General features: G+C 41.4%; 2 protein-coding genes across 6 annotated transcripts; one reads left to right on the top strand and one right to left on the bottom strand.

Annotated features, from left to right (window-relative positions):
- Window positions 1-15,024: 15,024 nt before the first annotated feature.
- Window positions 15,025-44,851, bottom strand: LOC128695563 (arylsulfatase H). Of its 2 annotated transcripts, XM_070093182.1 has the most exons (12): window positions 44,697-44,851; window positions 33,094-33,298; window positions 31,607-31,710; window positions 30,940-31,068; window positions 28,784-28,947; window positions 26,328-26,498; window positions 25,102-25,334; window positions 18,513-18,688; window positions 18,236-18,420; window positions 17,479-17,593; window positions 16,897-17,092; window positions 15,025-15,718 (listed from the first exon to the last, which is right to left on the bottom strand). In XM_070093182.1, exons 2-12 carry the CDS (start codon window positions 33,264-33,266, stop codon window positions 15,583-15,585), a joined length of 1,782 nt encoding a protein of 593 aa, XP_069949283.1. In that variant the 5' UTR covers window positions 33,267-33,298; window positions 44,697-44,851; the 3' UTR covers window positions 15,025-15,582. The 2 variants fall into 2 exon arrangements, with proteins under 2 accessions (XP_069949283.1, XP_053642226.2); XM_053786251.2 differs by lacking the exon at window positions 33,094-33,298 and having other exon boundaries at window positions 44,697-44,830.
- A 4,817-nt stretch (window positions 44,852-49,668) lies between these two features.
- Window positions 49,669-123,678, top strand: Arl6IP1 (ADP-ribosylation factor-like 6 interacting protein 1). Of its 4 annotated transcripts, none has more exons than XR_011393061.1 (7): window positions 50,043-50,188; window positions 51,284-51,417; window positions 54,348-54,435; window positions 63,219-63,368; window positions 73,278-73,362; window positions 80,892-81,102; window positions 122,168-123,678. XR_011393061.1 is itself a non-coding variant. In XM_053786250.2 (6 exons), exons 1-6 carry the CDS (start codon window positions 49,930-49,932, stop codon window positions 81,050-81,052), a joined length of 639 nt encoding a protein of 212 aa, XP_053642225.2. In that variant the 5' UTR covers window positions 49,669-49,929; the 3' UTR covers window positions 81,053-83,263. The 4 variants fall into 4 exon arrangements, 2 of the variants coding, with proteins under 2 accessions (XP_053642225.2, XP_069949282.1); XR_011393062.1 differs by lacking the exon at window positions 122,168-123,678 and adding an exon at window positions 98,079-102,647; XM_053786250.2 differs by lacking the exons at window positions 50,043-50,188; window positions 122,168-123,678 and adding an exon at window positions 49,669-49,950 and having other exon boundaries at window positions 80,892-83,263.
- Window positions 123,679-130,597: the final 6,919 nt, after the last annotated feature.

Genomic DNA, 130,597 nt, shown 5'->3' with positions numbered 1-130,597 from the left:
TATATATTACATCTGCATTCTTTTTGTCTTCTAGTGCATTTAGGACCTTGTCGTAGTGATCCAATAGTTGAGACAGACAGGAGCGACCTGTTCTAAACCCATGTTGCCCTGGGTTGTGTAACTGATGGGTTTCTAGATGGGTGGTGATCTTGCTTCTTAGGACCCTTTCAAAGATTTTTATGATTTGGGATGTTAGTGCTATTGGTCTGTAGTTCTTTGCTGTTGCTTTACTGCCCCCTTTGTGGAGTGGGGCTATGTCTGCTGTTTTTAGTAACTGTGGGACGACCCCCGTGTCCATGCTCCCTCTCCATAGGATGGAAAAGGCTCGTGATAGGGGCTTCTTGCAGTTCTTGATGAACACAGAGTTCCATGAGTCTGGCCCTGGGGCAGAGTGCATGGGCATGTCATTTATCGCCTGTTCGAAGTCATTTGGCGTCAGGATAACATCGGATAGGCTTGCGTTAATCAAATTTTGTGGCTCTCTCATAAAAATTCATTTTGATCTTCGACTCTCAGTCTGGTTAGCGGCTTGCTAAAAACTGAGTCATATTGGGACTTGAGTAGCTCACTCATTTCCTTGCTGTCATCTGTGTAGGACCCATCTTGTTTAAGTAGGGGCCCAATACTGGACGTTGTTCTCGATTTTGATTTGGCATAGGAGAAGAAATACTTTGGGTTTCTTTCGATTTCATTTATGGCTTTTAGTTCTTCCCGCGATTCCTGACTCCTACAGGATTCTTTTAGCTTAAGTTCGATGCTTGCTATTTCTCTGACCAGTGTCTCTCTACGCATTTCAGATATATTGACCTCTTTTAGCCGCTCTGTTATTCTTTTCCGTCGCCTGTAAAGGGAGCGCCTGTCTCTTTCTATTTTACATCTACTCCTCCTTTTTCTTAGAGGAATAAGCCTTGTGCATACATCGAGTGCCACCGAGTTAATCTGTTCTAGACATAAGTTGGGGTCTGTGTTGCTTAGTATATCTTCCCAGCTTATATCGGTTAGGACTTGGTTTACTTGGTCCCACTTTATGTTTTTGTTATTGAAGTTGAATTTGGTGAATGCTCCCTCGTGACTAGTCTCATTATGTCGGTCTGGGGCTCCACGCATACATGTCTGAACCTCAATTATGTTGTGATCTGAGTATATTGTTTTTGATATGGTGACATTTCTTATCAGATCATCATTGTTAGTGAAGATGAGGTCTAGTGTATTCTCCAGTCTAGTAGGCTCTATTATTTGCTGGTTTAAATTGAATTTTGTGCAGAGATTTAAAAGCTCGTGTGTGTGTGAGTTTTCATCAGAGCTGCCTCCTGGTGTTATTACTGCAACAATATTATTTGATATATTCCTCCATTTTAGGTGCCTTAAGTTGAAATCCCCCAGGAGCAAGATGTTGGGTGCAGGAGCTGGAAGATTTTCCAGACTGGTCAGTTTTTAACAGCTGTTCCTGGAATTGCTGGGAAGTTGCATCCGGAGGCTTGTAGACTACCACAATGACTAGGTTTTGGTTCTCGACCTTTACTGCTAAAACTTCCACTACATCATTTGAGGCATTAAGCAGTTCTGTGCAAACAAGTGACTCGACCCCTGCAACCATAAACTGATGGTAGAAATAGGTAAGTACTCTGTCTATATATCTGTCTATTATAGCTCGGGCATCAAGTCACTTTTGATTTGGAATCTTCACATTCCTGTAATGGCTGAGTTTCTGTAAAAAGTTAGGACTTCACTTTGAGACTTGAGAAGCAAGCTGTTCCTCTCATCAGCGACCCTGTGTTTAAGCTCACCACAAAGTTGCACCTTTTCCCTTTTTTTCAGTAATTCTATTACTCCTGCTCCCAGCCTCTGTTTTTTTTGCTGAGTGAATCATCGTTTCCTCATTAATATTTATTTTTTTTCCAGCGGCTTTAGAAGATATTTTCACTGTTAATAGACCAAGAATTAAATAAACGACAATTACATACTATGATAAAAATATTGCAAACAGAAAGAGTGAAGAGAAAAAGAGAGAGCATGACAAAATACAGGAAGCCGAGTTAATGGGATAAGCTGGAAGCAGCGGCTAGGCTGTACATCACTCCCACACTGATGCATGTGTTCTAGGCTGTACATCACTCCCACACTGATGTCTGTGTGCTAGGCTGTACATCACTCCCACGCTGATGCATGTGTGCTAGGCTGTACATCACTCAGACACTGATGTCTGTGTACTAGGCTGTACATTACTCCCACACTGATGCATGTGTGCTAGGCTGTACATCACTCTGATACATGTGTACTAGGCTGTACATCACTCTAATGCATGTGTGCTAGGCTGTACATCACTCTAATGCATGTGTGCTAGGCTGTACATCACTCCCACACTGACGCCTGTGTCCTAGGATGTACATCACTCCCACACTGATGCCTGTGTGCTACACTGTACTTCACTCACACTGATGTGTGTGCTAGGGTGCACATCACCCCCACACTGACGCTTATGTGCTAGGCTGTACATCAATCACACTGATGCATGTGCTACGCTGTACATCACTCACACTGATGCATGTGTGCTAGGCTGTACATCACTCCCACACTGATGCATGTGTGCTAGGCTGTACATCACTCCCACACTGATGTCTGTGTGCTAGGCTGTACATTACTCCCACACCGATGCATGTGTGCTAGGCTGTACATCACTCTGATACATGTGTACTAGGCTGTACATCACTCTAATGCATGTGTGCTAGGCTGTACATCACTCTAATGCATGTGTGCTAGGCTGTACATCACTCCCACACTGACGCCTGTGTCCTAGGATGTACATCACTCCCACACTCATGCCTGTGTGCTACACTGTACTTCACTCACACTGATGTGTGTGCTAGGGTGCACATCACCCCCACACTGACGCTTATGTGCTAGGCTGTACATCAATCACACTGATGCATGTGTGCTAGGCTGTACATCACTCCCACACTGATGCATGTGTGCTAGGCTGTACATCACTCACACTGATGCATGTGTGCTAGGCTGTACATCACTCCCACACTGATGCATGTGTGCTAGGCTGTACATCACTCCCACACTGATGCATGTGTGCTAGGCTGTACATCACTCCCACACTGATGCATGTGTGCTAGGCTGTACATCACTCCCACGCTGATGCATGTGTGCTAGGCTGTACATCACTCCCACACTGATGCATGTGTGCTAGGCTGTACATCACTCCCACACTGATGCATGTGCTAGGCTGTACATCACTCCCACACTGATGCATGTGTGCTAGGCTGTACATCACTCCCACACTGATGCATGTGTGCTAGGCTGTACATCACTCCCACACTGATGCATGTGCTAGGCTGTACATCACTCCCACACTGATGCATGTGTGCTAGGCTGTACATCACTCCCACACTGATGCATGTGCTAGGCTGTACATCACTCCCACACTGATGCATGTGTGCTAGGCTGTACATCACTCCCACACTGATGCATGTGCTAGGCTGTACATCACTCCCACACTGATGCATGTGCTAGGCTGTACATCACTCCCACACTGATGCATGTGCTAGGCTGTACATCACTCCCACACTGATGCATGTGTGCTACGCTGTACATCACTCACACTGATGCATGTGTGCTAGGCTGTACATCACTCTCACGCTGATGCATGTGTGCTAGGCTGTACATCACTCCCACGCTGATGCATGTGTGCTAGGCTGTACATCACTCTCACGCTGATGCATGTGTGCTAGGCTGTACATCACTCTCACGCTGATGCATGTGTGCTAGGCTGTACATCACTCTCACGCTGATGCATGTGTGCTAGGCTGTACATCACTCCCACGCTGATGCATGTGTGCTAGGCTGTACATCACTCTCACGCTGATGCATGTGTGCTAGGCTGTACATCACTCTCACGCTGATGCATGTGTGCTAGGCTGTACATCACTCTCACGCTGATGCATGTGTGCTAGGCTGTACATCACTCCCACGCTGATGCATGTGTGCTAGGCTGTACATCACTCCCACACTGATGCATGTGCTAGGCTGTACATCACTCCCATACTGATGCATGTGCTAGGCTGTACATCACTCCCACACTGATGCATGTGCTAGGCTGTACATCACTCCCACACTGATGCATGTGTGCTAGGCTGTACATCACTCCCACACTGATGCATGTGTGCTAGGCTGTACATCACTCCCACGCTGATGCATGTGTGCTAGGCTGTACATCACTCCCACACTGATGCATGTGCTAGGCTGTACATCACTCCCACACTGATGCATGTGTGCTAGGCTGTACATCACTCCCACACTGATGCATGTGTGCTAGGCTGTACATCACTCCCACACTGATGCATGTGCTACGCTGTACATCACTCACACTGATGCATGTGTGCTAGGCTGTACATCACTCCCACACTGATGCATGTGCTAGGCTGTACATCACTCCCACACTGATGCATGTGTGCTAGGCTGTACATCACTCACACTGATGCATGTGTGCTAGGCTGTACATCACTCCCACACTGATGCATGTGCTAGGCTGTACATCACTCCCACACTGATGCATGTGTGCTAGGCTGTACATCACTCCCACACTGATGCATGTGCTAGGCTGTACATCACTCCCACACTGATGCATGTGTGCTAGGCTGTACATCACTCACACTGATGCATGTGTGCTAGGCTGTACATCACTCCCACACTGATGCATGTGTGCTAGGCTGTACATCACTCCCACACTGATGCATGTGCTAGGCTGTACATCACTCCCACACTGATGCATGTGTGCTAGGCTGTACATCACTCCCACACTGATGCATGTGCTAGGCTGTACATCACTCCCACACTGATGCATGTGTGCTAGGCTGTACATCACTCACACTGATGCATGTGCTAGGCTGTACATCACTCCCACACTGATGCATGTGTGCTAGGCTGTACATCACTCCCACACTGATGCATGTGCTAGGCTGTACATCACTCCCACACTGATGCATGTGTGCTAGGCTGTACATCACTCCCACACTGATGCATGTGTGCTAGGCTGTACATCACTCCCACACTGATGCATGTGCTACGCTGTACATCACTCCCACACTGATGCTTGTGTGCTAGGCTGTACATCACTCACACTGATGCATGTGTACTACGCTGTACATCACTCACACTGATGCTTGTGTGCTACGCTTTACATCACTATGTAGTGCAGGCTACCCCGTGGCAAAAGTTCTCGCTGCACACGGCGAGGGTCCCGGCGAAGGGGTGGAAACATTGGACCTGTTTCCTTACACCTGCTGACTATTTTCACCCATCAGTATAAAATGGGTAGCTGGGTGTTAGTCAACTGGCGCGGGTCGCATCCTGGGACAAAACTGACCTGATTTGCCCAAAATGCTCCGCATAACAAGCGGCTTTATAGTAGTATGTTGTTGATGTTAGCTATGGTCTGTATACCTTGTACATGTACTTGTAGAAAAAAATATTATTATTATTATTAATATTAGACTTAGTTACTGCTAGAGACTCAACTCACAATACCGTGGCTATAAACAATTCTGGACCACTGTCAAGTTTCCTCTCCTAAATGCATGTTATTTGTGAATTAGTTATTGCTTTACTAAATAATAAAGACATATTACATTTGTATATATACCAATGGCATCTGTATGGCATAAACAATTTGAAAGTTTTTGTTTCGTTGCTTTATCATCCTATGGCTATTGAAGGAAGTTTCAACTTAATATCTTTATTACACACCTCATACCCATCCTATAGGTGGTAATCAAAAGATTACAGAGGCACATATGGGTCCAGGCACTGGGCACCAAATTTTGATAGCTAAATGAGTTAGTGGTAATGAACTAGTTACATGTTTATATCTGGTTACAATCGTAATGATTATTTATGCAGACATGAATCAAGTCACAAACGTATTAATTGTAGCTTATATGTGGTTGTGAATTATTTGTATTCCATTATAGTTTAACAAGGTATGGTTTAATTTAAACAAGTTTAAATATTTATGAATTATTGACAACAGACAGATGGGGTATTTTTTCCAGAATGGTTTGTAAAATACAACTGTGACAGCCTGGTTGATCAGGCCCTGACCCACCGTGAGGCCTGGTCATGGATCGGGCCGCGAGGGCGCTGACTCTCGGAATGCCCTTTAGGTATACTCCAGGTGGGTAAAATACTTTGACATTTCTTAAATGTTCGTGAGTGAGTTTTCTGAATTCATTATTTTATCACATTCCAGCACATAATGACGCAAAGTGTGACAGTTGTCCATCTGGCAAGTTTACATTTAAATATGTCTACATCAGCTGGTCATGCTGCTGTAACCTCCCAGAGATAATTTAGCCAGAGCCGGGAGGTAGTGATATCCAGAGGTCTGCTTATTTTGTTGGATTTGCCAGTTCATTAGTTCTATTATTTATCTGAATATCAATGTCAGAATCCACAGGTGTACCCTGATTCTACTCTACAGTTGTATCATACAGTCCTGTCATACAAGGACCCCAATGGAAATAAGTCACTTTGTTTGACTTTTTTGGGTTATCCTAGGCAATCTACACATATTCTGTGTATGATAATTTATGTAACTGTATTTATGTGTACCTGTACCTGAATAAATTTAATCATGCCTATGTCTGGCTTCTGACATAAGCATGCCACAATTGATACTCAAGGAGTTAAGAGCATTTATGGATGATAGAGAATCAGTTACAATTAAGGTGTCAACCTTAGATACAGATGCGAATGCGATAGTTGTTGGCCCTATTACGAGAGACGGTTAAGCAACCGTTGGATTATCCCACCGACTCAGAGACGTGAGCGTTGCCTGGGAGTTGTGTATAATATTACATCTGACGACCCACGTCCCAGTCCCCATGGCGCCCCTGCCAACCCACCCCCACACTGCCTTCAATATAATCCTCATACCTGATGCATCAACCACACCCCATGAACCACAGCACCTGGTGCATGTTCATACAGCCCGTGTTTGTCATCGTGCATGACGAGAGGTTGGTTTCCGAGGTATTAGGCTACTGAGATGAATGGTGTGTGCTCACCCTGCCGCTCTTAACATGGGATAACATTCTGCACGTATATTTTTGCTTATTGACGGTGAAAGTAGTTAATTTAGCCTAGATTAACTATTTTTTTAGGCCTAGTGACTGATAATATGTAGCTACGTAAATCGCTCCGATACAGACTGTATTGTTATAGACTACATGAAATTCGTTATCATTATAATGGAAATAAGCGCCAAACCCACATTGGTCATACATAATAACATAAGAAAGAAAGAACATTGCAGCAGGCCCACTGGCCCATGAGAGGCAGGTCTAAGTCACCCACCGGCCATTGACCCAAGCTAGTCAGGTCCAGGTCACATCCACTTAAGGAAGAAGCACTCAGACTTATCTGCACAAGCTAGTCAGGTCCAACTCACACCCATCCATACCCACTCATGTATTATCTAACCCATTTTTAAAACTACAATGTTTTAGCTTCACTGACGGTACTCGTGAGTTTGTTCCACTCATCCACAACTCTATTACTAAACCAGTGCTTTTCTATAGGAAAGCAGTGGTTGAGATTCAGTGCTTTCCCCAATTTTCCTCAGTAACTTCTTATGTGGAACTCTTTCAAAAGACTTACTGAAGTCCATACACACAACAGCATATTCAGTACCATGATCTACCTCCTCAAATGCCGTAGTGAAAAAAGTTAGTAAATTTGTAAGGCAAGAATGCCCCTTTGTAAAACCATGCTGATCGTCATCAATCAGTTTATTCCTGTCAAGATGGCTACGAACTGCCTCGGCAATTATTGATTTAAAAAAATTTCCCAATATGGAGGTAATGCTTAGTGGTCTATAGTTCGAAGCTAATGACCTGTCTCCTGCTTTGTAGAAAAGTATCACATTTGCCATTTTCCACTTGTCTGGCACTATGCCAGTTTGTAGTGGTATGTTGAAAAGATTAGCCAGAGGTTTGTTAAGTTCCTCTTTACATTCCTTTAAAACCCTTGCAAACAGTTCATCAAGGCCTGGGAATTTGTTAGGTTTTAATTTCTCTATTTGTCTTTGGACCATGTCACTAGTTACCCTTAATCGTGGCTTAGTTTATTATCGTCCTGTTCTACATAATTTATTTCTGGGATTTCACTAGTATCTTCCTGTGTAAAAACTGAGAGGAGGTAAGTGTTAAAAATTTTACACATTTCCTTATCATTGTCGGTGATTTGACATAGTTACTTTTGAGTGGGCCTATCTTGTCCCTAATCTTACTTCTATATACCTGAAAGAATCTTTTGGGTTATCTTCAAATCCCTTGCAACTTTAGCGTCATAATCTTCTTTTCCTTTTCTCATAACATAAGAAAGAAGGAACACTGCAACAGGCCTACTGACCCATGCAGAGCAGGTCCATGTCTCCCCCCGGATTAGACCAATGACCCCCTCCCGGATTAGCCCAATGACCCACCCAGTCTGGTCATCTCCACTCAAGGATGGAGAACTGCACCAGATCCAGTAGCACAAAGGTAGTCAGGTCCAACTCACACCCACCCACACCCACGCATGCATTTATCTAACCTATTTTACACAACGTTTTAGCCTCAATAACTGTACTCGGGAGTTTGTTCCACTCATCCACAACTCTATTACCAAACCAGTGCTTTCCTATATCCTTCCTGAATCTGAATTTTTCCAACTTGAAACCATTGCTGCGAGTCCTGTCTTGGCTGGAAATTTTCAGCACGCTATTTATATCCTCTTTATTTATTCCTGTTTTCCATTAATACACCTCGATCATATCCCCCCTAATTCTACGCCTGCAACCTTATCATTCGCCGCTTGACCTGCGCAGAGTGCGGACGTGTGACTACTGCCCTCTGCTGGCCATTGGAGGAGACATATTTTCACAACATGGCGCAGTCTGTGAGAAGGCGTTTGCACACGGTGTGCATTGAATTATTGCGTGGTGCAATAACGCCTCAGTCTGCACAAGTGCTTTTACCGCAAATTATCCGTGACACCTATGGTGTTGCGGATCAAGAACTGTATGGTGTGGCACTAAATGGTGCCTATCGTATTTTCGTCAAGCTGAGTTCAGCTGGAGTGTATGAACGGCTGGTTGACAAGTACCAGGACAGGAGCGTGGATGTTAATTCAGCGATACGTGTTCGCCTAATCGACGTGTCTAAGCATTACACATGGGTGAAAATCCGAAATGTGCCATTTGAGGCGGACGAGAATGATCTGCGGTATGTATTTGAACAGTATGGACCTGTACACCTGGCTATGGCTGGTAAATGGACGGATGGGGCGTATGCCGGCTTGCCGGATGGTACGTTCACGATCAAGATGGAGTTGAGGCATGCCATCCCGTCTTACGTCATACTGGACGCATTTAGGACACAGGTAATGGTGTACTACGCTGGGCAGCAGAAGACGTGTAGGTTATGTGGTGCATATGACCATATGGCGGCCCAGTGTGGGAGATGGCAGCGGAGAAAGGACCTAGGTAGTGAGATGGTGAAAGAGCCAGAACCAGAGGTGGGTCATGCTGATGAGGCACCTGTACATAGAAGTGGCACTTCCTGGAGTGAGGAAGTGGAGCGTGAGCTGCCACTGGTGGGTACCAGCCCATCACTGTCACAGTTAGTGGGAAGTGAGGCATCTGCCTTGGAGAACGGGAAGACTGTGCAGATTGGTGACGTGCGGGTAGAGGGAGGCCTAATGGTGAACGTGCAGGAAAAATCCTTTGAGAAGCAGGTTTCTGAGGATCACTTGAGTATGGTGAGGAGTACTGTGCAGATTGAAGATGAGAAACTTGGACGATTGGCGAACATGGCAGATGACTCGCCAGGAGTGGTGGAAGTGATTGAGGTGACTGCTGAGATTCACAGGGAGGCATCCAGTGAGTTAGAAATGGATGCAGAGTGTGTCAACCGTAAGAGGGCGGCGACATATTCCGACTCGGATGATGTTTTAACCCCGGCACAGAGACCGGGGAAAAAGCCGTGGGTTGATGTGGTGCGTGGGAGTGCTAAAGGTACGCCTGGTAAGGTGTTGGATCAGGGGAAGCCACCAGTGGGCAGTGGAGAGAAAAGTGGACGAAGCAGACACACTGAAAGCGTGTCAGTGAAAGGTGAAAAGGGGCAGAGGGTGAAATCACATAAGTAGGTTTCCGGTGCATGACAGTGAATATTAATGGATTGTGTGCGAGTGAGAAGCGTCTGTGGGTAAAGGGATTTTTAAGACGTTATGCTATAGACATTGTTTTTGTGCAGGAACATAATTTCAAGCTGGGAAAGGAATTGGAGGTGGATGGGTACAGAGTGTTTGTGATGTATTCGGAGCGAATGAAGGGAGGGGTGGGAATCCTGATCCGAGAGACGAGCCCGTTTGTTGTTCTTAGGAGTGAAGGGGGAGGGGGTCGTGTGTTAAGAATAGATGGTTGGTGGAGAGGTGAGCGGATGACAGTCGTTTGTGTGTATGTGCCGGCTGAGAATGATGTAAGGGTAAAGAATGAATTTGTGAATAAAGTATTGGTATATTATTTGCGGTCATTACCGTCAGTGACAATAGTTGGTGGCGACTGGAACTGTGTGGTGCGCAGGAAGGATGTGGAACCGAGAGGGGCAGGGTGTTTTTTGGCAGGTTTAGGGGATCTATTGAGAGGTGTGGGATTGAGGGATATAGTTGATGGAGGGGATTGCGAGATAGAGCACACTTTTCATAGAAAGGGATATGCTGCACGATTAGATAGGTTGTATGTGACAAGGGGAGTGAGGGTGACGCGGGTGCAGACGGTGAATGTCGTTTATTCAGATCATAGGGCGGTTTATGCTGATTTAAATTGGGACGGTTTGCCTAAGAGATATTTGGGGTACTGGAAGCTGAATGTACGACTACTGGGTGAGGGGGTGGAGGGAGGGGATTTTGACAGTATGTGGGAGGACTTATGGGGTGGGGGTAAGAGTGCAAGCGATTTATTGGGGTGGTGGGATGGGGTTGCGAAGACGAGGATCAGGCAATATTATGTGCGAAGGGGAAAGAATGAGGCATGGATGACATATGGGCTTCAACAGTATTTAGAGGGGCGGTTGCAGGGTTGTTATCAGAGGGGTGCTGTGACAGGTGTGTATCCAATGGAGGAAATTGAAGCATTAAAGTGGCAGATAAGGGATATGCACAATGAGAGATTTGATGAGGCGAGGGTGCAAGGTGGGTTAGAGGAGGCGATTTGGGGTGACAGGCCGTCAGCCTGTGTGTTACGGGGACAGCGGAGACGCAGGTTGGCAATGGAAATTGATAAGCTGGTAGTACACGAGAACTTAGGTGGGTATACGAAGGGTCAGGAGTTGAGAACTACTGAGGGTATGAGTGGTTTTATGGATAGTTGGTTTGGAAAATATTTGCGGAGTGTAGGAGTGAACGGTGAGGATTTGGAGAGATTGGGAGAGAATGTATCTTGTGTGCTGAGTGGAAGTGATCGTATGGCATTGGGAGGGGATATTGAAGAGGGGGAGGTATGGAGAGCTTTGGAGAATATGGCGAGAGGTAAAGCGCCAGGTATAGATGGGTTACCTTGTGAATTCTATGTGAAGCATTGGAGTGTGTTGAAGGATTTTTTAGTGAACCTGATGAATGTGATGAAAAGTGAGGGGAGGATGGGTGAGTTGCAGCGTACCGCAGTAGTAGTTTTGATCCCAAAAGGGGAAGGCCCTACTACAGTGCAGAACTACAGGGCGTTGTCGTTGTTATGTGCTGATTATAAGATATTCGCAAAAATCTTGGGGAACAGGCTGAAGTGCGTGATAGATAGAGTTGTTGCGAGAGGTCAGTATGGGGTGCCGGGAAGGACGATGTATGAGGGACATGGAATAATAAAAGATTTTGTGGAAAGTATGGAGGGGGAGAATGAAAGGGGGGGAGGTGTCTTAGCATTGGATTGGCAGGCTGCGTATGATTGCGTAGAACGAAAGGCACTGTGGCATATCTTACGGAGGCAGGGTTTTGGGGAAGAGATGGTACGTTGGATTGAGACTTTGTATAATAGGGTAGGTGTACGTGTGCAGGTGAATGGGAAATTGGGTGAGTGGGTTTCAATGGGTAGAGGCATAAGGCAGGGTTGTCCTCTGTCTCAACTGTTGTTTGCTTGTATACAGGACCCTTTTTATAGGGCAGTGGGGCGATGTTTAGGGGTGGTACGTGGTGTGGAGAATGGTGGGATGGGAATAATAGGGTATGTGGATGATACAACAATTCTAATGAGCAGGGAGGAAAGTTTACATGAGGTGGAGGATGTAATTGGTGGTTTTGAAGGTGTTACAGGTTTAAAAGTGAATGTGGAGAAATCGAAATTGTTGGTCTTAGGGAATTGGGTAGGGAGGGCGCGATGGGAAACAGCTGTGCGTTGGTGTGTGGTGGATAGACTAAAGGTGTGTGGGATAATTTATATGGGCAACGCCGGGGAGGCACGGATGCTTAATTCTGGGAGGGCAGTGGATAGGTTGGTGGGTAGGTTAAATGTTTTGAGACCCTTGCATTTGACGATACATCAACGTGTAATAGTGGTGAATGTGATGTTATATAGTATGGTCTGGCATGTGGCAGCAGTATATCCGTTGGCAGGACCGGACATAACTAGAATGCTAAAAAAGGTTTTTCGATATATATGGGGTTCTGGGTGTGATTGGTTGGGTAGAAGTGTTGTTATGCTACCGGTCGACAAAGGTGGATTGGGTTTAATAGATATAAGATTAAGGGTTAAGTGTATATATTTGAAGAGGGGGTTTCTCCGAGTGGAAGGTCGTGTGGGGAAGGGTGTGCAAGCATTATATGAGGAGGCACGAAGGTGGTGGGTAGGATCAGAGATGAGAGAGTGTGAGGATGTGCTGCGAGCTTTATTGTATGTTAGAGATCCGTCTAGGATACGGGTAGGTGTTCTGGAGCGTGCTGTAGGGGTGAGGGTGATTGCAAATGTTGAGGGCATATACCCAATGTATGCATGGGGAGATATTTGGGTAAGGTTGCGGTTGGTGCGCATCAGACCAAGAGTGAGAGAGGTAATGTTTCGTTTCCTTCATGGAATATTGCCGTCTGGTGTGGTGCTTCGGGAGAGAGGGTTGATGGTGGAGGACGTATGTAGGGTGTGTGGGGATAGGGAGACAGCTTTTCATGTAGTATATTTTTGTAAAAATTTGGAGTGTATACGGGAGTGGATGGGTGGGATTTTGAGGAGGGTGGGTGGGGGAGGGATATCGGTATTAAGGGCATTGAGTTTAGATGTGGGAGGTGTGGAAGAGTCTGTGCAGCGTGCTTTGGTGTACATCATAACTGATTTTGTTTTCGTATCATGGGCCATGAGGGGTAATGGGGATTGGATGGTGCGAAAGAAGGTATTGGCTGCAACAATGTACAAAACACTTAGTCGTAATAGGGGGATATATGGAAGTAGATGGGAAAGGGTTTTTCCTGAAGGATATCGAAGTATGAATGTCAGAGGTTTGTTGGCGGAGTAAGGAAAGGAAAGAAAAAAAAAAAAAAAAAAAAAAAAAAAAAAAAAAAAAAAAAAAGGGGGGGGGGATGTGTTTGGATTTTCAGGGGTTGCATCGGGCTCGTCTCAGAATTTGGGAATGTATGAGGAGTTCCATGATATGGTGTAAAAAGGCAGCGTAGTTGTGGAGTGTGTTTTAAGTAAGTTTGTGGTGGTTTGTAAGGGAAAAGTTAAGATTTTTATGGATATGGAAATGAGCAATATTTTGTGTGCATGTGAAAAGTATACGGTCATACTCAGAATGGTATACTGATGTATGTTATGGATAAGTTAAATTTGAAATATGTTGTAATGTATTAACAGGATTGGTGGTTTTATTAAAGCAAAGGACATGAGGGCGTGATAAATATGTCTGTGTACCAAATGTACTGCTAATAATGAGATAATGTAATGTGTGTGATTTTTATCATACATCAAGTGTATATAGCAGTATGTAAGAGAGAATTTCATGTACTCAGTATGGGTTGTATATTGGTATTCGGTGAAGTTCAATGAATATTATTGACGAGTGATGGGTATATAAGGACGTGTTCATGTACAATGTGTTAAGTAGTGTTAGGATGGTGAGGCAAGAACTGCTGCGGTCTGTAGAATAAGAATATAGTCTAGTTTAAGTTAATGTTTAATAGTAATGACTATGTATATTTCATTATATAGTAGAAGAAGTTTGTTACTTAAAACTGGAAATTATATTTGAAAAATATTACTAAATATACGTGTTTGTGTAAGTTCGCTTGTGGTGATGAATGTAGTGTATGGAAGTGAGGTGGGATGAATGTAGTGTATGGAAGTGAGGTGGGACGAATCATTTGTTATATTATACTGTGTTTAGTTTTTCTGTGGTGAGGTGTGGAGATTGTTATTTTCTAACCTTTATTTGTTTCGTAATTATTGAGGTGTTACGTATTATGTATTTGATATGAAGTTTAATATACAACAATAATAAGTGTGTAAAGAATTTTTGGATAATTGAGAATGTCTTCGTACATACAGTTTTATGTAAAATGTCAATACCTGTGACATTCTTTGGGTTATATTGCATATTGTGTTTATGGTTGCAATTTTGGATGTAATAAACCCACCTGTATATGAAGCTGTGGGCTGTCTTTAGTTTAGTTCTTATGTATAAGTTTAGTGCTACGGTAGGGAATGTGGAGTTTTCTTTTGTTATATATAATGGATACGTTTCATTGCTTACATTGTCTACATGTATAACTATGTATTGCGTTTTTCAATAAAATATAAAAAAAATTCTACGCCTTTCGAGAGAGTGCAGATTCAGGGCCCTCAGTATATCCTCATAGGGAAGATTTCTGATACATGGGATCATCTTTGTCATCCTCCTCTGTACGTTTTCCAGAGCATTTATATCCATTCTGTAATACGGTGACCAGAACTGAGCAACATAGTCTAAATGAGGCCTAACCAAAGATATATAGAGTTGAAGAACAACCTGAGGACTTCTATTATTTATACTTTTAGATGTGAAGCCAAGAATTCTGTTAGCTTTATTGCAAACACTAATGCACTGTTGTCTTGGTTTTAAATTACTGCTAACCAGAACTCCTAAATCCTTTTCGCAATCAGTAGTATTAAGATCTACATTATTTAGTTTATATGTGGCATGGTTATTTACCTGTCCAACATTTAGAACTCTGCATTTGTCAATATTAAACTGCATCTGCCACTTCTCCGAACATTGCATCAGTTTATTCAAATCATCCTGGAGTGCTCTAGTGCCCTCATTAGAATGAATTGGACGGCCATCAGCAAATTTGCTTATGTCGCTATTTATTCCCTCATCTATGTCGTTTATGTAAATTGTGAACAACAACGGGCCCAACACTGACCCCTGAGGAACACCGCTTGTGACGTGCCCCCATTCTGAGTGTTTGTGAATGCATAATCCACGGTAGGACAGTGTTTTTGGATACATAATAGAGGATAGGAGAGTGTGTGGATACGGATACAGGGTAGGAGGTGTTGCTACAGGTGTCTTGGTCATGAAGAAGCTAGAAGGGGAACTGCGGCTGGAGCCAAGGACGCCACATGATCTCAGCGACATTGGCTAACTGGGAAGGTGCGTAGCGGACTCTGTGATGCCACTGCTTCAGGTAATTCTGCAGAGACCTCACCACTCTTATGTATCTGAAGCAAACGCATAAAGCAGATTTGATACAAGTATTATTACAGCACATGCAATAGATACAATAAATAAATACAATAAATAGATACAATAAATAAAATGAAAAATATACCACAAGTTCTTGACGAGGCTATTAGTACAAACTGTAAGACATGTGAAGGGAAGTTCTTTGATACGGATTATTCCTGAGGTGCTGTGTTGCCTCTATAATTTTAGAACCTTCCGTGAATATAAACAGTGCAAATTACAAATCTAATAAAAAAAAGTTTTAAGTGTATATATTTGTTACTCTGTATTACTATTTTGGTAATCTGTTGCATATATTTACCACTTGATTAAAAAACAAAAAAGTGTGGGATGCTGAAATAGTTGAAATCAAAGTTATAAGATAAAGAGGTACCCAGGAAGATGACTTGAAGGAAGCAATAACTGATCCACATTACTGAAACAACACCAACAACAACGTAATAACAATACTGATAATAATAATCTTTATTCCTATAAAATACATGATACAACTGATACAGACCTAGATGACATTATTATCATACTTTATATGATGGTGTTGAAGCAGGTGCAGGGAAGAAGTGTTTACAGTGAGGTACTATAAGAGACCCGGCCAGTGATCAACACCGTCAAGACAACACTTACTGTGTCAAGTTTTGTTTAGTTGTATCATACAATACAATTTTTATTTAGGAGGTACAAATAGTGTAGTTTACATGTAATAAAACACTGGTAGGCACAAAAGAACGTCACTAATATGCAATGTATTACAGGTCCTAATGTTTAACTGTTACTTGAGATTTAGATATAGACTATTAAGTAGGATTTCTTATGCAGTTTACAATCATATGTATAATAAGAAAGGCAGCTGATGAACAAATGGTACAATTTCAAAAGTATGACTTATCAAACTGATTCAATAATCTTCAATTTTGTGGAGTGGTTGAAGAGAGAAGCTGAAGACATGGAAGTTACTTAGTTACAACAGAAATACAATGAGACATATTTCATAATTTCTCGAGGTGTCTGAAGCAGAGGTGTAGGAACTAAAAGAGACAAGAGTAAATAATAAGAAAATAAAAACAAAAAAATAAAGATGAAAGGTAATGAAAGAAAGAAAAAGAAGGAAAGGAACAGGAAATAAAATAAAAGGAAAAAGAAAACAACGACTCACTCCTGTGTGCTGGGGTCAATAGGCTGACCCTCCTCGAATGGATCTTTGACGAGGTCATACAACTCCGGCTCGCTGGATATGTCTGTGACGAATTCTTCACCGAAACACAAGCAGGCAGTGTTATAGCCCCAGCCACACTGTGTACTGCCTGGAGACCACTTGTACTTCGCCACGTGCATCTTATACACATGCAGCTCTGTAACATTAAACACGTGTAATAAATAGTTTGAAAACCGACAAGCTGAAGACTGAGACACTTATGCAACATATGGGAATCTTTATATAGAATATAGAATATAAAGATTCCCATATGTTGCATAAGTGTCTCAGTCTTCAACATTAAACACCTATGATGACCTCATCTAAGCACTGACGATGTCAAACTTTAAAATTGTCCCTTGACTGGACTTTATATATATGCTTAAGTCAGTAACAATGATATTGGTTGTTTTCTATAGTTTTTACCTCATTTCTTGCTATTCTACTTGCTTCCCTGTTCTCTACCACTTTGATTAAACCAAGGCCGTTCTCACACGTATTTGAAATATTAGCTAATATATATTCTCTCTCTCTCTCTCTCACCTGTAACAAGTCTGATGGCATGTATATACTGGGCACAGTGGTGAAGGAAAACTCTGTGACCTTCCGGTTGCTTGCCATGGATCAGCAGCTCAGAGATATCCACACCATCCAGCTCCTGTAGACCACAAGCACTTCACACACTGCTTTATGCTACTGAGTCATGAATTATCTCCCTCTTCAAAAAATTAGAACTACACTCTCCTTCCTTGAGTCAAACCTTATTATCTCTTATCCCCCAAGTTTAGTATTCCCCCATGATTAATAATAATAATAATAATGAAAATTAATAATATATCCCAACATCCATTCACCTATCAGGCTGACAGATCACAGTCACCTGTGAGACTGACAGATCATACTCACCTGTCAAGCTGATAGATCAACTCACCTGTCAAGCTGACAGATCATACTCACCTGTCAAGCCGACAGATCAACTCACATGTCAAGCTGACATCATACTCAGCTGCCAAGCTGACAGACCCTACTCAGCTGTCAAGCTGACAGATCATACTCACCTGTCAAGCTGACAGATCAAACTCACCTGTCAGACTGACAGATCAAACTCACCTGTCAGAATGACAGATCCCACTCACCTGTCAGAATGACAGATCCCACTCACCTGTCAAACTGACAGATCATACCTGTCACTGACAGATCATACTCACCTGTCAGACTGACAGATCATACCTGTCAGACTGACAGCTCCCACTCAATCATATTTATGTAAATACATAAAGCAATAGAGGGTAGGAGTGACCTTGTCAGCAGCTGAGGGCACTAGCTGAGGTAATGAGGGAAGGTTAGCAAGGGAGAGCACGGTGGGTAGGAGGTCCATGAGGGAGGTGGGCGTGTCAATGGTCACACCGCTGGGCAGGTGACCTGGCCACCTGAAGATCCCCGGCACCCTGATGCCGCCTTCTGACCCGCCCTGGCCTTTACCGCCTGTAACACGAAGCAAAAATGAGAACAGAGGATAAATGCAGTAGGCCTACTGGCCAGGTCACGTTAAAAGAAGCGCTAGAATGCATACTGACCCTTGAAACGGCCATTGTGGCCCCCGATGCGCTGGCCATCATGGTCTATGGCCTCGAGATGGCCGCCCTGGTCGGAGGTGAAGTAAACAAGTGTGTTGTCCTCGAGACCATATTCTTTGAGAGCGTCTAGCACCACACCCAGACTCTCGTCCATCTCCTCCACGTTGTCTCCGTACCTGTGCAATACAATCACCGTACAGCTACGGTACAATCACTCAAGTTTCACATATAACCACTCTTAGGTTACATTTACATACATCACCTGCATTCCGCACTGATGTTACACAAATATCACCTGTATTCCGCACTTACCTGGAGTATACATGGAGAAAGTTCCGGGGGCCAACGCCCCCGCGGCCCGGTCTGTGTCCAGACCTCATGGTAGATCAGGGCCTGTCCAACCAGGCTGTTACTGTTGGCCGCATGTAATCCAACGTACGAACCACAACCCGGCTGGCTACACATCGCCAGTTTTTTTTTTTTTCTCAGAGAAAGAAGAAAACGTGGTGATCAAAGCCTTAATTTGCATTTCAATACGAAGAAAAAACCTTTGGGTAGCATCTGCTTACCTGTGCTGAAAAATCGCAATGTAACTATTAAATGAAATGTAACTATTAAATAAAATATGATTCGCTGCCTGGATGAGGTAGAGTGCGGACGTGCTTTGCACCCCTCTACTGTTTCCCAGACGAGCTAATCAGTCAACGACATGGCGCCAGGTGTGCGCAGGAGAGTGAATACTGTGGGCATTGAACTTATTAGTGGGGCTTTAACACCTACGTCAGTCGATGTGTTATTGCCCAAAATTATACGAGAGACATATGGCATCAGAGACGAGGATTTATATGGAGTGGCACTGAACGGTGTATATAGAATTTTCGTGAAAGTGCTAACTGCTCAAGTATACGAGGCTTTGGTTGATCGTTACCAAGATGTCAGCATTACTGTAACACCGGCAGTGAGGGTCAAGTTGATTGATGTATCACGACATTATTCGTGGGTTAAGCTCCGCAACGTGCCTTTTGAGGCTGATGAGGTAGATATTCGAAATGTTTTCGAACGTTATGGAACTGTACATCTGGCCCAACCTGGCAAATGGGTAAAAGGTGCTTACACAGGATTTCCTGAGGGTTCTTTTAATCTCAAGATGACGCTTAGGCATCCTATACCCTCGTATGTATATCTCGAAGAGTTTAGAACCCAGGTAATGGTAGCGTATGCGGGGCAGAGACGTACGTGCCGACTGTGTGGCGAATTTGACCATATGGCGGCAGACTGTGGCAAGCAGAGTATGGCTCCTGGGCCGGCAAGGGGCGGAGCACCTGCGCATGAGCACCCGATGCCTAAGGAAGAACGGGGGCAAGGAGGAGGGCGTGGTCGCATGTGGAGTGAAGAGGTAGTGGCTCCTCCAGTGGAATCGGAAGAAGTGGTGATCCATGAATCACCTGGCCCATCAACAGTGGCTCCTGGGCCGGCAAGGGGCGGAGCACCTGCGCATGAGCACCCGATGCCTAAAGAAGAACGGGTGCAAGGAGGAGGGCGTGGTCGCATGTGGAGTGAAGTGGTGGTGGCTCCTCCTGGGGAATCGGAAGAAGTGGTGATCCATGAATCACCTGGCCCATCAACAGTACAGTTGTCAAGTGAGGAGGTACAGGAGGGCGCAGCAGTGAAGGCTATTGAGGAGGAGTTGGAGACGGTGATACAGGCTATGTTACAGTCTACGGAGGTGGAGAGTTACAGCGAACAAGACCCTGGGATCAGGGCAGAAGGTGTGTGTGGGGAAGGGGAGGATCAGGTGGCACCTGTGGTGGACAGTGCGAGTGCCAGGGAGGGGCATGGAGGCGGATTAAGGGTGGTAGAGGTGGAAGTCCATTGTGCTGGCTCCCAGGACTCAGATATGGAAACTGAGGGAGCTACAAGGAAAAGGGCAGCAGCGTCAGATTCGGACGATGTTCTGACACCGGCGCAAAGGCCGGGGAAAAAGACATGGGGTTATGGTACCCAGAGTGACTCTGCGAGAGGGCCACAACAGAAGGGGGGGGGATGGTTGGGAAGGAGGGGGGAATCTGTGGCAAAGGCACAGTCCAGGGGAACAGTCTGAAAGGGAAGAATCTTGACATGAGGCGGGGAAGGAAACCTTAAACTGGCCTCAGGTGTGTAACAATAAATATTAATGGTCTGTGTGATGGTGTTAAACGGGAGTGCTTCAGGATGTTTTTGAATAGGTATAAGGTTGACGTAGCTTTTGTGCAGGAGCACAATTTTAAGCTTGGTCGTGAATTAGTGGTGCCTGGGTATCAGGCTTATGTGTTGCCGTCTGAGCGTTTAAAAGGAGGAGTGGGTGTGTTGATCAGGGAGGCGGGCCCGTTTGTATTGCATAGGAAAGAGGGGGGGGGAGAGTATTACGTGTGGAAGGATGGTGGATGGGAGAGAGAGTGGCGTTTGTGTGTGTGTATGCCCCAGCAGAAAGTGACGTGAAAGTGAAGATGGATTTTGTGCGGGAGGAGCTCGTGTATTACCTACGCACGTTACCGTCTGTCGCGATTGTGGGGGGGGATTGGAATTGTGTAATTAAGAAGACAGACGTGGAACCCAGAGGAGCGGGATATTTTTCCTCAGTCTTGGGGGGCCTGCTTAGAGATCTTCAGTTACGTGATGCTTTCGGGGGAGGTCTGTGGGAGGTGGAACATACGTTTATAAGAAGGGGATATGCGGCTCGTTTGGACAGGTTATATTTATCTCAGAGGGTTTTGGTAGAGTCTTTTAAAACTATAGAGATGGTGTCTTCCGATCATAGGGCGGTATTAGTGGAGGTGGGATGGGATGCTTTGGCTCGTAGGCAGGGAAGTTATTGGAAACTGAACACGATGGTTTTGGGGGATAGGGAGGGAGTGGAAGCGTTTGCAATATTTTGGGAACAGCTCTGTGCCGACAGAAGAACTGAGGAAGACGTGGTAGGATGGTGGGATAGTGTGGCTAAGTTACGAATACGTCATTTTTATGTGAGGGAGGGCAAACGCATTAATCAATTGCGGTATGGTTTGTCAAATTACTTAGAATCTAGATTACGGAATTGTTACGAGGGGGGGGCGGTGGCCGGGGTGTACCCGGTGGAGGATATACACATGTTGAAGGACAGAATACGGGATTTGCAAGAAGAACGTTTTGCAGCTGTACGGGTACAGGCGGGGTTAGACGAAGTACTCTGGGGCGACAAGCCATCAGCTTGTGTGCTGCGAGGACAGAAGGTACGACAGCGAACGACTACAATACCGGGTTTGCAAGTCATATCTTCTGTGGGGGGTTTTAGAGAGGGTCAGGTATTAAGGGACACCAAGGGGATGAGTGCATATGCAGATAGATGGTTTGAGGAATACGGGAAAAGTAGTGGGGTGGATGGTGAGGTTCTTGGGAAGGTATGTGAGTATGTGCCGTGCAAACTGGGGAGGAGTGATCGGGAGGCACTGGGTGGGGTCATTGAGGAGGGGGAAATATGGAGAGCCCTTATGGACATGAGGAAGGGTAAGGCACCCGGGATCGATGGTTTACCTAGCGAATTTTATGTACAGCACTGGGGTCTGCTTAGGGGTTTCCTAGTAAGGTTAATGAATGCCATGAAAGACGGAGGTAAGATGGGAGAATCTCAGGCAACGGCGGTGGTGGTGTTGGTCCCAAAGGGTAAACAGCAGAGTACCCTTCGGGATTATCGAGCCATTTCATTGCTTTGTGCTGATTATAAATTATTTGCGAAAATTCTTGGGAATCGGCTTAAATGTGTTGTGGGGAGGGTCGTGTTTGAGTCTCAGTTTGGTTTACCTGGTAGGTCAATGAGCGTGGGCCACGGGATTATCAAGGGGTTCCTGGAGGACATGGAAAGGGAAAGAGGAGCGTTGGTGGCGTTGGATTGGCAAGGGGCTTATGATAGGGTGGAAAGAAAGGCTTTGAGGGATATTCTCCTACGACAGGGGTTTGGCGAAGAAATAGTGGGGTGGGTGGATACGTTGTACTCAAACGCGAAGGTAAGGGTGCAAATCAATGGGTGTGTGGGGGGGGGAGTCAACATGGAGCGGGGTCTTCGGCAGGGATGTCCTTTATCACAAATATTGTTTGCATGTGTTCAGGATCCCTTTTATAGGATGGTGGAGGATCGTCTAAGGACGGGGGGGAGGGATGGTGAGCTGAAGCCGTGGCCTGGTTTGGTGGGCTATGTTGATGATACCACTATTTTGGCAAGTGAGGAGACACGGTTAGGACTTTTGGGGGAAGTTGTACACACTTTTGGGAGAGCTACTGGGATGAAGGTAAATCTGGAAAAGTCAATGATCATGGGGCTGGGAGAGTGGACAGAGAGATTAGAGTGGGGATGTGATGTTGTGCAGCGGAGGACCGGGAGTCTGAAAATCTGCGGTGTCATGTATGAGGCTGACCTGAGTGCTGCAAGGGTTAGCAATTCGAATAGGATGGTGGAACAGGTGCAGCGACGGTTGGGAATGCTGCGACCTCACCATTTAACCCTTAGGCAACGTGTAATTGTCATCAATGTATTACTATATAGTAAAGTCTGGTTTGTTTCGGCTGTGATGCCGTTAACAGGAACGGCGATCACGAGTATTCTTAGAATGGTGTTCAAATTTTTGTGGGGTTCAGGGTGCAACTGGTTGCGAAGGGAGGTAGTGACATTGCCGGTATGTAGGGGAGGGTTGGGTTTGTTGGACTTGAGAAAGCGCGTGAAATGTGTGTTTATTAAGAGGGAAGTGATGAGTGCAGGTGGATGGAGGGAGGGTCAGCTAGATAAGGTACATGCTCACCTGAGGAAATGGTATGGAGGGGCGGAAATGAAGGAATGCGAGACAGTGTTACGCGCCTTAATGTTAGCCAGGGAACCAGGAAAAGTAAAGGTGGGAACTTTGTGTAAATTGTTAGAGAGACATGTAGTGGCGCCGGTTGAAGGGATCTACCCCATGTATGCATGGGATGTAATATGGCGAAGATTTAGTAAATTAAGGATACGACCTAGGGCGCGTGAGGTTATGTACCGTTTCCTGCATGGGATTTTGCCAACGGGAGCGATGCTCCGAGATAGGAGGGTTATTGAGGGTGGGGGGTGTGGCAGATGCAGTGGGGAAGAGACTGCGTATCATGTCGTCTATTTTTGTGAAGGTTTGGAGTGCATCAGGGTATGGATGCGTAAGGTAGTGGTGAGGGTGGGGGGTCAAGGTGTGGCGGTATTGCGAGCGTTGAGTCTTGATATGAGTGGTGTGGAGGAGAGTGTGGTAAGAGGTTTAGCATATGTCATCGTGGACTACATATATGTTTTATGGGGTATGAGGGGGAAGGTGGGTGGGGATGTGCTGAGAAGGACTTTGGCGGCGACGTTTTATCGAACTTTGTGTCGCAACAGAGACATTTTTGGGAAAAGGTGGGAAGAGTATTTTTCTGAGGGTTATAGAGGACTAACAATAGGGAATTTATTGGCGTTATAAGGGGCTTTAACTGCCGGGGTGAGTGGGTTGGTAAAAGGGGGGGGGGGGGTTCAGGGGATTTCAACGGGCTCACCTCCTTGGGAATGCAGTGATGTGGTTGGGTGTGATTGGAGGTACTAGTGTGTGACCAGATGAGAGGTTGTGCAAGATAAGTTTTGCTTAGTTCCCTTGATGGGGAAGGTGTAAGGAGCAGATTAAATATATAACATGTATTAATGTATAACCTATAAATTATATAACATGTATATTTCTTTGGTAGCGTATTATGTTCCACTTGCACTGGTATTGCAATTGAATTTGAATTTTCTTGAGAGGGTTTTCCTTTCACTATTTCCTTGAAGCACTGAGTTATTTTTGTTTTTTTTTTGTAACGTGGTCCAGCATCAGTTTTGGTAGTAATTACCTATTATTATTGTTCTTATTTAAGGTATTGTAATTTTGGTAGTCCTGTACCATTCATGGTTGTAAATAATGTTTCCTCAAGTGACATGTGTCATAATAATCCTAAATTGAGGATAATTAATGTCATGATTATTCAGGTTGGTGATGGGGTTAGTTTTCAATGTGTGTGTGTGAGTGGGGGGGGGGGAGGGATGATGGGTCACCTGTGTTGCAGCACAGGTTTCTTAATAAGGCATATTGTAGGTCTGGTGTATTTGTTGCGAGTGGTATTATGGGTGATTGTCATTAAGCTTGGAGCATTATTGTGTTGAGGTTGTAATTTTAGGAGTTTTATTAATAGCCATTTTGTGGCCTTTGTTATTATAACTTTATTCCTTCTTAAATTGTGATATGTTATAAAAACTTGTATATAGTAGACTGTCAGATGTTGCCTGGATTGTTTTGTGTTTATATATTGTTTTACTGATGTTGTCCTTGATCATTTTTTTTATATATGTACCTATTAATATTCTGTACATGAAGTTTTTAAATAAAATAGGCTAAAAAAAAAAAACATGATACAGAGAAGTACAAAATAATACAGTTAAATGCAGCATGTCAAAGCCACTTGAATGCATAGCATTACGGGCAGGCTTAAAATTAACTTAAGATTAACTAAGCAAGATGTTCATTAGTAACTGTTCACTATGAGAGGAGGTGCTCACCTTCCGTGTTTGCTGACCCCAGCTCTGTAAGGCGCCGAGAACATGGGCGTGTGCACGTGGGGGAAGGAGTGGAAGAGGAAGAAGGGGCGGTCATCGTTGGCGTGGGCTGCCAGGAACTCTCGTGACTCTTGAGCGAGGCGCTGCGACAAGCCATCTAGCTGTATAGGCTTCTCCACCACCACGTCGTCTCTCAGTAACATAGAGTTAAGGAAGCGGTGCATCCAGGGAGACATCTGTAAAACACCGAAGATCGCGGTGGGGATGTTTTGTTCGTCAATATAATACAAATGCCTCCTGATACGGGACATTGTCAGATTATCACCCTCAGTCCAAACACATAAAAACTTCTTGATTACAAATATATTAATCCCTCTTCCAATTTCATTGCTTTAGCCAGTAATAAAAACTAGAGCATTCATATACCCGTGTCCAAGCTTGAACCTAGGCACATCTTAACTCGGTATAATCCTAAGCGAGTAAAAATTTGTACATGTTCTGAAGTAATGTAAACTAGTACTGGCGATTGACAAGAACATTATGAATTATAACAATAAAACAGGTAATGACAAAATATAAACTAATTAACTTGTCAGTCATGGGTAAGGAAAATGTATATCTTGCTAGTTCTACTTACACTTAGGTCACAGTACAATCATATATACACACATCCATCTGGGTTTTCTTCTATTTTCTTAATATAGTTATTGTTCTTTATTTCCACTTGTCTCCATGGGGAAGTGGAAAAGAATTCTTCCTCTGCAAGGCATGCATGTCGTAAGAGGTGACTAATATGCCGGGAGCATTTTAGTCACCTGTATATATTAATTTAAAAAGAAAAACTTTTGTTTTCCTTTTCAGGTCACCCTGCCACGGTAGGAGACGGCCGGTGTGTTAAAAAAAAAAATAAGAGAGATGTTACCATATAATACTACTCTCATAAAATTCGTTCACTAAATAATATTAATGACAACTAACATCTTATATCACCATATGAATTAACTTCATTAGTACCAAGGGGTGCTGATGTCTCCTACACAATATTAAGGGCACAACTTATTCAGTCTTTTCCCTAGTTCGTAAGTGGAAGAAAAGTTCTAATGATTCTAAGATATGTAGATTTTTGAAGGAATACATTTTTGATAACTTGTGCAGATGAAACCTAAGATGACCCAATGTCAGTGTGAGTTATTTCCATATTTTCATACAGTACAAGGGTAAAGACTTACGTGCCAGACACAGTCGTCGTTTTCTGAGATGTGAGCGAAAACGAACCACACGAGGAAGAGGAGAAAGTTGGTAATGACAGCAAAACTGAAGAGTACTGAGAAGCGCACAGTGCGCTTCTTCCAGGCCACCAGCAACGTCAGTACCGTCACCAGCCATGTCACCGCCAGTCCCTTAACAACACACACACTTCATGTTATTTACATTAATAGGAGGGCTCATACGACATAAGTCACTGTAACCCTTAAAAGCAACAACAAAATCTACAGCGCTCGGTCATCGAATATTGGAAAGGTGTGTATGTACTTCTATACGTTATACACTGGCCCACTTTAAGGCCTGTGACTTTTGCCGTATCTTTTATAGTTTTTCACGATTTTTTTAAAATGAATCTAAACAGTCATTATTCCTGCTTACGAGGGATTACAAATGATTGAGAAACACTCAAGTCAAGAACTACACTGCTTAACATTTCAACTTTTCTGATTCCTCTTGGGAAAGTTAGGGCTATCTGATTGGTTACTTGAGGATGACGAAGACCTTATTGGCTCAAAGCACTGTTAGCAATTTCTAGGGCCCTAACTGGACTTTGGAAAGAATAAAATCAGGCCTAAAAAGCTATCCCATGCGGGTTAAATATATTCATTTATAGTCCTTTTAGAGTATACATACTTCGTAACTACCAAACAGTATTTCATTCTTACCACCTTAGTTACACAGCATCATTCATTCATATTACTCAACCTTTAACATCTTCACTACACTGCATCATACGTAAGCTGAACAGGATCTCAATTGAAGATTGAGACACTTATGCAGCATATGGGAATCTTTATTCAGGAAACGTTTCGCCACACAGTGGCTTCATCAGTCCAATACAAAGAGGAAGGCGTAAGGAGAGGAGGAGTATGAGGTAATCAGTCCCTCAGCCTGGAGTCGATGTGTTCAGTCCATCAATCTTGTAGAATGTACAGCATAGGGCCGTAGACGTGGCTTGTATACTGTAGTGAGGTCACTTGAAGCAGACGGAGGCGGGATCATAGTGGTACCATCCACTAGTCGAAGTAGGTCTTTGTCTCAAGGTTGAACAAGCGTTGAAGAATTCTTTGTAAGAAGATCCCATGATGCTGCAGTGTCTGACAGTTGTGATGAATGGTTTGAAAAACCGACGAGTTGAAGATTGAGACACTTATGCAGCATATGGGAATCTTTATTCAGGAAACGTTTCGCCACACAGTGGCTTCATCAGTCCAATACAAAGAGGAAGGCGTAAGGAGAGGAGGAGTATGAGGTAATCAGTCCCTCAGCCTGGAGTCGATGTGTTCAGTCCATCAATCTTGTAGAATGTACAGCATAGGGCCGTAGACGTGGCTTGTATACTGTAGTGAGGTCACTTGAAGCAGACGGAGGCGGGATCATAGTGGTACCATCCACTAGTCGAAGTAGGTCTTTGTCTCAAGGTTGAACAAGCGTTGAAGAATTCTTTGTAAGAAGATCCCATGATGCTGCAGTGTCTGACAGTTGTGATGAATGGTTTGAAAAACCGACGAGTTGAAGATTGAGACACTTATGCAGCATATGGGAATCTTTATTCAGGAAACGTTTCGCCACACAGTGGCTTCATCAGTCCAATACAAAGAGGAAGGCGTAAGGAGAGGAGGACAAAGACCTACTTCGACTAGTGGATGGTACCACTATGATCCCGCCTCCGTCTGCTTCAAGTCACCTCACTACAGTATACAAGCCACGTCTACGGCCCTATGCTGTACATTCTACAAGATTGATGGACTGAACACATCGACTCCAGGCTGAGGGACTGATTACCTCATACTCCTCCTCTCCTTACGCCTTCCTCTTTGTATTGGACTGATGAAGCCACTGTGTGGCGAAACGTTTCCTGAATAAAGATTCCCATATGCTGCATAAGTGTCTCAATCTTCAACTCGTCGGTTTTTCAAACCATTCATCACAACTGTCAGACACTGCAGCATCATGGGATCTTCTTACAAAGAATTCTTCAACGCTTGTTCAACCTTGAGACAAAGACCTACTTCGACTAGTGGATGGTACCACTATGATCCCGCCTCCGTCTGCTTCAAGTGACCTCACTACAGTATACAAGCCACGTCTACGGCCCTATGCTGTACATTCTACAAGATTGATGGACTGAACACATCGACTCCAGGCTGAGGGACTGATTACCTCATACTCCTCCTCTCCTTACGCCTTCCTCTTTGTATTGGACTGATGAAGCCACTGTGTGGCGAAACGTTTCCTGAATAAAGATTCCCATATGCTGCATAAGTGTCTCAATCTTCAACTCGTCGGTTTTTCAAACCATTCATCACAGGATCTCAATTATATGTGGAAATATACAGGCCTATCCTCATCTCTGTTTTCTTTGTATTAACAAGTGTTTATTATATTCTGATTTTCCTACACAAATACACACAGTCACCTGGAATCTGGGTTCGTCCAGCTTGAATATCCAGAAGGGGTGTGGTCCTCGAAACTCCTGGAAGAGTGTGACCGGGATGCCGAAGAAGGACTGGAAGCCGTGTTTCAGAGGCCCAGGACACGAGCGTCCCATCCAGTCACAGTACATACCCAGGTGCCACTTACCTGGGGTGTGTGGAGGAGGATGTGTTAGTGATCAGGTGTACTCACCTAATTGTGGTTGCAGGGGTCGATTCATAGCTCCTGGCCCCGCCTCTTCATTGGTCACTACTATGTCTACTCTGCTCTATGAGCTTTATGGATCCTGCCTCCACTACATCACTCTCCAGACTGTTCCACTTCCTGACAACTCTATGACTGAAGAAATACTTCCTAACATTCCTGTGACTCATCTGAGCCTTCAACTTCAAACTGTGACCCACTGTCTGGAAAATCTCCCAACTCCTGCCCCAAACATCTTACTACTAGGAGATTTCAACCTGAGACACCTAAAATGAGGAGTATAGCAAACAATGCTTTAACAGAGATCACCCTGGGAGGCAGCTCAGATGAAAATTCACACAACACGAACTATTAAATCTCTGCAATAAATTCACCTTAAACCAGAAAATAGTAGAGCCTACAAGACTAGAAAATACACTGGACCTCATCTTCACTAACAATGACGATCTGATACATAATAAAACTGTATCAAAGACAATTCACTCAGATCACAACATAATAGAGGTACAGACATGTATGCACAGGGCTCCGGACCAGCAAAATGTGAGCAGTCATGAAGGTCTCTTCACGAAATTCAATTTCAATAACAAAAACATACAATGGGATCAAGTAAACCATGTTCTAAATGAAACAGGCTGGGAAGATATCCTAAACAACACGGATCCGAACATTTGCCTTGAAAAAATAAATTATGTGGTTCTTGAGCTCTGCTCAAGACACATTCCATTAATAAAAAGAAAAAAAAAGATGTAAACTAGAAAGAGAGAGACGTTACAGAGCTGCTGAGTGGGGTCAATATATCTGAAACACGAAGGGAGGCACTAGTCAATGAAATTGCAAATATCGAACTTATGCTGAAGGAATCTTATAGGAGACAAGAATCACAGGAAGAACTAAAAGCCATAAAGGAAATTGAAAAAAAGAATACTTCTTCTCTTATGCCAAATCTAAGGGAAAAACAACATCCAGTATTGGGCCCCTGCTTAGGCGAGATGGGACATACACAGATGATAGCCAAGAAATGAGTGAGATACTAAAGTCCCAATATGACTCAGTGTTCAGCGAGCCACTGCCCACTCTAAGGGTCGACAATCCAAATGAATTCTTTATGAACGAAATCCAAAATTTGGTCATCCCAAAAATCTCGGATATTATTCTAACTCCACAATACTTTGAAGAGGCAATTAATGACATGCCCATGCACTCTAGCCCAGGCTCAGACTCGTGGAACTCCGTGTTCATCAAGAATTGCAAGAAGCCCCTATCGCGTGCCTTCAGCATTTTATGGAGAGGGAGCATGGACACAGGGGTCATCCTACACACACTAAAAACAACAGACATAGCCCCATTCCACAAAGGTGGCAGTAAAGCAACTGCAAAGAACTACAGACAGATAGCACTAACATCCCATATCATAAAAATCTTTGAGAGGGTTCAAAGAAGCAAGATAGCCAACCACCTAGATACCCATCAGTTACACAACCCAGGGCAACACGGGTTTAGAGCAGGTCGCTACTGCCTGTCCCAGCTACTGGACCACTGTGAAAAGGTCCTGAATGCTGTAGAGGATAAACAAAATACAGATGTAGTATACACAGACTTTGCAAAAGCTTTCGACAAGTGTGACCATGATGTGGCCCGTGGCCACAGCAGTTCTCAGGTATTGAGCTCACCTATTATGCTTACCTGCGTATATGTGTGTACATGTATGCCTGCATATCTTTGTGCATGTATCCATGTGCTTGTGTATACATATATTCCTATGTACATGTGCGTTCAAGCACGTACACGTGTGTATCAGTGTCAGTGGCTAAAAGATGAACAGAGGTGAGAAATCTTTTTCCCTTCACCATTTATCTTAATTGCGTTATCATCCACAAGGTAACACAAAAAAGACAAGATAACTGCTTTAAGAGTTTAAGGATCAGAACTGACCTATTAGAGCGGTGGTGTAGTTGGCAGCAGCTAGGGCAGATCCCAGGGTCACTTCGTCAAGGGGTAAAGCTGCCCGGCTGGCTGCGTGTACAATCACTGGCGCCAGCACCGGCGCTTTGTATACCAGACCTATGCAAGCAAACACGCACCAAGGTTAAACATTTTTTAGGCATTATGACTGTAGCTACGGGTATTGCATATAATGTTAACTATTTGAAGCAAAGTATATTTTCATTATGTGATATACTTACACATGGTACATACACCTACAACATGTAATTTACACTTAAAATATGAGATGGAAATTGAACCTAGTCTAGAACCGCTTATCACGTATAGGCTTCATGCAGACACATTGCAATTATACTTCCATTCCTCAGGTAATTAATTAATTTTACGCATTTAGCGCTTTCTAAGAATTTATTAATAATAGTAAAAGTTTCTGAGTCTAGTTAGGTCATTTTAATTTCAATAGTGTAATTGTAAAATGTCTGCCGGACGTTTGTGTGATGGGCAGTTCGATGCCTCAATAATTCTTCCTTCAAATTCTCAAATACAAGACAGTGTGAAATTTCAGTTTGTTAAATGCCTACGAAATGTAACATACACTCACTACTTATATCTGGCATTTTTTGGTATACGAGAGAACCTAAGGATGAGAGCTTACCATAGCGTGCAGGGTACCGGCCAGTGAGCATAGCAGCACGACTCGGGGTGCAGAAAGGTGCTGCTGCCAGGTGGTGAGTCAGTTTGACACCTTCAGTGGCGAGTCTGCAAGATTACCCATGTTGAACCAGCTGCCCTAAATGATGAACCAAATGCCCATGTCTGTTGAACCAGCAGCCCTACATTTTGAACCACTCTCTTCTCCCGACCTGTCTTCTGGTCTCTGGGCTTGACCATGGTCCAGCATGGAACCTAACGTCATGAATCCGACTCATGATAAGCTTCCTCTCCTAAGGGCAGGTTATTTGTTAAACCAGCTGGCGTCTGTCACTAACACTGGTATCTGTCACTGGAGCTACCCTTCGTCTTCTATGGATCAAACCTGATTATATCCCACTATCCTAGGTCCTCTATGATTCCTACGTCTTTAGCACTACGTATAAATAAAAGTATAATTCTACTACTACTACCAACGATGATAATAATTAATAATAATACATCAGTCATATTATTTTTAAAGCCATTCCTAAACACATGGCTGCCCAAGATGATCATAATGTTTAAGTATGGCGGATCTACTATGACACTAGTGAAGCTTCAGGTCCCTTAATCCCAGAGGGGCCCCAGAACCGACTTTACCTGGAGAGAGTTCCGGGGATCAACGCCCCCGCGGTCCGGTCTGTGACCAGGCCTCCTGGTGGATCAGAGCCTGATCAACCAGGCTGTTACTGCTGGCTGCACGCAATCCAACGTACGAGCCACAGCCCGGCTGGTCAGGTACCGACTTTAGGTGCTTGTCCAGTGCCAGCTTGAAGACTGCCAGGGGTCTATTGGTAATCCCCCTTATGTATGCTGGGAGGCAGTTGAACAGTCTCGGGCCCCTGACACTTATTGTATTGTCTCTTAACGTGCTAGTGACACCCCTGCTTTTTATTGGGGGGATGTTGCATCGTCTGCCAAGTCTTTTGCTTTCGTTGTGAGTGATTTTCGTGTGCAAGTTCGGTACTAGTCCCTCTAGGGCTAGTCCACATTGCTTAAAAATTTTGGGTCTACTGTATGAGAAGTTTTTTTTAATAATGATACAATATGGTGTAATTTAATACAAAATAACAGTTAAAAATAAAAATTAAAAGGTAATTAAAGAATGATGTAGGGAAGCCGTTGCTGGTTGCCAAGGTGACACCATAACAGTTCAAGCTTCAGGGACCGAAAACTGTAGGTCCGCCACTGACTGCAAAGTATGTCTTACTAACTACTAAATTACTCGATAATGAATATACAGAAATACTACCAAGAGTATCACTCCACACCTCTAATGAGAAGTGCTACCACGCACGTTGCTGCGCACCTCTGCTACCAAGCATGTGGCTACACACCTCTCATTATTGCTTTACTGACGAAAAACGTTAAACCCATAAGGGTGAATTATTATTATTATAATAAAAAAGAAGCGCTAAGCCACAAGGGCTATACAGCGCTTGTGCACACCTGTCGATGTTGGGAGTGTTGATGGTGGAGTTGCCATAGCATCCCAGGTCACCGATGCCCAGGTCGTCTGCCAGAAACACAAGAACATTGGGAGGACGTGGGTAGCTGTCAGCCACCCCACACGTCCACACCACCCACGCTGCCCCATACAACATTGTCAGCTTGCTCTTCATATTTATGACTCTCCTCTCCTAGTGTATCTCATCTGCAGAGATGATACAACACAAATATCCTGTAGAATAAGTCACAACATGACTAGAACAATTGACGGCTAATATGTAGTTTAGAAGACCCACGGGTAGGCCCCTAGCCTCTTATTTTCCCCCTATTTACTCAACACCTACTCTTCAATATAATACAGCACAATGCAATACAGTTCTGTATTTCAGAATCACTGTACACACTACATACAATAATCTTAAGGGCCATAGGATGCATACTATTTCCCAACTCCTCCATGGTCGACAGTCTTTTAGTCTTGCACTTGTACCAAACTGCGATACTCACTGGAGTTCCTAAACTAAATATTTACCTAATATACAACATACTCAACTCACATACTGAGGGGTCAGGAAGAGGTCTGGACCTAACAACGCAGTCTTGCAAAGAACTAGGCCTCAAGATCTCCGCTGAGAAATCTCTTGCAATGATGTTCAAGGGATCAGATCCTGCGAACAGATTACGTATTCAGGATATAGAATTTGAGTGGGCAGGCTCCTACCTATACTTAGGAATCTATAGTGATAAAAAACTGATCTTTCAGAACAGGCCGAGTATGCGGATCCCGAGCTCTACTCAGACTCAAAGCCATGAGAGCCATGACGAGGCACCCTGAAGGGGCGAGCAAAGTACCTCGCTTGTACTATATACAAGCTGTGCGCTCGCTTGTTGACTACGATGCACCGGCGTTGGCTCATCTCTTTCTGCAGAACAGCCAAAGGATGGAGGTCGTACTAAACCAGGCGATAAGAACTATGCTCGGGGCCTCCATCTGGCTGACAGAGTCAGATACAATATTTCCATCCTTACCCATCCTTCTTCCTTCCCCATCTTACCAAAGCTCTGGTCATTAGAACTAAAAAAGTCAGATACATAAAATCTGCAAGTTGCCAAGAGTCTCCACCGGTAGCAAGGTACCCCACTTAGAAAACGGTTCTGACAGCCATGACACAAGACTCAACTTTCTTCACTGACTACTTCTGGATTCATTCGTTTTCTACTGCTGGGAGGAAGCTGCTGCCTATACAACTACTCCCTGAGAAGAGTTGTGATCTTCCTGTTGCTCGGTCAAATTTCCTAAATTTGCTTGTAACAGATAAGTGAACTATAGATATGTAGATATAAATCCATATGTATTCCTGTTAACCTTTTGGGGCCTAGTTCCTAGGCCTTTTGTGTATCCATATGCTCTTGCGCTACCGTCCACAGGATGGATATGGGGTGCACAATAAACTAGCCACTTCGGTTTTACCTGGAGTTTGTTGGTAATCCCCCTTATGTATGCTGGGAGGCAGTTGAACAGTCTCGGGCCCCTGACACTTATTGTATGGTCTCTTAACGTGCTAGTGACACCCCTGCTTTTCATTGTTTACCTGGAGTTTACCTGGAGAGAGTTTCGGGGGTCAACGCCCCCGCGGCCCGGTCTGTGACCAGGCCTCCTGGTGGATCAGCGCCTGATCAACCAGGCTGTTGCTGCTGGCTGCACGCAAACCAACGTACGAGCCACAGCCCGGCTGATCAGGAACTGACTTTAGTTGCTTGTCCAGTGCCAGCTTGAAGACTGCCAGGGGTCTGTTGGTAATCCCCCTTATGTGTGCTGGGAGGCAGTTGAACAGTCTCGGGCCCCTGACACTTATTGTATGGTCTCTTAACGTGCTAGTGACACCCCTGCTTTTCATTGGGGGGATGGTGCATCGTCTGCCAAGTCTTTTGCTTTCGTAGTGAGTGATTTTCGTGTGCAAGTTCGGTACTAGTCCCTGTAGGATTTTCCACGTGTATATAATCATGTATCTCTCCCGCCTGCATTCCAGGGAATACAGGTTTAGGAACCTCAAGCGCTCCCAGTAATTGAGGCGTTTTATCTCCGTTATGCGCGCCGTGAAGGTTCTCTGTACATTTTCTAGGTCAGCAATTTCACCTGCCTTGAAAGGTGCTGTTAGTGTGCAGCAATATTCCAGCCTAGATAGAACAAGTGACCTGAAGAGTGTCATCATGGGCTTGGCCTCCCTAGTTTTGAAGGTTCTCATTATCCATCCTGTCATTTTTCTAGCAGATGCGATTGATACAATGTTATGGTCCTTGAAGGTGAGATCCTCCGACATGATCACTCCCAGGTCTTTGACGTTGGTGTTTCGCTCTATTTTGTGGCCAGAATTTGTTTTGTACTCTGATGAAGATTTAATTTCCTCGTGTTTACCATATCTGAGTAATTGAAATTTCTCATCGTTGAACTTCATATTGTTTTCTGCAGCCCACTGAAAGATTTGGTTGATGTCTGCCTGGAGCCTTGCAGTGTCTGCAATGGAGGACACTGTCATGCAGATTCGGGTGTCATCTGCAAAGGAAGACACGGTGCTGTGGCTGACATCCTTGTCTATGTCGGATATGAGGATGAGGAACAAGATGGGAGCGAGTACTGTGCCTTGTGGAACAGAGCTTTTCACCGTAGCTACCTCGGACTTTACTCTGTTGACGACTACTCTCTGTGTTCTGTTAGTGAGGAAATTATAGATCCATCGACCGACTTTTTCTGTTATTCCTTTAGCACGCATTTTGTGCGCTATTACGCCATGGTCACACTTGTCGAAGGCTTTTGCAAAGTCTGTATATATTACATCTGCATTCTTTTTGTCTTCTAGTGCATCTAGGACCTTGTCGTAGTGATCCAATAGTCGAGACAGACAGGAGCGACCTGTTCTAAACCCATGTTGCCCTGGGTTGTGTAACTGATGGGTTTCTAGATGGGTGGTGATCTTGCTTCTTAGGACCCTTTCAAAGATTTTTATGATATGGGATGTTAGTGCTATCGGTCTGTAGTTCTTTGCTGTTGCTTTACTGCCCCCTTTGTGGAGTGTTGCTATGTCTGTTGTTTTTAGTAACTGTGGGACGACCCCCGTGTCCATGCTCCCTCTCCATGGGATGGAAAAGGCTCGTGATAGGGGCTTCTTGCAGTTCTTGATGAACACGGAGTTCCATGAGTCTGGCCCTGGGGCAGAGTGCATGGGCATGTCATTTATCGCCTGTTCGAAGTCATTTGGCGTCAGGATAACATCGGATAGGCTTGTGTTAACCAAATTCTGTGGCTCTCTCTGTGGCAAAATCTAAAAAAAATCGGTATTATCCACCACCTCCCTGGCGCCCAGATCCGGCCGATGTTTGCTTCATGCGACTACCTACCTCTAAGCGTCTCTGCAGTCAAGACACCCTGAGCTATCATGGTGAGACAAGCATGACACTGGCAGAGGAACGCACATATGCTGAATATTTCACAGATGGTTCTGTCGACCCTGACAAGAGAGCAGCAGCTGGCATGTACCACAATGGTCACACGCAAGGCTGACGACTCCCTGACCACTGCACGGTCCTTCAAGCTGAGCTGGTGGTGATTCAGCAGGCATTGACACATGCCCTGTGACATCGGCTTCGACCTGTCATACATGTTGACTCCACCTCTGCAATCAATGCTCTCTCCCATCCCCATAATTATTATTTTTTATAATTATAATCATGGGGAGCGCTAAACCCGTAGGATTATACAGCGCATGTGGGGGGATGGAAGGTATTCAGGTTCAATTCAGGATCAAGAGTCCCTCACCAACGTCAAGGAACCTCCCTTGAGGGGCTCCCATCCCCAACCACAGGACAATGTTCACCTTGTCACATCGATTCTGAGCATAATTACACCCTTAGAGGCTCAGGGTAACAGAGCCACACTGTACTGGATCCCCAGCCATGCTGGCATCCGGGGAAGTGAGGCGGCAGATGATGCGGCCAAGGCAGCCATAGATTATCCATATGTTGGGATTACCGTCCCCATCAGCCTACGCCAGACCAAACTGGTGGCCGCCAAAACAATGAAACTTATGAGGGAGGTCCTAGGTGGTACCCCATGTCAGCAGTGGTACTGAGCAGCGACTCAGGGAGAACCCCCCATATGATAGAAGCTGGTCCTGAGCGCAGTGTACCGCCATCCATCGGCGTCGTTTGAGCTTTCCCACAGTCAAGATGATGGTAGACAAGGAAGAGGAGATGCGCCAGCACGTTGTCCAGCGCCCCCTAACACTATCTCTTGGAGTGCCAGGTTACTGAGACACTCCGTAGTTAACTAGCATTGACGTCCCCTCCTAAACAATGCTAAAAGTCTATCAGTACTTAACTACAACATCAGGTCCTTAAGCAAACACTATGATGACCTCCTGGCACTCCTTGAATCACTAAAGACACCCTTCTCCTGCATTATTCTTACTGAGACCTGGCTTAAGCAGGACACAATAGATATCTACCCTCTACCAGGATACACAGCAATTCACAACTGCAGACCAAACCAAGTTGGGGGTGGTATTGCAATCTATTACTTTAACCAATTATCTTGTATTAGCACCACTTGCTTTAGTGATGAATATGGGGAATACATTTTTGCTAATTTTACTGTAAAAAACCTTAAGACACCTATAACAATCGGTGCCATTTACCGGATACCTCACACAAACATCCCAAATTTCAGTGAGAAATTAAAGTCACTAATAACAAACAGACAACTGAATAAGCACCACCTTCTCTTAGCTGGAGACTTCAACATCAACCTTGGCTTACTAGATGATCAGCCTGTAACTGATTTCATCAACAATATGAACAACACACTTCTCATACCAACAATAACTAAACCAATCAGGCTCACTGAGACAAGTGCAACCATAATAGACCACATATGGACCAATATACTAGCCCCCCTTAAATCAGGGATAATCACAGATAGCACTACAGACCACTACCCTACCTTCCTCCTGACAAACATTAGTAAACCACCACTTGAATACAACAAAGTCTCATTTAGACTCCATGACGAGGCCTCAATAAGCAAGTTCACAGCTGACCTAGAGATTGTTGACTGGCCTACAGAATTCTCCAAGGCCAATGGTATTGATGACTGGACAGACATTTTTCTTAACAAATTACTTAGACTATACAACAAACATTGTCCTATAAAAACGAAACAGATCACAAACAAACGGCTTGGTTGCCCATGGCTAACCAGCACTATTCTGAAATCCATTGACAAGAAACACCAATATGAAAAGCAATATAGACAGGGCTTAATACACAAAGATATTCTTAAACACTATTCATCAGGTCTCACCAAAGTAATAAAGAAAGCCAAATAACTATACTACTCCAGTAGATTCACAGACACTAGAGGAGATATAAAAAAGACCTGGAAAACACTCTCTCAGATTCTAGGGACCCACAAACTGAAAAAAAACAAGAATATTGTCCTAACTAAACCTAATGAAACACCACTACATCCCACTGACACAGCTAACAAGATAAACGACTTCTTCTCAACCATAGGATCTAATCTCGCCAATAAAATCCCACATACCAATGCCCATGCCGGGGACTACCTAGATGGGAATTTCCCAAATTCCTTCTATCTTGCACCAACTGAGCCCTCGGAAGTCACCGAGATTATAAAGTCACTTAAAAACAACTCAGGGAATCTGTCTAATGTCCCACCATTACTGTACAAGCGAGTGGCCCATATCCTTTCGCATGCTATTTCATTACTTTTTAACAAGTCACTAGAAACTAGCACCTTCCCGAAACTACTCAAGATGGCAAGGGTTACACCAATACATAAAGGTGGTGACCCTACAGACTTAAACAACTATAGGCCAATATCAAACTTACCATTGCTATCCAAAATCTTTGAGAAACTCGTGCACAGGAGACTATATTCATTTATAACAGCACAAAACATACTCAACCCCTGCCAATTTGGATTCAGGAAAAATAAAAGCACTAATGATGCAATCATAAAAATGCTAGATCTGCTTTACACAGCATTGGAAAATAAGGAATATCCACTAGGAATTTTTATTGACCTAAGAAAAGCTTTTGACACAGTAGACCACGACATCCTACTCCACAAACTTGACCATTACGGTATAAGAGGCCATGCGCTTGCTTATTTCCAATCTTACCTTACTAATAGGTATCAGTATGTCACCATTAAAGACACAGCATCAACAACACGGCCACTTGATACTGGAGTTCCGCAGGGAAGTGTCCTTGGTCCCCTGCTCTTCCTCATATACATCAATGATCTTCCAAACGTATCCCAACACCTGAAACCCATTCTCTTTGCTGACGACACGACTTATGTCATCTCTCACCCTAATCTTGCCACCCTCAACACCATTGTTAACGAGGAGCTGATCAAAATATCGACTTGGATGACAGCCAATAAACTTACGCTTAACACTGACAAAACCTACTATATTATGTTTGGTAGTAGAGCAGGAGATGCACAAATTAACATTAAGATCGACAACACTCTAATTACCAGACATAATGAGGGCAAATTCCTAGGCCTATACCTTGACAACAACCTGAATTTCAGCATCCATATCCTGGAGTTTACCTGGAGAGAGTTTCGGGGGTCAACGCCCCCGCGGCCCGGTCTGTGACCAGGCCTCCTGGTGGATCAGCGCCTGATCAACCAGGCTGTTGCTGCTGGCTGCACGCAAACCAACGTACGAGCCACAGCCCGGCTGATCAGGAACTGACTTTAGGTGCTTGTCCAGTGCCAGCTTGAAGACTGCCAGGGGTCTGTTGGTAATCCCCCTTATGTGTGCTGGGAGGCAGTTGAACAGTCTCGGGCCCCTGACACTTATTGTATGGTCTCTTAACGTGCTAGTGACACCCCTGCTTTTCATTGGGGGGATGGTGCATCGTCTGCCAAGTCTTTTGCTTTCGTAGTGAGTGATTTTCGTGTGCAAGTTCGGTACTAGTCCCTCTAGGATTTTCCAGGTGTATATAATCATGTATCTCTCCCTCCTGCGTTCCAGGGAATACAGGTTTAGAAACCTCAAGCGCTCCCAGTAATTGAGGTGTTTTATCTCCGTTATGCGCGCCGTGAAAGTTCTCTGTACATTTTCTAGGTCGGCAATTTCACCTGCCTTGAAAGGTGCTGTTAGAGTGCAGCAATATTCCAGCCTAGATAGAACAAGTGACCTGAAGAGTGTCATCATGGGCTTGGCCTCCCTAGTTTTGAAGGTTCTCATTATCCATCCTGTCATTTTTCTAGCAGATGCGATTGATGCAATGTTATGGTCCTTGAAGGTGAGATCCTCCGACATAATCACTCCCAGGTCTTTGACGTTGGTGTTTCGCTCTATTTCGTGGCCAGAATTTGTTTTGTACTCTGATGAAGATTTAATTTCCTCATGTTTACCATATCTGAGTAATTGAAATTTCTCATCGTTGAACTTCATATTGTTTTCTGCAGCCCACTGAAAGATTTGGTTGATGTCCGCCTGGAGCCTTGCAGTGTCTGCAATGGAAGACACTGTCATGCAGATTCGGGTGTCATCTGCAAAGGAAGACACGGTGCTGTGGCTGACATCCTTGTCTATGTCGGATATGAGGATGAGGAACAAGATGGGAGCTAGTACTGTGCCTTGTGGAACAGAGCTTTTCACCGTAGCTGCCTCGGACTTTACTCTGTTGACGACTACTCTCTGTGTTCTGTTAGTGAGGAAATTTTAGATCCATCGACCGACTTTTCCTGTTATTCCTTTAGCGCGCATTTTGTGCGCTATTACGCCATGGTCACACTTGTCGAAGGCTTTTGCAAAGTCTGTATATATTACATCTGCATTCTTTTTGTCTTCTAGTGCATTTAGGACCTTGTCGTAGTGATCCAGTAGCTGAGACAGACAGGAGCGACCTGTTCTAAACCCATGTTGCCCTGGGTTGTGTAACTGATGGGTTTCTAGATGGGTGGTGATCTTGCTTCTTAGGACCCTTTCAAAGATTTTTATGATATGGGATGTTAGTGCTATTGGTCTGTAGTTCTTTGCTGTTGCTTTACTGCCCCCTTTGTGGAGTGGGGCTATGTCTGTTGTTTTTAGTAACTGAGGGACGACCCCCGTGTCCATGCTCCCTCTCCATAGGATGGAAAAGGCTCGTGATAGGGGCTTCTTGCAGTTCTTGATGAACACAGAGTTCCATGAGTCTGGCCCTGGGGCAGAGTGCATGGGCATGTCATTTATCGCCTGTTCGAAGTCATTTGGCGTCAGGATAACATCGGATAGGCTTGTGTTAATCAAATTTTGTGGCTCTCTCATAAAAAATTCATTTTGATCTTCGACTCTCAGTCTGGTTAGCGGCTTGCTAAAAACTGAGTCATACTGGGACTTGAGTAGCTCACTCATTTCCTTGCTGTCATCTGTGTAGGACCCATCCAACACATAACCAAAAAAGTATCCAAAACGGTTGGGATCCTCTCCGAGATACGATACTAAGTGCCGCAAAATGCCCTTCTCACACTATACCACTCACTTATTTATCCATACCTCACCTATGCTATTTGTGCTTGGGGATCTACTGCAGCAACACACCTAAAGCCAATAATAACCCAACAAAAAGCTGCAGTAAGAATAATCACTAAATCCCATCCCTGGCAACACCCCCCCCCCCACTCTTCATAGATCTAAACTTACTCCCTGTTCAGTACATCCACACTTACTACTGTGCAATCTACATCTACAGGACCTTAAACTCCAATATCAACCTTGACCTAAAACGCTTTCTTGATAGTTGTGACAGAACCCACAGGCATAACACCAGACACAAACATCTCTACGACATTCCCCGTGTCCGACTAAACCTTTACAAAAATTCAATGTATGTCAAAGGCCCTAAAATCTGGAACACCCACCTGAGAACTCTAGAACTGCAGACACATTCATCACCTTCAAAACTACCATTAGAAAACATCTTATCTCCCTGATAAACCCCATCAACTAACTACACGAATACCACCTGGTGGTTCACACACTCACTCACCCATTTGACCATAAACAGAAATATTAATCTCAATCTTAAAATAATGAATCCTATGATACTCGAATACTGAAACTATGTACTGTGCCAAAACAAAAGCATTCACATTGCTAAACTCACAAACTAGTATTTAGTCACTTAGCCATAATACCAACTTACCTCATAATTTGTAATATTTTAAAATAAAGAATTAAACTAAGTCTGGCCGACATGCCTAGCCATGCTAGGCGTTCTAGTGGTACACTCTGTAATCATTATTTAACTACATGTAAACCACACAACAACCAAATTCTGTAAATTCAACATTGTAATCTTTATAGAGAATAAACTTTGAATTTGAATTTGAAAAAGACCCAGAGAGAACTGCGGCTACCCTAGTGTACCATGGAGTGAACGCCCCAGACACGCTGTTACTCGTGATAACAACATATCCTCCTCCTCGTTAGTGTCCACGATTAGGAGTGGATTTGTGTGCATATTCATAAGTATACCTCTGAATGTACATATGTGTATAGTGCGTCCAGCATGCACATGTAAATCACCTAAAACCCCTAATAACCCAGGAAAAGGCAGCAGTAAGAATGATAACAAATTCCCACTCCCGCTAGCATACTCCACCAATTTTCAGAAGTCTGAATCTGCTCATCATTAAGAACATCCATACTTATTCATGTGCCTACTATATACACAGAACAATACACGCAAATATAAACCCTCCACTCAAACTTCTCACCAACCTAAACAGGACACATGACCACAACACAAGGCACAGATCTCTTTTTGATATACCTCGTGCCCATATCACACTGTGTAAAAACTCTATGCACATAAAGGGCCCCAAAATATGGAATTCATTACCAGAAGATATTAAAGTAACCCGGTCTGAAAATCGATTTCAGACTTTTCTCAAAAGCCACTTAATCACCCTAGACTAAATGCTAAATTCTCAGTACACACATACTTACCTATGTACTCCCACATCATAACTTCAACAATCACTTTGAACCTTTTATCCATTGTTGACAGGAATATAACTGAATCATTGTTTTCACAAAAAGCATTTTTGAATATATGTATATATCTTTTGTCTTATACAAATTTTGATTCACTTATAATTAATAATCTACTGTACAACTATGAAATAATTACTATCCTACTGTACAACTAGGATATAATCCTTAGTGTTAAGTAGCCTGTAAGTCAATAATGTTAAGTTGGCCCATTACAAAAATTCAATGTATTTCAAAGGACCTAAAGTCTGGAACACCCTACCTGAAAATTCTAGAACTGCAGACGTATTCATCACTTTCAAAACTACAGTTAGAAAACATCTTATCTCCCTGATCCACCCCGACAACTAACTACATGATAACCACCTGGTGGTTCACAGTTACACTCACTCACCCACTGACTATAACCCCAGAAATGCTAATCTTAAAATAATAAATCCTAACTAGTCATAAGTTTGCCTATGATACTCCAATATAGACACCTTGTATTGTGCCAAAACAAAAGCATTCACATTGCTAAACTCACAAATTATGATGTAGTCACTTAGCCTTAATACTATAATCTGTAAGGATTTAATGTTAAGAATTAATCTAAGCCTGCTCGAAATGCCTAGCCATGCTAGGTGTCCGAGTGGCCCCCTCTGTAATTAGTATTTTATAACATGTAAACCACACAATACCCAAAACCTGTAAACCCCACATTGTAACCATTATAGAGAATAAACTTGAATTAAATTGAATTGAATGCCTAGGCATAATGGAGGCTCTCCTTGCATTGCAACCCACTATTGTAAATACAAAATCTCAATGTACTGTTTGCAAAGACATAAAATAAATAAAATAAATAAAATAAAATAAAATGAAATAAATTCAATGTTCATGTTACAGACGGCGTTGTCGCTTATGAGACGCGCCAGATGAAATGTCCAGAACAGTGCTTGAGCAGCCAATGCTGCAACATTGCAAAGCCCTTTCTCCTTCGGGAGCCAGGGACGAGTCTTCGCAAGATTAAGACCCGTCAGCATGACTCACGAAATCGTAATGGCACGATTGCAAGCAAACCCCATCCGTGGTATGGTTTATTAAGACCCGTGCCAGGACCCCGGCCTTGGCGAACGTTATACGTACATACTTACATACATGCCTGTGCTCCAGAATCTTTACGACTACGGTGCTCTTCACATCAACTCCAAGCCTGATGGACTGATTATCTCATCTTTTGTATATAGTTCTACTGTCTTCCATTCATCTCCTTGAATTTGTATTGATAAAGCCACTGGATGGCGAAACGTCTACAATAAAGATACAAATGTTCATATCCAAGTGTTACAAATGTGTCTCATTTATCAAGGCTTCAGAATCACTGATTCCCGGAACCATCAACAGGTAGTGTTATTGTTAATTAATAGACAGTATTGCCTGCTGTTAATTAACAGACAGTATTACCTGCTGTTAATTAATAGACAGTATTATCTGCTGTTAATTAATAGACAGTATTACCTGCTGTTAATTAATAAACAGTATTACCTGCTGTGATATCTGACGCTGAACCACGAAGCAATGTCCGCTTCTGGAAGTGCACAGGATGCACCTTCCTCCACCAAGATACAAAACACTTAGGGACTGAGTACACACATCAATGCCTGTCATTGGTTGGATGCTGGTGGAATAGTACCCGTGACTATCTTATCTTGAATTCTTTGTGATAAGGGCATCGCATTCATGAAGATACCCTAGTTGCTACTCATGGCACATATCTAAATGACAGGAGTCTAAAGCGACTTTGTTCTGTGACCTTCAATTATCTCTGTACATCCACAGTAACAGCTGACTAATTTTAACTACAGGCTTTTCAGAAAGTGACGCACTCCTGAACAGTATATTACATAACAAATGCCAAGGCATGATAGTAGCTCTCTTTGCACTACACATCAATGTAAACCCTTCACTGTAAGCTACCTATGTAAATATATTTCTTAAAATATGTCAGCCACATTGTAAACTTGCAAGGGAATGAGGAATTTGAATATGCTGGTCATCGTGATGTTGAAACGTGTACTTGACGAATAGTTTTGTTCTCATAATTTGCTCTCATTGAATGCTATCTACTGCATGACCAATGTTGACAGATCAATGCATTGGTTTCTGTAATATGTGAGCCAGACCTAAACTTATGTACCTCCCCTGAAAAATCATTATTGGCTGTTTATCTCTCAAATATAGTGCAAAACTCTATGGGTCTCACCAATCTAGTTTCATCTGGTTGGCCTTATATATGAAGAACGTTGAGTATTTACAACTGTGTCTCCTCCACACTGTCTCCTCCACAGTGTCCACACTGTCTCCTCCACACTGTGTCCACACTGTCTCCTCCACACTGTGTCCACACTGTCTCCACAGTCTCTTGACGAAATGACTTTTCCATAGGGGTTCTTGAGATGTGATGATGACTAAGTATAAGATTAGATTTGAAAAGAAATAAGGAACTTGCAATTATAACTTGGAAGTAGGATATTATTATACACTGAGATAGGATTAAGTGTATAGATAGCTGAGATAGGATTAAGTGTATAGATAGCTGAGATAGGATTAAGTTGAAGATTGAGACACTAATGCAATATATGGGAATCTTTATTAAGGAAACGTTTCACCACACAGTGGCTTCATCAGTCTCATACAAAGCAGAGAGGGGTAAGGAGAGGAGGAGTTTGAGGTAATCAGTCTCTCGGCCTGGAATCGATGTGTTCAGTCCATCACTCTTGTGGTTTTCAAAACCATTTATTACATCTGTCAGACACTGCAACATCATGGGAACTTGATACAAGGAATTCTTCAATACTTGTCCAACCTTTCGACGAAGATCTACTTACACTAGTGGATGATTCCACTGTGATCCCGTCTCCTCCTGCTTCCACCCACCTGACTACAGTATATAAGCCACTTCTTCTGCCATATGCTGTACTTTCTACAAGAGTGATGAACTGAACACATCGATTCCAGGCTGAGGGACTGATTACGTCAAAGTCCTTCTCTCCTTACCCCTCTCTGCGTTGTAATGGACTGATGAAGCCACTATGCGGAGAAATGTTTCATTCATAAAGATTCCCACATGTTGCATAAGTGTCTCAGTCTTCAACTTGTCGGTTTTCAAAACCGTTTATCACATAGGATTAATCACCCACAACTAAATAAATACTGAATAATTGTATCACATAAATGTTTAACCTGTGACCCTATCAAACTTTGTTTTTTTTAATTACATTACCTAACAGAATACTCCATTCTGACAGGGTCAACAGGAAAGGTGGTGGAGTAGCGATGTATGTCAGAGACAATTTAAATTGTTGTGTTAGACAAGATATTAAATTAGAAGCGTCAGCCACTGAATCTGTTTGGTTACAGCTTCTCGAGGGCCGAGAAAAACTAATTTTGGGTGTGATTTACAGGGCCCCAAATCTTGATAGGGAGTGCAGTAAACTTCTATGGGACGAAATTCGTAAGGCATCTACATACGAAAATGTTGTGCTAATGGGAGATTTCAACTATAGACAGATTGACTGGAGCAATTTGACAGGAAATTTAGAGTCGGGTGACTTTCTTGATACGATCCAGGATTGTTTTTTAAAACAGTTTGTGACAGAGCCAACTAGGGGAAATAACCTCCTTGACTTGGTTCTTGCCAGTAGGGAAACACTAATTAATAATCTTGAGGTTAATGATGAGCTTGGGGAGAGTGATCACAAATCACTCAGTTTTAACATATCATGGAATTCCCCTAATAATGGCAATCAAGTCTCCGTCCCTGACTTTCGCTTGGCTGATTTCATAGGACTGAAAAATTACTTAGGTGGGCTGAACTGGAATGACCTGACTAGGGGTCAGGTAGGTGGTGATGGTTGCCGATATGATGCTTTCCAGGGCATAGTTCTAGCTGCTCAGTCAAATTATGTTCCAAATAGGGAAATCAGATCAAACAAAAATGATCCTAAATGGATGAACAATAGATTAAAATATCTGATTGGTCAAAAGAGAGGCATATATAGGCAAATCAAAAGAGGAGAGGGGCAATTAAGAAATCGATATATTCAGTTAAAGAGAGAAATAAAAAAGGGAATTAGAAAAGCAAATAGAGATTATGAGGTTAAAGTTGCAAGAGAATCGAAGACTAACCCAAAAGGATTCTTTCAGGTATACAGAAGTAAGATCAGGGACAAGATAGGCCCACTCAAAAGTTCCTCGGGTCAGCTCACTGACAGTGATAAGGAAATGTGTAGAATTTTTAACACATACTTCCTCTCAGTTTTTACACAGGAGGATACCAGCGATATTCCAGTAATGATAAATTATGTAGAACAGGACGATAATAAACTGTGCACTATTAGGGTCACAAGTGACATGGTCCTTAGGCAAATAGATAAATTAAAACCTAACAAATCCCCAGGCCCTGATGAACTGTATGCAAGGGTTCTAAAGGAATGTAAAGAGGAGCTTAGCACACCTTTGGCTAATCTTTTCAACATATCACTACAAACTGGCATGGTGCCAGATAAGTGGAAAATGGCAAATGTGATACCTATTTTCAAAACAGGTGACAGGTCCTTAGCTTCGAACTATAGACCAATAAGCCGAACCTCCATAGTGGGAAAATTTATGGAATCAATAATTGCCGAGGCAGTTCGTAGCCACCTTGAAAAGCATAAATTAATCAACGAATCTCAGCATGGTTTTACAAAGGGGCGTTCCTGCCTTACGAATTTATTAACTTTTTTCACTAAGGTATTTGAGGAGGTAGATCATGGTAATGAATATGATATTGTGTATATGGACTTCAGTAAGGCTTTTGACAGGGTCCCACATCAGAGACTATTGAGGAAAATTAAAGCACATGGAATAGGAGGAGAAATTTTTTCCTGGATAGAGGCATGGTTGACAAATAGGCAGCAGAGAGTTTGCATAAATGGGGAGAAATCAGAGTGGGGAAGCGTCACGAGCGGTGTTCCACAGGGGTCAGTGTTGGGCCCCCTGCTGTTCACAATCTACATAAACGACATAGATGAGGGCATAAAGAGCGACATCGGCAAGTTTGCCGATGACACCAAAATAGGCCGTCGAATTCATTCTGACGAGGACATTCGAGCACTCCAGGAAGATTTGAATAGACTGATGCAGTGGTCGGAGAAGTGGCAGATGCAGTTTAATATAGACAAATGCAAAGTTCTAAATGTTGGACAGGACAATAACCATGCCACATATAAACTAAATAATGTAGATCTTAATATTACGGATTGCGAAAAAGATTTAGGAGTTCTGGTTAGCAGTAATCTGAAACCAAGACAACAGTGCATAAGTGTTCGCAATAAAGCTAATAGAATCCTTGGCTTCATATCAAGAAGCATAAATAATAGGAGTCCTCAGGTTGTTCTTCAACTCTATACATCCTTGGTTAGGCCTCATTTAGATTATGCTGCACAGTTTTGGTCACCGTATTACAGAATGGATATAAATTCTCTGGAAAATGTACAAAGGAGGATGACAAAGATGATCCCATGTATCAGAAACCTTCCCTATGAGGATAGACTAAGGGCCCTGAAACTGCACTCTCTAGAAAGACGTAGAATTAGGGGGGATATGATTGAGGTTTATAAGTGGAAGACAGGAATAAATAAAGGGGATGTAAATAGTGTGCTGAAAATATCTAGCCTAGACAGGACTCGCAGCAATGGTTTTAAGTTGGAAAAATTCAGATTCAGGAGGGATATAGGAAAGTACTGGTTTGGTAATAGAGTTGTGGATGAGTGGAACAAACTCCCAAGTACCGTTATAGAGGCCAGAACGTTGTGTAGCTTTAAAAATAGGTTGGATAAATACATGAGTAGATGTGGGTGGGTGTGAGTTGGACCTGATAGCTTGTGCTAACAGGTCGGTTGCCGTGTTCCTCCCTTAAGTCAATGTGACCTGACCTGACTAGGTTGGGTGCATTGGCTTAAGCCGGTAGGGACTTGGACCTGCCTCGCATGGGCCAGTAGGCCTTCTGCAGTGTTCCTTCGTTCTTCTTCTTATGAATGCACAGCAACTCAGTAACTGACCATATGACCTGTCTTTGAAATACTCATTTGTGCTTAATTGTCATCTGTTTACAATAATGTTTTACCACTGAATATATCATTGCTTAGTTAATCTTAAGTTAATTTTAAGCCTGCCCATAATGCTCTGCATACAAGGGGCTTTTGGCATTTTACACTTAACCACTGTATTTCTTTGCATCTATGTATCATGTCCAAATTAATAGTAAATAAATAAATAAATAAATAAAAGTGTATAGACAGAGGGTGTTTGCAATTTGTGATGACTGTGATGTCTGACTTTTGGGGGTTACCCTAGGTAATTTATACTTAGTATGATAATTATACTTATGTGTACCTGTGCCTACATAAACTTTACTTAGTGTGGATATGAAATGCGTCTCAATATTTGAAAATAATGAGAAACAGTAATGGTGCGCAAGCGCAGGCGGGTGTGACAGCGCCACACTGGTACTAAAGGGGCTTTTCCACGCACATCTACACCCGCTTCTCTCTTCTCTCACAAATTACAATATACAGAACACTGTCATCATACCAGATGGAAGCAGCTGGGTGCCCCGAGTGTTCATAACTATCGTACCAGTAGTCGCTGGATGCTGAAACAAATATAAGTGAGAAAATAGAGATTGTGGAGTTGGTACAAAAGTCTCTCAGGAAACTCTTGTAAACAAACTACAATGGATGTGATGCAAGATCAAGTGAGTACAACTGTTGCAGCCTTTGTTGCTCCACCACCTCACACTACCTTACCTACCTACACTTATTAATAGAAAAAGAAAGCACATGCTAACGGTTGTACTCCTGAGTCACACACAGTTTAATACCTGTATTATGCACCCCATACCCATCCTGTGGGCAGTAGTCAAAGAATTATAGAGGTACATAATGGGTCCAGGAACTAGACCCCAAAGTTTTGGTAGCAGAACAAGTTACAAGGTAATGAACTCCAAGTAGATCTGGTCACAATCAGTATGATTCAAGTGTGACCTATGACTGCTGGGTATCAGCAGAGCTGAACTGCCAATGTATCAGTAATGTAGTAGTGGTGTAGTATGGGCACCCCTTGTGTTGGGTTGCCATTGATGCAAAGAGTTGTGATGCCCTGAGTATTTTGCTTTTCTGATCCCACTTTTTGTTACATAGTTTTTTTTTTTAGTTAAAATTAATGCCAATATAATTTTCTTACATAATTTTGTTTATTTCATTGAGCACAGCCACACTTCTCACCCTCCCTTTCCCCCATACACCCTAATTTTCTACGTAAAATTACTTTTTCTTTAAATTGCTCACAATTTTCTTAATGCCAATACTTTTTCTTTTTTTATATATATTGCTTTCTTTTTATTTCTGGCTCTTCTAGTGCCATATTGCTTCACCCCAGAAGCTGACTTTGGCTTGGGAGGAGGAATAGAGGATCCGTAAAGAAATAATCTACGCTGCTTGACTTTCTTGGGTTATGTGTTAGTATTCTGAAGAACATCTTAACGATATGACTCAACGTATATGAGGAACTAAGAATAATTTAATAAAACATAATTTTTAATGGTTTCATCAGCAGTTGCTTCTTATTAGACAGCCTCACCTCCTCTCTTATTGTGAATTTGATTATAGTTAACTACATAAGAAATCATACTTAATAGTCTATGTCTAACTCTTAATAGTATTTATGCACTAAGATTAGTTTACCTGAAATGCATTGCATACTGGTGGCTTTCTTTTGTGCCTACCAATGTTTTATTACATATAAACTACATTATTTTGTACTGAATAAAAGAAAGAAAATTGTATTTGTGTAAAAGTTTCTTTTTGATTTTAGGGCTCAGACTGCCCAGTCCAGTTAATGTTGCTGTAGGCTTGAGAATTGATTTTCTTGCACTGTTAATTGAACGAGTACTGCTGATGCCACTCTTGTACTGTTCCAGTATAATAATGAAACAGATGCATATTTAGATTCATAAAACAGCAGCATATAGGGCTTTTGTAGTATTTACGGTAATTACAAATGGTTTTATAATTTTCTCTTGCTTTCAGGACCGCCGTGTTAAAACACTGCGGCGTGAGCTGGAAGGCTGGCGCGAGGTGCTGTGTTTCATGCACTCGCTACTCATATGGGAAAAACACTATTATCCATTTATATCTATATCAGCAGTCACAACACTGTTTCTGTAAGACAATACTGATGATCTTGATGATTTTCTGTACGTTTCTAAACCTTAAATATTATTATATAACATTTAGTTGTGTGAGGAGGATCTGAAAACTCATATGATATACAGTATTGCAAGCAGAATAAAAGCTTTTATACCATCAGTGGGGCAATTGAGACCAAAAATATTAAAAGTTATTCACGTGTTAACATAGGCATTGGACATGTCCTGTCTAAGGGCAATGTGTGGTGTAAATATTATGCAGAGAATTTGGAGTGTGGAAATTAGGTGTGGAGTTACTAAAAGTATTAGAGGGCTGAAGAGGGGTTGTTGAGGTGGTTTGGTCATTTAGAGAGAATGGATCAAAGTAGAATGACTTGGAGAGCATAGAAATCTGTAGGGGAAGGAAGGCGGGGTAGGGGTCGTCCTCGAAAAGGGAGGGAGGGGGTAAAGGAGGTTTCATGGGCAAGGGGTTTGGACTCCCAGCAATCACATGTGAGCATGTTAGACAGGAGTGAATGGAAATGAATGGTTTTTGGGACCTGACGAGCTGTTCGATTGTGAGCAGGGTAATATTTTGTGAAGGGATTCAGGGAAACCAGTGAGCCGGAGTTGAGTCCTGGAAATGGGAAGTACATTACATGACATTACACATCCCTGTCTAAGACCTACTTTTACCAGGAAGTAATCTCCCTCTCTCCTACACGCCCTAAATGCAGATGTATTCAAAATAAATTAATGTATTGTAAAAACTAATAAAGTTTTGAAATGTACATACACGAGAAAATGCAACCTAATTCCCTTATACTTATTTTATTATCACACTGGCCGATTCCCACCAAGGCAGGGTGGCCCAAAAAAGAAAAACTTCCACCATCATTCACTCCATCACTGTCTTGCCAGAAGGGTGCTTTACACTACAGTTTTTAAACTGCAACATTAACACCCCTCCTTCAGAGTGCAGGCACTGTACTTCCCATCTCCAGGACTCAAGTCCGGCCTGCCGGTTTCCCTGAACCCCTTCATAAATGTTACTGTGCTCACACTCCAACAGCACGTCAAGTATTAAAAACCATTTGTCTCCATTCACTCCTATCAAACACGCTCACGCATGCCTGCTGGAAGTCCAAGCCCCTCGCACACAAAACCTCCTTTACCCCCTCCCTCCAACCTTTCCTAGGCCGACCCCTACCCGCCTTCCTTCCACTACAGACTGATACACTCTTGAAGTCACTCTGTTTCGCTCCATTCTCTCTACACATGTCTGAACCACCTCAACAACCCTTCCTCAGCCCTCTGGACAACAGTTTTGGTAATCCCGCACCTCCTCCTAACTTCCAAACTACGAATTTTCTGCATTATATTCACACCACACATTGCCCTCAGACATGACATCTCCACTGCCTCCAGCTTTCTCCTCGCTGCAACATTCATCACCCATGCTTCACACCCATATAAGTGCGTTGGTAAAACTATACTCTCATACATTCCCCTCTTTGCCTCCAAGGACATAGTTCTTTGTCTCCACAGACTTCTAAGTGCACCACTTACCCTTTTCCCCTCATCAATTCTGTGATTCACCTCATCTTTCATAGACCCATCCGCTGACACGTCCACTCCCAAATATCTGAATACATTCACCTCCTCCATGCTCTCTCCCTCCAATCTGATATCCAATCTTTCATCACCTAATCTTTTTGTTATCCTCATTACCTTACTCTTTCCTGTATTCACTTTTAATTTTCTTCTTTTGCACACCCTACCAAATTCATCCACCAATCTCTGCAACTTCTCTTCAGAATCTCCCAAGAGCACAGTGTCATCAGCAAAGAGCAACTGTGACAACTCCCACTTTATGTGTGATTCTTTATCTTTTAACTCCACGCCTCTTGCCAAGACCCTCACATTTACTTCTCTTACAACCCCATCTATAAATATATTAAACAACCACGATGACATCACACATCCTTGTCTAAGGCCTACTTTTACTGGGAAATAATTTCCCTCTTTCCTACATACTCTAACTTGAGCCTCACTATCCTCGTAAAAACTCTTCACTGCTTTCAGTAACCTACCTCCTACACCATACACCTGCAACATGTGCCACATTGCCCCCCTATCCATCCTGTCATACGCCTTTTCCAAATCCATAAATGCCACAAAGACCTCTTTAGCCTTATCTAAATACTGTTCACTTTTATGTTTCACTGTAAACACCTGGTCCACACATCCCCTACCTTTCCTAAAGCCTCCTTGTTCATCTGCTATCCTATTCTCCGTCTTACTCTTAATTCTTTCAATAATAACTCTACCATACACTTTACTAGGTATACTCAACAGACTTAGCCCCCTATAATTTTTGCACTCTCTTTTGTCCCCTTTGCGTTTATACAAAGGAACTATGCATGCTCTCTGCCAATCCCTAGGTACCTTACCCTCTTCCATACATTTATTAAATAATTGCACCAACCACTCCAAAACTATATCCCCACCTGCTTTTAACATTTCTATCTTTATCCCATCAATCCCGGCTGCCTTACCCCCTTTCATTTTACCTACTGCCTCACGAACTTCCCCCACACTCACAACTGGCTCTTCCTCACTCCTACAAGATGTTATTCCTCCTTGCCCTATACACGAAATCACAGCTTCCCTATCTTCATCAACATTTAGCAATTCCTCAAAATATTCCCTCCATCTTCCCAATACCTCTAACTCTCCATTTAATAACTCTCCTCTCCTATTTTTAACTGACAAATTCATTTGATCTCTAGGCTTCCTTAACTTGTCAATCTCACTCCAAAACTTTTTCTTATTTACATGTACATATAAATAAAGCATGGAAATTAATAATTTTTTAGTCCGATGTTTTGGTCTGGATATAAACTGTTTACGTTAGATAAAACATAATGTAAATACCATTTGTAATATATACGTATTTTTTACAGTTCAATATGGTATATAGAGCCTTCAATGCTGACCTTATTCTCAGTGATGGGCATCACAGTAACCCTCTGTGATTATTTGGTACCACAGGTTAGTTTAGGAAGAATATGTCTGGCATTGTATGTTCGTGAGTACATGAATGGGACAACACCTGTGCTTTCACATTTTTATATATTTTTTATATAGTTTTCAGTAGTTGTTGCATGTAAAATCTTATCTTGAAGTCTAGTTCACTTGAAACTATAATTAAAATATGCTTTTGGAAAAAGTACATCTTGCTACCATTTTTACACGGCTTATGCAGTTTAGTTGTTTGTGTCTTCCCTGTTGTTGGTTTGTGCCCTGTTGCTGGTGAAAGGCTCTTAATCCGAATCATCCTCAGATCAAACCTGATTGCCTCCCATTCCCCAGGCTTTGATCCCAACTGGTTTAGTTCTTTCTCTTCAATGTAATAATAATAATAATAATAATAATAATAATAATAATATATAAAACTGGGATACTTGAATGTGCATGGATGACAAGAAACAGATGATTGCTGATGTTATGAATGAAAAGAAGTTGGATGTCCTGGCCCTAAGCGAAACAAAGCTGAAGGGGGTAGGGGAGTTTCGGTGGGGGGAAATAAATGGGATTAAATCTGGAGTATCTGAGAGAGTTAGAGCAAAGGAAGGGGTAGCAGTAATGTTGAAGGATGAGTTATGGAAGGAGAAAAGAGAATATGAATGTGTAAATTTAAGAATTATGTGGATTAAAGTGAAGGTTGGATGCGAAAAGTGGGTCATAATAAGCGTGTATGCACCTGGAGAAGAGAGGAATGTAGAGGAGAGAGAGAGATTTTGGGAGATGTTAAGTGAATATATAGGAGCCTTTGAACCAAGTGAGAGAGTAATTGTGGTAGGGGATCTGAATGCTAAAGTAGGAGAAACTTTTAGAGAGGGTGTGGTAGGTAAGTTTGGGGTGCCAGGTGTAAATGATAATGGGAGCCCTTTGATTGAAATTTGTATAGAAAGGGGTTTAGTTATAGGTAATACATATTTTAAAAAAAAGAGGATAAATAAGTATACAAGATATGATGTAGGGCGAAATGACAGTAGTTTGTTGGATTATGTATTGGTAGATAAAAGACTATTGAGTAGACTTCAGGATGTACATGTTTATAGAGGGGCCACAGGTATGTCAGATCACTTTCTAGTTGTAGCTACACTGAGAGTAAAACGTAGATGGGATACAAGGAGAATAGAAGCATCAGGGAAGAGACAGGTGAAGGTTTATAAACTAAAAGAGGAGGTAGTTAGGGTAAGATATAAACAGCTATTGGAGGATAGATGGGCTAATGAGAGCATAGGCAATGGGGTCGAAGAGGTATGGGGTAGGTTTAAAAATGTAGTGTTAGAGTGTTCAGCAGAAGTTTGTGGTTACAGGAAAGTGGGTGCGGGAGGGAAGAGGAGCGATTAGTGGAATGATGATGTAAAGAGAGTAGTAAGGGAGAAAAAGTTAGCATAAGAGAAGTTTTTACAAAGTAGAAGTGATGCAAGGAGGAAAGAGTATAGGGAGAAAAAGAGAGAGGTTAAGAGAGTGGTGAAGCAATGTAAAAAGAGCAAATGAGAGAGTGGGTGAGATGTTATCAACAAATTTTGTTGAAAATAAGAAAAAGTTTTGGAGTGAGATTAACAAGTTAAGGAAGCCTAGAGAACAAATGGATTTGTCAGTTAAAAATAGGAGAGGAGAGTTATTAAATGGAGAGTTAGAGGTATTGGGAAGATGGAGGGAATATTTTGAGGAATTGTTAAATGTTGATGAAGATAGGTAAGCTGTGATCTCGTGTATAGGGCAAGGAGGAATAACATCTTGTAGGAGTGAGGAAGAGCCAGTTGTGAGTGTGAGGGAAGTTCGTGAGGCAGTAGGTAAAATGAAAGGGGGTAAGGCAGCCGGGATTGATGGGATAAAGATAGAAATGTTAAAAGCAGGTGAGGATATAGTTTTGGAGTGGTTGGTGCAATTATTTAATAAATGCATGGAAGAGGGTAAGGTACCTAGGGATTGGCAGAGAGCATGCATAGTTCCTTTGTATAAAGGCAAAGGGGACAAAAGAGAGTGCAAAAATTATAGGGGGATAAGTCTGTTGAATTAAGAGTAAGATGGAGAATAGGATAGCAGATGAACAAGGAGGCTTTAGGAAAGGTAGGGGGTGTGTGGACCAGGTGTTTACAGTGAAACATATAAGTGAACAGTATTTAGATAAGGCTAAAGAGGTCTTTGTGGCATTTATGGATTTGGAAAAGGCGTATGACAGGGTGGATAGGGAGGCAATGTGGCAGATGTTGCAGGTGTATGGTGTAGGAGGTAGGTTATTGAAAGCAGTGAAGAGTTTTTACGAGGATAGTGAGGCTCAAGTTAGAGTATGTAGGAAAGAGGGAAATTATTTCCCAGTAAAAGTAGGCCTTAGACAAGGATGTGTGATGTCACCGTGGTTGTTTAATATATTTATAGATGGGGTTGTAAGAGAAGTAAATGCGAGGGTCTTGGCAAGAGGCGTGGAGTTAAAAGATAAAGAATCAAACATAAAGTGGGAGTTGCCACAGTTGCTCTTTGCTGATGACACTGTGCTCTTGGGAGATTCTGAAGAGAAGTTGGAGAGATTGGTGGATGAATTTGGTAGGGTGTGCAAAAGAAGAAAATTACAAGTGAATACAGGAAAGAGTAAGGTTATGAGGATAACAAAAAGATTAGGTGATGAAAGATTGGATATTAGATTGGAGGGAGAGAGTATGGAGGAGGTGAATGTATTCAGATATTTGGGAGTTGACGTGTCAGCGGATGGGTCTATGAAAGATGAGGTGAATCATAGAATTGATGAGGGGAAAAGGGTGAGTGGTGCACTTAGGAGTCTGTGGAGACAAAGAACTTTGTCCTTGGAGGCAAAGAGGGGAATGTATGAGAGTATAGTTTTACCAACGCTCTTATATGGGTGTGAAGCATGGGTGATGAATGTTGCAGCGAGGAGAAGGCTGGAGGCAGTGGAGATGTCATGTCTGAGGGCAATGTGTGGTGTGAATATAATGCAGAGAATTCGTAGTTTGGAAGTTAGGAGGAGGTGCGGGATTACCAAAACTGTTGTCCAGAGGGCTGAGGAAGGGTTGTTGAGGTGGTTCGGACATGTAGAGAGAATGGAACGAAACAGAATGACTTCAAGAGTGTATCAGTCTGTAGTGGAAGGAAGGCGGGGTAGGGGTCGGCCTAGGAAAGGTTGGTGGGAGGGGGTAAAGGAGGTTTTGTGTGCGAGGGGCTTGGACTTCCAGCAGGCATGAGTGAGCGTGTTTGACAGGAGTGAATGGAGACAAATGCTTTTTAATACTTGACGTGCTGTTGGAGTGTTAGCAAAGTAACATTTATGAAGGGGTTCAGGGAAACCGGCAGGCCGGACTTGAGTCCTGGAGATGGGAAGTACAGTGCCTGCACTCTGAAGGAGGGGTGTTAATGTTGCAGTTTAAAAACTGTAGTGTAAAGCACCCTTCTGGCAAGACAGTGATGGAGTGAATGATGGTGAAAGTTTTTCTTTTTCGGGCCACCCTGCCTTTGTGGGAATCGGCCAGTGTGATAATAATAATAATAATAATAATAATTAATAATAATAATAATAATAATATCTATCATTATCATCATACAGCCTCTCCTCACTAAACGATGGAGTTCCGTTCCTAAGACCACGTCAGTAAACGAATTTGTCGCTAAGTGAGGAGCATAGTGTAATGGGAGTTTGTTTGTGTCAACCATCTTTGATATTGTTTTAATGTCACTTTTGTACCATTTATAACATTTTTGGTATACATACTTTTAAATGTTTATACACAGTAGTGTACTGTATATTGTAATAAACAGAATAGAGGAAATCAGCTCTAATACACATTATTTAGGTATGCATACTGGTCAGAGAGCCCATCGTAAGTCTGAATCATTGGTAACAAGTACATTGCAAAGTGAGGAAAAGCTGTAATAATAATAACAGCAATAACACTGATTCCCAAAGATTTTTCTTTCTAATAGCCTTTAGTAAGCTTCAGTTTGGTTATATCCTCTTTATCTTTCTATGAAATCAGATTTAAGGTTTCCAGTCTTCATACAGCTCTTTACCTAATTCTAGATCCATTTTGTTGCATGAATGGACTAATTTTATGTTTATATGTCATATCTGTGCACCTCTGGCAAGACAGTGATAACCTGGAGTTTACCTGGAGAGAGTTTCGGGGGTCAACGCCCCCGCGGCTCGGTCTGTGACCAGGCCTCCTTAGGTCAGTGTCCCAGGATGCAACCCACACCAGTCGACTAACACCCAGGTACCCATTTTACTGATGGGGAACATGGACAACAGGTGGAAAGAAACACGTCCAATGTTTCTACTCTGGCTGGGAATCGAACCCAGGCCCTCACCGTGTGAAGCGAGAGCGTTAACCACCAGGCCACCAGAGTGAGTGATGGTGAATATTTCTTTTTTGGGTCACTCTGCCTCAGTGGAAGATGGCCAGCATGTTAAAAAAAAAAAAGTTTTTAAACTTAAGTACCACATAAGAGACATGCTTTCTACTTTAGCTATAATATATTTGCTTATAATTTAATCTGCGGGGATTCAGGAAAGCCAGTTAGCTGAACTTGAGTCCTGGAGGTGGGAAGTACTGTGCCTGCACTCTGAAGGTGTGGGGGATATTTGCAGCTTTGAACTGTAGTATTGGTGCCCCTCTGGAAGACAGTGATGGAGTGAGTGATGGTGAAAGTATTTCTCCTTTTTTTTGGATCACCCTTCCTCGGTCGGAGATGGCTGGTTTGTTGAAAATAAAATCATTACTGATTTCTTTGCATGTACTTAACCCTTTGAGGGTCGACAGGCCCTCTCCGAAACTCGTTCTCAGGGTCGGCCAAATTTAAAAAAAAAAAAATTATTTTCTCTTATGAAAAGATAGAGAATCTTTTCCCGATCATAAAGACACCAAAAGTTTGAAATTTGATAGAAAACTTACGGAATTATGCTCTTGCAAAGTTAGCGGTCTCGGCGATGTTTACGCATCGGCGATTTTGCCCACTTTAAGCCCCATTTTCGGCCGATTTCACTGTACTAGTCGACAAAAAACATGAATATTTCGCTAGAACTCCATTTTTTCTATCGAATGGGTGCAAGAAACCACCCATTTATGAAATTCAACTATCCAGTACAGTGGTCAGAATTTAACAATTTTGCCAATTTCACACAAATTTCAAAAGATGCCAATTTCCGAATAGGGTCCAGAATAAACAAGAAAGACATTCCTGGCACTAAAATGACATTTCCTCTAGTCATTAGTCACGTCTCAAGGCCCCTCTTATATTCTTTTGCTTTTCACTTTGAATTTTTATTCTCAAAAAATATAAGATTTACTGTTATGCAGACTACTGCATTAGTGTAAAAAATGGTATAAATATTATTGGTGCACTTGTGAAAGAATATTAGACTCACCAGTTGACGTGTATTGCACGCTTGGCACGATTTGTTTACTTTTGAAGTTTGGTAAAAATCGAACATTTCTGCTACTTTGAGCTCAATTTCAAGGCACCTTTCATTGTAAAACCAGTCAAAATCATCTCAATTTCTGTAATATGTCTTCCATTCTATAAAATGAGATCAAGAAAACTAGAATACAACAATAAATACCATACGAAAATACACTGCAAAGTCGCTGATTTATTCCAAAAAAATGGTCAAAGTTTTTTTTTTCTCATTATGCACTGTGTGCTGCAGGATTTTTTTTAGACTGTGCACACTGACCACATAGACCCATTCTTTCATATGAAGGCCTACCAGCTTTCTCCCACTAGATTTGAGGCCACTAGAATTTATGCGTACTAGTACGTCAAAAACCCCTACGCGTAAGACGTACTAGTACGACCAAAACCCTCAAAGGGTTAAGGCTATCTTAAAGTTATGTAATATTGCACGTGGCTAAATAATTTTCTGGTGATAATTTTAAGTTATTTTGTTAAGATCATTTTCTAAGAGGGCTTAATTATTATTATTACATGATTTATCATTTTCAGTAGGCCTGTATGCACCTTTCACTTAATTTTTGGGGCAGTAGGAGAGGTGGTAAAACAATATTTCTCTGAGATATTGTATTCAGTGCTGGTTGGCAAGACCCCACTGGTGAGCCAGTGTAATTTTATAGCTTAAATAGGAGTAATTCCTGCAAAATGCTCTCCATTTTCTTATCTCCATCACATATGCTTTTATATTAAAAGTCATTGCGTATCCATTTTTTACAGCATTTGCTCAGTTTGTCTGAGTCTTGCAAGTTTTGAAACAGTTTTATATGTTTTTATATTTTTTCTGACATTGATATAAATTATAAGCATTATAGAAGTACTTTGTGGTACTCCACTGGTGGCATTGCCCAGTGACATTTTCCATCACTTTTCTTATTTTACTTTAATACAGAAAAGTTTTTCAGCCACTTTTTTTAAATTATAATTTTTCCTTTTTAAATGTAAAATTTAATAAGATATGACACAGGCAAGGTATAATCTATTAAGTTTAGGTAGGGGATGTGTGGGGTAGGGTAGGTAAGGGATGTGTAGACCAGGTGTTTACCTTGAACCATAGTGAGCAATATTTAGGTAAAGGTAGGGAAGTTTTCATTGCATTTATGGATTTAGAAAAGGCAATGATAAGGTGGATGTGAGAACAGTGTGGCATATGTTGCAAGTGTATGGAATAAGTATTAGGTTAATAAATGCTGTAAACAAGTTTTTATGAGGATAGGCCCTCCTTAGGGTGTGTAGGAGGGAGGAAGATTACTTTCCAGTAAAAGTAGGCTTTACACAGGGACATGTAATGTCACCATGGTTGTTTAACATATTTATTGATGGGGTTGTCAAAAAAGTAAATTCTAGGGTGTTGAGGAAAGGGGTAGGATTAAATTATGGGGAATCAAATGCAAAATGGGAGTTTATAGAGTTACTTTTTGCTGCTGGTACTATGCTTTTGGGAGATTCTAGAGAGAAGTTGCAAAGGTTAATGGACGAGTTTGGGAGGGTGTGTAAAGGAAGAAAGTTGAAGGTGAACATAGATAAGAGTAAGGTGATGAGGGTATCAAATGAGTTAGGTAAAGAAAAATTGGGTATCACGTTGGAGGGAGGAAGTATGGAAGAAGTGAATGTGTTCAGATATTTGTGAGGGTATTTTGCACTGCCTGCCCAGTCTTTTACTTTCGTAGGGAGTGATTTCTGTGTGCAGATTCAGGAACATTCCTTCTAGGATTTTCCAAGTGTAGATTATGATATATCTCACCTGTGTTTCAGCTAGTACAAGTCAAGTGCTTCCAAGTGTTTCCAGTAGCTGAGGTGTTTGATGAAACTTATATGTGCAGTAAAAGTTCTCTGTACACTCTCTAGATTGGCAATTTCACCTGCAGTATTCCAACCTAGAGTCAACGAGTGATTTGGAAAGGGTCATCATTGGCTTGGCATCCCTTGTTTTGAATGTTCTCAATATCCATCCTATCATTTTTTTGCAGTTGTGATTGTGGCACTGTTGTGATCCTCGAAAGTGAGATCCTCAAACATTACCACTCCCAGGTCCCTCACATTATTTTTCCGCTCTATTGTATGATCAGAGTTTATAGTATACTCAGTTGTAATTATTATCTCCTCCAGTTTTCCATAACGTAGTACTAGTTGGAATTTGTCTTCATTGAACATCACATTGTTTTCCGTTGCCCATTGGAAACGTGGTTTATATCTTCTTGGAGGCAAACTGTGTCCTCTATAGACGACAGTCTCGTGCAGATCCTAGTATTGTCTGCTAAGGATGACACTGTGCTGTGGATTACATCTCTGTCTATGTCTGATATGAGGATGAGGAACAGGATGGGGGCACGTACTGTGCCTTGTGGAACAGTGCTTTACACTATGGCAGCTTCTGATTTAACTCTGTTTACCACTACTCTCTGTATTTGATTTGTTAGAAAGTTGAAGAGTCATCTCCCCACTTTGCCAGTTATTCCTTTGGCACATATTTTGTGCACTATTACGCCATGATCACATTTGTCAAAGGCTTTTGCAAAGTCTGTGTATATTACATATGCGTTCTGTTTTTCTTCTAGTGCATCCAAGACCATATCATAGTGATCCAGTAGTTGCAAGAGGCAGAAGCAACCTGCTCTGGACCTATGCTGCCCTGGATTGTGCAGATTTTGGGAATCCAGGTGGTTTGCAGTCGCACTTCTTAGCACTCTTAAGATTTTTGTGATGTAGGATGTTTGAGCTATTGGTCTATAGTTCTTAGCTAATGCTCTGCTGTCACCTTTATAGAGTGGGACTATATCTGTCGTTTTTATTGACTGTAGAATTTCACCCATGTCTAAGCTCCTTCTCCATAGTATACTTAGGGCATGCAAAAGGGGTTTCTTGCAGTTCTTAATGAACACAGAGTTCCATGAGTCTGGGCCTGGGGCTGAGTGCATGGGCATGTTGTCAATGGCTTTCTCATTGTCTATCAGAGTTAGGGTAATGTTGGAAATCTGGCATACATTGATGAAGTTTTGAGGCTCATTCATGAAAAAATCATTTGGATTGTCGATCTTTAGACTGATTAATGACTCGCTAAATAGAATCATATTAGGATTTTAGTATCTCTCTCATTTCTTGGTTGTCATTTTGTGTAAGTCCCATCTGTTTGAGCAAGGGCCCGATACTAGATGTGGTATGTGCCTTGTTTTAACCACTCTTTAATTCTTCTTTAATACTCTGTTACAGTTGTTGGAAACCATTATTTAATTTAAAAAATATATACAAGTAGAGGTATTACATTTTATTTAAAAAATTTTATTGTTTTTCATGTATGACAGATTGTGCCATGGATAGTGGGAGCACATTTTTGGACAGGGGCCCATGAACGCCGCTATGAGCAAATCATCACCTCCATAGCCTCTCTTTGTGGCTTGGCTTCTTACATCTCCAATACTCTTACAACGATGAAGGAATCAAAACCCAGGACAGTAAGTAAATTATCATTTTTGGATTATGCATGAATTGGTTTTATATATTGTCTTAAATTTTTTTTTATCTGCAATTTATGCATAATTACAGTAAATGCCCACTTAACTAGAAATTCCTTACCTTGATTAATTGTCTAGAAATTTGAATTTTCATTCTAAATATGTACAGGGGACCTTCTGATATCGGCCATTCCAGATATTGGCCAAATTGGATTTCGGTCGCTTTTTTGGCTGAAATTCTATCCTGGATTTCGGTTGGCAACTCGAAAATCAGCCGTATTGGATGCGTCCGCCCGCTCGCTGTGTGCTTGAATCAGTCTGGCTGTCGCTCACGGTGAGTGAGCAAGACTCCGTGCATTCATCCAAACATTTCATTATAATCCATTGTTTTTTGTGGTTGTTTATTAAGTGCAACTGTGAAAACAGGAAATAAGCCACCATGGACCCAAAGAAAGCTCCTAGTGCCAGCCCTTTGGTAAAGAAAGTGAGAAACATGATAGAATTCAAGAAAGAAATTGTAGAAAAGTACAAGAGTGGTGTATGTGTCCTGGACACTAGACACTGGACACTGAAAAAGTACAGGAAGACATAAACAGGGTTTTCCAGTGGGCAGTGGAAAACAACATGACGTTCAGTGATAAGTTCCAGCTGCTTAGGTATGGAAAGAATGAAGAACTCAAAAGGAGCACTATATACAAAACTCAAGAGGGTCACCAAATAGAATGTAAGGAACACGTAAAAGACCTAGGAATAATTATGTCAGCGGACCTTTCTTTTAAATACCATAACAAGACAAAGATCACGACAGCCAGGAAGATGACTGGGTGGGTATTGAGAACTTTCAAAACAATGGAAACAATGCCAATGGTGACACTCTTCAAATAGCTAGTGCTCCCTCATTTAGAATATTGCTCAGTGATGATGGCCCCGTTCAGGGCAGGAGAAATATCCGAGCTGGAACAAATACAGAGATTGTTTACGGCTCACATTGAACCAGTAAAGCACCTAAACTACTGGGAACGCCTGTAAGTCTTGAACATGTACTCATTGGAGCGGAGGAGAGAGAGGTACATGATAATATATACCTAGAAGGTACTCGAGGGCTTGGTCCCAAATCTTCACACTATGAGAGATATGGGAGGAAGTGTAAAATAAACCCAGTGAGGAGCAGGGGTGCGATGGCGACAATAAGGGAACACTGTATCAACATCTTACCAGAAGATATCAGAAACACTGCTGGAACAAGTGTTGAAGCCTTCAAGAGGAAACTAGACAAGTATCTTCACCAGGAGAAAAAATTCCCCCCCCTTCCCAGTACCAACAATACCACCAGTCAGATGACATTCTTCTTTGCAAATATACAGGGTCTAAAGCCAGCAATAAACAACAAAATACCTTTCATCCGTGGACTACTTGCAGAGGCAAAGGCAATGTTCGCGGCTTTCACTGAGACCCACATAAAGGATCACTTGGACAACGAAATATGGATCCCAGGTTACAACCTATACAGATGTGACAGAGTGAACAGGCAAAAGGGGGGGGGGTTGGCCTGTAAGTTGCAGAGTCACTTGTTTGCACAGAACTGCTAAATGCCTCAAATGATGTAGTGGAAGTTTTAGCAGTAAAGGTCGAGAACCAAAACCTAGTCATTGTGGTAGTCTACAAGCCTCCGGATGCAACATCCCAGCAATTCCAGGAACAGCTGTTAAAAATTGACCACTGTCTGGAAAATCTTCCAGCTCCTGCACCCAACATCTTGCTCCTGGGGGATTTCAACGTAAGGCACCTGAAATGGAGGAATATAGCAAATAATATTGTTGCAGTAATAACACCAGGAGGCAGCTCTGATGAAAACTCACACTCACACGAGCTTTTAAATCTCTGCACAAAATTCAATTTAAACCAGCAAATAATAGAGCCTACTAGACTGGAGAATACACTAGACCTCATCTTCACTAACAATGATGATCTGATAAGAAATGTCACCATATCAAAAACAATATACTCAGATCACAACATAATTGAGGTTCAGACATGTATGCGCGGAGCCCCAGACCGACATAATGAGATTAGTCATGAGGGAGCATTCACCAAATTCAACTTCAGTAACAAAAACATAAAGTGGGACCAAGTAAACCAAGTCCTAACCGATATAAGCTGGGAAGATATACTAAGCAACACAGACCCCAACGTATGCCTAGAACAGATTAACTTGGTGGCACTCGATGTATGCACAAGGCTTATTCCTCTAAGAAAAAGGAGGAGTAGATGTAAAATGGAAAGAGACAGGCGCTCCCTTTACAGGCGACGGAAAAGAATAACAGAGCAGCTAAAAGAGGTCAATATATCTGAAATGCGTAGGGAGACACTGGTCAGAGAAATAGCAAGCATCGAACTCAAGCTAAAGGAATCTTATAAGAGTCAGGAATCACGGGAAGAACTAAAAGCCATAAATGAAATCGAAAGAAACCCAAAGTATTTCTTCTATGCCAAATCAAAGTCGAGAACAACGTCCAGTATTGGGCCCCAACTTAAACAAGATGGGTCCTACACAGATGACAGCAAGGAAATGAGTGAGCTACTCAAGTCTCAATATGACTCGGTTTTTAGCAAGCCGCTAACCAGACTGAGTCGAAGATCAAAATGAATTTTTTATGAGAGAGCCACAAAATTTGGTTAACACAAGCCTATCCGATGTTATCCTGACGCCAAATGACTTTGAACAGGCAATAAATGACATGCCCATGCACTCTGCCCCAGGGCCAGACTCATGGAACTCCGTGTTCATCAAGAACTGCAAGAAGCCCCTATCACGAGCCTTTTCCATCCTATGGAGAGGGAGCATGGACACGGGGGTTGTCCCACAGTTACTAAAAACAACAGACATAGCCCCACTCCACAAAGGGGGCAGTAAAGCAACAGCAAAGAACTACAGACCGATAGCACTAACATCCCATATCATAAAAATCTTTGAAAGGGTCCTAAGAAGCAAGATCACCGCTCATCTAGAAACCCATCAGTTACACAACCCAGGGCAACATGGGTTTAGAACAGGTCGCTCCTGTCTGTCTCAACTATTGGATCACTACGACAAAGGCCTAAATGCACTAGAAGATAAAAAGAATGCAGATGTAATATATACAGACTTTGCAAAAGCCTTCGACAAGTGTGACCATGGCGTAATAGCGCACAAAATGCGTGCTAAAGGAATAACAGGAAAAGTCGGTCAATGGATCTACAATTTCCTCACTAACAGAACACAGAGAATAGTCGTCAACAGAGTAAAGTCCGAGGCAGCTACGGTGAAAAGCTCTGTTCCACAAGGCACAGTACTCGCTCCCATCTTGTTCCTCATCCTCATATCCGACATAGACAAGGATGTCAGCCACAGCACCGTGTCTTCCTTTGCAGATGACACCCGTATATGCATGACAGTGTCTTCCATTGCAGACACTGCAAGGCTGCAGGCGGACATCAACCGAATCTTTCAGTGGGCTGCTGAAAACAATATGAAGTTCAACGATGAGAAATTTCAATTACTCAGATATGGTAAACACGAGGAAATTAAATCTTCATCAGAGTACAAAACAAATTCTGGCCACAAAATAGAGCGAAACACCAACGTCAAAGACCTGGGAGTGATCATGTCGGAGGATCTCACCTTCAAGGACCATAACATTGTATCAATCGCATCTGCTAGAAAAATGACAGGATGGATAATGAGAACCTTCAAAACTAGGGAGGCCAAGCCCATGATGACACTCTTCAGGTCACTTGTTCTACCTAGGCTGGAATATTGCTGCACACTAACAGCACCTTTCAAGGCAGGTGAAATTTCTGACCTAGAAAATGTACAGAGAACCTTCACGGCGCGCATAACGGAGATAAAACACCTCAATTACTGGGAGCGCTTGAGGTTCCTGAACCTGTATTCCCTGGAACGCAGGCGGGAGAGATACATGATTATATACACCTGGAAAATCCTAGAGGGACTAGTACCGAACTTGCACACGAAAATCACTCACTACGAAAGCAAAAGACTTGGCAGACGATGCAACATCCCCCCAATGAAGAGCATGGGTGTCACTAGCACGTTAAGAGACCATACAATAAGTGTCAGGGGCCCGAGACTGTTCAACTGCCTCCCAGCATACATAAGGGGGATTACCAACAGACCCCTGGCAGTCTTCAAGCTGGCACTGGACAAGCACCTAAAGTCGGTTCCTGACCAGCCGGGCTGTGGCTCGTACGTTGGTTTGCGTGCAGCCAGCAGCAACAACCTGGTTGATCAGGCTCTGATCCACCAGGAGGCCTGGTCACAGACCGGGCCGCGGGGGCGTTGACCCCCGGAACTCTCTCCAGGTCAACTCCAGGTGCCAGATCAACCAGTCTGTGATGGCTATGTGGGGCAGCGGGCCTCCAGCAGCAACAGCCTGGTTGACCAGGCGAGCACGAGATGAGCCTGGTCCATGGCCAGGCTCAGAGTAGATATACTCTCGAAATTCTTCAAAGGTATATCAAAGGTATATGGAGCTTGCCAGGATGTGTGGCAAATCCAAATCAACAATCACTTCCATCCTGGCAAAGAAATTGGAAAATCAAGGAAGCTAATGTTGCAAAAGGGGTAAATATGCTAACGAAACAAAGATCACCAATAATCGAAGATGTGGAGAAGTTATTGTTGGTGTGGATCAACGATAAACAATTAGCAAGAGATAGTGTTGTTGAATCAATCATTTGTGAAAAGGCAAGGCAGTTACATGCGGATTTCGTGAATAAAATGCCTGGTATGAGTGCTGCTGTTAGTGAATTTAAGGCTAGCAAAGGCTGGTTTGAGAGATTTAAGAAGTGTAGTGGCATACACAGTGTTGTAAGGTATGGTGAGGCTACAAGTTCAGACAAATGTGTGGATGAAGAATTTGTGTATGAATTTAAGGAGTACATAGGGGCTGAAGGATTCCTTTCCCAGCAAGTGTTCAGTTGTGATGAAACAGGCCTCTTTTGGAAGAAAATCCCAAGGAGGACCTACATCACACAGGAGGAGAAGGCACTGCCAGGACACAAGCCTATGAAGGATAGGCTTACTCTTTTGTTCTGTGGCAATGCTAGTGGGGATTTCAAAGTGAAGCTTTTACTGGTGTATCACTCTGAAAATCCCAGAGTCTTCAAGAAAAACAATGTCGTCAAGAGTAAATTGAGTGTGTTGTGCAAAGTTAATAATAAGGCTTGGGTCACAAGGCAAATTTTCATTAACTGGGTCCATGAAATGTTTGGCCTGAGTGTGAAAAAATACCTTCAGGAAAATAAATTGCCACTCAAGTGCCTTCTGGTGCTGGACAATGCTCCTGCTCATCCTCCAAACTTGGTAGACCAATTGTCTGTGGAGTTAAGTTTTATAACAGTGAAGTTCTTGCCTCCTAATACCACTCCTCTCATCTAGCCCATGGACCAGCAGGTCATTTCTAACTTCAAAAAACTCTTACACGAAAGCAATGTTTCAGAGGTGCTTTGAAGTGACCTCGGACACTGACTTGACCCTAAGAGAGTTCTGGAGGAATCACTTCAATATCTTCCTTTGCATAAGCCTTATTGGTAAGGCTTGGCAGGGAGTGACTTCCAGGACTTTGAACACTGCTTGGAGAAAATTGTGGCCTGAATGTGTCCTCGACAAGGATTTTGAAGGGTTTGAGGCTGACTCTGACAACCCTATGACTGTTGTGGAATCTATTGTGTCTTTGGGGAAATCCATGGGGTTGGATGTGAGTGGCCAGGATATGGAAGAGTTGGTGGAGGACCACAAGGAAGAGCTGACCACTGAAGAACTGCAAGACCTTCAACTGCAACAGCAACAGATCGCAGCTGAGGAAATTGCTTCAGAGGAGGAGGAGGAAGAGAGAGGGGAGAATGTGCCTTCTTCAGTGATTAAGGACATGTGTGCAAAGTGGAGTGAGTTGCAAAGTTTTGTGGAGAAATATCACCCTGACCAAACTCAAATAAGCCATATCTGCAACATGTTCAATGACAAAACCTTGTCCAACTTCAGGCAAATCTTAAGAGACTCCAGAAACAGACCTCTCTGGACAGTTTTTTTGTGTGACAGGGGTTTACCTGGAGTTACCTGGAGAGGGTTTCGGGGGTCAACGCCCCTGCGTCCCGGTCTGAGACCAGGCCTCATGGTGGATCAGTCTGATTAACGAGGCTGTTACTGCTGGCTACACGCAAGCTGACGTACGAACCACAGCCCGGTTGGTCAGGTACTGACTTTAGGTGGCTGTCTAGTGCCTTCTTGAAGACAGCTAGGGGTCTATTGGTAATCCCCCTTATGTATGCTGGGAGGCAATTGAGCAGTCTTAGGCCCCGGACACTCATTGTGTTGTCTCTCAGTGTACTCGTGGTGCCCCTGCTTTTTATCGGGGGAATGTTGCATCTCCTGCTGAGTCTTTTGCTTTCATATGGAGTGATTTCATGTGCAGGTTTGGTATAAATTCCTCCAGGACCTTCCAAGTGTATATTATCATGTATCTCTCTCGCCTGCTGCGTTCGAGGGAATACAGATCAAGGACCTTCAACCGTTCCCAGTAGTTTAGGTGCCTTATCACACGTGTGCTGTGAAAGGTCTTTGTACACTCTCCATGTCTGCAATGTCTCAGCCTTGAAGGAGGCCATTAGTGTACAGCAGTATTCCAGCCTAGAGAGCACAAGCGATTTGAAGAGAATCATCATGGGCTTGGTGTCCCTAGTTTTGAAGGTTCTTATTATCCATCTTATCATTTTCCTAGCAGATGAGGTAGATATATTGTTGTGGTCTTTGAAGGTGAGATCCTCTGACATTATCACTCCCAGGTCCTTCACATTACTTTTCCGCTCTATTATATGGTTAGAGTTTGTGGTATACCCTTACACATTTTTAATTTATTCATGTTTTCCATATCTGAGTAGTTGAAATTTCTCCTTGTTGAACTTCATATTGTTTTAAGCGGCTCATTCGAAGATTTGGTTGATGTCCGCAGTGACTCAAGCTGGTATTAGTGTCAGTAAAAGACAAAGAAGGGACGTAACCCCAGTGAGAGCTTTGATACCTGAAGTCTTTATGGAGGGGGATTTCCCTTCCAGACAATGAACTCTCCTCCCTCTCCCCTCCTTGCCTTCTTCCATATGCCAACAATAGTCTTCAATAAAGTATGTAATGTTCATTTATTATTAAAATTAGTGCTTTATATTTCTTTCTCCTTGTTTTGTGTATGTAAAACTATAGTTAATCTTTAAAAAATGTATTTTTTGTTAATATTTTTCAGTGTCTGGAATGGATTACTTGTATTTACGTTAATTCTTACGGGAAATATTATTTTGGTTTTTGGCTTTTTTTGATTTACGCCGACCTTCTGAAACGGATTATGGCCGATAACTGAGGGTCCACTGTTTGTATTGAATTAAATTTGAGCTCTTTTGTGCAACAAGTTATTTGTGAGTTTTTTTTTAACTCACCTTTCATGCAAAACAGATACACAGCCACAAAACAAAGCTTCATAAATTTCATTAAATCTAACTCCTCTTGAATATTTTCTGTTGTTCTTAATGCTGGTGAGGGACTTTGGTCCAAGAAATCGGACTTGTCTTTTGCTTCCTTGGATCTAATCTGATGCCCTCCCCCATTCCCCATGTGTTGTATGTCCCCTTTAGGTTAAGCATTTTCTTCTAAATATTTGATATGTGCATCTGCCAGCATGGCATTACCTTCTGCATGGATTACATGCTACATAAATAGCATCTGTTTTTTTTAATGTCCTTTAATTTTGCATTTACTCAAATTACAGGTGTTACAATAGCTAAAATGTTTGTTGTTTTTGGAATTTTAAATATCCAGATAATTGGTGAGCATACAGAGTAGTATATGGCTTTGGTCTCTTGCCTTCCTCATATAAGGTACTGTTCTGTATTTTAAGAAAAGATCTTGTACCAGAGAATGTCCTTCAGAATTGTTTGAGAAGCATTTATGAGTATTGTTTTGAGAAAATAGGGTCATGAAATTATTTTTAAGGGCACAAAGAAGTGTCATATGCATAATGTCACCCTAATGTGACCAGATAAGCTAATAATGAATTTGACACTAAGTTTAGTGAATTGGTTGGAACATATATTTTCTGAGGGTAATATGAATGGTTCTAGACATGTTATGCAAGGCTTCTTATTATTTACAGCAATTATTGGAAATCCTGGAACTAGACAGGTTGTGTCAAGTTAAAGCTTCAAGCTTGAACTTGACACAACAAGCAACCAAGAGTGATGGACTATTCAACCTGGTCATTAACCAGAAACCAGGTGTCATCAAGGCCATCAGAATGGTAACTGTACAGTGTCTGGTGTACTTGTTTGGGCAGCCATCTGTGGAGGAAATGCTGTACTATTTCCATGATAGTATTTAGTGGAGAGACTGGCAAGCTCTAGGTGTATGAGCTGATTAATTAAGAGAGTCAGTTGAGTATACACACAAAATCCTCTACATACTCGCCTTTCCTTCAGAGTGCAGGTGCTGTACTTCCCAATTCCATGACTGAAATCCAGGTAACTGATTTCCCTGAAACCCTTCATAAATGCTACCTTGCTCACACTCCAACAGCAGGTTAAGCCCTTAAAACCACTTGTCTTCACTCAACCCTGCTGTGAATGCTCAAGCCTCTACCACTTAAAACCTCTTTCACCCCCTTCCTTCACTCTTTCCTGGTACGACTCCTACCCTTCCTTCACTCCACCCAAGATTTATGTTAGAATAAAAGACTCATGTTTTTTTGTATTTTTTTTAACAGGTGGCCATTTCCCATCGAGGCAGGGTGACCCAAAAATAAAGAAAAACCCAAGAAGAAAGAAAAAACTTTCATCATCATTTAACATTTTCACCATCACTCACACATAATCACTGTCTTTGCAGAGGCACTCAGACATGAGTCATCTCTTTCTTATCATTTGCACTACAACCACGAGAAAAACAATGTATTTGTTTAATGACGTTAATCATAGAATTGATGAAGGAGAAAAGGTGAGTGGTGAGTTGAGGTATATGTGGAGACAAAAAACATCTATGGAGGCAAAGAAGGGAATGTATGAAAGTATAGTAGTACCAACACTCTTATATGGGTGTTAAGCTTGGGTTGTGAATGCAGCAGCGAGGAGGCGGTTGGAGGCAGTGGAGATGTCCTGTCTAAGGGCAATGTGTGGTGTAAATATTATGTAGAAAATTCGGAGTGTGGAAATTAGGAGAAGGTGTGGAGTTAATAAAAGTATTAGTCAGAGGGCTGAAGAGGGGTTGTTCAGGTGGTTTGGTCATTAGAGAGAATGGATCAAAGTAGAATAACATGGAGAGCATTTAAATCTGTAGGAGAAGGAAGGCGGGGTAGGGGCCATCCTCAAAAAGGTTGGAAGGAAGGGGTAAGGGAGGTTTTGTGGGCGAGGGGCTTGGACTTCCAGCAGGCATGCTTGAGCGTGTTCGATAGGAGTGAATAGAGATGAATGGTATTTGGGACCTGATGATCTGTTGGAGTGTGAGCAGGGTAATATTTAGTGAAGGGATTCAGGGAAACCGGTTATTTTTATATGGCCGGACTTGAGTCCTTGAAATGGGAAGTACAATGCCTGCACTCTAAAGGAGAGGTTCGGGATATTAGCAGTTTGGAGGGATATGTTGTGTATCTTTTTACGTATATGCTTCTAAACTGTTGTGTTCTGAGCACCTCTGCAAAAACAGTGATTATGTGTGAGTGAGGTGAAAGTGTTGAATGATGATGAAAGTATTTTCTTTTTGGGGATTTTCTTTCTTTTTGGGTCACTCTGCCTCAGTGGGAGACGGCCGACTTGTTAAAAAAAAATAAATAAATATAAAATTACAAATATTTTAATAAAGTATTTTTCTTCCAGTATTTTGTGATGGTAACAGGCAGTTTGCTTCTGTGTGCATGGGTTGGAAACACAATCAACAACTTGCTTCTTACATACCTTATTGGTGAGTATTGCTGGCATTGTTTATTGAGCCGTTAATTTTATAATTTATTAGAAATACAAAATTACTTTTGTTCTGAATTGGGCTTAACCCTTTGACTGTTTTGGTCGTATATGTACGTCTTACGAGCCAGTGTTTCGGACATATTAATACGCATAAATTCTAGCGGCTTCAAATCAGGCAAGAGAAAGCTGGTAGGCCCACATGTGTGAGAATGGGTCTGTGTGGTCAGTGTGCACCACATAAAAAAAATCCTGCAGCATGCAGTGCATAATGAGAAAAAAAAACTGACCATTTTTTTTGGACTAAAACACTGACTTTGAGGTATATTTTCGTATAGTATTTATTGTTGTATTCTCGTTTTCGTGGTCTCGCGTTATAAAATGGAAAACATATTACAGAAATAGAGATGATTTTGATTGGTTTCACGATGAAAACGACCTTGAAATTGAGCTCAAAGTAGCGGAAATGTTCGATTTTTACCGATGTTCAGGAGTTAGCAAATCACACCACACGTCCAATACATGTCAACTGGGGAGTCTAATATTCTTTCACTAGTGCACTGATATTATTTATACCATTTTTACAATAATGCAGTAGTCTGCATAACACTAAATTTTGTATTTTTTGTATGAATAAAAAATCAAAATAGAAAGCAATAGTAATGTAAGGGGGGCCTAGAGACGTGTCTAATGAACAGAGGATATGTTATTTTAGTGCCAAGAATGTCTACATTGTTTGTTCTGGACCCTATTTTGAAATTGGCATCTTTTTTAATTTGCGTGAAATTGGCCAAATTGCCAATTTCTGACACTTTATTGGGTAGTTCAAATCGGTAAATGGGCGATTTCCTGTATTCAACTGATAGAAAAAATGGAGTTCTAAAGACATAGCTATGAGTTTGGTCAACTGGAACAACGGAATTGGCCAACAGCAGGGCTCAAAGTTGGCGAAATTGCCGATGCATATATGTCACTGAGACTAACTTCGCAGGAGCGTAATTCCGTGAGTTTTTGACCAAATTTCGTACTTTTGGTGTCATTACCATCGGGAAAAGATTCTCTTATCATTTCACAAGAAATTTTTTTTTTTTTTTTCCAAAAATTTTGCGACATGGAATGACAGTTTCAGAAAGGGGCTTGCGACAGTCAAAGGGTTAAAGCAAATTTCCTTTAACCCTTTAACTGTCATGACCCCTAAATTAAGTGCTGACAGTATTTTGATTTATAAAAATAATAATAGTAATATATACTGATATGGTAGAGTATTTTTCTGAAGCCAGTGATACCAAAAAAATGTAAAATTTGACAGAAAACTCGAGGAATTATATGAATTTTGCTTTTTGGGTGCATTTTGCACATTTGTAATTTTCTGGTGTACAGTGGTACCTTGACTTACAAGTTTAATTCATTCCATGACCAAGCTCGTAACTCAATTTGCTTGTCTATCAAATAAATTTTCATCATTGAAAGCAATTGAAATACCATTAATCCGTTCCAGCCCCCCAAAAGTCACCCAATTTTTCTTTGTTACAGGTTTTTAAATAAGAGAAATTTATTTATAAATAAGAAATGATTTTTGCCTTTCTTGCCAGGCCCCAGCAATGTTTTAGAAGTGCTGGAGTATATATGAAACTCCTTGAAGCATGGTGTAAGATGAATGTCACTCCACTGCTGACAGTGGAGTGACATTTGATGACCATGCACTGCCTTGGCTTTATTTTTCACTACTACACACAAACATGTCTGTCTATCTGTTTTTCTCTCTATCTGTTTCTAACTATTTGTCTGTCTCTGTCTAGCTCTATGTTTATCTCTCTCTGCTTATCTGCCTTTCTGTCTGCCTGTGTTTCTGTCTTCCTGTGTCTCTATTTGTCTGTCTCAGAGAGCTGCTCATGACTCGACAGGTATTACACATGATGCACAGTCGTCATGTCTGATTCCTGAACAAGTGAAAATGTTTATTACTTGCCAGTCATGCTTATTATGCCATATATATACAAGCATAGTATAGCACTTTGTCTGGTTATTTTAGGTTGTCCTAGGTAATTTGCACTATGTATAATTTTATTTATGTGTACCTGTGAGATACAGAGATAGACAGAGATAGATATAGACAGACAGAAGGAAATAGAGACAGCCAAAGCAAATCAGCCAGCTAGCCAGCTGGCTAGCCGGCCAACCAGCCAACCTACCGAGCACATCTTACACATGTTCCAGAATTGTTTCTCTTTACTTAGGCATATGTTATAGAACATTCTGGCAGGATGACATTACCAGTGGTATCAAAATTGAAAGGATGTTACACATTGGTTATTATCGAGGTTTTTGTTATTTCCTTGGTATCTCCTGCGAGTGGCGGCGTATCTGAAGCTCGCTCATAACTTGGATTTTGGCTTGCAACTCAAAGCAAAAAAATCTACTGAGCAACGGCTCATAACTCGGAAAATTCGTAAGTTGGGGCACTCGTAAGTCAAGGTACCACTGTATTTTAGGCTGACTCCATTCTTCAAATTGAGCTAATTTTTAAACATTTTGCTAGTATGCCTTTGGTTCTTTCAAATAAGCACTATCAGGACTACTCTTTAACCCTTTGACTGTTTCAGGCCCCTCTCTGAAACTGTCATTCTATGTCGCCAAATATTCGAAAAAAAAAAAAATTATTTTTTCTTATGAAAATGTTAGGAATATTTTTGTGAGTGTTTTAAGCCTAATAAAAAATTTTTGCCATCAGTACTTACCGAGATATAGAGCCGCAAAGTTTGCAGAAAGTGACGTGCGTACGGCAACAGTGGCGACTGCCGCCCACCCGGTATTCTTTTATTTCCTCTAATTCAAAGGTTTCTTGCATTTTTCAATATTTTTCTGTTCCAGGTAACTTATGTGGCCTGTGAGACCAAAGTAAGGTGCATTCTTCAAATATACACTCATTGTTTACAACACAATAACAGAACAAACTTTATCACTATTAGTTTGTGTATACACTTTGTTTACACAAACAAACAATACAAAACAATGTTTATTACTATTGTTCCATAATATATATACATATGTACAGTCACTAAACACGTTCCTAGAACTGCTGCAGCTTGTGGAACTCTTTGAAACATGGGTATATGCAGAGGGGCACTTCACACTCCTCACACATAAAACGAGTGTCTTTGCGTGTTTGTGGGCGTTTTGTGGTATGCATACATACATAACACCTCTTCTGAGCATTTTTCTTGGCAGTAGTAGGAGGCAGTTGTATGGGGTAGTGATCACCAGGCCTGAAACGAGATGACGTGTGTGGGCGCTGGTCTATTGCAGGAGTTGCTCCTTGGTACTTTGCAATTATTTGTCTGATTACTGACAGGCAAAATTCACCATATTTTGGTGTTTTGTTGGTCTTCAACTTGTATATGTTATAAGCATTTAGCATAGAGATATCAACAAGATGGAAAAAGAGTTTTATATACCACTTATAACTCTTGCGTACACAGTCTGCAAACCCAATCTGCATGTCACATTTGTCCACTAAGTGCATATTGAGGTTGTAGTCCATGACAGCTGCAGGCTTTAGAATGGGTTCATTGGTCTCTCTGTTGTCCCTGCCACTGGGTACCATTTCGTTTCTGTGAACTGATGTCAACAATGTGACATCACGTTTGTCATGCCACCGAAATGCCATGATGTCATTGGCAGCAAAGGCTTGCACCTCACCTCTGCGAGTGCCAGCGTCGAACCTTGGAATATGTTTCCGATTACGATGCACTGTGCCACACACGTCTGTCAAGTACGCTCGCAAGAAATCACTGAGTAAGGGGCTTGTGTACCAGTTATCAGTAAATAACATATGCCCCTTACCAAGATATGGTTCCATCATTGTTCGAACCATATCACCAGAGATACCCAATAACTTCATGGTATCTCTCAAAGTATTACTGCTAGTGTACACAATGATATCCAAAACTAGACCACTTCTGCAATCACACAGTACAAATAGCTTTATACCAAAGCATTTCCTCTTGCTTGGTATATATTGCTTGAATGAGAGTCTTCCTTTGAATAAAATCAAGGACTCATCAATAACAAGCTTCCTGAAGGGATAAAAATACATGCAGCACTTTTGTTTCAGGTACATAACACATTTCTGATCTTATATAACCTGTCGCTTCTGTCAGGCCTGGTTTTGTCTGAAAAGTGTAACATACGTAACAGTATCAGGAAACGATTGACACCTATAATGTCACTAAAACCTGGAGTTGAAATCAGGCGTTCTGTTGCCCAGTATGTGGTGACAGTGTGCTTATACACATGTGGCATAAGCATTATTGTGACAAAAAACAGGTACATCTCTGCCACAGTTGTCTCCTTCCACTTGTGTAGCCGTGATTTTGGTGAGAGAATTGTATTTGCCATGGTGTAATCACAGTATGTATTTGTTTCCCTGACAATGATGTCCATCAGGGGTTCATCGAAGAATAACTCAAAGCAGTCCAGTTCACTGGCATTGTTCCCAAGTGGACAAGATGGCTTTATTCCACTTTGTGTTTCATCAAAGTCATGGGGACTGGGAACAAACTCGTCACCGTCCTGCCAATCCCAGATGCGGTCTGCTGGTGGGGTCTGGATATTGCACCGTGGTTGTGGTTGTGCAGGTTGTGGTTGTGCAGGTTGTGGTTGTGCAGGTTGTGGTGGTGCAGGTTGTGGTGGTGCAGGTTGTGGTGGTGCAGGTTGTGGGAGTGTGGGGTAGGGTGAGGCTGGTTGTTGTGCAGAGTCAGCAGCGTGGGTAGTAGCGTGGCCCGCTGATGGTGCCACATGGGCCGTGCCACCCTCACTATCACCACCACTGCCTGCTCCATCACTCAAATCATTCATACCCATCATTACAATATCGTCATCTTCACTATCAGGTCGTGGTGTAGGGCCACGGGATGTGCTCCCAGAGTTTCTCCTTCCCCTTGGAACATCATATGAAACACTACCAGACCGCATGCTACGTCGTACATACTGCCACTTCACTGGGGAATATTCACTCTCACTGTCACTAGAACTGCTTTCAGTGACCTTGAAATCACTATCACTATCACTGCTAACATCTGGGTGTTGTACACGACCAAATACTTTCCTCTTTCGTCCTGGTACAGGCGAACGTGAACAAGCCGGCCCAGCACCAGAGGTGGAAGGTTGTGGGTCATCTGGGTTTTCATCACTAATTACGTTATCCTGGGCACTTTTTCCGGTAACACTCACTTCAAAACCCTGGAATTCACTGTCACTGACATTTTCATCGCTGTTAGAGCTATCACTTGGGAACAAACGACCTCCAATCCGCCGAGGAGTGAGGAACTTCTTACCGAGAGGCATGGTGAAAATGGACTAACAACATGGCGTTCCCACAATGCACCGCTGGGTCCCAGACTTTTTTCACAGGGTGCACACTGACCACTGAGACCCATTCTCTCTCATGTAGGCCTACTAGACCTTTCCCGCTTGATTTGAAGCCGCTAGAATTTGTGCGTATAAATACGTCAGAAACATTGGCTCGTAAGACGTATTTATACGTCGGAAACAGTCAAAGGGTTAACCCTTTGACTGTCACAACCCCAAATTCTGAGGTGTCTCCTGGTGTTGAAAAATTTTTGAAAAAAAAAAAAAAAAAAAAATTCTTATGAAATGATAGAGAATCTTTTCCTTACGGAATTACGCTCTCATGAAGTTAGTGACCTTGGCGATATTTACGAATTGGCGATTTTGCCCACTTTGAGCCCTATTTTCGGCTAATTCCATTGTTCCAGTTGACCAAACTCACAGCTATTTCTTTAGAACTCCATTTGTTCTATCGATTGAGTACAAGAAACTGCCCATTTACCGATTTCAACTACCCAATAACGTGGTCAGAAATTTGCAATTTGGCCAATTTCATGCAAATTAAAAAATATGACAATTTCAAAACAAGGTTCAGAATGAACAATGCAGACATTCCTGGCTCTAAAATAACATTTTCTTTGTTCATCAGTCATGTCTCCAGGCCCCTCTGATATTACTCTTGCTTTCTATTTTGAATTTTTATTCAAACAAAAAACAGAAAATTTACTGTTATGCAGACTACTGCAATATTGTAATAATTGTATAAATAATGTCAGCCCATTCATGACTGCATATTAGAATGGCTAGTTGGACATTTATTGGACAATGACATCATTTGTTTACTTTTGAACATTGGCAAAAATCAAACATTTCCCCTACTTTGAGTTCCATTTCAAGGTTCTTTTCATAGTTAAACCAATCAAAATCGCCTCTATTTCTATAATACGTTTTCCATTCTATCAAATGAGACCAAGAAAACGAGAATACAACCATAAATACTATACACCACAAAGTCGGCGTTTTAATCCAAAAACATGGTCGGAGTTTTTTTTTTTTCTCATTATGCACTGTGTGCTGCAGGATTTTTTTTTATATGGTGCACACTGACCACACAGACCCATTCTTTCACATGCGGGTCTACCAGCTTTCTCCTGCTTGATTTGAAGCCACTAGAATTTTTGAGTATATATACGTCAAACACGGTGGCTCGTAAGACGTATACGTATATATGACTGAAACAGTCAAAGGGTTAAAGAGCCGGAATTGGCCAATTTTGCACCAGTTCAACAAATTTCAGTTTAAAAATAGAGCCCAAAATAAACACTGTAGGCATTCTTGCTGCTAATACATCCTCTACTTTCCCAGGTTCATTAATCATGTCCTTAGGCCTCCCCTGAGGTACACTTGCCCTCATTAAGATGGGAAATTTGCAAGGTTCTAAGACTTGTGAAGATAACAATAATGAATTTAGTTGGAGCTCACATCAATAATTGTGCATCACCCAAAGACCTCATAGGTATTGTACTAGTCATGTCCATTATCATCTGCCCTACCCAAGGGATGTTGAATGTGTTTATGATCAACTGAAATGCTCAGATGGTTTCCTGTGCCACAATATTGTGTAATGCCTTTAGATAACTGACAGAAATGAATGCAAATTGCTGTATAACTTGTTTTTCCTCTTATGTTTTGTAAGAAAGCATTCTAGTTTCTCATTCCTGTGCACTGAACATTTGTTGTACTGTATATAAGCACCCTGTAACTTATGATAAATAAGCTGAAGAACTTAGCACTGTGCATACCTCAATCATCTACATCACCATGAGAAATTTCAAGTTTCTCTAATAAAACATTTTGTGTAGGTTTTGATTCTGCACATCTCTCTGGTTTTCAGTTTATCCTAAACATGCACTTCCCATGTCTGAAGCAGCTTTCATTTACATGTTCCCAAGGAATTTTCTTACAAGTCTGTATGCTCCTCTGGATTTAGCACTTAGTTTTGATTGTAACAATAATTTTCTTAGTAGTATCAGGAAAAAATGACCCTGAAAAATGCTGAAACCTTAAGTTCTGCAGTGTAATGACAAATACAATTTGCAATGAAATTAAAAATAAAAAAGCATTCTATGTTTATTTATATAATTTGTTCATATGAACTCTTCCTTTTTTTTTGTATTGCAGTGTTGGTAATTGTCTTGCTCCCAGGCCTGAAGCACCATGAAATCATACAAAAATATTTGTCAACAGCTCTGAAGACATTTGCTAATTTGATGAAGAGCTCAGTTTCAGCTGTACAAGGAAGTGGTTCTGTCACAGAAGATGCTTCTAAGAAGAGGGAATGAGGGTTATAATGATAAGTTGGCATTGGCACACCACTGAATTGTGTTCTGAGGTATACATACAGAAATAAGAATTTTTTTTATTTTGTTTAGGTAGTGGATGTTTATTAGTTTGAAATTAATGTACAGTAAAAGATAACTATATAAAGTAATCTTTAAACAGTTGATGGTTCACAGGTAAGCAGTTATGATTCAGTGAGGATATCATCTTTTGCCATGATATTTGCATGTCATAAATATATGTAAAATGACAGACACTAGATGCTAAGATGGAGCATCTCTTTGTATACATTATTTTTATTATTTTATAACAAATTTTTATTTGCTGGTCAAATTATTTACTTTCAAAATGCCAAATCTGTGTATAATTGTGTAGTAGTACATACTTTATACATATTAAATAGTGCACTGGTATTGTACTTTCAACAATGAAGACTCCATATTGGATTTATTACAGATTAAAACATCTCTAAGAATTCAAATTGCATATTATGTTTGCATTCAGAACATTTTTGGAAAATAATTATTTTGAAAAGTTTTGAGATAGTTTTTGTTTGTATATTTAACTGACATCAGCTGTATGCTGATGTCAGTATAAGCTGTATGTTTTGTAATGCTGGTTACAACCCTGAATTAAATGATTACGGGTATCTCATTACGATGACTTGGAAACTACATTACCAAAATGCCCTTGTTCGTTGATGGCCATGTCTGCTTAGGAGAATGAGTTGAGAGTAGTTTACTGGTATTTAACTTGTGAACAGAAATCAAGGTGTTGTTTCCCATTTAACAATAGAACTATTACATCTTTCAGCTGTATTTTTGATAGTGTTGCAATAAATTTGGATTTTACCAAATAAATATACATTATATTTCATTTTCAGTATAATGTTGCTGTATTTTAAATTTGTTGCCAAATAACTTTGATGCCTCTCCTGGGTACAGTAGTATTATTTTAGGTCACCTGTGAGACATTTTACTTTTATGATCAAGTTCCTATTCCATAATTTTGTCTACACTTTTTGATAATTTTTTATTAGATTGCTTTAATGCTTTAGGTAACACTACTTTTTATGTCTAAGTTTTATATAGCACGTTATCTTAGTTACTTCAAATTTGTGTTAGTGAAAATTATTTCTTTAATGTCTGGTATATTACAATTACTCGCACTGAAACTTGTATACGTCATAATGTCCTCAGAGCTCTCCACAGTAAAGCCAACCTCCTTAACTGGGAAATTAATTTCACTAGGAGTACATAAAGGGAGACTGAACAAACTTGAGGAACATAAGAGTGTACAAACATGTTTGAGGTTGCTAACCATTTTTATTTTGGTCTTCATTAGATAATGTGCAGCATTCCATTACAAGATAGCTAGAATAGTCTAAAAGAGCTGTCAAATAACATTTCACTAGTCAACATTTTTTACATATTGACATTTCTTAACTTTGTTTATCAAAGAGCTATGTTGTCTTTTGGCATGTATATCAGCCTTGGAAAACAGAAAATTTATTGCTGAATATAGACAAACGGTCAGTCCCTCAGTCTAGAAAAATAAATCTGAGGTGGTCAGTTTCTCAGTCTGGAGAGAATTTTCTTTATTAGAGATCTTGTTTATGGATCAGTGCTTTTAGTTTTATGGAATTTAGAGAGGCTGTGAAGAGCTAACAGGTAACATTGTCTGGATTATGTATTATGTACGTAGTTATGTTTATAAGAGCTTTTATGACATAAATATAATATGCAGTCACAATTTATACTTGTAGCTTTACTCTTTGAGCTACATTTATTGTCCACTGTTATTTTTCGGTACATTAATTTCTTCCTTGGCAGGTCTCTGTAACACCTGTCCATTATAAATCCTCTTTGAAATTTCAATTACTGCTCACAATTTTTGCTGCAGTTTTAAAGCAGCATTCACCAAATATCTGGTCATCAGTCATAGGATGAACTTTCAGTCAAAAAGGATAAATTTGCACCTGGACCAATTAATCAGTAGAGATGGCTCTTGTGGAAAATCTTAGAAAATAATCATGACTGAAGGGTACCAGCAATTTAAATGCTTTTAGAGCTGTAATACTGTACTGTAATGTGATTGGCATGAATATTATTGGTTTAACTTGCCTTAGTTATGGCATGCATGCCAATAATTTGCATGAGTGATACAAAACACAAATACAAAATATATTTCCATTGTTGTAATGAAGTGTTTTTCCTCTTCAAGGGGGGCTCCTTGGTGTGGTGAAGAGGCGCTTGGTCTGAGGAATTAGACCTGTCGGTCTCCTTCCTCAGACCGAACCTAATTACCCCCCAATCCCCCCTTCCCTCTCCCATCCTCCCCTTTTTCCTTTCCTCCTCCTCCTTCCCACCCCTCCCTTTTGCCCTTCCTTTTTGGTCTTTGGGATTTTTTCCCACAGGCACGCTAGTTCCTAGGTAGGGGAAAGGGTACTGGGGTCCATCCCATTCCATTGAGGTTCTTGGCGGTGGCGTAGTTTGCCGTGGAATCTGGATTGCCTGGGGATGTCCCGATCCCTCTCCGGTATCCTGGAGGGTGGCTTTGGGTGTCTTTCGGGCGACGGGTGTATCTCTGGAAGCCACCTTTCGGATTCCGGGGGTGGCCGAGGTAGCTCGGCAGATGTGAGGTTGCTATACCCGGATTGCTGGTTTACTGGCATGATGGGTAGGGTATGGCATGGGTTCCATGCTGCATCTGTGCTACTTGTGGTGCTGAGGTCCTCTTGGGCACGGATGGAGATTTCTGGCCCTTTCATTCCTCCTAGGAACTATCCCTCCCTGGTCCCCCCTTTTTTTATTCTTTTTTTATTTTTATTTTCTTCTTTCTTTTTTTTTTCTTAAAAACAACCATGAACCAGAATTACACACTGCTGTTATCTATCCTATCTCAGGCTATAATTTATTGTATTCTTCAGATCCTTTTCCTGATGGAACCTTTAATGAAAGTGCCCTTCTTCTACGTACTGATATTCCGTACCATCAGCTATTTGTTTGTACTTCGCTGCATTACACAGCAGCCCGTATCCACTTGCATAGGTGGTATACACTCTGTTCTTTGTATCTCTCTCCTTCTCGGGCATTATCTATCCCAGATACTGCCTTTCTTGTTTCATCATTACCGCCACCACTTCTGTTACTTGGCGATTTTATTTTTTTTATTATTTATTATCACACTGGCCGATTCCCACCAAGGCAGGGTGGCCCGAAAAAGAAAAACTTTCACCATCATTCACTCCATCACTGTCTTGCCAGAAGGGTGCTTTACACTACAGTTTTTAAACTGCAACATTGACACCCCTCCTTCAGAGTGCAGGCACTGTACTTCCCATCTCCAGGACTCAAGTCCGGCCTGCCGGTTTCCCTGAATCCCTTCATAAATGTTACTTTGCTCACACTCCAACAGCACGTCAAGTATTAAAAACCATTTGTCTCCATTCACTCCTATCAAACACGCTCACGCATGCCTGCTGGAGGTCCAAGCCCCTCGCACACAAAACCTCCTTTACCCCCTCCCTCCAACCCTTCCTAGGCCGACCCCTACCCCGCCTTCCTTCCACTACAGACTGATACACTCTTGAAGTCATTCTGTTTCGCTCCATTCTCTCTACATGTCCGAACCACCTCAACAACCCTTCCTCAGCCCTCTGGACAACAGTTTTGGTAATCCCGCACCTCCTCCTAACTTCCAAACTACGAATTCTCTGCATTATATTCACACCACACATTGCCCTCAGACATGACATCTCCACTGCCTCCAGCCTTCTCCTCGCTGCAACATTCATCACCCACGCTTCACACCCATATAAGAGCGTTGGTAAAACTATACTCTCATACATTCCCCTCTTTGCCTCCAAGGACAAAGTTCTTTGTCTCCACAGACTCCTAAGTGCACCACTCACTCTTTTTCCCTCATCAATTCTATGATTCACCTCATCTTTCATAGACCCATCCGCTGACACGTCCACTCCCAAATATCTGAATACGTTCACCTCCTCCATACTCTCTCCCTCCAATCTGATATTCAATCTTTCATCACCTAATCTTTTTGTTATCCTCATAACCTTACTCTTTCCTGTATTCACCTTTAATTTTCTTCTTTTGCACACCCTACCAAATTCATCCACCAATCTCTGCAACTTCTCTTCAGAATCTCCCAAGAGCACAGTGTCATCAGCAAAGAGCAGCTGTGACAACTCCCACTTTGTGTGTGATTCTTTATCTTTTAACTCCACGCCTCTTGCCAAGACCCTCGCATTTACTTCTCTTACAACCCCATCTATAAATATATTAAACAACCACGGTGACATCACACATCCTTGTCTAAGGCCTACTTTTACTGGGAAAAAATTTCCCTCTTTCCTACATACTCTAACTTGAGCCTCACTATCCTCGTAAAAACTCTTCACTGCTTTCAGTAACCTACCTCCTACACCATACACTTGCAACATCTGCCACATTGCCCCCCTATCCACCCTGTCATACGCCTTTTCCAAATCCATAAATGCCACAAAGACCTCTTTAATGCCCATCATTTCCTCTGGGGGGGTCTCACTGTGATTCCTGTGGCATTCAGTTAGAGGCTTTTCTTGCTACCCACCCTCTCCATGTTTTAAATACAGGTACTCGCACCCATTTTGATCCTAGGACTCATACTCTCTCTTGCATCGATCTCTCAGTCTGCTCTTCCTCCTCCGCATTAGACTTCACCTGGTCTGTTCTCCCGGATTTACATAACAGCGATCATTTCCCAATCATTCTTACTTCCCCTTCATATTCACCACCTCTTAACCCACGCTGGCAATTTGATCAGGCAAATTGGAAACTTTACTCACAACTAACTGTTTTTAGTGAGGTTCCTTCTTCGTCCTCCATTGATGAGCTTTTACACCTCTTCTCGTCCTCCCTTTTAACCGCAGCTTCTCATTCTATACCCCAAACTTCGGGCAGGCATTCTCAGAAATGCGTGCCTTGGTGATCTCCTGCTTGTGTTCGTGCAGTACGTTTGAAACGCGCTGCGTGGGACAGGTACCGGTACAATAGAACCACGGAGAGACTTCTTGATTTTAAGCAGAAGCGTGCGATCGCTCGCCGTGTCATCCGTGACGCTAAATGCACTTGCTGGCGAGATTGTCTCCACCATCACTTCTGCTTCCTCTATGAGTGCAGTCTGGAAAAAAGTACGAAAACTGAGTGGTAAATATTCTCCTGACCCGGCTCCTGTTCTGCGAGTTGCTGGTGTTGATATAGCAAACCCACTAGATGTTGCCAATGAAATTGGCAATCATCTGGTCTGTATTTCTCAGGGGCTCCATCTATGCCCCTCGTTTCTTTCCTCAAAGTCTGCCAGAGAGTTAGCACCCTTGGACTTTTCTTCTCTCAGAGAAGAACAGTATAATGTGCCTTTTACACTTCAGGAACTGGAGGCAACACTCTCAGCTTGCCAATCATCGGCAGCTGGGCCCGACGACATTCATATTCGTATGCTACAACATTTACATCAGTCAGCCCTTGCAGTCCTATTATGCCTTTCCAATCTTATTTGGTCACAGGGAGTTCTTCCACAGCTGCGGAAATCTGCCATTGTTCTCCCTTTCCGCAAACCGAGTACTACGGGACATGAAGCCTCCCACTATCATCCCATTTCTCTTACCAGTGCAGTTTGCAAAGTGATGGAACGCCTGGTAAATAGACGTTTAGTGTGGTATTTAGAGACACACAACAGTCTCTCCACTCGTCAATATGGCTTTCGTAAGGGCCATTCTACCTTAGACCCCTTACTATGCTTGGATACGTATGTTCGTAATGCCTTTGTGAATAACCACTCAGTTATTGCCATAATTTTTGACCTTGAGAAGGCATATGACACAACTTGGAGGTATAATATTTTGGCCCAAGCCCACTCCTTAGGCCTTCGAGGCAATCTACCATCCTTCCTTAAGAACTTTTTAACTGACAGACATTTCCGTGTTTGGATTAATAATGTGCTCTCCCCGGACTTTGTCCAAGCTGAAGGTGTCCCCCAGGGATGTGTTCTGAGCACAACACTTTTTCTCCTTGCTATAAATGATTTGGCCTCTAGTCTTCCATCCAATATTTGGTCATCACTCTATGTTGATGACTTTGCTATTGCACGTGCAGGCGCTGACTGTCACCTCATTACAGTTTCTCTCCAACATGTGGTCGACCGTGTTTCCACTTTGGCCACCACGCATGGGTTTAAATTTTCGAGTACCAAAACTCACCAAATTACTTTCACTAGACGCTCTGTCATCTCCGATCATCCTTTGTACCTCTATGGCTCCTGTATCCCTGAACGTGATAGTCAGGTTTCTAGGCCTCCTCTTTGACCGTAGGTTATCCTGGAAACTTCGCATTACCTCTCTGAAGGCAACTTGTCACAGCCGGCTGAACCTTCTTAAAACCCTTGCTCATCTTTCATGGGGAGCTGATCATCGAACTCTCCTTCGCCTACATTCCGCCCTCATTTTATTGAAACTTGATTATGGTGACCAGATCTATTCAGCGGCCTCTCCTGCTACTCTCTCTAGCCTTAACCCCATTCATCACCAATGATTACGTTTATGCCTTGGTGCGTTTCGCTCTTCCCCTGTTGAGAGCCTCTATGCAGAAGCGAATGTTCCATCCTTATCCGATCGCCGTGATGCCCATTGCCTTCGCTACTATGTACGCTCTCATGATCTCCGCAATCCTTCCATTTATAGAATGGTCACCGATATTAGTAGACATTCTTTATTTGTTCGCCGCCCGTTTGCTCCGTCCCTTCTCCCTTCGCCTACATTTGCTCTTGTCTTCTCTTCAATTACCACCTCTCTATGTTCATGTAGCATCTCACTTTTCCCTACCCCCCTGGGAAGTTCCAACTGTTCGAGTCTGTTCTTTCTCACTCCCTTGCTCGAAAGCCCAACTGTCTATGGTAGCTTCCTGCTCTTTTTCTTGACCACTTCCACTCTCATTCTATTGCCATTGCAGTGTACACAGATGGCTCTAAGTCTTCTGATGGCGTAGGATTCACAGCAGTGTTTCCGGACAGCGTCGTACGAGGGCATTTACTATCTTCGGCTAGTATCTTTACTGCTGAATTGTATGCCATTCTTGCAGCACTTATCCGTATTGCATCTATGCCTGTGTCATCATTTGTGGTTGTCTCAGACTCCCTTAGTGCTTTACAGGCTATACAGAAATTTAATACACCTCACCCCTTAGTCCTCCGTATCCAACTTTGGCTACGCCGCATCTCTTCCAAGCATAAAGATATTGTTTTTTGTTGGATCCCTGGTCATGTTGACGTACAGGGCAATGAACAGGCAGACACTGCTGCGCGGTCAGCAGTACATGACCTACCAGTTTCACATAGAGGTGTTCCATTTACGGACTATTTTGCTGCAATAGCTACCCACCTTCACACCCGTTGGCAACAACGTTGGTCTACTATGCTTGGTAACAAACTTCAGTCTATTAAACTGAGTATAGATTACTGGCCATCTTCTTGTCACCAGCGTCGAGGTTGGGAGACTACTCTCTCCCATCTTCGCATTGGCCATACTCGTCTTACTCATGGTTATCTCGTGGAGAGGCGCCCTGCTCCTCTCTGTGAGAATTGTCAGGTTCCATTATCGGTTAGCCACATTCTATTAAACTGCCCGCTTTATCAACGAGCACGCAGAATATACCTCCGTCGTCGTCTTCGCTCCGCTGCTCTCTCTTTACCTTCCCTTCTTGCTGATGGACCCACCTTTCATCCAGACTCTCTCATTGACTTTTTGACAACAACTGACTTACTTCACAAACTCTGATGATACCTTCAGCCCTTTCTACCTCAATCTCTTGCTGCCCTCTACTCCCGCACTATCCCCTGTCCCGCTATTTTCTGTAACCTACTGATCATCCCTCCCCCCTTTTACCGCCCAATACCCTCGCTTCCTTCCCTACCCTGCAGTGCTGTATAGCCCTTGTGGCTTAGTGCTTCTTTTTGATTATAATAATAATAATAATGAAGTGTTTTTGAATATTTAAATTAAAATGAAAGCTATGTCAAAATTTAAAATATAAACTATTTCCACTTTTTAAACATTTTGCCAGTACAGAGCACAGTCACAAATTAAAAAAAAATTACTGATAAAGTTACAAAAAGTAGAATTTGAAATTACATGGCCAGTTTGCTAGAAAATATTGTACTGTACATATGCAAAACTCATGTTGGTGCTCCGGATACTGTACTCTGTTCCATTATTTGTCGTATTTTTTATTTAAAATTTTTTATGCAATTTATCAATTGTTAAAATACAGAGACAACATAACATACAGTGCTTATCATTGAGGTAATACCTGACCCTGCTAGGTTTTTTTGGTTAGATAAAAAGTTATGCTGGCCTGCCAACTCCTAGTGGGCTGTCTTAGACTACTTGCTGTATCTTAAGTGTCTTCTAGGCTGTGGTGGACAGATTTGTACCCGTGGTCTTCCAGCACCACGTGGTCTTGAGGGCCAAGTTTGTTGGACATTTTTGGCTATTGACAAATTAATATGTCAGTAACTTACTCCTACCCATGAGACAATTACACGTTTCTCTGGATACTTAAAGCAGGCCACCAAATGAAGGAAACGGTAGAAGCCACAGATGTGGGTGCGAGTTCAGCGAGAATCTGGTGGTGTTGGTTCCTTGAGGATAGTGTTGATGACATGTCCAAATCAAAAGCATGTACAAGGAAGCCTAGAAATGTCTTCACTAATGTTAACTGTATTAACTACTAGAATTGCTCTACGATCATTTGCCCTTATTTTTCATTCATTGTGGTGCCATGATTTTTATTTAAGTTAATGCTTCTCATCACACCATGAAATGTGTTGTTCAGTGGCTTCATGACTGTGAGGTCCCCTTCTTAAATGACTGGCTTGGAAATTTCCCCAACTTGAACTCGGTTAAGAACCTCTGGCCTGTCATAGAAAGAGATCTACTAGGGAAAGGATATCGGCCTGTTCCCATGACTGGAGGTCACTATCTGAGAGTCATGGGGTAACTCTTGAAACCCTCAAGAATGTTTGTTAATTGCTTTCTAGACGGTTGAAGGATGTCCTAAAGTACAAGGGATGACCTATTTTGTCGTGGTTTTAGAGAGGATCGGCATATTTTAATGATGAGCACTGTATCTGAAGATAATAAATCTTTAAGGACTGTAGCTGAAATACCTGTACAGTAGGATTTTAATATTACCAACCCAGTTTGTTAAAAAAAAAATCCTAATTTGTATAGTTATTACAGTATATAAACTTGAATACAAAATTTTATACTAATCTTTGCAATAGTTTTCAAGATTTATAGTGTTCCATTTCATATTTTATGTAAAGTTTGTATTTTCATAGCCCTTGCATATTTAGTCATGAAACAAACGGTAGGTCTCCACATACTTGTGACAGTGTTTTTTTTGCAAATTGTTAGTAAGTATAGTGTTTGTTACTTGGAACTAATTTTCTCAGACACATTTTATAATCAGAGATGCATTCCTGAGCCATAATACTTTGTCAAATTTCTTGTATTTTTAAGTATGTATTTTATATTCAATACACTACTGTGTCTAATCAGTTACAAAAAGTATTAAACATTGTTTAATTAATGTGTATATGTTAATTAAAGAGAACAGTGCTACAATACAGCATAAAATATAGGACAGTACAGTAAACATGTAAGGGCAGGCAGCAACTCAACTGTCTCCCTCTTTCTCATACTGATATTTGTTCCCAACTTCTCTCACATAACTCAAAACTCTACATATGCTCTCCACTACCTCAGTTATGTTGAGGGTATTGGTTTCTTGAATATATAGTGTGGAAAGGTAGTTGTGAGGATAATTATGCGAGGGAAGGTGTGGTGTGAGTGAGCATAATTCAAGCTATCCCACATGTTACTGAACTTGTCCACAACATGGGCAGCAGCAGGTGCTACAAAAAAGAATTAACTCTCCACATGTATAAAAAAAAGCATGCACAAAATATCAATGCATTTGGTATTTTGCCCATTGAACTCACAATTTAGGACTAATAGGAGTTAAAGTTGATTAACTGGTAAATCCAGAGTAGAAGAATTTTCAATGATCCTAACACTAACAGACAGTGGGCTACAACAATAACAGACAATTCTGGATTTACCTAGCTTTCTCTTAAATCCAGAATTGTCTGCAAAAATAATGGGCAATTCTGATTTAATGGACTTGTTAAATTCAAAATAAATTTATGCAGTAGACTGTAAGAATAATGAACATTTTTGGCTTTAATGCACTTTCTCATACTTCCTAATGTTGATGGGCCACAGATTTTATCTGTTAAATTATTGTAAACTGAGGTTTTAATGTAAATCAGTTTTATAAAAATCATAAATATTCCAAACAAGTGTGAGCACCCATACATGCATACAGTGAACATACACAAAGTATGAATGTATTTGGTAAGAATTGAGAAAATTTTTCCAATATTTTTAATTTCACCTCAAGAAAATCATAAATATTAAATTTGTAGTCAGCCAATTTCTGCCAAACAGATGTGAACTTTCTCTACCTATATAAAATGAATATACACACCGGTTAGCCATACTTGAGTCCTGGAGGTGGGAAGTGCAGTGTCTGCACTCTACAGGAGGGGTTTGGGATATTTGCTGTTTAAAAGGGACATCTATACTGTTGTATCTGTCTGCCTCTGGCAAGACAGTGAAAGTGTGGATGATGGTGAAAATATTTCTTTTTTGGGTCACCCTGCCTTGGTGGGAGACAGCCGAAAACAGTATGAATACGTTTGGTAAAGAAAATATTAGAATTTTGTTTTTTTCAACAAGCTGGCTGTCTCCCACCGAGGCAGGGTGACCCAAAAAAGAAAAACGCTCTCACCATCATTCACTCAATCACTGTCTTTGCAGAGGCGTGCAGATATGACAGTTCAGATCATATCAAAAGAGCAGTATGTATTTGAAAGCAATTAATGGGTTCTGAAGTGCCAGTATCGTGAGTGGAATATTGTAAGTCAAGGACCTATTGTATGCAACTTGTGCAACCCTATTGTCAGTATTTTATGTTAAACTATTAGCCATACTTTGTGTGTAGTAAATGGGGATTTTTTAATTTCTTCATTCCCAAGGAAGGAATTGAGTTCATAAGCTAATATTCATGTCAAAGAATTGAGTTATAGGTTATTGTTCATGACTAACAATAGAATTCATGGGTTATCATTCACATCAGTGTTGTTCATAAGTTATTGTTCGTCAAAAATTGCATTTCGTGAGTCAACGTTCATGTTAAAGAATTGGTTATTGTTCACATTCAGTGATTTTTTGTAAACTGGTGTACAATAAATGATTGACAAAAATCACATTTTCTGGACTTTGTTAAAATCGATTGCTGGGCACACTACCAACATGAGAGAGATGGGATGCAAAACACACTGTTATGTGACAAAGTCACATCTTTGCTTTGGACTCCTGGTTCCTCTCTCATGCTCTCACTTATGCTTACTTCATTTGTTTATTGTTGAACTCTGTAAGCATGTTACAAGTGATCCAGAGTTTTTATTTCATATATCTTTCGCATTCATTGCTGATGCTGTTTGTATCTTCAGTAAGCTCAAAGAAACTTTACTGAGTTCCTGGACATTACATTCAATTCAATTCAATTCAATTCAAATTCAATTCAAACTTTATTCTCTATAAGTATTACAATGCTGAGTTTACAGAATTTGGTTATTGTGTGGTTTACATGTAGTAAAATAATAGTTACAGAGTGTACCACTAGAACGCCTAGCATGGCTAGGCATTTCGGGCAGACTTATATTAAATCTTAGGTTTAAAATGTTACAGAATTATGAGATAAGTTGGTATTATGGCTAAGTGACTAAATACTAGTTTGTGAGTTTAGCAATGTGAATGCTTTTGTTTTGGCACTATACATAGTTTCAGTATTGGAGTATCACAGGCCAACTTTTGACTAGTTAAGATTCATTATTTTGAGATTGAGATTGATATTTCTGTTTATGGTCAAATGGGTGAGTGAGTGTAAGTGTGAACCACCAGGTGGTATTCGTATTATTAGTTGACAGGGTGTATCAGGGAGATAAGATGTTTTCTGATGGTAGTTTTGAAGGTGATGAATGTGTCTGCAGTTTTGGAATTTTCAGGTAGGGTGTTCCAGATTTTAGGGCCTTTGACATACATTGAATTTTTGTAAAGGTTTAGTCGGACACGGGGAATGTCATAGAGATGTTTGTGTCTGGTGTTGTGCCTGTGGGTTCTGTCACAACTATAAAGAAAGCATTTTAGGTCAAGGTTAATATTGGAATTTAAGGTCCTGTAGATGTAGATTGCACAGTAGTAAGTGTGGATGTACTGAACAGGGAGTAAGTTTAGATCTATGAAGAGTGGGGGGGTGTGTTGCCAGGGATGGGATTTAGTGATTATTCTTACTGCGGCTTTTTGTTGGGTTATTATTGGCTTTAGGTGTGTTGCTGCAGTTGAACCCCAAGCACAGATAGCATAGGTGAGGTATGGATATATAAGTGAATGGTATAGTGTGAGAAGGGCAGTTTGTGGCACGTAGTATCGTATCTTGGAGAGGATCCCAACCGTTTTGGATACTTTTTTGGTTATGTGTTGGATATGGGTGCTGAAGTTCAGATTGTTGTCGAGGTATAGGCCTAGGAATTTGCCCTCATTATGCCTGGTAATTAGAGTGTTGTCGATCGTAATGTTAATTTGCGCATCTCCTGCTCTGCTACCAAACATAATGTAGTAGGTTTTGTCAACGTTAAGCGTAAGTTTATTGGCTGTCATCCAAGTCGATATTTTGATCAGCTCCTCATTAACAATGGTGTTGAAGGTTGCAAGATTAGGGTGAGAGATGACATAAGTCGTGTCGTCAGCAAAGAGAATGGGGTTCAGGTGTCGAGATACGTTTGGAAGATCATTGATGTATATGAGGAAGAGCAGGGGACCAAGGACACTTCCCTGCGGAACTCCAGTATCAAGTGGCTGTGTTGTTGATGCTGTGTCTTTAATGGTGACATACTGATACCTATTAGTAAGGTAAGATTTGAAATATGCAAGCGCATGGCCTCTTATACCATAATGGTCAAGTTTGTGGAGTAGGATGCCGTGGTCTACTGTGTCAAAAGCTTTTCTTAGGTCAATAAAAATTCCTAGTGGATATTCCTTATTTTCCAATGCTGTGTAAAGCAGATCTAGCATTTTTATAATTGCATCGTTAGTGCTTTTATTTTTCCTGAATCCAAATTGGCAGGGGTTGAGTATGTTTTGTGACGTTATAAATGAATATAGTCTCCTGTGTACAAGTTTCTCAAAGATTTTGGATAGCAATGGTAAGTTTGATATTGGCCTATAGTTGTTTAAATCTGTAGGGTCACCACCTTTATGTATTGGTGTAACCCTTGCCGTCTTGAGTAGTTTCGGGAAGGTGCTAGCTTCTAGTGACTTGTTAAAAAGCAATGAGATAGTATGCGATAGTATGTTCAGGACATTCCAATTTCTCAAAAAAGGGGGGAGGTTGCCATTTTTTGTATTACTACATGTGCAGTACTTTTCCAGTACTCTCCTAGTACATTAGAGATTGATTGCAATTTTGTTGGTAAGATCTTAGCTAATGGCCAACAAACTGTTTTTAATGAAATTGCACATTATAGTTCATTGTGGGAGACAATTCTCTTCTGACTGCATATTGGACATGAGAGAGACTTACGCAGATCACTTGTATAGAGGCGAACAGTACCTCTATATGAGGATTATCAGGTCGTGCTGACATTGTACATATGTAAATGTTTAGCTTTCCACAATATCTTTTCTGTGTTGGAGCTAAGCATAAACTATTTTCTTTATCATTGTCTCATTTTCTCTTTGTCTTGATCTGACTTTTGGTACATTATTGATAACAATCCTCATGGTGCCATGGTTAAAGTTCAGTACCGAGGGAATGACAAGGAGAAGTGAAAAAATTGGTTATTAGCAATACAGTGGTACCTTGGTATACGTCCGCTTTGGAATAAGTCCAACTTGGTATACGCCCTATTTGGCCATGAAAATTTTTGCTTGGTATACGACCTTTGTTTGGAATACAACTCGTGTGCTAGAACTTGTATGGGTCAAAATGAGTTATGACACTGCTCTACCCTTGTACTTATTTGTAGGAAGTCAGGGGTAGGTAGCCCTGGCTCCCCGTCCCAGACTTAATTAATATGTATATGATATTTAAAGCAGCCCCGAGAGATAGAATACACATACAGTACACTAATTATTTACCTTAAAATATGTGTAGTCTTAATGTAGGATGAGAGGTGAGTAGTATTTATTTGTAGGAAGTCAGGTGTTGGTAGCCAGTAGATGTAGATAGCCGGTAGGTGGCCTGGACTACATAGCTATACGATATTTAATGCGGCCCAGAGCTATATTATTACCATCGACATACCATGTTCACTGAGTTTAATCGTTTCTAACTACCTTTAGATGCCATCATAAATGAAGGGAAAAGTAATGAATATGTAATTCATGCTTAGAATTGTAAACAAAAGCAGAGTGACTAGGCCAAATGCAGATTCATGCTTGTTTTCTTTGGTGCTGGACCAGAGAAAACAATGTTTTCCCTCCACCTGGCAGGGTGGAGGGAAAACATGTTTCTTAGATAATTTTGAATAAAATATCATAGATGGATTAATGAAAATATCTATATTAATGTAAAGTAAGACATTTAATGTAAAAGTGGAACCTGGTGAGCTTCAACCAGGTCCAAATAGGGAAAAGAGACAGAAAAGAGAAGGGGACTCTCCTTCCAAACAATTACATTTCCTCCTCCCTTCTCAGCACTATCCTAGTAGGCACTCGACTCTTTTCAGCAAAGTACGTAAAGTGAGGTTTAATTTGCATTTATTTCATTAATTCTTTTGTATTTATGTATGTATTTTAGTATTAGCCCTTTCAGGGTCGAGAGGCCCTCTCCTAAACTTGTTCTCAGGGTTGAAAATTTTTCGGAAAAAAAAAATTTATGAAGTAACAGAGAATCTTTTTCTGACCATAATGACACCAAATGTATGAAATTTGATGGAAAACTTACGGAATTATGCTCTTGAAGTTAGTGGTCTCGACACTGTTTACGCATTGGCGATTTCGCCCACTTTGAGCTCTATTTTCAGCCAAAAATCATAACTATTTCACTAGAACTCCATTTTTTTTTCTATCGAATGAGTACAAGAAACCACCCATTTACCAATTTCAACTATCCAATAAAGTGGTCAGAAATTGGCAATTTTGCCAATTTCACACAAATTTCAGAAGATGCCAATTTCCAAATAGGGTCCAGAATAAACAAGACAGACATTCCTGGCACTAAAATAACATTTTCTCTGTTCATTAGTGACGTCCTCAGGCCCCTCTTACATTTCTTTTGCTTTCCACTTTGGATTTTTATTCTCACAAAAAATAAAAGATTTACTGTTATGTAGACTACTGCATTAGTGTAGAAATAGTATAAATAATATCAGCGCACTTGTGAAAGAATATTAGACTCACCAGTTGACGTGTATTGGACGCGTGGCATGATTTGTTTACTTTTGAACTTTGGCAAAAATCGAACATTTCTACTACTATGAGCTCAATTTCAAGGTACTTTTCATTGTGAAACCAATCAAAATCATCTCAATTTCTGTAACATGTGTTCCATTCTACAAAATGAGACCAGGAAAACTAGAATACAACCATAATTACTATACGAAAATACACTGCAAGGTCGCTGTTTTAAGCCAAAAACATGGTCAGAGTTTTTTTTTTATTATTATGCACTGTGTGCTGCAGGATTTTTTTTATACTGTGCACACTGACCACATAGACCCATTCTTTCATATGTAGGCCTACTAGCTTTCGCTAGATTTGAAGGTGCTAGAATTTACGAGTACTAGTACATCAATAACCCTGGCGTGTAAGACGTACTAGTACGTCGGAAACCCTGAAAGGGTTAAGCAGTGTTTAAATTACATATTTTAGTATTAAGCAGTGTTTAAATTATTTTATACAACCCCATCAATGTATAATATGCCAATAACAATAGGATTTTTTTTCATGGGAATGGATTAATAATTTTCCCTATACAGTGGACCCCCGAGTTTTGTGATTAATCCGTTCCAGAGAGCCCGCCAAAGGTCGAAATTCACGAAACTCGAAACCATTTTCCCCATAAGAAATAATGGAAATAAAATTAATCCGTTCCAGACACCCAAAAATATTAAAATAAAATATTTTTTTCAAATTAAATAAAGATTTACATAATGAAAACAATCAGAAATCAAGTACATGCATTTGTAATAAATAAATAAATAATAACATTACACTTACCTTTCCTGAAGACTTCTGGGCGGATGGAAGATGGGAGGAGGTGATAGGAGGAAGGTGTACACTATTGTTTGGAAGGAAAATCTCCTTCCATTAGGACTTTAGGTAGCAAGTCCTTATCTGGGGTTACTTCCCTTCTTCTTTTAATGCCACTGAGAACAACTTGAGAGTCACTGGACCCCTGGCGCACAAAATATCTATCCAGAGAGGTCTCTTTTCTGGCGTTTCTTAAAGATTTCCCTGAAGTGGGACACAACACTGTCATTGTACATGTTGCAGATACAGCTTGTTTCAGCTTGTTCAGGGTGATACTTTTCAACAATACTTTGCAACTCATTCCACATTCCACACATGTCCTTAATCACTGAAGAAGGCACCTCATCCACTCCCTCTTCCTCCTCCTCTGAAGCAAGTTCCTCGGCTGTGGTCTGATGCTGTTCCAGTTGAAGCTCTTGCAGTTCATCAGTGGTTAGCTCTTCCCTGTGGTCCTCCACCAACTCTTCCACATCCCCGTCACGCTTTATTTACCAAAGGGCTTGCACTAGCTTTCCTTGGGTCCATGATGACTTATTTAGCAGTTGCATGCACAAAAAACAATGGATTATTATGAAATGTATTGTATGAATTCGCAGGGTGATGGTCACGTGTTGGTAAACAATGGCACACTGAGTGAGAATGGCGTGGGAGACTGGCTTTGTGTGCGCGGTGGCGGGCGGACAGGTGCTGGACGGTCGCCGAAACACGAGTTTTTTCACAAAACTCGAGGCCAAATTTTTCCAAAAAAACTTGCCGAAGGTCGAATTTCACGAAAGTTGAGGCTGCCGAAACTCGAGGGTCCACTGTATGTATTTCTTATGGGAAAAATTTGTTTGGTGTATGTCCTGTTTGGTATAAGTCCAAGGTCCTGGAACGGATTAAGGACATACCGAGGTACCACTGTATTAGGTTGGAAGCTACCATCCATGAGTCGTGGAAAAATATGTAACATGAAACCCTGAAGAATGTGTGAATCACTTCCCAGATACTTGAATAATGTATGTAATAGTTGTGACTTTGTTGAATGCATGAACATCTGCAACTTGCTGCCAGGAAAGTTTGTCAGTTTTGATATTAGTATGTTAAGAAAAAGGAAATCAGTACAATGAAAACAACAAAAAAATTTAATACTCTCCATTACTATTCTATGACACAATGTGGTGGGTTGATGAAGTCTTAGTAGCATTCAGATATTGATTTTATTACAAGATGTAGAGCTTTTTTTTCCAAGTTATTGAACTACTATTTTTTTTTTTTTTTTCTCTCTCTCAACAAGTCGGCCATCTCCCACCGAGGCAGGGTTATTATTATTATTAAATATTTGCCGGTATTCTCCCGGCCCGGGCCTTTTCCAAGTGGTGGCCCGGCCACTGAGGCAGGGTGACCCAAAAAAGAAAGAAAATCCCCAAAAAGAAAATACTTTCATCATCATTCAACACTTTCACCACACTCGCACATTATCACTGTTTTTGCAGAGGTGCTCAGAATACAACGGTTTAGAAGCATACACATATAAAGATACACAACATATCCCTCCAAACTGCGAAATATATAGGTAAATATATAGGTTAATATTTTAAAAGTTTGTCTGGTACAGTTTTCCTAAGACAACGTAATAAAAAAGTGAAATTACAGCTCTTAGATACAGTACTGTATTTCTATCACATATTCTATCATTTATTCCTGTACTAAGTGTGTTATGTTTCATATAATTGGACAACATTATTTTTGATACAAAAGAGGTTTTGTATCCACTTGTATGACACTAGAAGTGACCAGCATTGATGTTTTCATCTTATGAAGTATTGACCTTCTGCAATAATATTGGCTTTGTTACTGAATATCCTCCTTGGTAAGGCACAACACATTTTGCTTAAGCTGTGCCCACAAATATTTTTACTTGTAATTAATTTTTGTTGTACCTAGATAAACTGTGAGCAAGTCAGCTGTGTACAGTTAAAATGAGCAAGCCATAAGAAAAAGTATTACATTTACTGCTAGTTCCAGGGATTTAGGCAGAGGTGGAATACCTTGATTGAGGAAAATTAAAAGTTAAACTTGGTAGTGGTGTAAGCAGATACCCTCCTGCATTAGCCCAAACTATTCTGGAGAACACTTACACCCTTATTGAAGTCTTCAGTACTGATGAGATAAGGTTATGGTTAAAGTGGATATCATCAAGAACCTATGTCAGCAAGCAAGAGTAGGTTTCACCTTTTCTTGCTTGCTCTTCTCTGCACCTGCTCTGGAGATTTTAATGGTAAAGTCAACTAGTGCACTGTAAGGAGAAACTGTGCCTTAAAGGGGATGCAGACCCTTTAATCCACTGCTTGATGGGCCAACAAGACAGAAAAGATGATGATATCACTTCGGATATATGTTAATCGAACTTCCAGTGTAGGGAGTCCTAAAGATCTTAGTGGTACTACACCACAAAAATTGAGGAAGCTTTCCCAAATATTTGATGAAAAACCCAAAGGTGGTAATAACCCCTAAACGGTCCAAACGTATATATACGTTCTCTCGTGTAGAGCCCCAAACGTATATATACGTTTTCTTTGTCATTCATTCAACATTGCCATAATAAGCATGAGTCGCCTAGACATGAGAGAATGGCTGTGTGCACTCACTGTGCGCCATATTAAAATAATTGGGGACACCTGGGTACCATATATTTTTTTTTCCTATTAAAAATTTTTTTTTTTTTCTCAAAAAATTTGGGGCGCTATGCGAGTGAATGTATATATACGTTTAGACCGTTTAAGGGTTAAAGATTTATTATTGGGGATCAACATTGTTGGCAATTTTTTTTTTTTAACAAGTCGGCCGTCTCCCACCGAGGCATAATCACTGTTTTTGCAGAGGTGCTCAGAACACAACAGTTTAGAAGCATATATGTATAAAGATACACAACATATCCCTCCAAACTGCTAATGTCCCGAAACCCCTCCTTTAGAGTGCAGGCATTGTACTTCCCATTTCCAGGACTCGAGTCTGGCTATATAAAAATAACCGGTTTCCCTGAATCCCTTCACTAAATATTACCCTGCTCACACTCCAACAGATCGTCAGGTCCCAAATACCATTTGTCTCCATTCACTCCTATCGAACACGCTCATGCACGCCTGCTGGAAGTCCAAGCAAAATTATATAGATATTTATTTGTAATGAGATGAGGTGAACCATTCCACTGTAAATGTAAGGTAGGAAAAATTCTGACTGCATTGGTATAATATTAATTTTCCAACACAAAGGAGTGAGACAAATGATGATACTATTGGCAAGAAGCAGGGCCTTCAAAGACAATTCTTGTAAATATTCTGTTGTATAATTTTTCAAAATCTTGTAATGTAACCTTATTTTTCTCCCACAACTTATTCAGTTGAATAAACATTTTTCCGCATTGTTTGCAGGCATGTATATCCTGCACTGTAATAAGGATTTAGTATATAATTTTTATAGTATTGAAGCCGTATGACCCATGTTGGTTTGGCACTTTTTTAATATTGCAATAACAACAGTAACAATAGGAAATTGAACTTTATAGTATCAGTTTCAGATATGTGTAAAATGGCATTGTTCACTTAAACACGATAATTCAGGCTGAAAACGATGGAAATGTCTATGAACCATGTGGAAGTCACTTCATGCTAAAGTCATAGGAGTGTTTCTCGAGAGTGTGTTCTTTCATAATCAAAAGGCCATGTGACCTGGTACAATCATACTGGTCTCGAAGCCTTCATCATTTTCTACATAAATTACATTTAAATGTTTAAATCATGCAGTTTATTGATTTTTTAATTTGTATTATTTTTAAATACCATAGTTATAACAAGAAAATCCAGGGCAAAAACTTTATCCAGTATAGTGCTTTTAATTAAGAGAGATGAAACTACACTGATGATAAGGAAATGAAATACTGAAATCATAATACAACTCTTTGTTCAGTGACCCACTCATCAGTCTATAGGTTTAGTGCTTCTTTTTTTATAATAATAATAATAATAATAATAATAATAATAATAATAATCTACATCAGAAACTGAGTCAGTGGTTATTTGAATCTCATTTATGAAAAATTTATTAGGCTCATTGATCTGTAGACTGATTATTATTATTATTTTTTTTTTAACAAGTTGGCTGTCTCCCACCGAGGCAGGGTAACCCAAAAAGAAAGAAAAAATCCCCAAAAAGAAAATAATTTCATCACCATTCAACACTTTCACCTCGGTGATTATGTATGAGTGAGGTGAAAGTGTTGAATGATGATGAAAGTATTTTCTTTTAGGGGATTTTATATCTTTTTGGGTCACCCTCCTCTTCAAGGGGGGCTCCTTGGCGTGGTGAAGAGGCTCTTGGTCTGAGGAATTAGACCTATCGGTCTTCTTCCTCAGACCGAACCTAATTACCCCCCAATCTCCCCTCCCCTATCCCATCCTCCCCATCCTCCCCTTTTTCCTTTCCTCCTCCTCCTCCCCACTCCTCCCTTTTGCCCTTCCTCTTTTTGTCCTTTGGGATTTCTCCCACAGGCACGCTAGTTCCTAGGTAGAGGAAAGGACACCGGGGTCGATCCCATTCCGTTGAGGTTTCTTGGCGGTGGCGTAGTTTGCCGTGGAATCTGGATTGCCTAGGGATGTCCCGATCCCTCTCCGGTATCCCGGAGTAGCTTTGGGTGTCTTTTGGGCGACGGGTGTATCTCTGGAAGCCACCTTTCGGATTCCGGGGGTGGTGGCTGAAGGAGGTATGCTTTGTGGCGGATATCCGGCCGCCCTCTCTTTTGTCCACCGAGGTAGCTCGGCAGATGTGAGGTTGCTATCCCAGATTGCTGGTTTACTGGCATGAAGGGTAGGGTATGGCACGGGTTCCATGCTGCATCTGCGCTACTAGCGGTGTCGAGTCCTCTTGGGCGCGGAGGGAGATTTCTGGCCCTTTCATTCCTCCTAGGAACTATCCCTCCCCGGTCCCCCCTTTTTTTTTCTTTTTTTTATTTTTATTTTCTTTTCTTCTTTCTTTTTTTTTCTTAAAAACAAAAAGAAAGAAGTAACCTAACCATGGCAGCCCTAGTCCATGAACCTGGTACCCCCGGGCCCCTTCTTGATACCGCACCCCGTTCTGACCCCGCCTCGTCTTTGGACCACTCTTCAGACATTCCTCATGCCTCTGTACCTATTGCCGGTGCTGTTTCCTCACCTGCTTCAGGTACTGAGGCCTCGACTGACTCCTTCGATTTATCAGACCTTCGCTCTCCTCTGACTATGCTTCCGGCCTCTCCCTCTACGGTGCGGCAATTTTCAAATCGCCGACCCGTTCCACGTCGGACCAACTCTGGTCCCACGCCTAAACGTCAACGACAATTACCTGCTGATGATACTTCTCCACCTTCACCTTCTCGTTCTTCTCAGAAAAGATCGACACGTCCTTCACTACCTTTCCACGCTCAGTTTCAGACTGAACAGTGGACTAAATTCTTCACTTTACGACCAACTTCCTCTACTGCCTATCTTTCTGACCATAGTATTGGCAAGGCACTCCTACGCCATGTTGGTAAAGATATTTCTTTTCATGCTCTTAAGAGCGGTACGCGCATCATTACCGTACAGAATGCTACCCAGGCTCGTGAGCTCTCTCGTCTTTCCCATATAGATACTGTTCCTGTCACCCTTGAAAAACATCATTCCCTCAATTCTTGTAGTGGTACCGTTATTCTGCCCCATACCATAGTTCAACAAAATTTCCAGACATGTGGCACCGACATTCTAGAACAGCTGGAACTCCAAGATCTCCCAATCCTCAAGGTAGACACTTACGTTCTTCCTGCCCGTGGGCGGAGACGATACCCTAGCAATGTGGCTCGTTTAACTTTTGACAGCCGAGAACTCCCATCCTCAGTTTATATAGCAGGACATCGGTTACAAGTTCGAAAGGTGATCCCTACACCACAACAGTGTAGAAATTGCTGGCGATTTGGCCATCCAGCGAAATATTGCAGATCTATCGCCGAATGCCCAGTCTGTGGTGCCGATGACCATTCTAATACGTCTTGCAATCGATCTCCCTCTTGCCTTAACTGTCATGAGGCTCACCCTTCGTACTCTCGCCGTTGTCAGGTCTATTTAAACGAGCGGGAAATCCGTTACCTCAAAGAGACAGAAGGTCTCCCTTATGCCATGGCAGTTTCTCATCTCCGCCTCCAAGGGAGACTCCCACGTGTTTCTTATTCCCGTGTTTCAAAACGTCCCCCCACTTCTGGTATCCCATCTTCTACACCCACCTCTGTGGTTACCTCTCCCATAATCACTCCTGTATCTAATCCTTTTGCTGTCCTCGGCTCAGACGTCCCTACTTCAACGCCTCAGTCTAATCTCGCTTCTTCGAGTTCTCTCTTACAAGCCTCAGTATCGACGAGACCTCGTACGACACCTCTTCCCAATCGTCCCTCTACTTCTCAAAAGTCAAAAAAAGGTCCGGTAACACCTCCTACCCATCTTCCACCTCCTCATTTTACCCTCCCTGTCTCTGTCCCTAGTTCTTCCCCTCTCACTGGCTCAGTTACAAGTGCAGAGGTTCACCCTCCTCCTCGTAATGTACCTTCCTCCCCTGTTCCCTCCCAAGTTTCTTCCTCTTCTGCCACCTCCCAGGTTCCTGTCTCTTCTGTCCCCTGCCACGCTTCTCCAGTTCCCTCCACCCTTTCGCCCCCCCCTACCTTGGTACAGTCCAATACAGTTCCAATCTTTACTCATCCTCCCCCTACCATTCCCAATATTGTCTCCCATACGACATCTCTGAATTCTGAAACACTTGAAGCAATCTCTGAATATATTGCAGAGACCAAACCATCAATGGACACTGATCCACCTTCCGCTCTTTCTCTCTCCTCTGCTCCATCTGCGCAACTCCTTTCTTCACAGCGCACCGTTCCTTCGCTGCTTGAACATTTTCCACTGCCTCCGCATGTGGACTTTTCTAACCCTCCTAGTCCGTAGGAACCCTTACCTGCGGATTTCAAGTATCTTTATCATTGCCATTCATGGCCTTTTTACAGTGGAATATACGTGGCCTCAGGGGTAATCGGGGTGAGCTTCAGATGTTACTCTCCCAGTTTGCCCCTGTTGGTGTTTGCTTACAGGAACCAAAATTACACTCTGCTGTTATTTCTCACATCTCAGGCTATAATTTATTGTATTCTTCAGATCCTTTTCCTGATGGGACCTTTAATGAAAGTGCCCTTCTTCTCCGCACTGATATTCCGTACCATCAGCTATTTGTTCATACTTCGCTGCATTACACAGCAGCCCGTATCCACTTACATAGGTGGTATACGCTCTGTTCTTTATATCTCTCTCCTTCTCGGGCATTATCTATTCCGGATTTTGCCTTCCTTGTTTCGTCATTACCGCCACCAATTCTGTTACTTGGTGATTTTAATGCCCACCATTTCCTCTGGGGAGGGTCTCACTGTGATTCCCGTGGAATTCAGTTAGAGGCTTTTCTTGCCACCCACCCCCTCCATGTTTTAAATACAGGTACTCACACCCATTTTGATCCTCGGACTCATACTCTCTCTTGCATCGATCTCTCAGTTTGCTCTTCCTCCGCCGCATTAGACTTTACTTGGTCTGTTCTCCCGGACTTACATGACAGTGATCATTTCCCAATCATTCTTACTTCCCCTTCATATTCGCCACCTCTTCGCACCCCACGCTGGCAATTTAATCGGGCAAATTGGAACCTTTACTCACACCTGACTGTTTTTAAAGAGGTTCCTTCTTCGTCCTCCATCGATGAGCTTTTACACCTCTTCTCATCCTCCGTTTTCACCGCAGCTTCTCATTCTATACCCCAAACTTCGAGCAGGCATTCTCAGAAATGCGTGCCTTGGTGGTCTCCTGCTTGTGCTCGTGCAGTACGTTTGAAACACGCTGCATGGGGCAGGTACCGGTACAATAGAACCACAGAGCGACTCCTTGATTTTAAACAGAAGCGTGCGATCGCTCGCCGTGTCATCCGTGACGCTAAACGCACTTGCTGGCGAGATTATGTCTCCACCATCACCTCTGCTTCCTCTATGAGTGCAGTCTGGAAAAAAGTACGAAAACTGAGTGGTAAATATTCTCCTGACCCGGCTCCTGTTCTGCGGGTTGCCGGTGTTGATATAGCAAACCCACTAGATGTTGCCAATGAAATTGGCAATCATCTGGTCCGTATTTCTCAGGGACTCCATCTATGCCCCTCATTTCTTTCCTCAAAGTCTGCCAGAGAGTTAGCACCCTTGGACTTTTCTTCTCTCAGAGAAGAACAGTATAATGTGCCTTTTACACTTCAAGAACTGGAGGCAACACTCTCAGCTTGTCGATCATCGGCAGCTGGGCCCGACGACATTCATATTCGTATGCTACAACATTTACATCAGTCAGCCCTTGCAGTCCTATTACGCCTTTACAATCTTATTTGGTCACAAGGAGTTCTTCCACAGCTGTGGAAATCCGCCATTGTTCTCCCTTTCCGCAAACCAGGCACTACGGGACATGAAACCTCCCACTATCGTCCCATTGCTCTTACCAGTGCAGTTTGCAAAGTAATGGAACGTCTAGTAAATAGACGTTTAGTGTGGTATTTAGAGACACACAACAGTCTCTCCACTCGTCAATATGGCTTTCGTAAGGGACGTTCTACCATAGACCCCTTACTGCGCTTGGATACGTATGTTCGTAATGCCTTTGCGAATAACCACTCAGTTATTGCCATATTTTTTGATCTTGAGAAGGCATATGACACAACTTGGAGGTATAATATTTTAGCCCAAGCCCACTCCTTAGGCCTTCGAGGCAATCTACCATCCTTCCTTAAGAACTTTTTAACTGACAGGCATTTCCGTGTTCGGGTTAATAATGTGCTCTCCCCGGACTTTATCCAAGCTGAAGGTGTCCCCCAGGGATGTGTTCTGAGCACAACACTTTTTCTCCTTGCTATTAATGATTTGGCCTCTAGTCTTCCATCAAATATTTGGTCATCACTCTATGTTGATGACTTCGCTATTGCCTGTGCAGGCGCTGACTGTCACCTCCTTACAGTTTCTCTCCAGCATGCAGTCGACCGTGTTTCCAATTGGGCCACCACACATGGGTTTAAATTTTCCAGCACTAAAACCCACCAAATCACTTTCACTAGACGCTCTGTCATCTCTGATCATCCTTTGTACCTCTATGGCTCACGTATCCCTGAACGTGATACAGTCAAGTTTCTGGGCCTCCTCTTTGATCGTAGGTTATCCTGGAAACCTCACATTACCTCTCTGAAGGCAACTTGTCACAGCCGGCTGAACCTTCTTAAAACCCTTGCTCATCTTTCGTGGGGAGCTGATCGTCGAACCCTCCTTCACCTACATTCCACCCTTATTTTATCGAAACTTGATTATGGTGACCAGATCTATTCAGCGGCATCTCCTGCTACTCTCTCTAGCCTTAACCCCATTCATCACCAAGGATTACGTTTATGCCTTGGTGCTTTTCGCTCTTCCCCTGTCGAAAGCCTCTATGCAGAAGCGAACGTTCCATCCTTATCCGATCGCCGTGATGCCCATTGCCTGCGCTACTATGTACGCTCTCATGATCTCCGCAATCCTTCCATTTATAGAATGGTCACTGATATTAGTAGACATTCTTTATTTGTTCGCCGCCCCTGCTTACTCCGTCCCTTCTCTCTTCGCCTTCATTCGCTCTTGTCTTCTCTTCAACTACCACCTTTCTATGTACATGTAGCATCACACTTTTCCCTACCCCCCTGGGAAGTTCCAGCTGTTCGAGTCTGTTCTTTCTCCCTCCCTTGCTCGAAAGCCCAACTGTCTACGGTCGCTTCCCGCTCTCTTTTTCTTGACCACTTTCACTCTCATTCTCATGCCATTGCTGTGTACACAGATGGCTCTAAGTCTTCTGACGGCGTAGGATTCGCAGCAGTGTTTCCGGACAGCGTCGTACAAGGGCATTTACTATCTTCAGCTAGTATTTTTACTGCTGAATTATATGCCATCCTTACAGCACTTATCCGTATTGCATCTATGCCTGTGTCATCATTTGTGGTTGTCTCAGACTCCCTTAGTGCTTTACAGGCTATACAAAAATTTGATACACCTCACCCCTTAGTCCTCCGTATCCAACTTTGGCTACGCCGCATCTTTACTAAGCATAAAGATATTGTTTTTTGTTGGGTCCCTGGTCATGTTGACGTACAGGGCAATGAACAGGCAGACACTGCTGCGCGGTCAGCAGTACATGACCTACCAGTTTCTTATAGAGGTATTCCATGTACGGACTATTTTGCTGTAATATCTTCCCACCTTCACACCCGTTGGCAACAACGTTGGTCTACTATGCTCGGCAACAAACTTCAGTCTATTAAACCGAGTATAGGTTACTGGCCGTCTTCTTATCACCAGTGTCGAGGTTGGGAGACTACTCTCTCCCGTCTTCGCATTGGCCATACTCGTCTTACTCATGGATATCTCATGGAGAGGCGTCTTGCTCCTCTCTGTGAGAATTGCCAAGCTCCATTATCAGTCAGCCACATTCTGTTGGACTGCCCACTTTATCAACGAGCACGCAGAATTTACCTCTGTCGTCGTCTTCGCCCCGCTGCTCTCTCTTTACCTTCCCTTCTCGCTGATGGACCCACCTTTCATCCGGACTCTCTCATTGACTTTTTGACAACGACTGACTTACTCCACAAATTTTGATACTTTCAGCCCTTTCTACTTGTATCTCTTGCTACCCTCTACCCCCGTACTATCCCCTGCCCCGCTGTTTTCTGTAACCTGCTGATCATCCCCCCTCCCTTCTGCCATCCAATTCCCTTGCTTCCTTCCCTACCCTGCAGCGCTGTATAGCCCTTGTGGCTTAGCGCTTCTTTTTGATTATAATAATAATTGGGTCACCCTACCTCGGTGGGAGATGGCCAACTTGTTAAAAAAAAATAATAATAATCAGTCTACAGATCAATGAGCTTAATAAATTTTTCATAAATGAGACTCAAATCACCACTGACTCTGTTTCTGATGCAGACCTATTCCCAGTTGACTTTGAAGAAGCCATTGACGACATGCCCATGTATTCTGCCCCTAGACCAGACTCGTCAAAAATTTCAAGAAACCATTATCTCAGGTTCCACAGTCATTAAAAACTTCTGATATTGCCCCCACCTCACAAAAGTGGCAGTATAGCAATTGCAGCAAACTAAACTAATAGTGCTTCAAACATCATAAAAATCTTTGAATGGGCCCTAAGAAATATTGCCAGTCACATGGAATCACAATAATTGTATAAACCAGGACAGCATAGGTTTAGAGTAGATGCCTGCCTTTCACAATTGCTCGACCATTATGAAGTTTAGCTTTTCATTTTTTATTATAATAATAGACCATTATGGTATGATCTTTAATGCATTGGAGGGCAAGTTAAATGCTGATGATGTGTGCACTGATTTTTGCAAAGCCTTCAACAGACATGACCATGATGTGATAGTGATAAAGCGGACATTAGATGGATATTCAGCTTTTTAATAACAGAACCCAGAGAGTAATTGCAAACTGAAGTCAGAGGCTGCCACAGTGAAATACACAATGCACAATCCCTCCCCCACTTCTCTTCTTATTCTTATATCTGAGATAGACAAGGCTATAAATCATGGCACTGTAACATCCTTTGCTGATGACACCAGTCTCTCAGTGAAAGTGGCATCCATTGAAGGCAGTGGATCTTTAAGAGGATATAACTAAAGTTCCAGTAGGCCTTGGGCAACTACATGTATGCTGTCCATTGAGGACAAGTGCAGTTGCTGTTTTATGGTGGAATGAAGGCAGTAGACTGAAAGGTAATGCAGGGACAAACTCAGATCATTCAGTGGAGTGAAAGCCCCACATGCAAGACTTTGGAGTAATATCTCATGCCATTGCTGTGTACACAGATGGCTCTAAGTCTTCTGACGGCGTAGGATTCGCAGCAGTGTTTCCGGACAGCGTCGTACAAGGGCATTTACTATCTTCGGCTAGTATTTTTACTGCTGAATTGTATGCCATCCTTACAGCACTTATCCGTATTGCATCTATGCCTGTGTCATCATTTGTGGTTGTCTCAGACTCCCTTAGTGCTTTACAGGCTATACAGAAATTTGATACACCTCACCCCTTAGTCCTCCGTATCCAACTTTGGCTACACCGCATCTTTACCAAGCATAAGGATATTGTTTTTTGTTGGGTCCTGGTCATGTTGACGTACAGGGCAATGAACAGGCAGACACTGCTGCGCGGTCAGCAGTACATGACCTACCAGTTTCATGTAGAGGTATTCCATTTACAGACTATTTTGCTGCAATATCTTCCCAACTTCACACCCGTTGGCAACAACGTTGGTCTACTATGCTCGGCAACAAACTTCAATCTATTAAACCGAGTATAGGTTACTGGCCGTCTTCTTATCACCAGTGTCGAGGTTGGGAGACTACTCTCTCCCGTCTTCGCATTGGCCATACTCGTCTTACTCATGGATATCTCATGGAGAGGCGCCCTGCTCCTCTCTGTGAGAATTGCCAAGTTCCATTATCAGTCAGCCACATTCTGTTGGACTGCCCACTTTATCAACGAGCACGCAGAATTTACCTCCATCGCCGTCTTCGCTCTGCTGCTCTCTTTTTACCTTCCCTTCTCGCTGATGGACCCACCTTTCATCCAGACTCTCTCATTGACTTTGACAACAACTGACTGACTTCACAAATTCTGATATCTTCAGCCCTTTCTACTTCAATCTCTTGCTACCCTCTACCCCCGTACTATCCCCTGCCCCGCTGTTTTCTGTAACCTACTGATCATCCCTCCTCCCTTCTGCCATCCAATACCCTCGCTTCCTTCCCTACCCTGCAGCGCTGTATAGCCCTTGTGGCTTAGCGCTTCTTTTTGATTATAATAATAATAATTTGGAGTAATATCAGAAGATCCATTCAAGGATCATAATACTGTTGCTATTGGTACCACAAGGAAAATGATAAGCTGGATAACAAAGAACTTTCAAGACAAGGGATACCGAGACAAGGATGATACTGTTCAAGTCACTTGTTCTCCCGAGGCTGGAATGCTACTGTATACTAACAGTATCCTTCAAGGCAGATGACATTGATGAGTTAGAAAATATACACTCAAACATCTCAGCTAATAGGAATGCCTGAAATCCTTTTATCTATATACCTTGAAATGTAGGCAAGAGAGGTGAATCATAATTTACACCTAGGAAAATCCTAGAGGAACTCCTCCCTAATCTGCATACTGGAATCACTATGCAAAAGCAAGAGACTTGGCAGATGGTGCTAAGTACTGTATCTCCAATAAGAAGCAGGGAGAAACTGAGTGTCGGAAGTCTCCAGTCTTCAATGTCCTCCCTCCATGCATAAGGGGAGACAAACCTCTGATTGTCTTCAAGCAGAAACTAGATGGGTTCCTCAGATCAGTTCCTGACCAGCTGGGCTGTGGTTTGTACTTTTCACTGTATGTGACAGCAGTAATGGACTAATTGATCAGGCCTTGATCTACTGGGAGGTCTGGTCTGGGACTGGGCCTTGGGAGCATTGACTCCCAGAAGCATCCATCAGCAAATTTAACTTGTACAGTATATTACTCTTAGAAACATTGAAATTTTGGTAAAAATTAGTCTGATGCATCATGTACTTTGCATTCTGAAGGGTCTGTGTTTTTGTAAGAATGTGTCAATTTTATGTAAAAATTTTAATACTCGAAGGAAAACTGCATAAGCTTATGTTCTCAGAGGCATCAAAATTTCAGTGTGCACCATATTCTGAAGGTTAGCAAAATAACTTGCTCTAACCTAAAATATTTCTTGAAATAAGCCAATATACATCATGTTCTCAGTGAGAAATAGACTGTGTGTGACAGCATAATTGTCCGGTATAATAAAGACTACTTTGACATTGTTACTTCTAGATGTCTCCTGAAATATATTCCTGTAATAGGACTTGCTTTATATTCTTTAAGACAAATTGAAAATTATAATACTGAAAAACATTAGTGCCAGTGCTGCTGTATATATCAAAATGTTTTGGATGTAAAACATTCAGATATATGTTTCATGAATATTTTTGTTTTTGTATCTTGTGCATGAGTAGCTATTGTTAGGTGTTTTTAGTATAGGCAGGTACTTAATTGTTAAATTATCTTATGTGGACAGTACAGTAATGTTTTGTACATCTGATACTGTACTGTATGTATGATGCTTACAATTTTCAGCTCATTCAATACTAAATATATGTAGTGTACCATTAAATTAGTAGGGTTAATCACATTTGAGGCTGTAATTAAAATATTTACACAAGTTTGTATTAATACTTTATTCATTTGCAGATAATAATTTTGAGAGCAGGTACTTTTCCTCTATTGTATTCACTACTAAACTAAATTACCTGCTTTAGAAATTTAGTTGTTTCAAACTTAGTGGTATTATCCACTGATTATATTAATAGCAGAAATACATTTTAACCCTTTCACTGTCTCCTTTGCAGATCTATGTTATTGATGCCAGTGTTGCTCATGTAGATCTATGCCTTAAGCACAGCACCTTCAAATGTGCTCTGAGCTGTTAATTTTGGTTAAGACATGAGAAAATGGGTATGTGGTGGGTGTTCATGGTATAAAAAAAAAATCCTGCCCCCCCCCCCACTGTGCATGAGGGGAAAAAGCAAATTTCTGACTTTTGTCTTTGTACTGTATTAACATAGCTAAATTGAACAATTGAATTTACTTAAAATAGGATTCAAAGTGGCCAAAATTGCCAATATATAAATTACTCCCAGACTGCTGACTGTTGCTGCATAAGTTCATAAATTTTACTATCAGATTTCATATTTTTGGTGTCATTACCCTCAGAAAAGTTTTCTACCATTTCAGATTTTTTTTTTTTAAATTGTGACACTATCAGCACTTCTAATTTCAGAAGCTGTGGCAGTGATAGGGTTAAACACAATATTACAATATTTGAGTTTTAGGTCACATGCCTATCACAATTTTTTTTTTTCATTTAAATTGTGCTTTGTAATTTTGTCTTTGAATCTGCTTACCTGTATACTGTAATATATACAGTAATATATTATATACAATATATACCTGTCTCCTCCATAGCCCCCATCCTCCTAAATAGCATGTAGGAACTGAAAGAGATTAAGCAAGCAAGTACAAAGAAAGAAATGTGATATGAATATATAAGAAGTGAAATATGTTTATATAACAGTGTGTGTGTTCTCCAGTAGTTTTAAGAAAATTTATTGAGAATTATTGTTACTTATTGCATATAAAGATTATCTAAATATTAACTTGGACAAAGAATATTATAGTATTTGCATTCCTTTACTAACTCCTTGCACAATATGTAATCTTGTTAAAATATCTGCAAAACAATTCACCTTCTCCCCTTTATGTTGGTTTGATAGTGAATTGTAGTATTGTACTGTAGATCTTGGTTTTTATTATATAGCACAAACCCTTTCAGGTTTAGCACTTATTTTGATTTTTATTATTATTACTATTTCTTAAGTAACATGAATATTATTTGTGGAGATTGTGCCAGTAAGCAAATGCTGTGAGAATACTAGTATTTTAGAAACAGTAGGAACAAGGAAGGGAATATATTGTATAGGTAGAGATAAATTTTTAATTGTAAAGGTAATGGGGAAGAGGAGGAAATGTGGAAGACTACTACACATAGCTGCACTGCTGTAATAATTGTCAAGACTGAGTAGTATGAGAAAGAATACACATTTTTTTAATAAATTTTTCTACCACTGAGTAGTTCTTCAGTAAACCACTGAACCAACTAACCAGTTTCCCTGAATTCCTTCACAAAATATTAACTTGCTCACATTCCAACAGCTCATTAGGTCCCAAAAACTATTTGTTTCCACTCATAACATGCTCACACATGCGTGCTGTGTCTAAACCCCTTGCACACAAACCTCCTTTACCCACTCTTTCTAAGGATGGAGGGAGGAGGTAAAGGAGGTTTTGTGTGCAAGGGGCTTGAACATACAGCAGGCATGTGTGAGTGTGTTAGGCATGAGTGGAGACAAATGGTTATTGGGACTTGACTAACTGTTGGAGTGTGAGCAGGATAATATTTTGTGAAGGTATTCAGAGAAACCAGTTAGCTGGACCTGAATCCTGGAGGTGGAAGTTACAATGCCTGCACTTTCAAGGAAGGGCTTGGGATATTTGCTGTTTGGAGTGACATCTGAACTGTCGTATCTGTGCGCCTTTGCAAAGACAGTGATTATGTGTGAATGATGGTGAAAGTATTTCTTTCTTTTTTGGGTCACCATGCCTCGGTGGAAGACGGCCAGCGTATTAAAAAAAAAAGTGTGCATGTGTGCGTGGAAAAAGTTTAAGGTGAAATACTTAAGAGTAAGGTTATGAGGATACCAAACGAGTTAGGTAAAGAAAAATTTGATATCACATTGAAGGGAGGGAGAAGTTCAAATATTTGGGAGTAGATTTGTCAGCGGATGGGTTTATGAAGGATGAGGTTAACCCTAGAATTGATGAAAGAAAAGAAGTGAAGGGTGAATCTTTAAATGTATAAGAGAAAATTTCAGAAAGGACTTAATTTTAAATGAGTTCTTACTAACTGACCAGTTTTACCTATTCAGTAACCCCCCCCCCCTCTCTCTCTCTCTCTCTCTCTCTCTATCTCTATCTATCTCTCTATCTCTATCTCTCTATCTCTATCTATCTATCTATCTATCTATCGATCGATCGATCGATCGAGCTGAGTCTCGACCCCTGCAACTACAATTATGTGAGTACACACACATGTACTTTTCACCTCTCACCCTACATTAAGACTGCAAATATTTTAAGGTAAGTAATGAGTGTGCTGTATATGCATTTTATAGCTCTAGGGCACTTTAAATGTCATAGTAGGTGGGGTAGCCAGGCGGGCTACCCTACCTTACCTCCCACGTGACTTTCTACAAATAAATACTTTTCACCTCTCACCCTATATTAAGACTACAAATATTTTAAGGTAAGTAATGAGTGTACTGTACATGCATTTTTTCACTCTAGGGTGCTTTAAGCGTTGTAGTATATTATGTGTGGGTGGGGTTACCTGGAGTTTACCTGGAGAGGGTATGGGGGGTCGACATCCCCACAGCTCGGTCTGAGACCAGGCCTCACAGTGGATCAGGGTCTGATCAACCAGGCTCTTTCTACTGGCTGCACACAGGCTGACGTATGAATCACAGCCCGGTTGATCAGGTACTGACTTGAGGTGCCTGTCCAGTACCTTCTTAAAGACAGCCAGGGGTCTATTAGTAATCCCCCTTATGTGGGCTGGGAGGCAGTTGAACAGTCTTAGACCCCAGACACTTTCTGTGTTGTCTCTCAATGTACTCGTTGCGCCCCTGCCAAGTTTTTTGTTTTCATAGGAAGTGATTTTTGTGTGCAGGTTTGGTACCAATCCCTCCAGGACCTTCCAAATATATATTATCATGTATCTCTCTCACCTGTGTTCCAGGGAATACAGATCAAGGACCTTCAACCGTTCCCAGTAATTTAGGTGCCTTATCGTGCTTATACAGTGGACCCTCGGTTAACGGTGGCATCGGCTAATGCTAAAATCGGATAACACCTCACTTTGGCATAAAAAAAATTTCCTTGGATAACACCTAAAAACTCGGTTTGGAGCTTTCGTCCTGAACGTGTCGGCACAGTGCCCTGAGCGGGCCTGGCCACTCACTCCGTGTACCAGCCAGTGTCCCATAAGAACATAAGAAAGGAGGAACACTGCAGGAGGCCTGCTGGCCCATACTAGGCAGGTCCTTTACAATTCATCCCACTAACAAAACATTTGCCCAACCCAATTTTCAATGCCACCCAAGAAATAAGCTCTGATGTGAAAGTCCCACTCAAATCCAACCCCTCCCACTCATGTACTTATCCAACCTAGATTTGAAACTACCCAAAGTCCCAGCCTCAATAACCCAACTAGGTAGACTGTTCCACTCATCAACTACCCTATTTCCAAACCAATACTTTCCTATGTCCTTTCTAAATCTAAACTTATCTAATTTAAATCCATTACTGCGGGTTCTCTCTTGGAGAGACATCCTCAAGACCTTATTAATATCCCCTTTATTAATACCCATCTTCCACTTATACACTTCGATCAGGTCTCCCCTCATTCTTCGTCTAACAAGTGAATGTAACTTAAGAGTCTTCAATCTTTCTTCATAAGGAAGATTTCTAATGCTATGTATTAATTTAGTCATCCTACGCTGAATGTTTTCTAACGAATTTATGTCCATTTTGTAATACGGAGACCAGAACTGAGCTGCATAATCTAGGTGAGGCCTTACTAATGATGTATAAAGCTGCAGTATGACCTCTGGACTTCTGTTGCTTACACTTCTTGATATAAATCCCAGTAATCTATTTGCCTTATTACGTACGCTTAGGCATTGCTGTCTTGGTTTAAGGTTGCTGCTCACCATAACCCGAAGTCCTTTTTGCAATCTGTATGGCTAAGTTCTACATCATTTAACTTATAAGTACTAGGGTTATGGGCACTCCCAAGCTTCAGAACCTTGCATTTATCTACATTGAACTGCATCTGCCACTTTTCTGACCAAGAATAGAGTTTGTTTAAATCCTCCTGAAGTTCCATAACATCTACGTTTGAATCAATTATCCTACCTATCTTTGTGTCATCGGCGAATTTGCTCATATCACTAGTAATTCCCTCATCAAGATCATTGATATATATTATAAACAACAACGGGCCCAAGACTGATCCCTGTGGAACGCCACTTGTTACAGATCCCCACTCGGATTTAACCCCATTTATGGACACACTCTGCTTCCTGTCAGTGAGCCATGACTCGATCCACGAGAGCACTTTTCCCCCAATGCCATGAGCTGCCACTTTCTTTAACAGTCTATGGTGCGGAACTCTATCAAAAGCCTTACTAAAATCTAAGTAAATAATATCAAATTCTTTATTGTGGTCAACAGCCTCAAAAGCTTTACTGAAGAAAGTTAATAAATTAGTTAGACAAGACCGGCCTCTTGTGAATCCATGCTGAGTATCATTAATCAAGCTATGCTTATCGAGATGGCTTCTTATAATCTCAGCTATAATTGACTCTAGTAATTTGCCTACAATTGAGGTCAGGCTTATTGGGCGGTAATTTGACGGTAACGACTTGTCCCCTGTTTTAAAAATAGGAGTTACATTAGCCATCTTCCACATATCAGACACTACACCTGTTTGAAGAGATAAATTAAAAATATTAGTTAATGGTTCACAGAGTTCCATTTTGCATTCCTTAAGAACCCTTGAAAAAAACCTCATCAGGACCCGGCGACTTATTTTGCTTCAGTCTGTCTATCTGCTTCACAACCATCTCACTAGTGACTGTGATGTTACATAATTTATCTTCTTCTAGCCCACTGTAAAAATTAATTACTGGAATATTGTTAGTGTCTTCCTGTGTAAAAACTGAGGGAAAATAATTATTTAAAATCAAGCACATTTCATTCTCTTTGTCAGTAAGGTGCCCATAGTTATTTTTAAGGGGACCTAACTTATCTCTAACTTTTGTTCTATAGACCTGGAAAAAACTTTTTGGGTTAGTTTTAGAATCCCTAGCAACTTTAATTTCATAGTCCCTTTTAGCTTTTCTTATCCCCTTTTTAATGTCCCTCTTAATGTCAATATACTGATTCATAAGATGACCCTCACCTCTTTTGATATGCCTATAAATTCCTTTCTTATGCCCTAGTAGATATTTGAGCCTATTATTCATCCATTTTGGGTCATTTCTATTTGATCTAATTTCTTTATATGGGATAAACGCTCTTTGAGCAGCATGTATAGTGTTCAGAAAACTGTCATATTGATAGCTCTCTTCGTTACCCCGGTCAACAGATGATAAGTGTTCTCTAAGCCCATCGTAATCTGCTAAGCGAAAATCTGGGACTGTCACTGAGTTATCGCTACTATCGTACTTCCATTCGATGCTAAATGTAATTGATTTGTGGTCGCTAGCACCCAGTTCCTCTGAAATTTCTAAATTATTAACAAGGGATTCATTGTTTGCCATAACTAAGTCAAGCAGGTTATTTCCCCTTGTAGGTTCTGTCACAAACTGCTTCAAAAAACAATCCTGAAATACTTCTAAGAAGTCGTATGATTCTAAATTCCCAGTCAAGAAATTCCAATCAACATGACTAAAGTTAAAGTCTCCTAGAATTACTACATTATCGTGCCTTGTGGCCTTAACAATTTCCTCCCATAGTAGTTTCCCTTGGTCCCTATCTAAGTTTGGGGGACGGTATATCACTCCTAAAATCAGTTTTTCATGCCCCTCTGAAAATTCTATCCAAACAGACTCTGTATGTGTTACTTCAGACTTAATACCCGTTTTTATGCAACAGTTCAAGCGATCTCGGACATACAATGCCACCCCACCCCCCCTCCCAATACTTCTATCTTCTTGGAACAATTTAAAACAATGAATATGACATTCCGCAGGCATGTCCCGACTTTTTGAATTAAACCACGTCTCAGTTTAGGCAAATACATCAATGTTACCTACACTAGCAACTAATCTCAACTCGTCCATCTTATTCCTAGCACTACGGCAATTAGCATAATAAACATTGAAAGACTCTCCTTTCTCTTTACCCTTCCTGCTCATTTCTATTTTTCTACTAAACCTATTACTGTCCTTATCACCCAAGGTCCCTGGCTTTTCAATATCTATCTCGTTCTTATTATTACTAGTTCCCCTAGAACTCGTAATATTACTACACTGGGACTTCACTGTTTTCCTGCCAAAACCCATACCACTAACTATTCCTAGTTTAAAGTCCTAACTGCTCCCTCCACTGCAGTTGCCAGTGCTCCCACCCCACACCTAGATAAGTGAACCCCATCCCTAGCATACATGTCATTTCTGCCATAGAAGAGGTCCCAGTTGTCAATGAATGTTACCGCATTTTCCTTACAGTATTTGTCCAGCCAGCAATTGACACCAATTGCCCTGGACAACCATTCATTTCCAACTCCCCTCCTTGGCAAAATACCACATATGAGAGGGTTCCCACCCTTACTTCTAATTATTTCTATTGCTGACCTATACCTGCTAATCAGGTCCTCACTCCTACGTCTGCCAACATCGTTGCCTCCAGCACTGAGACAGATAATAGGATTGCTCCCATTACCTCTCATGATGTCATCCAGACGGCTAACAATATCCTCCATCCCAGCCCCAGGAAAGCAAACTCTCTGTCTCCTACTCCTGTCCTTCAAGCAGAACGCCCTATCCATATACCTAACTTGGCTATCCCCAACAACAACAATATTCTTACCTTCCTTAATGTCTTTCGTCGTGACGTTCCCAGTATTCGACTCACATTTGTCGGGTAGCACTGAGAATGTATTGGATGTTTCCACAACAGTTTCCACGGCAGTCTCTTTCTTCTTCATCGTTTCTACCTTTCCATTCGTCTTCTTGATCGTCAACTTCTTTCCCTGCTGTCCAGCCACTGACCAGTTTCCCTTCTTGACCTGAGGACTCAAAACAGGAGGACTACTCCGAATCTTTTTGTTTTCCTCGGTCAGTCGCCGAATTTCCATATTCGCCAACCTCAATTCTTCCTTAAGCTGTTGGTAAAGTTGCTTGATGGAGGGCATCTTGCTTCAATTCTAGAGAGCGCGCAAACAGGTCTTCACAGAGCCAAGTACACGTCAACACTGCACAAAAGCCAACTCAATCAGGAGCTACTGCGCAGCACGTCCGCACGGCCCAATAGCAAGGACGATTCTGCGTGTACATGCAATGTATTTTGCATTATTCCATTGTTTTTGGTCCTTGTAACTGCTAAATAAGCCACCATGGGCCCCAAGAAAGCTTTTAGTGCCAGCCCTATGGTAAAGAATGTGAGAAATACACATAATTTAAGAAAAAGTTTGTAGAAAAATACGAAAGTGGTGGTGGTAGAGGGTGGTAGTGGTTGTGATGGTGGTATGGTATGATAAGGCATGGTGAGGCTGCCAGTTCTGACAAAAAAGCGGCTGAAAAATATGTGCAGGACTTTAACCCTTTCAGGGTCCGTCCCGTAGATCTACGGCTTTACGTTCAGGGTCCAAACCGTAGATCTACGTCATGAGCTCAGCTCACTCTGATAAACTGTGAGTGGTACATTTGGGCCTAGATATGAGAGAATACATCTATGTGGTATGTGTGCACCACATAAAACAGATCCTGCAGCACACTGTGTATAATGAGAGAAAAAAACTGAAATCATGATTTTTCGATTAAAACAGTGACTTTGCAGTGTTTTTTTGTATGTTTTTTATAGTTGTATTTGCGATTTCTTGGTCTCATTTGATAGAATGGAAGACATATTACAGAAATAGAGATGATTTTGATTGGTTTTAGCACTGGAAATGGCTTGAAACTGAGCTCAAAGTAGCAGAAATGTTAAATTTTTGCCGATATTCAAGAGTAAACAAACGACCTCACACGTCTAATACACGCCAGCTGGTGGGTCTAATATACATTCACAAATATGGTGATGATATTTATACAATTATTACAGTATTGCATAACAGTAAATCTTCTATTTTTTGGTGTGAATAAAAATTCATTATGTGAATAAAAAATCAAAATGGAATTTATTTGTAAAGCCTCAAAACGTAACTAATGAAGAGAGGAAATGTTAGTTTAGTTCCAGGAATACCTACATTGTTTATTCTGGACCCCATTTTGAAATTGGAATATTTTGAACTTTGTGTTAAATTGGCCAAATTAACAATTTCTGATCACTTTAATTTGTAGTTGAAACAGTTGACTTAGCAATTTCTTGTGCTCATTCGATAGAATAGAAGTAATACTAGTGAAATAGCTAAGAATTTGGTTGACTGGAATAATGTAATTGGCCTAAAATGGGAGTCAAAGTCGGCAAAATCGCCGATTCGTAAATATCGCTGACACATAAAAATTCACGAGAGCATAATTTCGTCAATTTTCCGTCAAATTTCGTACTTTTTGTTTTATTACCTTCACAAAAAGATTCTCTTACCATTTCATAAGAAAAAATAACAATTTTTTTTTTTTGAAAATTCTTGGACACTGGGGCACCACTTCAGATTTGGGCCTTGGACCCTGAAGGGGTTAAGGGGTACATAGAGGCTGAAAAATTAAAACCCCAACAATTGTTCAGTTGTGATGAAACAGACATGTTTAGGAAGAAAATGCCAAACAGGACCTACATTACTCAGGAGGAAAAGGCACTCCCAGGACACAAGCCAGAAAAGGACTTGTTACCTGAAGTCTCTATGGAAGGGGATTCCCCTTCCAAACAATAGAACACCTTCATCCTCTGCCCTCCTCCCATTTCATCACTCATCAACAAGTCCACAATAAAGGTAAGTGTGATGTTATTGTTTTATTCTTCATGTATCATTGTTTTCTGTGTAAGGAAATGTATATTTCATGTAAAAAAAATTATTTCGTTTAATACTTTTGGGTGTCTGGAACGGATTAATTGGATTTTCATTATTTCTTATGGGGAAAATTAATTCGGTTAAAAGCTAGCTCTCTGGAACAGATTAAAGGCGTTAACTGAGGGTCACTGTATGTTCAGTGAAAGTTCTTTGTACACTCTCCAGGTCTGCAATATCACCAGCCTTGAAGGGGGCCATTAGTGTACAGCAGTATTCCAGCCTAGAGAGCACAAGCAATTTGAAGAGAATCATCATGGGCTTGGTGTCCCTAGTTTTGAAGGTTCTCGTTATCCATCCTACCATTTTCCTAGCAGATGAGGTAGATATATTGTTGTGGTCTTTGAAGGTGAGGTCTTCTGACATTATCACTCCCCGGTCCTTCACATTACTTTTCCGCTCTATTGTATGGTTAGAATTTGTCTTATACCCTGATACATTTGTAATTTCTACAAGTTTCCCATATCTGAGTAGTTGAAATTTCTCCTCGTTGAACTTCATATTGTTTTGAGTGACCCATTCGAAGATTTGGTTGATGTCCGCTTGGAGTCGCGTGGTGTCTTCGATGGAGGTCACTGCCATGGTAATCCGGGTGTCATCCGCAAAGGAAGACACAGAGCTGACTTATATCTCTGTCTGTGTCAGAAATGAGGATGAGGAATAGAATGGGAGTGAGTACTGTGCCCTGTGGAACAGCTTTTTACCGTGACTGCCTGGGAATTTACTCTGTTTACTATTATTCTTTGTGTTCTATGTCAGGAAGTTATAGATCCATCTACCAACTTTTCCTGTTATTCCTTTATCACGCATTTTGTGTGCTATTACACCATGGTCACACTTGTCGAAAGCTTTTGCAAAGTCTGTGTATACAACATCTGTATTTTGTTTATCCTCCACAGCAGCCAGGAGGGCTACCAAACCTAACTTCTTACAGTAAATACTACTCACCTTTTGCCTACATTAAGACTGCAAATATTTTGAGGTAAATAATGAGTGTACTGTGTGTGTATTTTACTTTTTTGTTTTTAATGCCTAGTTCTATTTCTAACTTAATATATGTTAGTGTAAACTTGTTATCTGGGATTTACATATATGCATTTATAAGTGGAAAAAAATGGCGTTCTGCTTTCCAGCGATGTCTGCTTTGCGGAAGTAGCCTGGAACCTAACCCGCCATATAAGTGGGGCCCTACTGTACATTATCAGCAAAACAGCAGGTAATGTGATTTTTTAATTTATAATTCATGTACACATTACTGCCATGTAAAATGTTTTTATGGCTACATGTATCATAAATTTAATAAAACAGAGTTGATTTATTGGAGCTTATGTGGATGAAATATGCAAACAGGTCAAGATACATGATGTACTTGTACTGGTATACAGTGTTATATTTTTGATGCCCTTGGCTTGGCAATATCTAGCTATAAATATATGATATAGTCTTAAACTAAAACAACTCATTCCAATTTAATGCTTTGTTCAAAATTAATGTGGTTAGAAAGGGAACAGTGTATGTGCACTTTGCTGCTAATAATTTTTGTGCACTTTTGCTTATGAGTTTGTGTTGCAGGTACCTTAGTACAGCTACCAGTGTTGACTTTGAGTCAGTAGCATACATACTAATCTCAGTTCACATTTCTTAATTTTCCTGAGGGTCACTACCTTTGCAGCAAGGTTTCATACCCCTGCATGAGGTTTAACATATCAATCTGAGCACACTTAATGTTGTCTACAAAAAATGTTTTTGGATATTGGCTGAATACTGTAATTTATTATTAATGTATAAATATGTATGATGTTATTCTTGGCATAGTTATCCAGGTACTGTAGTTATTGATTGTTGCTCTCTACCACACTTTCAGAAATCCTCAGAGCTTGGTTTCATATCACACACCTGTCCATATTGCATTTGTAGGTGTACATGATATAGTGATTTAATTGCTGTGTTTTATTAACAGTGATGGTCATTAAAGTGCCACTACTGTTGACAGAACTAAATGTTAGCATTAATAATCAATTATTAAATCTTTCTTGGGTGAAAAACCCGAGAAGTGTCTTGGAATGATCTTTAGCTACATATAAGGTTAAATACTTTATCATTGAAAAATATATATACTATTCACTTAATCTTGGTAATTTTGTCTGTAGTGCCATAAATTTGGTATCTGTGTTCATGCATTTTAAGCATCATGATATTCTTGAGAATCGTAATGGTAGCTCTTTTAGTGGATGATTGAAGTTGGTGAAGGTTATACATAGCTTTAATATGAATTTTTTAAAAGGCTTCTGTTATTTTTATAACAGTTGCTGTTTTTATGATGGAAACACATTCTGTTAACTGCTGTTTTACTCTTTCAAACTACTTTACTATTTTTTAAACAGAGAATGAAATATAATTTAAAAAGTTATAGATTACAGTAATCATTTTGTATTAGTAATAGTGTACATAAATGGATTTTTGTGTATATTACATAGTTTTTAAGTATTTGATGGTCATGAAACATAACTAAATATTTGTTATTTCCTGTAGGCTGCAAGATCCTTAGCAATGTATAAGTAGTTTCTTGTATATGGTCTTGAAGGACTGTATGTGCACCCTGTTACATTTTTACATGTTAGAATGGCTATTTTTTTTTTTTTTTTCAACAAGTCGGCCGTCTCCCATCCAGCTTGTTCTCATGGTTTACAAATAACGACTGAAAAAAAAAAGCTTTGCTTAATAATAATAAATGAGAGAGTCTTCAACAAAAACCAGTGTGATGATTGATATAGATTTGGAAAAGCAGTAAATGTCATCAGTCCATGTCAGTATGTAACACTGAAGACTGATTATTAGAATTGGTTGCTATGCTGTAATTGTAGTGGAGCAAGTATATATACATGTGTGGCACACTCTCTGTTTAGGAATGATTGATGCAAGTTAAATGTATTTTTAAATTTTGCTAGTCAGTATAAACAGTGAGCTATCCTGTTTGTGCATTCATATTTATAATTCATATATTGTTGGTGTTAAATAAATATGCATGCATAAAAAATATTATTTCTTAAATCATCTTTTTCTGGCCAGCAGAACTGAAAGGTAATGCTAAATTGAGCGAGCTATAGCTGGAGTGTTAACGCTGGAAGAGAAGTCTTGAAAATACACATACAGTGGTACCTTGAGTTATGAACTTAATTTGTTCCAGAAGGCTGTTCGAATGCCGATACCGAATGAATTTGTTCCCATAAGGAATAATGTAAATTAGATTAGTCCGTTTCAGACCCCCAAAAATACACTTGTAAAGTAAAAGGACACAAGTGCAGCTAATGTGACATTTTATTGTGGCAACGTTTCGTTCTCCAGGAAAACGTCACATTAGTTGCATCACGTCACATTACCGACATACTGTCGGTAATTCTACCAACTTTATTACAAAAATACACTTACATAATTGTTCGAGTTGGGAGCTGTTCGAAACTCTAGGTACCACTGTATTAATAATTGTAAAAGTATGGAAAATATTGCCTTTGGGCTGTAACAAATACTGTATCAAAAAGGGCAAAGTTTATTGAGTGATTTCCCCTCTTTTCCTTGCCCTAAATGGGATTGATTGATATATCTTTGTTAGGCAACCTTATCCATCTTGTTGACTATAGTAAAAGGATTGCAGAGGCATATAATGGGTCTGAAGCAGGGGTGGGCAATTCAGATGTTTTATTTGTATGGAGTTCCAACTTAAGTTGAGATGAGCATGTGGAATATTGGAAATATTTATTTCTTGTATTTGCAGGACTACGTTAATATTTGTATTGAGCGTCTTTCATATACAGTAGTATATCATATATGTACAACAGTAAGTGTGGATGTTTTGTACATTGAGCAAATTCAGAGTTTTGAATAGCAGAGGGGGAAGAAGGAATGTGTTACCTGGAAGCTGATTGAGTGATACTGTACTATTCTAATAGCAGATTTGTATTGATTTATGATGGGTTTTAGGTGTTTTGCTATTGTAAATTCTTATGCACATACATGAGGTAAGGACAGATTAAAGTATTAATGTTAATAATGTTGCTTGAGATACCTTTTTTTTTTTTAACACATCGACTGTCTCCCATCAAGGTAGGGCAACCAAAAATGAGAAAACAGTAACCATCATTCACTCAATCACTGGGCTGACAACACAGTACAGATGATCCTCTGAATAACATCCTTGCCTCTCCTTTAGAGTGCAGACACTGTACTACTATGCTCATGAAATGGTTTTAATCATAATAATCATTTTTAAAGGGGTGGAGGGGTAAGCCAGTGGAAGGCCTCGATCAGATGACCAAAAGCTTCAGCTACAGGTCATCATATGACTAAGACCCACATCAGGAAACACTTGTCCTGTTTCCTGACAAATCTTATGTAACTTTACTGTAATACATGTATTTTCCATCTCCAGGACTCAAATCCAGCTAGCAGGTTTCTCTGAATCCCTTCATACACGTTATCCTGTTCACAATCCACTCATTCCAATATAATTTACTCGCACAAGCTTGTTGGATATTCAGACCCCTAGCAGTATACAGTAGGACCCTGCTTTACAGCATTTCGCTAATACTGACATTTCAAATTATGACCAACACTCGTTATATGGCTCCCCCTCCCCCACCTGACTCGCTAGTACAGTCTCTGCACACCACCTGGTTTGTATACATTCTGTGTGAGCTCCGTGTCTCTCCATTATGTCTGGAAACTTAGAAAAATTTCATATTTTACACTGTAATAATTTCACTTGTGTGTACCTGTACCTAAATAAACTTACTGTGCTGGCATGCAAGTACACATTAAAATCACTAAGAGTGTCTGATCAGTCTTAAAGATGCCGTGTTAATAATGATGATAATATGCAATAGTTACTTTGAGGCACATTAAATGTCATATATTACGCTAATAGGTAGTAGGTTGGTAGACAGCAACCACCCAGGGAAGTACTACCGTCCTGCCAGGTGACTGTGAAACAGAAACCTGTAACTGTTTTGCATGATGGTAGGATTGCTGGTTTCTTTTTCTGTCTCATAAACACGCTAGATAACAGGGATATCTTGCTACTCCTACTTACACTTTGGTCACACTTCACAGACACGCACATGCATATATATATATACATACATCTAGGTTTTTCTCCTTTTTCTAAATAGCTCTTGTTCCTCTTTATTTCTTCTATTGTCCATGGGGAAGTGGAAAAGAATCTTTCCTCCGTAAGCCATGCGTGTCGTATGAGGCGACTAAAATGCCGGGAGCAATGGGCTAGTAACCCCTTCTCCTGTAGACATTTACTAAAAAAGAGAAGAAGAAAAACTTTATAAAACTGGGATGCTTAAATGTGCGTGGATGTAGTGCGGATGACAACAGATGATTGCTGATGTTATGAATGAAAAGAAGTTGGATGTCCTGGCCCTAAGCGAAACAAAGCTGAAGGGGGTAGGGGAGTTTCAGTGGGGGGAAATAAATGGGATTAAATCTGGAGTATTTGAGAGAGTTAGAGCAAAGGAAGGGGTAGCAGTAATGTTGAATGATCAGTTATGGAAGGAGAAACGAGAATATGAATGTGTAAATTCAAGAATTATGTGGATTAAAGTAAAGGTTGGATGCGAGAAGTGGGTCATAATAAGTGTGTATGCACCTGGAGAAGAGAGGAATGCAGAGGAGAGAGAGAGATTTTGGGAGATGTTAAGTGAATGTATAGGAGCCTTTGAACCAAGTGAGAGAGTAATTGTGGTAGGGGACCTGAATGCTAAAGTATGAGAAACTTTTAGAGAGGGTGTGGTAGGTAAGTTTGGGGTGCCAGGTGTAAATGATAATGGGAGCCCTTTGATTGAACTTTGTATAGAAAGGGGTTTAGTTATAGGTAATACATATTTTAAGAAAAAGAGGATAAATAAGTATACAATATATGATGTAGGGCGAAATGACAGTAGTTTGTTGGATTATGTATTGGTAGATAAAAGACTGTTAAGTAGACTTCAGGATGTACATGTTTATAGAGGGGCCACAGATATATCAGATCACTTTCTAGTTGTAGCTACACTGAGAGTAAAAGGTAGATGGGATACAAGGAGAATAGAAGCATCAGGGAAGAGAGAGGTGAAGGTTTATAAACTAAAAGAGGAGGCAGTTAGGGTAAGATATAAACAGCTATTGGAGGATAGATGGGCTAATGAGAGCATAGGCAATGGGGTCGAAGAGGTGTGGGGTAGGTTTAAAAATGTAGTGTTAGAGTGTTCAGCAGAAGTTTGTGGTTACAGGAAAGTGGGTGCGGGAGGGAAGAGGAGCGATTGGTGGAATGATGATGTGAAGAGAGTAGTAAGGGAGAAAAAGTTAGCATATGAGAAGCTTTTACAAAGTAGAAGTGATGCAAGGAGGGAAGAGTATATGGAGAAAAAGAGAGAGGTTAAGAGAGTGGTGAAGCAATGTAAAAAGAGAGCAAATGAGAGAGTGGGTGAGATGTTATCAACAAATTTTGTTGAAAATAAGAAAAAGTTTTGGAGTGAGATTAACAAGTTAAGAAAGCCTAGAGAACAAATGGATTTGTCAGTTAAAAATAGGAGAGGAGAGTTATTAAATGGAGAGTTAGAGGTATTGGGAAGATGGAGGGAATATTTTGAGGAATTGTTAAATGTTGATGAAGTTAGGGAAGCTGTGATTTCGTGTATAGGGCAAGGAGGAACAACATCTTGTAGGAGTGAGGAAGAGCCAGTTGTGAGTGTGGGGGAAGTTCGTGAGGCAGTAGGTAAAATGAAAGGGGGTAAGGCAGCCGGGATTGATGGGATAAAGATAGAAATGTTAAAAGCAGGTGGGGATATAGTTTTGGAGTGGTTGGTGCAATTATTTAATAAATGTATGGAAGAGGGTAAGGTACCTAGGGATTGGCAGAGAGCATGCATAGTTCCTTTGTATAAAGGCAAAGGGGATAAAAGAGAGTGCAAAAATTATAGGGGGATAAGTCTGTTGAGTATACCTGGCAAAGTGTATGGTAGAGTTATTATTGAAAGAATTAAGAGTAAGACGGAGAATAGGATAGCAGATGAACAAGGAGGCTTTAGGAAAGGTAGGGGGTGTGTGGACCAGGTGTTTACAGTGAAACATATAAGTGAACAGTATTTAGATAAGGCTAAAGAGGTCTTTGTGGCATTTATGGATTTGGAAAAGGCATATGACAGGGTGGATAGGGGGGCAATGTGGCAGATGTTGCAGGTGTATGGTGTAGGAGGTAGGTTACTGAAAGCAGTGAAGAGTTTTTACGAGGATAGTGAGGCTCAAGTTAGAGTATGTAGGAAAGAGGGAAATTATTTCCCAGTAAAAGTAGGCCTTAGACAAGGATGTGTGATGTCACCATGGTTGTTTAATATATTTATAGATGAGGTTGTAAGAGAAGTAAATGCGAGGGTCTTGGCAAGAGGCGTGGCGTTAAAAGATAAAGAATCACACATAAAGTGGGAGTTGTCACAGTTGCTCTTTGCTGATGACACTGTGCTCTTGGGAGATTCTGAAGAGAAGTTGCAGAGATTGGTGGATGAATTTGGTAGGGTGTGCAAAAGAAGAAAATTGAAAGTGAATACAGGAAAGAGTAAGGTTATGAGGATAACAAAAAGATTAGGTGATGAAAGATTGGATATCAGATTGGAGGGAGAGAGTATGGAGGAGGTGAATGTATTCAGATATTTGGGAGTGGACATGTCAGCGGATGGGTCTATGAAAGATGAGGTGAATCATAGAATTGATGAGGGGAAAAGGGTGAGTGGTGCACTTAGGAGTCTGTGGAGACAAAGAACTATGTCCTTGGAGGCAAAGAGGGGAATGTATGAGAGTATAGTTTTACCAACGCTCTTATATGGGTGTGAAGCATGGGTGATGAATGTTGCAGCGAGGAGAAGGCTGGAGGCAGTGGAGATGTCATGTCTGAGAGCAATGTGTGGGGTGAATATAATGCAGAGAATTAGTAGTTTGGAAGTTAGGAGGAGGTGCGGGATTACCAAAACTGTTGTCCAGAGGGCTGAGGAAGGGTTGTTGAGGTGGTTCGGACATGTGGAGAGAATGGAGCGAAACAGAATAACTTCAAGAGTGTATCAGTCTGTAGTGGAAGGAAGGCGGGGTAGGGGTCGGCCTAGGAAAGGTTGGAGGGAGGGGGTAAAGGAGGGTTTGTGTGCGAGGGGCTTGGACTTCCAGCAGGCTTGCGTGAGCGTGTTTGGTAGGAGTGAATGGAGACAAATGGTTTTTAATACTTGACGTGCTGTTGGAGTGTGAGCAAAGTAACATTTATGAAGGGGTTCAGGGAAACCGGCAGGCCGGACTTGAGTCCTGGAGATGGGAAGTACAGTGCCTGCACTCTGAAGGAGGGGTGTTAATGTTGCAGTTTAAAAACTGTAGTGTAAAGCACCCTTCTGGCAAGACAGTGATGGAGTGAATGATGGTGAAAGTTTTTCTTTTTCGGGCCACCCTGCCTTGGTGGGAATCGGCCAGTGTGATAATAAAAAAATAATAAAAAAAATATTACGCTAATACACTGTATATAAATTTTCGTAAATCCATCTGTGATATTTTTAAAAAAATGTATAATAAACATGCTACATAACATATAAACATGATAAATACACCCACAATAAAGTAAATTAACATAAATATGAGATGTTTTTCCAGTCGGCTTGCCTAGCTCCTGAAATGGATTACGGCCAAAACTCAGGGTTCCGCTGTATTACTGGGGTAACTAGAAAATTACTCCTTTCCTATGCCTTCACTCAGAGTGTTATTTTTTCTAAAAATGGTGTGTTACATGAGAATGGGAGTGTTGCTTTTTATTTACTCTACTGTACCAATGTGGAGACAACTTGTACACGATGTAAGGTGTTTTATTAGGGTATAAGGGGTATAAGCTTCATGAATGTGGAAATGAAAGTGTATCGGCCATAAGCAGATGTGTTCATCTGCTTGTTTACAGATTACGCATCTCTGTCCTCTCTCGTTTACTTGTTATCTCTCTTGTTTATTTGTTTTATCTCTTTTACTTGCCTCTCACCCTACATTAGGACTACAAATATTTTAAGTAATGAGTGTACTGTATATGCATTTTTCACTCAAGGGAGCTTTAAATATTGTATATTACATGTGGGTGGGGTGGCCAGGCAGGCTACCATACCTCCCATGCCTGACTTCCTACAAATAAATACTACTCGCCTTTCACCCTACATTAAGACTACAAATATTTTAAGGTAAGTAATGAGTGTATTGTGTGTGTATTTTACCTTTTATTGTTTTTTTAACCCTTTCACTGTCAGTGCCATAGTACTATGACTTGCAAGACAGTGTTGGTGCTGTAGTATTATGCCAAAATTCTAGCGGGAGAAAGCTGGTACACCTACACGTGAGAGAATGGGTCTGTGTGGTCAGTGTGCACTGTATAAAAAAAAAACCCTCTGACCGTGTTTTTGGTTTAAAACACCAACTTTGAGGTGTATTGTTGTATGGTATTTATGGTTGTATTTTCGTTTTCTTGGTCTCATTTGATAGAATGGAAGATATATTACAGAAATAGAGATGAT

This window comes from Cherax quadricarinatus, chromosome 42, assembly GCF_038502225.1.
Source record: "Cherax quadricarinatus isolate ZL_2023a chromosome 42, ASM3850222v1, whole genome shotgun sequence".
NCBI classification, from domain to species: Eukaryota; Metazoa; Arthropoda; class Malacostraca; order Decapoda; family Parastacidae; genus Cherax; species Cherax quadricarinatus.
The sequence above is the reverse complement of the archived record's forward strand: the minus strand, read 5'-3'. Positions and strand labels throughout refer to the sequence as shown.

Coding starts and splice junctions, on each gene's coding strand:
- LOC128695563 (XM_070093182.1), bottom strand. CDS start 33,266: ATGAAGAGCAAGCTGACAATGTTGTATGGGGCAGCGTGGGTGGTGTGG. Junction 18,689..25,101: donor GGGGTCAGCAAACACGGAAG/GTGAGCACCTCC, acceptor TGTATTGCACAG/GTACGGAGACAACGTGGAGG. Junction 17,093..17,478: donor TGCCATCAGACTTGTTACAG/GTGAGAGAGAGA, acceptor TTAATGTTACAG/AGCTGCATGTGTATAAGATG.
- Arl6IP1 (XM_070093181.1), top strand. CDS start 50,138: ATGGGTCCAGGAACTAGACCCCAAAGTTTTGGTAGCAGAACAAGTTAC. Junction 51,418..54,347: donor GCAGTCACAACACTGTTTCT/GTAAGACAATAC, acceptor TATTTTTTACAG/TTCAATATGGTATATAGAGC. Junction 63,369..73,277: donor AGGAATCAAAACCCAGGACA/GTAAGTAAATTA, acceptor TTTTTCTTCCAG/TATTTTGTGATGGTAACAGG.